The 144,179-nt window shown below is 40.4% G+C and overlaps 2 long non-coding RNA genes and 1 other non-coding gene across 4 annotated transcripts; 1 reads left to right on the top strand and 2 right to left on the bottom strand.

The window, feature by feature from the left end:
- Positions 1–9,847: 9,847 nt before the first annotated feature.
- On the bottom strand, positions 9,848–15,258 carry LOC129659350 (uncharacterized). Its single transcript, XR_008718017.1, has 2 exons — positions 12,304–15,258; positions 9,848–10,236 (listed from the first exon to the last, which is right to left on the bottom strand). It is a non-coding gene; the product is annotated as an uncharacterized LOC129659350 (long non-coding RNA).
- Positions 15,259–23,666: 8,408 nt separating this feature from the next.
- Positions 23,667–111,492, top strand: LOC129659349 (uncharacterized). 2 transcript variants are annotated; one of them, XR_008718015.1, is made up of 3 exons: positions 23,667–23,775; positions 35,228–35,331; positions 111,239–111,492. It is a non-coding gene; the product is annotated as an uncharacterized LOC129659349 (long non-coding RNA). The 2 variants fall into 2 exon arrangements; XR_008718016.1 differs by lacking the exon at positions 111,239–111,492 and adding an exon at positions 92,818–93,553.
- On the bottom strand, positions 29,881–29,953 carry TRNAC-ACA (transfer RNA cysteine (anticodon ACA)). Its single transcript has one exon. It is a non-coding gene; the product is annotated as a tRNA-Cys (tRNA).
- Positions 111,493–144,179: the final 32,687 nt, after the last annotated feature.

The raw sequence follows: 144,179 nt of genomic DNA, 5'->3' as shown, positions 1-144,179 counted from the left end.
TGGAGCAGTGAGGGCTGAGCTGGTCCTCGTGAGCTGGGCCACGGCTCCCTGGGCAGCCAGCTTTCCTCGTAGCCCTTGCCTAGTTAGTATCTGCAGTCGTCCTTGTCACCTCAAACTGCTCTTGGCTGCCTTTCATTACTCCAAACAGGTCCAGGTATAATCCCTAAACTAACCTTGCTTAACTATAAAGGAGTGGCAGAAATGACTAGAGAGAAGAGAGGGCGGTAGGCACAGGGCAGAGAGGGGGATGGAGGAAGGGGTGTGTGCATGCATTGTAGCTGGGAGAGAATGTTCCAGAACACAGGACCTGATATGTGATGGAGGATATGCTCACGCAGCCAATGCATACCCTTTCTTTTAATTAGTTGACTTTTACTTAATAAAATAGTCTGGCCTTGGTGCATTAAATAATAATGATTTTAATCATAATAGTCAGCAATAAGCTTTATGTACATTGCATATCAATTAAAATGCTTGTGCAGTAACATCTTACTTCCTTTCTTAGACTGTCCTTTTTTTCCCTTAAATACATGAGGATGGAAAAAAGCAATTTTACTGACAAATGAAGCCAGAGAAGATTAAAAGCTAAGCAGGATACAGTATCTCTGAATTCCATTCCAGCCTTTATATGGCAGCCACCTCTGTGTACATGTTTTGGATTTTGCATTTTTCTCTTTCCCTTAACTTCATATCAGGTTCCCACAGCTGGACCACAGTCCGTGTGCTTATCATATTCATGCTACATTGATAGATGCCCATTACACTTACATACTCTAATTCTATCAACTGGCACTTGGACTGTTTCTAGTTTTCATTATCTCTGAATAGTTCTGCTATGAAGTTCTTTACACAGCTTACCTTTGGTCATCTTTTAGCCTAATTCCTTAGGATGTACCCTTCAAAGTGAAATTATAAAGTATCAAATATAAATATCTTCTGGTTCTTTTTCTCATATTGCCAGATTTCTCTCCAGACTGAAACAACTTATAATATCTACAGTAATAGTTGTATTTTCCCACAGAATTGTGAAAATATTGGGATGTGTTACTTTATTTATTTTAATAGGTATATATTACCACAAAACTTTTAAAATCTGTATTTCTTGAATTGTTACTGAGGCAGTGGAATTTTTGCAATTTGTACTTTTTAGCAGGTATTTCCCCTTTTCAATTATAGAATAAGGTCATGTATTTGTATCAATTATTTATGTATGTTAAATGCTAAGCTTTAGTAATGTTCATCACTTCACCCTCATTCTGTTGGATTCCTACCTATTTAATAGATTTTTACTGTATTTTGCTTTCATTTTTATATTTTTGAAGTTATCCATCTTTTCTCTGATGACAATTTCAATATTTTTCAGTATTTAGTGTAGTTTCTTTTTTTCACAGAGATTCCATATGCTTTCTCCAATTTTATTTTAGTTTCTAATTGCTGAAGTCTTTCAACCCAGCTGGAGTTTACTTTAGTACATTGTAATATTGAATAGTGGGTCCATATTACTTTTTTGTTCCAACAAAAGATTTACTGTGTCCCTTCTCTGTGCCTGGATCTGTGCTAGGCATTGGAGATATTAAAGAAGGGTAACATCTTAAGGGCAGTTCCTATCCTCGAGGCTTACAAGTCTCTGGGCCACACAGATGAGTATGCCCAACTACAGAGCAATATATATATATTAGGATGTTAATAGGTAGAGGCTATACTTGAACAGCAAGCAAAGTTATGTAACCCAGTCTTGGGGAGTCAAGGAAAGACTGGAGGAAAGGGACATCTAATGTGAGACTTGAACACCAAGTAGGAGTTGCCACGTAACAAGGAAGCAGGGAGGAGAACTGTTCCTGACAGGAGAACAGTGGATACAAAGCAGGAAGCCATCAAGACCTGGTGCTTTTACAGGGAAACAAGGAAAGAGATCAAGGGCGGAGTGTGTTTCCTATACTGAAAGTACTTTGAAAAGGAAACAAAAATAACTGTACTCACCCACAATTGTCCATATGAGTTAGTTTCTAGCATTGCTACATCTTGCTGCTGCTGCTAAGTCGCTTCAGTCATGTCTGACTCTGTGTGACCCCATAGACGGCAGCCCACCAGCTCCCCCGTCCCTGGGATTCTCCAGGCAAGAACACTGGAGTGGGTTGCCATTTCCTTCTCCAATGCATGAAAGTCAAAAGTGAAAGTGAAGTTGCTCAGTCGTGACCCCATGGACTGCAGCCCACCAGGCTCCTCCGTCCATGGGATTTTCCAGGCAAGAGTACTGGAGTGGGGTGCCATCGCCTTCTCTGCTATTCTAGATAAATAGAGCCCTGGGTTCCTGGTGCATGTAGCTAGCCTTGGGCAGAAATAAGGCCCTGGGGAAGTAAGGTTCCACTTCTGAGGCAACAAACTCAAAGAGCACAGGAAAAGAACAGTCATTTGGAGCCCTGTTTTGACTTTTTAGCCTCTTCCAAATAAGCTACTGAATTTAGAGGCCTGGGCCATTGTCCAAGAAGAGTTCCTAATCCTGTGTATGCAATTTCCATCCCAGAGAGAAAACCTGGACCCAAGTGTGGGAGTATAGGATGGATAGATGATTGGTGCCAATTTTTCCTAAGATGCTCTGAGAAATAGGCCTCTTTCTTAAGAACCTGGTGCTAAAAGTACTTAATTCAGTTGGCTTAAGTGAAAGGATTGAGAAGGAATTGGGATATTTGGAATAGAGTTTTTGAAACTGCAAGTATCTGAGCATACACTGTAAGATGAGGGGAAAGGGTGCATATACTATTTGGGAGCTTTCCTATCCCTTTTTCTAATGTTCACAGAGCTAGGCACATTTTAATGATTTAAAAATTAAGTTTTATGGCACTCTGATGGGAGAATATGGCAGGCTAAAATGTTGACTTTTGGTTTTTCTTAAATACATATTATATGCTAGAATATTTAGGGGAAGAAACATTTTTCCATCTACCCTCATAGATGCTCTGCCTGGGACCCTACGGATTAGACTGACAAAAGACTGCATGTGTGCATGCTCAGTCATGTTCAATTCTTTGTGACCCCATGGACTATACCCCCCAGGCTCCTCTGTCCTTAGAATTTTCCAGGCAAGAATACTGGAGCTGGTTGCCATTTCCTTCTCCAGGGGATCTTCCCAACCCAAATAGATTGAATTCACATCTCCTGTGTCTCCTGCATTGGCAGGTAGGTTCTTTACCAGCTTCTTCCCTGAGCCGTAGGGCAAGCCCCAAAAGACAGATTAACAAGAGAAAAAACAAAATCCTAGAAGTTTATTAACATGTGCAGAGTGCGTATACGTGGGATAAGCACAGTGATGAGTAACTCAAAGAGGGTGGTTAGAACTTCAGGCTTCTTTACAAGGACAGTAAATTTGTAGAGAAACAATAAGATCAAGAAAAAGGACGAGTTTAAGCTTTTAGAGGCAGCTAACCATGAAAATCCGGAGAAAGCAATGGCACCCCACTCCAGTACTCTTGCCTGGAAAATCCCATGAACAGAGGAGCCTGGTAGGCTGCAGTCCATGGGGTCGCTGAGGATCAGGCATGACTGAGTGACTTCACTTTCACTTTTGACTTTCATGCATTGGAGAAGGAAATGGCAACCCACTCCAGTATTCTTGCCTGGAGAATCCCAGGGATGGGGGAGCCTGGTGGGCTGCCGTCTATGGGGTCGCACAGAGTGGGACATGACTGAAGCGACTTAGCAGCAGCACCAGCAGTGACTATATATGGAGAAGGCAATGGCACCCCACTTCAGTACTCTTGCCTGGAGAATCCCAGGGACAGGGAGCCTGGTGGGCTGCCATCTATGGGGTCGCACAGAGTTGGACATGACTGAAGTGACTTAGCAGCAACCATGAAAATCACTGCAGAAGGTGACTGCAGCCATAAAATTAAAAGATGCTTGCTCTTTAGAAGGAAAGCTCTGACAAACCTAGACAGCATATTAAAAAGCAGAGACATTAATTTGCTGACAAAGGTCCATATAGTCAAAGCTATGGTTTTTACAGTAGTCATGTATGGATATGACAGCTGGATGATAAAGAAGGCTGAGTGCTGAAGAATTGATGCTTTTGAACTGTGATGTTAGAGAAGGCTCTTGAGAGTCCCTTGGACTGCAAGGAGATCAACTGTAAGGGAAATCAACCGTGAATATTCTTTGGAAAGACTGATGCTGAAGTTGAAGCTCCAATAACTTTGGCCACCTGATGTGAAGAACTGAATCATCAGAAAAGACCCTGATGTTGGGAAAAAATGAAGGCAAGAGGAGAAGGGGAAGACAGAGGGTGAGATGGTTGGATGGCATCACTGAATCAATGGACATGAGTTTGAGCAAGCTGTGGGAGATGGTGAAGGACAGGGAAGCCTGGTATGCAGCAGTCCATGGCGCAAGGAGTCAGACACGATGGAGTGACTGAACAACCACAAACTGTGAGAAAGTATTTAAATAAATGGGGAAAACTATCATCGACTCAATGGACATGAGTTTGAGCAAACTCCAGGAGATAGTGAAGAACAGGGAAGGCTGGTATCCTTCAGTCCTTGGGGTTGCAAAGAGCTGGACATGACTGAGTGACTGAACAACAACAACAACAATTGAAAATAAAGTTTGTTTTAGTAAAGTTTGTTTTAGTAAAGTTTGTTATGTAGTTTTCTCTGGTGCTATCTTTGATATAATAAATTTAAAGTTGTCTCCAACAATTAAAATTGTCCTCCCTTCCTAGTGGAAAGGGGGAAGGCAGAGTGTTTCTTGTGTCTGCTTCTTAATTGCCTTCAGCACAAAATAATCCTTATGTCAAAGTAGAATATCTGGGGGTGGCATCTTCTAATTTCCTATAATATATTTTGGGGGGATAAATTTCCACAGACATACTTGAAAATCTTTTACTTACCATTAAAGTCTCCCAATATGCCTCTTACAGCATTACTTATTATGTTTTTCAGCTTCATAATCTTTATGAATTTCTTGTCTTCTTGATCTGTTTCATGACATTAACCTTGAGTATGGTCAGTATTCTGTGTAGTATATTTCTCCTCTGAGTGGTTTTCTTCTACTTTTCATTTTCCATTGTTTCTTATAGGTATCCTTGAAGATCAAGAATTTGTGCCAAATTCAGTCACTAGGTCCTGGAATATGCCCTTCTTTCCAAAAGAAGAATCAGCTGGGCTGGTGTGTGTTGTGATCACACCTGTATTCTGATCTGTAGATTTTCTACTTAAGTCTGCTCCTCTTCTCACTTGAGACAAAGTTAGATATTGTTTTTCCTCTCTCTTCTTTAAACATTATCCCTCCTATCTTCTTTGTGATTTGTAAGACTATTAATTTTTCTTTAACATCTAAAACTCATAAGGTTGTTTTGTCTGGAGGAAGTCTTTATTTGAGGATTAGTCTTGAGTGGAACTCAGTGCTTCTCCCTGCTTACTAGTTGGGTTTAGCCTTCTTTCAAGTCAGCAAAATCACCTTCACTTTTCCCCCTGTGGTCTCTCCACTTCTGGTCTTTTCGAACTCATCAGGCCCTTCAGTTCTTCATACATGGGATTGTGTCTCTTTTCCAGGTGCATGGGTTGGTCTTTATTGTGATGTATTGTATGAGCAGTTTACCTTTGGTTTGGGTTTGCAGTGTAAGGACATCTCCAGGATTGCTCCCCCTGGGCTGTCTCCAAATTGAGAGCTTTTCCAGTTGCTGCCTAGGAGGTTGCTAAAGTTGTGAAGTTCATGTGATATGTAAAGAAGATATTAGAAAGAGTAGCACAGGTTAGTGAAGTGCACCTTAGCCTATGTCTCAGGGGAGGGATATGAGAAAGAAAAGACATTGAAAGGTCAGAAGGTCAGTTAGAGGGGAAAGAGGACCACCAGTGTTTCACATTAGGACTGGGGTGCCATCTATACTTTGGTATTGTGACTGCTGTGCTTTGTTTTTCCTCAGAGGAAAAATATCTGAGACTCTCTACATCTGTATCTTTTGAAAATAAATGGCACCCCACTCCAGTACTGTTGCCTGGAAAATCCCATGGACGGAGGAGCCTGGTAGGCTGCAGTCCATGGGGTCGCTAAGAATCAGACATGACTGAACGACTTCACTTTCACTTTCCACTTTCATGCATTGGAGAAGGAAATGGCAACCCACTCCAGTGTTCTTGCCTGGAGAATCCCATGGATGGAGAGGCCTGGTAGACTGCCGTCCATAGGGTTGCACAGAGTCGGACACGACTGAAGCGACTTAGCAGCAGCAGCAGCAATCCTAACTACCTCCTAGCAAAGATTTATCCTTATGCTGTACTTGGGGTCCCTTAATGCTGACTCAATCCTACCTCATTTTTCTAACTGTGAGTGAGTAGAAGCTTATCTTAGAAAGCTGTGTCTAAATATCAGAAGCTGGCTGAAGACCCAGTTCCCACAGTGGCTCTAGGGTGAAAGCACTCAGTTCTTGATATCTCAGCAGAGGTTTGAGCCAAGGTGGATGAGAGTCCCAACTGGTTTAGAAACACTGGGGAGAGGGGTGTTAGGTTTCTTCAGTGGTTGAGATTCCCAGGGTAGAGTGAGGTCCTTGACTAGACAGATTGGGGGGCGCCCATCTCTATACATAAAGCTGCCCTATAACCAGGGCTCAGATCTCACTGGTAGAGGCTGGTTCTCTCCTCCCATGGCTAGGGAGGAGAGAACTGGGGCACATCCTCTCCCAACAGTTCCTTGAGAAGAAGTTAGCTTCCAGGATTATGCTTATCTGTAGGCACTCGAGTCCTGGAAGCCTGGGTGCAGTGTGCTCTCCCACCGGTGACAAGATTCTCTATGTTGAAAACATGATGAAGCCAGAGCAGAAAGCAGAAGTCCCAGACAGGATATGGCCAAAGTACTATACCCATTCTTGCCTCTCTTGTGATTAATTCCTCTCCCAAGGTGGAGGCTCCTTTCCTGTGCCTCTTTAAGGGAGATCCCCTTTAGAGGTACTCAGGTGATTTCTTTTTCTTGCCTGAAATGTAGCTGGCAACTTTGCTAGCAAATTCAGGTTTCATCCATACAAGGTTCCCCTCTGATAAGTTCTTCACCATGTATCACTGAACCTTAAGAAAGAAACCATCTCAGAAAGACAGGGCGAAAAACAGGAGGGTAGTCAGCAAAATTAAATGCTGGACAGAAGTAAAAAAAATAATGGTAAGAGAAATTCAGTCCATATCATGTCACTGGTGACCTGGGAGAATACTATATCAGTAAGTTGGATCAACATAAGCTGTACTGCAAGGAGTTTTGAAAATAATGAAAAAAGGGAGGTGGTGCGTATATCCTTAAATGGTAGGAATTTAGAAGCAAGGAGAAATATGTCAGTTATGGACATTCGGTGGTTGCTTCTGTTTGATTGAGCTTACCTCTGGTTTTAGCTTGCCTACTGTAAATCCCGTGGTATTGGATACACTACTATTAGAATTGCCTGCTTCCTCTGGAAATATGCTAACTGGTCTAAGTTGTGCAAATGTTTCAGCAAGGGTCTCAGTATACAGCTCACCAGGTTGTATATCGCACTGTGCCACGGATACCATTCACATACCATTCATAGGATGCTAATGTTGTCCCTGAGAGTTGTGCAGCTTACAATCCACACAGCCAAACACAACAGCCCTGATTCTAGCACTGTTCTGAAGCAAAGAAGTGCATATTTGCTACACTGTTTGATTCTGAGTACATTCCTTTTTTTTTTTTTTTCCTGCTAGGGTTGGGAAAATGATGCATCTGTCATCTCTCATTTATGTCCAGGGTATAACTATGATTAAGAAATAAATAATGACAAAAAGTAAATCTTATAAGCATATCCCTGACAGTAATAACTATCTAGAGAAGAACATATGGTGATTGGCTGAATATGGGATAATAAACACACAAAGAGAAATTCAATAGACATTCAAGGTCATAAATGTAATGATTATCCATTGGATGGCGGTGCATAGGTTTTTTCCCCCAAGCAATATTCTTTGCTTCACAGGAGTAAACAAGGCTGAAAACATAAAGCATCTTGCAAAATAACAATGTGGTGGAGGCATTAAGCAGTCTTGAATTTAGTAACATTAAAGCCATGGGGGAAAAATGTAAAAATTGTTTGTAGAAAATTCATTTTGATGTATATTAACATCCTGACATATGTTAACTGCAGAGGTTAAACCAATATATATAGAAATTCAGTGAATGAAAAATAACTTAATTCAGTCTTCTCACTTTACAGAAGAAACCAAGTCACAACAATAATTTGCTTAGTTATATACCTAGTTGGACTTGACTTCCCTGGTAGCTCAGATGGTAAAGCATCTGCCTACAGTGCGGGAGACCCAGGTTCTATCCCTGGGTTGGGAAGAGCCTCTGGAGAAGGAAATGGCAACCCACTCCAGTACTCTTGCCTGGAAAATCCCATGGACAGAGGAGACTGGTAGGCTACAGTCCATGGGGTTGCAAAGAGTCGGACACAACTGAGCAACTTCACTTTCTCTTTCATACCTAGTTCATAAAAGAAATGGAAATAGAAAAGTACATTCAGATTCTATACTTGGTGCAACCACTAGCAGTTATTATATATAAAATCATTTTTAACAATAAAAGGCCTCTAAATGACTTTAATTGTTCTGCAAACTAAATCCATATGTATCCCATTTCAAGGAAATATGACATGTAAAATTACAGATTTACACAATGTATAAATTAAAAGAGACCTGGCTTTGTAAGGTGATTATTCTCCAGTTATAAAATATATCTATTGCATTCTTTTAATGGTTAACCCACTCTCTCTTTCTCATATCCTTTCATATAAATGCCACCTAACTGACAAAAGTGCAGTCAGCACACACAGTTTTTGAAAAGGAATCTATTGTACAAAGTAAGGTTTATCTGCAAGTTATAATCTAGTTTATAAGTTTTAAAAATCACACTTTCATATACTGGAAAGAGCAGCATAGCACTAACAAGGATATATTAGTTTTTCTGAATATTTGCACCATCTTAAAGATTAGTACTTAGGTGCTGGCAAGTACAAGGTTCCTAATTATGGCTTTAGCTGTAGTGAGCTCTGAATACATTTTTCCACCTCTACTTCCTGAATCTCTTGCATCTGAGTTTTTCATGAGTGATAAATGAATGCATAGAATATAGATGTTTTTTTACTGCAGGTCTTTATCTAGGTATTATATACACAATGGTGCTAGAATAAGTTCCACTGTCCAAAGTTTCATGTCAGGATTCAGCCCCTGTTGAAGGGAATTCTGTTTGGCTGTCTAGAGAGAAGCTTGAGAGGATTGATGGAAATAGCTTCAAAAGGATTTGAATCCCATTAGTATTCACCGTGTTCTAATAATGAAATTTTGCTGAGGTTTCCTTGATATTGAAGGATTGATGAACAGAGAGGGATTTTATCAGAAAATTAATTCCTGCTGACCTCACAGGATTGTTGGGAGAATCCAGTGAGGTGATAGGAACGAAAGTGCTTTGTAAATGGTAAAATACCACATTAAAATGCCATGTAACCAGATTAAGCTTTAGCTATGTGGTGAGTAAGCAGAAGCTTTAGTAAGGAAATCTCAGAGGGCTGGGGAGTCTTTGTAAGTGGTAGTGAAATAACTTTAACCCCTTTGTTTTGACTTTTTGAAAGGGCAGGGAAGTACTGTTTATGGTGTGCAATCCAGGGGCTGTGATAGTGGGATGGGTGAAGCAGGGGAATTTTTGCAATTAGAAGATCAAGCCTGAATGAGGAACAAAAAGGATGTTACCAAAAATTCTTTGCTTTATTGTTTGAGTTGCCTCTCATTCTACACTAAGCCAATTGCTTTTCTTGCCTGTTTATTCTCTTTCCTCTTCAATCTTATCATTCTTATATATATGTGTGTGTGTGTGTATCCAATATTTTATTATGAAAATCTAGTAGCCTTTAGGACTTCGTAAGAATTCGTAATGGTTATTCCTGAGATTGGACTCCTAGACCTAAATCCCCCACAGCAGTGGAAAAGCTGCTGTGTTCACTGTGCCTCCTCTATCTTTAGTTTTCACATAATTTCCCAGAATGTGGAGAAAAGGGTCATTTTAAATTTTGACTCTCTTTCCTCTTTCAGTACCATTTTAAAAGGAGGTGCCGTCGTTTCTTGACTCCTCTCCGTTCTCTCTCCCAGTCCATCAGTCGGCATTTGGTTTTCCTCTATGGGGGTTTGGAGGTGGAGAGGCTGTGCATTCTTAAGGAGGAGGGATGAGGCATGTGGCCCTTTCTGGTCTGGCCTGGGGAATGGTAACAGAACAAAGTGTTACAAGGGTACCTAGGATTTATTGTAATCAGGTGTGGTAAGACATGCATACACAGAAGTGACTGTCATGAAGGAAAAGGTTTACTCACAGTTTCCTAGAAATAGGAGGTATGGCAGGACACACAGGGGCATGAGGAAGCACCAGGGTTAGTCAGGAGGTAGGAGTGAGGGGAAAACCTTTATTATGGTCTGCATGGGAAGGAATGGGCAAGGCAGATAAGCAGGTTTAGGATTGGCTAGTTTGAATAATTTTGGAGGGTTCTGGAGCATAGAGGGCTTCCTTGGTGGCTCAGCCGTAAAGAAACCACTTATAATGCAGGAGACATGGCAGGAGCCACAGGTTTGATTCCTGAGTTGGGAAGATCCCCTGGAGAAGGAAATGCCTGGAAAATCCCGTGGACAGTCCAAGGGGTCACAAAAGAATAGGACTCAATCTAGCAACTAAACAACCACAGCAACTGGGGCATAAGGACTGTCCCTAGTTTTCTGGTACTTGGCCTGGAATGATTAGGGTTTGAAAGCCAATAGAGGAGGTAGTTTGAGGTGTGGACTCTGAATTGGTTGGTTTGCATATGAAAGACATACTCAGAGATGAGCTATTTACTCTCTGTAGGAACTGGCTAGCTCTGGGAAAGGCAGTTTGTCCAGGGTCAGCAAGGCCCTAGATGTCAAAGCAGCAGGATACAGAAAATAGAAGGAACTGCTTAATACAAGAGAACACTTTAAATGAGTTTCTACTGCTTAGATTGGTGGCTTCTCAATATAGTCTCCAGGTATATACTAAAGAGCCTATGTCCTTTTGAGAACTTTCTTCTTAATGATCCTATCTTGGGAGGGGTTGGAGGCCTGAAAGGGTAGTGGGTAAGTGTACAGGGGAGGCAAGGGGAGATAAAAACCAAATAGTGACCTAAGAAGCTGTGGAAGGTGTGGAAAGGACTTCTTTAGGATACTTGATTTGGCTATTAAGTAATGTAACATCCCTTTTCCTACCAAATTCACAAATAACCAAGAAGCTACTTTCTCTACCTGGCCAGATTTTAGAAAGCATTTTGATATGTGTACTTCGGTGCAGTATCCAGCAGACACAGCAATTATTGTCTGTATTTTTTTACTAGAAAGATCTTTCTCCTGCTTCCCTTTATGTCCCATTGAGGAAATGTGGGACTTTGTTCTTTGCCCAGTATGTAGGGTCAACAATTCACAGAGAAAGACAACTTAATCATGCTCCAGAGAAAAGCAGTATCCTTTATTTCTTCTAAGTGTTCTGGGAACAAACCTGCCTTCTCTTTGCTGAGGGTGGTCGGATGGCCAAAGACACTTAACTTTGCCATATGAAGATACTTAGTCTTTTTTAAAAAATCAAAATGTCTCCTTTAATTAAATGATCTATATCGGTTTTTAAAATTTCCCTCCCCTGCCTTTTTCCAGCGAAAATGGTGTCTGGAGACAGAGAGAGGCTGGAGATCCAGGTGCTGGGATCTGTGTGGTCCTCTGGGTTTCTCTACCTCTGCGGGGATGTCCTTTATCTCCATAGTTATGGGGCATCCTGTTATCTGCTGTCAAAGTCCACCCAGTGGTAAGCTCCTGGTCTTTTCTGTTGACATGATCAGGGACAAATGGTTTCTTAACTTTTCCTTCTTGTTCTCCTCTGAAATGCTTTCTTTTTCAACTGCTGGGCTTCTCCTACCCTTCTTGTCTTTCCCCACCCTCCCCCTACTGCACCCTGGGATAGCCTTCCTTTCTGTCCTTAGTCCATGGACTTCTCTGATTTGGGCAGTCCTGTCCCATCTTCCTGGTGCACTAAACCTTATCACTCAGTTTTGCTGGTTGCTGGGACCACAGAGAAAAACCAGCTTCCTGATGAGAAAACATATTTTAAAATGTTGTTACTAATACACAAGCATTTAAACTGAATACAGTTACAGAAAACAAAGGCTACCTTAACTTGAACAGAAAAATACAGGCACCAATGAAGCTTCTCATTTTCTGTGCAGCCATCTCATCCTTTCTTATCTAAGTGGAATGTGCCAGAGTTAATTACCTTAAAGCTCTTCAGCAGTGGTTCTCATGCCTGTCTGCTGAAAGGATTCTAGAGTGTTGGTGCCTACGCCCAACGCCCACTCAGTTTAGTCAGTTCAGCGCTCAGTCGTGTTCAGCTCTTCACGATCCCATGGACCACAGCAAGCCAGGCCTCCTTGTCCGTCACCAATTTCCAGAGTCTACTCAAACTCATCTCCATTGAGTCAGTGATGCCATCCAACAATCTCATCCTCTGTCTGCCCCTTCTCCTCCTGCCTTCAATCTTTCCCAGCATCAGGGTCTTTTCAGATGAGTTAGCTCTTCGCATCAGCTGGCCAAAGTATTGGAGTTTCAGCTTCAACATCAGTCCTTCCAATGAACACCCAGGACTGATCTCCTTTAGGATGGACAGGTTGGATCTCCTTGCAGTTCAAGGGACTCTTAAGAGTCTTCTCCAACACCACAGTTCAAAAGCAGCAATTCTTTGGTGCTCAGCTTTCTTTATAGTCCAACTGTCACATCCATACATGACTACTGGAAAAACCATAGCCTTGACGAGACGGACCTTTGTTGGTAAAGTAATGTCTCTGCTTTTTAATATGCTGTCTAGATTGGTCATAACTTTCCTTCCAAGAAGTAAGTGTCTTTTAATTTCATGGCTGCAGTCACCATCTGCAGTGATTTTGGAGCCTCAAAAAATAAAGTCAGCTACTGTTTCCACTGTTTCCCCATCTATCTGCCACGAAGTGATGGGACCAGATGCCATGATCTTAGGTTTCTGAATGTTGAGCTTTAAGCCAACCTTTTCACTCTCCTCTTTTACTTTTATCAAGAGGCTCCTTAGTTCTTCTTCACTTTCTGCCATAAGAGTGGTGTCATCTGCATATCAGAGGTTATTGATATTTCTCCCAGCAATCTTGATTCCAGCTTGTGCTTCATCCAGTCCAGGATTTCTCATGATGTACTCTGCGTATAAGTTAAATAAGCAGGGTAACAATATACAGCCTTGACATACTCCTTTCTCTATTTGGAACCAGTCTGTTGTTCCATGTCCAGTTTCTAACTGTTGCTTCCTGACCTGCATACAGATTTCTCAAGAGGCATGCCAGGTGGTCTGGTATTTCCATCTCTTTCAGAATTTTCCACAATTGGTTATGATCCACACAGGTAATCAAATCAGAAATGAGGGCCCTGGGCCTGGGCTTTAGTAGTGTTTAAAAGGCTGCCAGGTGATTCTGATATGTGGCCAGGGTTGTGAATGATGACCTGATGCCTTCGACCTGCAGCATTGGTTTCACCTGGGCACTTTATCAGACATGCAGGATCTCAGTCTCAGCCCAGACCTACAGACTCAGAATAAGGGCTTTAAAAATATTTCCAGGTGAGTCCGATGCGGAATTCTGATTGTCTTGGGGAACATCCCTGGAGGAGTCCAGATTCAGCCATAGCTATAGGATTCTGAGTTGAACAAATCAAACGTTGTCCCATATCCCTCTTTTATCTCAATATTGTGTCATAAGTGAAATCAACTTCAAATGCACATCATGTGTAGCCTTGATGATGCAAACAGACAGTCCAAGGCATTGAGAGTCCAGGCCTACGTACTTTGTATTGGTAAGAGAAAATGCATGACTTGGGGGCAGACAGAGCTGGGTCCAAATTCCAGCTTCCCTGTGTGGCTCTGGACAATCACTAGTCCCACTGAACTTCCTATTACTCTTCAATACTTTGAGAGTAACACTGCCCCTGCTGACAGGTGTAAAAGAAAAACTAAGCCTGAGACAAAAACAAAAACAAAAAATCAAAGGCTGTATTTTCATAAATTTTTGGCAAGAGCATCCATCTGCTGTCCTTTCATTTCCACAGGGGTTCAAGGATGTTAGAAAGAAAAGTAAGTTTTAATGAATAAAAAGAGGAAACATTGAGACAACATCTGACTGGAAATGAAAGTTGGGGAAACTTTCTGTTTGATCTTTAAGTATATCTGATAGTCTTGGTTGGCGCAAGAGGGCAAGCAAAAGTTAGGGGAATTTCAAAAGGGGAAGGTTGTTGAGCATTGGGGCAGAGGGTTTTTCTGTGGCCAGGTATTTCCTGGGGCCAATCGGGTGCTAAGGGTAAGGATCCTCAAGAGAAACTGATAGCCATGGCAGTTTTCTTTCTTATAGAATTGCAAGGAGGAAATTGTTTGCATCTCATGTCCAGAACTTGTAGGTAAGCAATAAAAAATTCATCTTTCCATGGCTTCATCTCCTAGGGACAGTTTGGATCCAATTCTTTGTTTCACAGTCACAAGTCTCCTTTGGTCTTCTTACTGGAAGCATAGAGGCTTAACTCTGGCCAGATGTTTGAACTTAGGGTTCTGCCCACCATTGAAAAAAAAAGTTTTAAAATTATTTTTTAAACAGATTTTTCTTCAAATGAAAATAAAATGGCGTGAAGTGAAATTCACCTAATGGTAGCAAAGCCTTACTTTTTTTTTTTTTAAATCTGGAGTATTAAATCACCATCCTTTTGGATAGATCTGTGTTAAATTTCATGTCATCCAAGTCATATAAATTATCCCTGAAGATAGATGAGCCACTTCTGATTTCTAAGTACTAGTAGCTATCCCTGCTGTTATGAAAGCACTGAATTGCCTTTTGATGGAAATTTTGTGGTACTGCCTGTCTTCATTATCCACTTAATTGACATTGCTGGTTAAGAATTGGGAGAGAGTTTAAGGACTTCACAGATAGAAAATGCTCTAAAATAGGTCTTTGGAGTATGTGGAACACCACATGCTTGTATGTTTCCCAAACCTTTTTTTCCTGTGGCTTCCAGGAAAACTAGACTTTTACAGAGTAATGTTTCCCCTTGCTAATCATAACTTTAAGGAAAAATAATTTTCTGAGTCTATTCATTTACAGATACTGAAGTTAACCCTGAGGATATCTCCCCAAAGAACCTAATAACTTCCCTTCCCACTTGGTCTCCAGCATCTCCTGCCCCACCATCCTTGCCTTATTTTCCTGGCAGCTATTGCATGGTGGCTCAGATGGTAAAGCATCTGCCATCAATGCAGGAGACCTGGGTTCAATCCCTGGGTTGGAAAGATCCCCTGGAGAAGGAAATGATGACCCACTCCAGTACTCTTGCCTGGAAAATTCCATGGATGGGGGAGCCTTGTAGGCTACAGTCCATGGAGTTGCAAAGAGTCGGACAGGACTGAGTAACTTCACTTCATCACCATGCTGATTGCAAGGGGGGGACTTTTGGGTCAGAAGGGAGAGAAGGAGTTTCTAAAGTGAGAGAGGCAACACCCATCCTCCCAAGTAATGGGGACTTAAAAAAAAACTCTAGTATGTCTGAGGCAAGAATAAGCGACTTAGGCTCATCCATGAGATTTCCCGGGCAAGAGTACTAAACTGGATTGCCATTTCCTTCTCTGGGGGATCTTCCTGATCCAGGGATCAAACATGTATCCCCTACATTGGCAGGTGGATTCTTTACCACTAGTGCCACCTTGGATTCAGCTATTTATATCTTGGGGGAGGATAAAATGGATCAATACATAAATGCTTGTATAGGTCAGGGGCAGAGAAGGAACATGTAGGAACACAGTCTAGGGAAAAGGCCACCTTCATGTAAGTCACTGTCCCCAGTTTATTGATATAAGCAGATGTGTCTGTGAGCAACTTGGTGCTGAAACATATTGAAAGATATGTAGCCATCATAAAGTCATGAACAGTACTTTAAACCGTTACTCAAGTCTCTAGAAGAAGTATTTTCTTTCTTTTTTTTTTAAGTTTTTTTTGATGCAGACCATTTTAAAGTCTTTGTTGAATTTGTTACACTATTGCTTCTGTTTTATGTTTTCATTTTTTGGCCACAAGGCTTGTGGGATCTTAGCTCCTGACCAGGGATCGAACTCACAACCCCTGCATTGGAAGGTGAAATCTTAACCGCTGGACTGCCAGGGAAGTATTTTCTTAATGCAGCAAACCCTTTATAAATGTTCTGTTTCTTATTCTCTTTCTCTCTCTTCCTCTCCATTCCCCTCTCCTCTCTCTCTCTCAGCCATTCTCAATGAATTCTATACAGACTACTGCTAAATCCCAAAACTCTCTTTCCACTCCCTCAACTCTTAAACAAAAACTTCATAAAACCTACATGATTCTCTTTTCCTTTGTCGACACTACCCATCATTTTAAAACCTGTTTTTATTTTTTCTTCTATTTTCCTTTTCAGTGTGAATTTTCATGAGCTTCCTCTGCTCATGAGCCCAGGATGCACAATAAAGTGGGGATGGGAGGCAGAGAGAGATTGGAGAATGTCATACTGGCAACAAGACTTTCATGCATTTGACAGGGGGGAAAAGGCTATGGCTTTTCAGACATTCATAATTTTGTCCCTGTCGTGTTTGGTTGAGAGGAGGAAGATGGATTACTCAATCTCAGAGGAACTGTGGGGTCCAAAAGGATGCAGAGGGAGGAGCAAGGGCAGGGGGATAAGAGCTGAGACACACTACCTCTTTTTGCTGGCTTTATTTGTAAAGGAAGAATGACCTACCTAGGCAAGGCATTTCTGAAGGCAGGGGAGAATGTCTGGCAGCTGGGTGATTGTGAAGAGGGCAATTCCTCCTAAACAAGGAGCATTAGGAAGCAAGATCATTGCTTTCCTGGTGACCAAGAGCTCCTAGAGAAGGGAGCTCTGGCTATGACACAGAAGTAAGAGGGGGCTCAGGAAGGGCAGAGCAGCCTGAGTTTGGAGGCTTTGGGAAAAACTGCATGACCTGGATAGAGCATAAAAGACTTGGATGAGGCATTAAACCTCATCACACTAATTGGGAAAGGAGGGGCTGTGTGCCCATCATAAACCCTGTAACTGATCCAAGATGCCTCTTCCTTCTCAACTCACAACTCATTGAGGAGTTACTGTTCCCAGAGCCCCCCACTTCTCATGGGGGTTAAATTAGTATTTGGGGGCTTTAGAAAGTGAGTAGGGTGAGGGGTCATGTATTATTGTAACTTGAGTCTGCAGCAGTGCTTGAGAAGCCTGCCTTCCTTCCTTCCCTCAACACTTACTACTTAGGTGACAGGCACTGTGCTGTTCTAGTCCTTCATACTGGATGGGAAAACAGCCTCAGAGATGCCTAGTGACTGACCAGTTAGACAGGAGCAGAGTGAGAACTTGATCCCAGTCCCCAAATTCCTGGGTCAGGACCCTGGCTGTCACACAGGACCCTGACTGCCTTAATAAAGCCAAGTTGTAAGCTTTGCATCATTTGCATATTTTTTCTCCTTGGTGAGCACAAAGGATCCTGGCCTAGAGTTGGAATGTCTTATCCTTTACAGCCCAGTAACTTTCTATTCCTAAACCCAGTGGTCCATCCCAACATGGCAATTGTTGAAAATCTCTTTTTAAATTAAAATGTTTTCCCGAGAATGAGCATAGCTCTCTGACCATTCCTTATAACATTAGTCACTGGTCAAGTTCAAGGAACGCATCTGTGGTATCCCGTAAGTTGTTGTACACAACTTCTGCATGGGTATTCCCCACTTCCTCAGTCATGCTGTGTTCTGGATCCTCCATGCATGTTAGTAGCTTCAAATTCTGATCTGGGCAATATTCCACTTGTTGAAAACAAAGGTGGAATACAGCTGGAATGTGTACTCCTTGATAGAGATTCCTTGATAGGCAGGAAATAGTTCAGCCAAATGGTAGGAAAAGTACAGTAATAATTTCACATTTGAACATCTCAAGACCCTTTCTGTTGCAGTGTGTCAGGGAAGCTTCTGGGTATGCAGCAATGCCTCTTAGTTCTTCAGAAAATATGTCCATGAAATCACTGAGCCTTTTGATAATACTTTGTTATAAAGAATTTAAGGTGCCCTGATGAAAAGAATCTGCCTGCAATTCAGGAGACAAAGGAGACTTGGGTTCAATCCCTGGGTTGGGAAAAGAAAATGGCAACCCACTCCGGTATTCTTGTCTGAAAAATCCCATGGAGAGAGAAGCCTCATGGGCTACAGTCTAAAAGGGTCACAAAGAATCAGGCATGACGGAGTGACTCAGCACAACATAACGGATTTATATTTTACTTCTTCTTTTGGAAGAAAAAATAAACAAGACCAAGACATTTTAAAAAAAGAACGCATTTTCTTTTTTATAGAAAAAGAGGAAAATATATTGTTTGGGGTTTAAATGTGACTCACATGTAAAAAACAAATCCTCAGATAAGAGTCTGAGTTACATCATATCTTACCTTACCGGATGAGGCACAGGCAGGATGAGCAGCCGGGAGTGTGTGCAATTACAGAGCTATGGATGAAGAACCTCATGCCTTGCTTCCTCCTGTGAAACATGTAAGATACCCTGAGGTTCAACCACACACTAATCCTTTGATTTTTTGCCCCACACATGCAGGATGTAAGACACAGTGGGGACAAAATCAGGAGATAAAGTCTTGAGGAGCTGATGTCTCAAGCACAGCAGCCTGAGCAGACCTAGGGACCTGTAGGAAGGGGGTCTGTGGCCCAGGAGGAGACCCTCTCTCTGGTGTGAAACACTGGCAGTGAGTATCCCCAGTAGTATCAAGTAGCAGAGTGAAATCACAGTTGTTCATTTGTTCATCCCTTCCTTCACCAGGAAATACTAATTATGACTTCAGTGTTTCCAATGGGGTAAAATTTAGATTAAGTTGTCAATTTCATTGGCCAAGTTCATATTTTTATTTTCCCCAGCAGAGGGATGGCCATGCAAGTAGCAGCAGAAGTAGCCTTCTCGGGAGAGCATCTCTTTCCCCAGAGTCCATCATGGGACACTCTGGTTGCAAAGACATGGGCCGCCAGAGTCTGGACTGACCTGGAAACCTCTGTTTTAGCCTCAACATGAAGAATTCACACTAGTGATCTGATTGCTTTCATTTAAGGGACTATTACAAATATTCCTCTTCCTGGTTCTTGTGTAGACTTGGTGTTAGTAAGGCTCCTTTCTCTTCTGGGAGGAGAAAGCAAAAGCAGTGTCCAGAAGCCCAAACCAAGCAGTATCTCAGACCTGCAAGACCCCGCCACAAGTCAGGAATGGGCTTCTCAGGATCTTAATAAGCCACACTCAGGGTTTCCACCCTAGCATAGCTCACAGTCAAAAAAAATGTGCACAGAACCAGGACACCCACTGGCCAAGGCTCAGTGATCAAAAGGAGAGATCTTATGTACAGTGGAGCCCGTACTCCAAGCCAGGCTTCATTCTCACTCTGCCACTTATTAACATGTATACTTGGGAAAGTTACTAAAGCAGTCTGTGCCTCAGTTTCCTTATTTGTAAAATGTGCTTTATCATAGCACTCACCTCATACATAGAACAATTCTGAGGATTAAATGTCACTATGTGAAAAGTAGAACAGTGCCTGTTGCATAGTAAATACTGCCTTTTGGTATTATTATTTATATCTGCAAAAGTGTTGTGAATTTTTTCTCTTTTTCCTGGCTCATTTTATGAAGACACTGATGTGAATAGCAATGTGGTGAATGCTTAGAAATAGCATTCCCCAAGTGTAAAGTCAGTGTGTGCACACAAAGGTCAAACATCCCCATGTGGCTCAAATCCTCCTCACATATGGCCCTGCAGCCCTACAGCTAAACAGGTGGGTCCCCCAGGGTCATGCTACGTTGTCCAGAGACTCAAAAAGCACCATCCCCAAGCCTTCTGGACCTGAAAGTAACTCAGTCTTCAGTTTTGTGATTCCTTCCCTGGATTATTTCAAAATACATTCTTCACACCACCTGGGTTTCTAATGTGAAGGAAAGGGCTAATTAACCCAGAGCGCTTATTGAAGCCTGGTGCCTTGCTTGGTGGATGGATGGTGTCTTGACTTCCATCTCCACACCCCACTCTGAGTCTCTCCTCTGCATGTCCATGTCTATGGCTGGCTAGCACACTGCTCCCAGTTTTCCCAGGGTCTCCTCTCAGAGAATCTGAGCATCTTTTATCCCAGGTTGTGGTCAGCTACTCCACTACATTTTCACAGGGTGCATTTCCAGTATATAAATCATATACTGGATTTACAATATATAAATTGATAAATCTTAGGGAGCTTCCAATCGTGTATATGTTTGAGAAGATGGGAAAGGAGATAAGACAGTCAGTTGTTAAAATGTCAGTAGCTTGAAATCAGCCTGGTGAGAGTATTAACACCATTGAACTTGGCAAACACAGGGCTCTCCCCACCCCATTAGCCAGGAGCAAACCAGAGGTGTGCTCTCTCAGTTGTCTTCTTAAAAGGTTGTCTACCTTCCATAGAATCCAAGCTTGTCCACTTCCTAAAACAATACAACAACAACAATACCTTTAGATGGTGGTTTAGTCACTAAGTTGTGTCTCACTCTTGTGACCCCATGGACTGTAGCCTGCCAGGCTCCTCTGTCCATGGGAAGAATACTGGAGTGGGTTGCCATTTCCTTCTCCAGGGGATCTTCCCAACCCAGGGATTGAACCCAGGTTTTCTGCACTGTAGGTGGATTCTTCACCAGTTGAGCCACCAGGGAGGCCTGTACCTTTAGATAGGTAGCTCAGATGGTAAAGAATCCTCCTGCAATGTGGGAAACCTGGGTTCGATCCCTGGGTTTGGAAGATCCCCTGGAGGAGGGCCAGTATCCTTGCCTGGAGAATCCCCATGGATAGAAGAGCCTGGTGGGCTACAGCACAGTCCATGGGGTTGCAAAGAGTTGGACATGACTAAGCGACTTTCACTTATCTTTCTTTCAAATATAACAAACAATTTTTCTGAGACCAATAATTATCTTTGTTGCCCCATTAACCAAGGTTCTTAGGAAACTCGAGCCAGATAAGTGAGAACAAGAGAGGGGTGGGGTCTCCCAGGACACACAAAGAAGGAGATGTTCATTAAAGAATGCAGTGGCGGATAGCTAAAAACCATGATAATTAAACAGTTCTGCTTGGAGACATTTACTGGCACATTGTTGGTAATGAGCCACCACCCCCCACGCCCCACCCCAGAAGGCCTTGGGCAACTAGAAGGATTCTGCTCCTAAGACTGAGATTCCTGTTTTTCTCTGAGTCGAGAAATGTATACACAATTCGTTTCCCCTTTTAGGGTGTTTCCTAGAGGCGATGAGATGGTGAGGGGCTGCTTCATCTAGCAGTTAGCTTCTCACTGACCCATACGTTGCTGCACAGGCAGGGGTCAGGGTACAGAATAGCCAAGAGGCTATCAGATCCAGCATTAGCAGCCTGGTGAATGGAGTGGAATGTTAGTCCTGGCTCAAAGCAGTTGCTTCGGCTCACATTGTGTTAACCTGTGACAGATGCTGGCCAAATCTGTAACTGTAGAGAGTCCCAGACTTTTGGACTTAGCTGGAAAGGCTGACCTCAGCTACCCATTAGAATCAGCTGGGCTCTTTTTAAATTCCTGATGCCTAAGATGCAGTTTGGACCAATTGATCAGAATCTCTAGAGGTGGTACTCAGCCATCAGGGGTTTTGAAATCTCCGCACGGTTGAGAACAACTGCACTGAAGAGTGAGGGCAAATACCCGACACAGAGCCAGCTATGGTTCTCATTCTGGGATGATACAAACACTTTGGGGGATACTGCAAAACCTAAGGGAGTCTTTTGGTTATTACAGCAACTGGGGCTGCCACTGGCATTTGGGGCGGGGGTGTGGGTCAGGGACATTAAATACCTCCTGCACTTTGTAGAACAGTTCTTCACAATGATCAATGACAAATCTCCAAGGTACATGCAAGTGTGTGTGTGTGTGTGTGTGTGTGTGTGTGTGTCTGTGTGTGTGTTGAATTTGAGAGACACTGAGTACACATATCCTTTGTGTGGAGGGAGATAGCCGGGTCAGTTTTGGCTTGAGATACTGCTAATGCAGAAGCAAGATGTGGAGGTTCTCCCAGGAAAATCAATAACCTGCTTGCTAACACCTCTCCATAGTGATTTGTCTCAAATGAGAACACTGGCTGTGCACGTGTGTTCAAAGCAAATGGCAAAAATTTCTACTATTTTCTCCCAGAATCTTCTTGAATATTAAAGCAAATCATGGCTGGGGGCTGGTGCTAAGGAGCTAAGTGGGTGTGTAGAGGAAGAAGTATTTGTGGAAATAGCATTGGCCAGGATTGACTGAGAGGACAGGGATTTCTTAATTTGGCAGATTCCACACGGTGCACTTGGTGTCTAAAACAAAAACAGATGACGCAAACTAGAAGTCACCATGATTATGGGACACATATGTGATCTGATATTATAGGTAAGGAATCAGCTGTGAACTATAAAGGTCCAAATTTCATCGACCACCTTCCCTGCCTGCATGGATCTGCTGCTGTTTCTGTGATATTTCCAGCATCTCCCTCTCCTTTTCTCTCTCTCAATTTAATTTTAGTTTCTCTCAAGCTTCCAAGTAGTGCTTACTGCTCTAAGGAAACACTGAAGGAAGGAAAGGGTAGGGAGAGAGGAAGAGGAGGGGAGGCAGAGGAGAAACATTGGAGAGCAAAGCAGCCTGACAGCCCAGCTGTTTGCAAACTCATTGCACATCCTCCAGTTACATGGCAGAGAGGGAGGGAGGGAGGACAGAAAAGGGGAGGAAGAAAAAAATAAATTATACACACACGAAAATAAAAGAGAAGGAAACAACTGTGAGTTGGTGATCCAGGAGGCAGGGAGGGAGGGGTAACCCTTTTACCTGTGCTGAACTTGGGAGTGGGAACAGGAGGGAAGGAAAGGAGGGAAGAAACGAAACACTAAAGGTGGAGGGAGAGTCGACACAGACCCAATACAACAGCAAACAAGGCAGCCCCTAATGGCCTCCAGAGTCCTCAGTGCAGGATGGCGATGTGGCGGTGGCGAGGCCTTGGCATTTCTGGGGTGAGGGCCGAGGGCAGGGCACAGCCTCTTCGTTGTTCCCCTTGCCCAGAGCACTGAGACCCCAGAGGGATGGGCAACAGGAGTCTGTGGTGAGGCAGGGGCTGACTGCGGGCGGAGGGCTGGTATACTGGTGCCCCCCACAGTGACAGGCGTGAGCGGGGCGCCTGTCATCTTCCAGTACGCCCCACACTCACACCCACCCCCACACCCCAGGCCCCTTGGAGGTGCAAGATGGGCACAGAGGAGCCTACAGACCATGCCCCCCACCCCTCGTCCCCTAATCCCATCCCTTTGAAAGAAAAAATAAAAGTGTAAATAGAAAAAGTGCTTGTCCAGAGCCCCTGGTGGGAAAACAGAAGGCAGGGAAGGTGGTTCTTCCTGCAGTCCACGCCCCACAAGTTAATTTACAACCTAAATCCATGGTTTAAAAACAAAATCTGCCAAGGCGGTGCTGGAGGCCGCAGACCTTCCCACCGCCCCCTCCTCCGGCCCCGTCCCCGCCCAGGTCCATTCGCTGATGCTCAGAAGGCGCACAAGCGCGTGGGGCTGAGGCGCTGAGGCGGCGGGGGACGCTGGCGTCGTCTGGCCCAAGTAGACCTGGCCCTAGGATTCTAGGAAGGTCCGGCAGGTAGGAGACTGGCAGCTACGGAGACAAAAGAAGAATGCAGTGAGGCGCGGAGAACAGGGAGGGCCTCACAGGCAGAGAGTTGGTACCGCCCATTCGGGCAGCCAAAAGGTTACCTCAGCACATTACCTGCTGCCCCGTCCCCACCTCACACTACACCTCGGCCTTTTCACCTCAGGGCCTGGAGGGACTGTGGTGGCCTCAACCCCGGCCGTGCCCCTCTCACCCTTTCTTACCTGTGCGGGGGTTGGGGGAGGGGGTGGGGGGGGACATGGACAAGAGGAGATAAGAGAGAAGGAAACCCAGACTGGTACCTCTGCTAGCTGGGGTCTGAGCAGAACCTCAGAAGAGGGCCCACTGTGAGGGGGTAGGGCTGAAGCCAGATGGAGGTAACATGTCAATAGGTGGGGACAGGCATGGCATGACAGGGCTACCAGATACTCTGGGGGACCCGCCTCTGTCTCCAGCCTCTCTTCTTATTGTACAACCTCACCTTGCCCATCACAGCAGAGGCACCTCATCGTTGCTTGCTTCAGGTTTTCACCACATCCAGCACCCTGGAGGAGAGTGCAGCAAAAAGGATGCAGTATTGAGCTAAAAGGTCCTCTCTGTGCATGGTTCCAAGCTCTGCCTCATAGGCTGGGATCACTGAGGCCTAGAGTTTCAGGGTTCCCTCAGGAGAAGAACCTGCTCTTGCTGAAATCTCCATCAACTGTTTTTTCAGGAGTGATTATGAATCATTCTGCCTAAGGTCACAGAATGCAAATGTCACCAGGTGTGGGAGTTTGGTGACTTGGGAGTGAAGGGCCTGACTAAGGGTCTCATCCTGGCTATGTTAGAATCAGCTGAGGGAGCTTGAAAATATGTTATCAGTGCTGATTACCCACCCTAGACCATTTAAATCACAATCAGCAGTCACAATTGCTGCCAGGGTTTAAGTATTTATAAACTCTCCTGGTATGGTGTATATACTCTACTGCTAAGTCACTTCAGTCGTGTCTGATTCTGTGCGACCCCATAGACGGCAGCCCACCAGGCTCCCCCGTCCCTGGGATTCTCCAGGCAAGAACACTGGAGTGGGTTGCCATTTCCTTCTCCAGTGCATGAAAGTGAAAAGTGAAAGTGAAGTCGCTCAGTCATGTCTGACTTTCAGCAACCCCATGGACTGCAGCCCACCAGGCTCCTCCGTCCATGGGATTTTCCAAGCAAGAGTACTGGAGTGGGGTGCCATTGCCTCTAGGGTGTTCCTTAAAAACCAGTGAGATACTGGTCAACTCCATGAGCCCTATGTCTTCCACAGTAGACAGTTTAGATGTCTGCAAGGTTATTACAATCAGGTAGCATCATTATGTGGAGACTATCCAGAGACGAGCTGTCTACTCTGATCCTCTGAGTGAAAGAAAAAATATTCTTTCTACTAAGAGAAAGACATTGAACTAGTTTATAGGGGACAGTCTGAACTCACCCAAAGAAACAGAACTATAATTAAATCCCAAGGTTTTTTTGTTTGTTTTGTTTTTCTTTTTAAGGACAACATGGAGTATTTAAATAATTGAAGAGTGAAAAATATCTAAGACAAACATAACATCTATATCTCAAACTCCCCTAGTTTTTCTGTGTCATCCACACATTGATCTCATCTAGAACAAAGTGCTCTTTTCTGCCAGAGTCAGGTTTATATATTCCTCTCCTGTAGGTAGTATCATGCTTCCTTTGGCTGTCTGCAAAAGATCTCTCTGGGGGCATTAAAGAACATCACTTGGTTCCAGATGATTGAACCAAGGTTCCAGAAGGTTCCAGAAACAGTTTGGGGCTATTTGGCACCCGTTCATATAATTCATGATTTTATGGACTTTCAGCTTTCTGTCTCTAAACTGAAGATTTCTCACTCTTTATAGGCAAAAGAGCTGAAGCATACAGCTGTGCTGTGCACAAGGGCCCCCAGTTGAGGGTGCAAATGGGATCTAAAATCCAGACCCCTCTGAACTGGCTGGTGGACCCCAGCTGGGGTTTTGTTTGTTTGTATTCTTATTCACCCACAGGAGCTACATGCGCAAACAGACTTTCTTCTATAGCCTGTCCTCACATATAGCCAAAATGGAAAATTGCTCTTTATTTTTTTAATTAAAAAAAGAATTTTATTTATTTTTGGCTGTGCTGGGTCTTTGTTGCTGCATGAACTTTTCTCTAGTTGTGGCCAGCAGGGGCTACTCTCTAGTTGCAATATGTGGATTTCAGGTGGCTTCTCTTGTTGCAGAGCACAGGTTCTAGGGCACGTGGGCCTCAGTAGTTGTGGTACATGGGCTCAATAATTGTGGCTCTGGACTCTACAGCACAGGCTCAATAGTTGTGTGCACATGCTTAGTTGCTCTGTGGCATGTGTTATCTTCCTGGACCAGGAATTGAACCCATGTCTCCTGTGTTGGCATGCAGATTCTTTACCACTGAGCCACCAGGGAAGCCTGGAATATCACTCTTTTAAAATGATCAAGTCACAAATCAAAAAATGTTTAAATACTTACCTTTCTGAAATAACTTTCTAGGTCCAAGATGGAGCCACTCCTGCCCCAGGGGTGCCTCGTCAGCAAACTGTAACTTAGATAACTTTCATGTCCCTGGAAACAATACTACTTGACCAGAAATAGAATATAGTATATTATACTATGGGCCTCCCTGGTGGCTTAGCGATAAAGAATCCACCTGCAATGCAAGAGACCTAGGTTCAGTTCCTTTTTTGGGAAGATCCCCTGGAGAAGGAAATGGCAACCCACTCCAGTATTCTTGCCGGGGAAATCCCATGGACAGAGGAGCCTGGCGGGCTACAGTCCCTGGAATCACAAAGAGTCAGACACCTCTTAGCAACTAAACAACAACAATATTATACCATGAAATAGTATATCCAGTCTCCAAATGCCAAGCCAACTTTGAGCTCTATGTTATTTCCTTGTTCCTTCTCACTCTAAATAAGGTTGACTGTGTGACTCAATTAGACATTCAGCCAATTAGACATTTTCACTTTTCCTCATCCTTATTCTTTACCCTATAAAAGCTTTCTGCTCCATTTTTCAATTCTCTGAATAGAGACTACTTTTGTTTCATGAAGCTTTAAGTAAGATTTGTATTGCCTAAATTCTTCTTTAATAAATTATTGACAACCTATTTAAAGAATTGTCTTTAAGGAAGTCCCTCCAAATCTCTCTTTGCCTATGTTAGGAATACAGCACAGGAAGTCATGTCAATATGCTTAATTTTCCGTGGAAACAAAATTTCCTAGTTGATGTTTTCAGGTTAAAAACCATCATTTTTAAAAATTTATTTTTGTTTTAATTGAAGGATAATTGCTTTACAGAATTTTGTTTTCTGCCAAATATCAATATGAATCAACCACAGTAAAAAGAAAAAAACTATTATATTATTTTTGCTAACTCCTTTGTATACCTGAATGAATTTTACTTTTATCTCAGCCATATGATCTGGAGTGTGATATGGAGCAGTGATGTGGAGCAGTTAGTGACGAATTCTATCTAAGAAGTTCTATAGTCTCCAAAACAACAAATCAGTACTTAGAAAATGATTCAGTATTATAATGATTGAAAAATTGGCTTGCTTATTTCTAAAAGAATTACCCACCTGCCAAAAAAAAGTAATGTTAGGAAAGATAATGTTTAATAATTGTTGTGAAGATGTTGTTTTAAAAAACATGGCTCCCTGAATTGATTCCCTTTTTAAGAAAGTAAATAAATACATGAATTGACCCCAGTACTAAAAATTCTGTCTTTTTATCTTGTTTCTTAACAGATGTAAAGCCACAGGTGCTATTTTTCCATGTCTCAATCCATGGCTTTTTTTTTTTTTTTAAAGGACAGGTTTGTTGAGGTATTTATTACAGTAAAATTAAATCTTTTAAGAGTATAGTTCAGTAAGTTTTGGCAAACTCAGATGTCCTCTTCCTAGATATTTACCCAAGAGAAATGAAACTTATGTTCACATAAAAACTTGCACATGAATGCTTATAGAAGTTTTATTCATAATTACCAGAAACTGGAAATGTTCCAAATGTCTAACTGGTGAGTGGATAAACAAACTGTTCCTTTCAGGGTGGCTGTATAATCTTCCATTCCCATCAGCAATGAATAAGAGTTCCAGTGGCCCTGTATCTTCATTAACATTTAATGACATTGACATTGTCATTATTTTTAGTTCTTCTAATAGGTGTGTAGTAGTAGTTTATTGTGGTTTTAATTTGCTTTTCTTTAATGACTAATGATGTGAGCATCTTTTCATATGTGTATTTAGCATCTGTGTTTCTTCTTTGCTTTATAACTGTTGATTCTTTAGAAAATTGAGTTATTTTCTCATTGTTATGTTTTGAGAATTCTTTACATATCTGGATACAAGTATTTTTATCATATATGTGATTTTCAAATATTTTCTCCAGGCATATGGTTTGTGTTTTCATTCTCTTAGTAGTATCTTCCACAGAGTTTGAAGTTTTAATTTTGGTAAATTTCAGGTCTTTCTATTTTATATAATGTCTTTTTGTCAACACTACACTATCTTGTTACTGTAGCTTTATAGTAAGTCTTTATTATAAGTCTATAATTAATTGAACTATGTGAATACTTTTAACTTTTTTCTTCATTTTAAGAATGGTTTTTAGCTAGTTAATTTTTTTTCAACTTTTAAAAATATTTAATTTTAATTTATTTGATTGCACTGGGCCTTAGTTGTGGCATGCAGGATCTTTAGCTGTGGCATGTGGGATCTGGTTCCATGATTAGGGATCAAATGGCTAGTCCAGTTTTGTTTTGTTGTTTTTTTATTTTTTGCCTTTCCATAAATTTTAGAATTAATTTGTTAATTTGTGTAAGAAATCTTGATTGATATTTCCTTGAATCAACTAGACAGAATTAACATCTTAACAGAATTGACTCTGTTAGTACATGAACATGGTAGATCTTTCCACATTTTAGGTCTCTGTTTTTTTTCATCATTGTCTTTCCGCAGTGTTCTCAGGATATAGATCTTGTATTCATTTTGTTAGATTTGTATCGAAGTGCTTCATTTTTCTATGTGCTATTATAAATAGTGTTTGAAAAAATATATCAAATTCCAAATGTTCACTGCTGATACATGAAATCTGATTGACTGTTATATGTTGATTTGTATCCCTACTGATCTTATTCATAAGTTCTAGAGCTTTAGGGTAGATTAGTTCCAGGAACTTTTTCTGTAGATTACTTGGAATTTTCTACAAAGACATACATGTTGTCTGAGAACTTCTTTCTTGTTCTGTATGCTTTTTATTTCCTTTTCATTTCTACTGCATGGACTCGGTCTACATGCAATATTGAATAGGATTTGTGAGAATGAACATCTGTTTTGTCCCACCTAGAAGGAAAGCATACAGTCTTTCACCATTAAGTATGATGTTACCTGTAGATTTTGCTGAGAATCTCTATCATGAATGGATATTGAATTTTGTCAAATGATTTAATAGCTATTGATTTGATCATTTGACTTTTTTCTTTAGTCTGTTATTACTGTGAATTGTATTTGATTTTTGAATGTTGAACTAGTTTTACATTCCTAGGTTGATGCCACTTGTTCCTGATGTATTACCCTTTTCATATATTGCTGAATTTAATTTGCTATCTTTTTTTGAGAATTTCTGCATCTATTAATTAATGAAGATGAATGAAAGATTTTAGTCTAGTTTTGGTATTAAGGTAATGCTGACCTTATAAAATGAGCTGGGAAGTATTTCCTTCTTTTCTGTTTTCTAGAAGTGTTTATATAAAATTGGTGTTATTTCTTCCATAAAAGTTTGGGATAATTCACCAAAGAAACCATCTGTCTTGGATTGTTTTCAATTTTCAGAAAGCTTTAAAATACAAATTTCATTTATTTAAAGGATACAGGATTGTGTCCTTGGGTCTCACAGATAGGGCTCCTTAGTAATCCTTCTCTCAGTGGTGAAAAGTGAAGTTGCTCAGTCGTGTCCGACTTTTTGCAACCCCATGGACTGTAGCCTACCAGACTCCTCCGTCCATGGGATTTTCCAGGCAACAGTACTGGAGTGGGTTGCTATTTCCTTCTTCATGGGATCTTCCTGACCCAGGGATCGAACCTGGGTTTCCTGCATTGTAGGCAGATGCTTTACCATCTGAGCCACCAGGGAAGTCTCTCAGGGGTAGGAGCTCTCTAATATTCTGGCCTATTATTATTATGATAATGCTGTTACCTGTCAAGCTTGGAAGGTCACAGGTTGTTTTGTCTGAAGTACTAGCTCCAGAAATGGTATGGACCTAACAGAAGCAGAAAATATTAAGAAGAGGTGGCAAGAATACATGAAGAACTATACAAAAAAGATCTTCATTTGATGTTTGGCAAAACTAATACAGTGTTTCAGGTTTAAAAATAAAAGAAAAGAAAAAAGAAAAAAAAATACCATTAAAAGTACTGAGACAGTTAAAAAAAAAAAGATCTTCACGACTCAGGTAATCATGATGGTGTGATCACTCACCGAGATCCAGACATCCTGGAATGTGAAGACAAGTGGTCCTTAGGAAGCATCACTATGAACAAAGCTAGTGGAGGTGATGGAATTCCAGCTGAGCTATTTCAAATAATAAAAGATGATGCTGTAAAAGTGCTGCACTCAATATATCAGCAAATGTGGAAACTCAGCAATGGCCACAGGACTGGAAGAGGTCAGTTTTCATTCCAGTCCCAAAGAAAGGCAATGCCAAAGAATGCTCAAACTACCACACAATTGCACTCATCATACACGCTAGCAAAGTAATGCTCAAAATTTTCCAACCCAAGCTTCAACAGTATGCTAACCATGAAATTCCAGATGTTCAAGCTGGATTTATAAAAGGCAGAGGAACCAGAGATCAAATTGCCGATATCTGCTGGATCATTGAAAAAGCAAGAGAGTTCCAGAAAAACATCTACTTCTGCTTTATTGACTATGCCAAAGCCTTTGACTGTGTGGATCATAACAAACTGTGGAAAATTCTTAAAGAGATGGGAATACCAGACCACCTAACCTGCCTCTTGAGAAATCTGTATGCAGGTCAGGAAGCAACAGTTAGAAACTGGACATGGAACAACAGACTTGTTCCAAATAGGGAAAGGAGTATGTCAAGGCTGTATATTGTTACCCTTCTTACTTAACGTATATACAGAGTACATCATAAGAAATGCTGGGCTGGATCAAGCACAAGCTGGAATCAAGATTGTCAGGAGAAATATCAATAACCTCAGATATGCAGATGACCCTTATGGCAGAAAGAGAAGAAGAACTGAAGAGCCTCTTCATAAAAATGAAAGAGGAGAGTGAAAAAGTTGGCTTAAAACTCAGCATTCAGAAACTAAGATCATGCATGGCATCTAGTCCCAGCACTTCATGGCACATAGAAGGGGATAACAGTGGAAACAGTGACATACTTTATTTTTTGGGGCTCCAGAATCACTGCAGATGATAACTGCAGCTGTGAAAGTAAAAGACGCTTGCTCCTTGGAAGAAAAGTTACGACCAAGCTAGACAGTATATTAAAAAGCAGAGACATTACTTTGCCAACAAAGGTCCATCTAGTCAAAGCTATGGTTTTTCCAGTAGTCATGTATGGATGTGACAGTTGTACTCTAAAGAAAGCTGAGCGCCAAAGAATTGATGCTTTTGAACTGTGGTGTTGGAGAAGACTCTTGAGAGTCCCTTGGACTGCAAGGAGATCCAACCTGTCCATCCTAAAGGAAATCAGTCCTGAATATTCATTGGAAGGACTAATGCTGAAGCAGAAATTCCAACACTTTGGCCACCTGATGCGAAGAACTGACTCATTTGAAAAGACCCTGATTTCGGGAAAGATTGAAGGCAGGAGGAGAGGGGATGACAGAGGATGAGATGGTTGGATGGAATTACTGACTCAATGGACATGAGTTTGAGGAAACTCTGGGAGTTGGTGATGGACAGGGAGGCCTGGCGTGCTGCAGTCCATGGGGTCGCAGAGTTGGACACAACTGAGTGAGTGAACTGAACTGAACTAGCTCTGTAAGTTATGCTGAAATATGGGGGTGTGATACTCAACCCAAGTGAGAAGAAGAAAGAAGGAAGGAAAGGAAAGCAAGGTCAGGTTTAGCTTGGAGAGGGGCAAACAAGCACAGAGAGTTTGTGCTCTAGAGATGGTAGGACTGCATACAGGGTGGAATAATTTTCTGATACTGTCTTTAGGGTTTCTTTCATTTCTTTTTCATTTATTTCTGCTCAGATCTTTATGATTTTTTTCCTTCTACTAATTTTGGGGTGTTTTTTTGTTGTTGTTCTTTTTCCAGTTGTTTCAGGTGTAAAGTTAGGTTGTCTATTCAATGTTTTTCATATTTCTTGAGGTAGGATTGTATTGCTATAGACTTCCCTTTTAGAATGCTTTTGCTGCATCCTATAGGTTTTGAGTTATGTTTTCATTGTCATTTGTTTCTATAATTTTTTTGATTTCTTCAGTAGCCTGTTGGTTATTTAGAAATGTGTTCTTTAATCTCCATGTGTTTGTGTTTCTTACAGTTTCTTTCTTGTAATTGATATCTAGTCTCATAGTGTTGTGGTCAGAGAAGATGCTTGATACAATTTCAATTTTCTTAAATTAACTGAGGTTTGATTTGTGACAAGATGTTGTCGATCCTGGAGAATGTTCCATGTCCACTTGGAAGGTGTATTCATCTGCATTTGGATGGAATGTACTGAAGATATCAATGAGATCCATCTCATCCAATGTATCATTTATGACTTGTGTCCTTATTAACTTTCTGTTTTGATGATCTGTCCATTGGTGTCAGTGGGGTGTTAAAGTCTCCTACTATTACTGTGCTACTATCAATTTCTCCTTTTATGTCTGTTAGTGTTTGTCTTATGTATCGAGGTGCTCCTATGTTGGGTGCATAGATATTTACAGTTACTATGTCTTCCTCTTGGATTGATCCCATGGTCATTATGTGGTGTCCTTCCTTACCTCTTGTAATCTTCTTTATTTTAATGTCTGTTTTGTCTGATATGAGGATTGCTACTCCAGCTTTCTTTTGCTTCCCATTTTCATGGAATATATTTTTCCATCCTCTCACTTTCAGTCTATATGTGTCTTTAGGTATGAAGTGGGTTTCTTGTAGACATCATATATATGAGTCTTGTTTTTGTATCCATTCAGCCAGTCTGTGTCTTTTGGTTGGAGCATTTAATCCATTTACATTTAAAATAATTATTGAGGCAATGGCACCCCACTCCAGTACTCTTGCCTGGAAAACCCCATGGACAGAGGAGCCTGGTAGGCTGCAGTCCACGAGGTTGCTAAGAGTCGGACACGACTGAACGACTTCACTTTGACTTTTCACTTTCATGCATTGGAGAAGGAAATGGCAACCCACTCCAGTGTTCTTGCCTGGAGAATCCCAGGGATGGGGGAGCCTGGTGGGCTGCCATCCATGGGGTCACACAAAGTCGGACAGGACTGAAGTGACTTAGCAGCAGCAGCAGCAGCATTGATATATATGTTCCTATTGCCATTTTCTTAATTGTTTGGGATTGATTTTGGAGATCTTTTTTCTTCTCTTGTATTTCTTGACTATATAAATCCCTTTAACATTTGTTCTAAAGCTGGTTTGGTGGTACTGAATTCTCATAACTTTTGATTGTCTGGAAAGCTTTTTATTTTTCCAACAATTTTGAATGAGATCCTTGCCAGGTACAGTAATCTTGGTTGTAGATTTTTCCCTTTCAGTGCTTTAAATACATCCTGCCATTCCCTTCTGGCCTGCACAGTTTCTGCTGAAAGATCAGCTGTTAAGCATATGGGGTTTCCCTTGTATGTTACTTGTCCCTTCTCCCTTGCTGGTTTTAATATTCTTTCTTTGTGGTTAGTCTTTGTTAGTTTGATTAGTATGTGTCTTGGCATATTTCTCCTTGGGTTTATCCTGTATGAGACTCTTTGTGCCTCTTGGGCTTGATTGACTATTTCCTTTTCCATGTTGAGGAAATTTTCAATTATAATCTCTTCAAAAACTTTTCTCGTACCCTTTCTTTTTCTCTTCTTCTTATGGGACCCCCATATTTCAAATGTTGGTGCATTTGATATGGTCCCAGAGGTCTCTGAAACCATCCTCAGTTCTTTTCATTCTTTTTACTTTATTCTGTTCTTCAGAAGTTATTTCCACCATTTTATCTTCCAGCTCACTGATTTGTTCTTCTGCTTCATATATTCTGCTATTGGTTGCTTCTACAGTATTTTTTATTTCAGTAATTGTGTTGTGTGTCTTTGTATGTTTATTCTTGAATTCTTCTAGGTCTTTGTTAATTGATTCTTGCATTTTCTCCATTTTGTTTTCAAGGTTTTTGATCATCTTTACTATCATTATTCTGAATTCTTTTTCATGGAGTCTGCCTATTTCCTCTTCATTTATTTGGACTTCTGTGTTTTTGGTTTGTTCCTTCATTTGTGTAATATGTCTCTGCCTTTTCATTATTTTTTTAACTTATTGTGTTTGAGGTCTCCTTTTCCATTTCAAGGTTGAATTCTTTCTTCCTGTTGCTTTCTGCCCTCCTAGTTTGTCCAGTGGTTTGTGTAAGCTTCCTATAGGATGAAATTTGTGCTGAGTTTTTTTTTTTTTTTTTAACCCTCCTCTGATGGACAAGGCTGAGTGAGGTGGTAATCCTGTCTGCTGATGATTGTGTTTATAGTTTTGTTTTCTTTTTTGTTGTTTAGATGAGGGATCCTGCACAGGTTGCTACTGGTGGTTGGGTGATGCTGGGTCTTGTATTCAAGTGGTTTCCTTTGTGTGAGTTCTCACTATTTATTCAAGAATTCTTGATGAGTGTGTTTTCTGGGCAGGGCATGAAGGAAGGGCTGCCAAGATATGTTCCCTTGTTCTCGTATGCTACAGTTTGGGGAGGCAAGTCATGTATTTAAAATACAAAGACAAAAACCTGACATCACCAAGGAGAGTGTGTTTATATTCAGCAGACCCAAGCTCAGTTCAAGATGGGAGGCAGGGCTTTGAGAGCTTCACAGAGGAGTGAGTGACTGATAGCTTTCTCATTTCCATTGCAGCCTAATCTGAACCAATCTAGTCATATTTCAACCCTAAGGTTCTTTTTAGAGTAATAATGGCAGTTGATACCAGAGAGATCTGAGACAGGTGAGGGCTTTTAATTTGCCCACAACATGACTTCTGTGAAATACTGAAGTGAGACTCAGACCACATTCTGCCACGTATAGTTATTTATGAAATAAACATATATTAGTACTCATCATACAGTTAACCTCTTGTTCTGTAGGTAAATAAAGTCCTGATCCTTTAGAAAAACCACAATCTTCTGGTCTTAGCCCATTCAAGCTACTATAACAAATACCACAGGCTGAGTGGCTTATAAACATTGGAAATTTATTTTTCTCACTTCTGGCAGCTGGAAGTCAAGATCAGAATGCCAGCATGGTTGAGTTCCGGTGTGAGCACTCTTCTGGGTTGCAATCTGCTGACCTTTTGTTGTGTCGTCACATGGTGGAAGGGGTAAGTGAGCTCTGCAGTGTCTTTTTTAGGGGTAAGTGAGCTCTGCAGTGTCTTTTTTATTAGAACACTAATCCTAGTCATAGTCTAAGTACCTCTCAAAGGTCTCCTAATACTAATTAGGCATTAAGTTTTCAACATATGAATTTGGGGGGGGACATGAACATTAAGATCATATCTTCTAAAATGGCTAGACACGAGACCACTTAGGAATTTAGGCATCATTTGAGTGGTGTAAGTGATAGTGAGCAGTATACCTGTTCAAGGGTGTCTGTGTCTAAACCTATATATAATTTAATTTTTGATATTTTTATTGAGGTACAGTTGACATATATTAGTTTCAGGTGTACAATGTAATGATTCAATATTTGTATATATTGTGACATGACCACCACAATGCTATGCTATGCTGTCACTTCAGTCGTGTCTGACTCTGTGCGACCCCATAGACAGCAGCCCACCAGGCTCCCCCGTCCCTGGGATTCTCTAGGCAAGAACACTGGAGTGGGTTGCCATTTCCTTCTCCAATGCATGAAAGTGAAAAGGGAAAGTGAAGTGGCTCAGTCGTGTCCGACTCTTAGCGACCCCATGGATTGCAGCCTAACAGGCTCCTCCGTCCATGGGATTTTCCAAGCAAGAGTACTGGAGTGGGGTGCCATTGCCTTCTCCAACCACTACAATAAGTCTGTTTAACATTTATCACCACACATAATTGCACAATTTATTTCATTGTGATGAGAACTTTTAAGATCTACTCTCTTCAAAGTGAAAATGTTAGTCTCTCAATTGTGCCCAACTATTTTCAACCCCCTGGACTGTAGCTTTCCAGGCTCCTCTGTCCATGGAATTCTTCACTCAAGAATACTGGTGTAGGTTGTCATTTCCTTCTCCAGGGGATCAGGGATCAAACCCAGGTCTCCTGCATTGTACGCATATTCTTTACTTCTCTTAGAAGCTCCCAAGTATGCAATACAGTCTTAACTACAGTCATTTTATATCAGATAAGATCAGATCAGTCGCTCAGTCGTGTCCGACTCTTTGTGACCCCATGAATCGCAGCACGCCAGGCCTCCCTGTCCATCACCAACTCCCAGAGTTCACTGAGACTCACGTCCATCGAGTCAGTGATGCCATCCAGCCATCTCATCCTCTGTCGTCCCCTTCTCCCCTTGCCCCCAATCCCTCCCAGCATCAGAGTCTTTTCCAATGAGTCAACCCTTCGCATGAGGTGGCCAAAGACCTAGAGTTTCAGCTTTAGCATCATTCCTTCCAAAGAAATCCCAGGGCTGATCTCCTTCAGAATGGACTGGGTGGATCTCCTTGCAGTCCAAGGGACTCTCAAGAGTCTTCTCCAACACCACAGTTCAAAAGCATCAATTCTTCAGAACTCAGCCTTCTTCACAGTCCAACTCTCACATCCATACATGATCACAGGAAAAACCATAGCCTTGACTAGACACACCTTTTTTGGCAAAGTCATGTCTCTGCTTTTGAATATGCTATCTAGGTTGGTCATAACTTTCCTTCCAAGGAGTAAGCATCTTTTAATTTCATGGCTGCAGTCACCATCTGTAGTGATTTTGGAGCCCAGAAAAATAAAGTCTGACACTGTTTCCACTGTTTCCCCATCTATTTCCCATGAAGTGATGGGACTGGATGCCATGATCTTTGTTTTCTGAATGTTGAGCTTTTTTTTTTTTTTTAAATTTTATTTTATTTTTAAACTTTACAAAATTGTATTAGTTTTGCCAAATATCAAAATGAATCCACCACAGGTATACACGTGTTCCCCATCCTGAACCCTCCTCCCTCCCCATACCATCCCTCTGGGTCGTCCCAGTGCACCAGCCCCAAGCATCCAGTATCGTGCATCGAACCTGGACTGGCAACTCATTTCATACATGATATTTTACATGTTTCAATGCCATTCTCCCAAATCTTCCCACCCTCTCCCTCTCTCACAGAGTCCATAAGACTGTTCTATACATCAGTGTCTCTTTTGCTGTCTCGTACACAGGGTTATTGTTACCATCTTTCTAAATTCCATATATATGCGTTAGTATACTGTATTGGTGTTTTTCTTTCTGGCTTACTTCACTCTGTATAATAGGCTCCAGTTTCATCCACCTCATTAGAACTGATTCAAATGTATTCTTTTTAATGGCTGAATAATACTCCATTGTGTATATGTACCACTGCTTTCTTATCCATTCATCTGCTGATGGACATCTAGGTTGCTTCCATGTCCTGGCTATTATAAACAGTGCTGCGATGAACATTGGGGTACACGTGTCTCTTTCCCTTCTGGTTTCCTCAGTGTGTATGCCCAGCAGTGGGATTGCTGGATCATAAGGCGGTTCTATTTCCAGTTTTTTAAGGAATCTCCACACTGTTCTCCATAGTGGCTGTACTAGTTTGCATTCCCACCAACAGTGGAAGAGGGTTCCCTTTTCTCCACACCCTCTCCAGCATTTATTACTTGTAGACTTTTGGATCGCAGCCATTCTGACTGGTGTGAAATGGTACCTCATAGTGGTTTTGATTTGCATTTCTCTGATAATGAGTGATGTTGAGCATCTTTTCATGTGTTTGTTAGCCATCTGTATGTCTTCTTTGGAGAAATGTCTATTTAGTTCTTTGGCCCATTTTTTGATTGGGTCATTTATTTTTCTGGAGTTGAGCTGTAGGAGTTGCTTGTATATTTTTGAGATTAGTTGTTTGTCAGTTGCTTCATTTGCTATTATCTTCTCCCATTCTGAAGGCTGTCTTTTCACCTTGCTAATAGTTTCCTTTGATGTGCAGAAGCTTTTAAGGTTAATTAGGTCCCATTTGTTTATTTTTGCTTTTATTTCCAATATTCTGGGAGGTGGGTCATAGAGGATCCTGCTGTGATGTATGTCAGAGAGTGTTTTGCGTATGTTCTCCTCTAGGAGTTTTATAGTTTCTGGTCTTACATTTAGATCTTTAATCCATTTTGAGTTTATTTTTGTGTATGGTGTTAGAAAGTGTTCTAGTTTCATTCTTTTACAAGTGGTTGACCAGTTGTCCCAGCACCACTTGTTAAAGAGATTGTCTTTAATCCATTGTATATTCTTGCCTCCTTTGTCAAAGATAAGGTGTCCATAAAAAGATAAGGTGTCCATATGTGCGTGGATTTATCTCTGGGCTTTCTATTTTGTTCCATTGATCTATATTTCTGTCTTTGTGCCAGTACCATACTGTCTTGATAACTGTGGCTTTGTAGTAGAGCCTGAAGTCAGGTAGGTTGATTCCTCCAGTTCCATTCTTCTTTCTCAAGATCGCTTTGGCTATTCGAGGTTTTTTGTATTTCCATACAAATTGCAAAATTATTTGTTCTAGCTCTGTGAAGAATGCTGTTGGTAGCTTGATAGGGATTGCATTGAATCTATAGATTGCTTTGGGTAGTATACTCATTTTCACTATATTGATTCTTCCAATCCATGAACATGGTATATTTCTCCATCTGTTAGTGTCCTCTTTGATTTCTTTCACCAGTGTTTTATAGTTTTCTATATATAGGTCTTTAGTTTCTTTAGGTAGATATAGTCCTAAGTATTTTATTCTTTCCGTTGCAATGGTGAATGGAATTGTTTCCTTAATTTCTCTTTCTGTTTTCTCATTATTAGTGTATAGGAATGCAAGGGATTTCTGTGTGTTGATTTTATATCCTGCAACTTTACTATAGTCATTGATTAGTTCTAGTAATTTTCTGGTGGAGTCTTTAGGGTTTTCTATGTAGAGGATCATGTCATCTGCAAACAGTGAGAGCTTTACTTCTTCTTTTCCAATTTGGATTCCTTTTATTTCTTTTTCTGCTCTGATTGCTGTGGCCAAAACTTCCAAAACTATGTTGAATAGTAATGGTGAAAGTGGGCACCCTTGTCTTGTTCCTGACTTTAGAGGAAATGCTTTCAATTTTTCACCATTGAGGATAATGTTTGCTGTGGGTTTGTCATATATAGATTTTATTATGTTGAGGTATGTTCCTTCTATTCCTGCTTTCTGGAGAGTTTTTATCATAAATGGATGTTGAATTTTGTCAAAGGCTTTCTCTGCATCTATTGAGATAATCATATGGTTTTTATTTTTCAATTTGTTAATGTGGTGTATTACATTGATTGATTTGCGGATATTGAAGAATCCTTGCATCCCTGGGATAAAGCCCACTTGGTCCTGATGTATGATCTTTTTAATGTGTTGTTGGATTCTGATTGCTAGAATTTTGTTAAGGATTTTTGCATCTATGTTCATCAGTGATATTGGCCTATAGTTTTCTTTTTTCGTGGGATCTTTGTCAGGTTTTGGTATTAGGGTGATGGTGGCCTCATAGAATGAGTTTGGAAATTTACCATCCTCTGCAATTTTCTGAAAGAGTTTGAGCAGGATAGGTATTAGCTCTTCTCTAAATTTTTGGTAGAATTCAGCTGTGAAGCCGTCTGGACCTGGAAAGCCCATTTCTAACATGTGTCATGCTAATTAGTATGTCACTTTGTTCATAGTAAAAAGATCAGTTCTGATGTTCATTTTTCTTTTAACAGAGCCTCAAGTATTGATTATTATCTGGATTGCTGTAGCATGTACAATAGTCTCATGAGAATGTGGCATTTCTGATATCTTGGTAGCTGGCCGCTCTGAGAACCTGGGTCTTCAGTGAAGACAGTTGACTGTTCTCAGAATTGAAACATAAGCTAATCAGCAATTGAGTAATGTCACACTGTTTATACAGAGAAGTATTTTAGAGTGACACCAGTATTTTAGAGGGATACCTGTACCCTTTGTTGAGTATTTTACGGAGTTGTTTGTTTAGTACTAGTTCACCCTACCCCCACTTTCCTGGAACTTACTCCTCCCTGTTTCACCTCCAACCCCACGATAATTAATAATGAACATGGCGTTGCCTTCTCAGGACACAGCTGATTATTTCAGGGATGGGAATGATTGAAGTGTGGGCAATTAGCTTCACTTTACATGAAACTAGGAAGTGAGACACAGAGGAACGATGGCTTTTTTCGTATCCGGGCCCATTCGTGGAAGCCTGGGATCTGAGCGGTGTTTCCTGGTTTGTGCATGGCATGGAAGAGCAGAAGAGGCCAGCTTGGAGAAAAAAGGAAGAACAAAATACAGATAAGGCAGAAAGAGCCTTACAGAGAGAAGGAAGACTCTCAGGATTTCCACAGACCTTTGAATCCTGATCATGGTGGCTGTAAAAACATGCTCCCCAAATCTCCTGATATGGTGAGAAAAATTGCCTAATTTTGCTCAAACTGTTGCCCTCTGGATCCACCAACATGTTAGCTCCAAAGCCTCCTTCCCATGGGCTTTTCCCTGACCATGACTGTGCATAGCAGTACTGAAATCCAGGTGTATTCCTGTAAGACACAAGCCTCCTCAACCAGGAGACTTTAATTGAAGACTCACCTGCCCAAGATGTTCTCAGAGCTTCACTACAGTCCAAGCTTCTTCCTGCACAATTCTACTTCCTCCCCCTAACCTTCAAAAGTGTCAGAGGTAGATCAAGAATCTTCCTGTCCTGTCTTGTTCCCTCCCCTACTCCTCTTATGGGCATTTCCTCCTTTAAACTGTCATACAACTAATCCCATGTTGGCATCTGTTTCTTGGAACCTGAAGTAACACACTGATTCTAGTCTCTTACTAAGGACTGATTATATTTTTCCTCTTGGGTGTTATGAGCCACTTCTGTAGTCTAATATTAATTTCTACTTTTAATCTTTAACCTATGTGATGGTTACGTGTTCACCTGACTGGCCATGGGGTACCAAGATTAAACATCATTTCTAGATGTGTCTGTTGAGGGTATTTCTAGATGGGGTTAGCATTTGAATTAGTGGACTCAATGAAATAGATTGCTCTCCCCAATGAGGGTTGCATTATCCAGTTCGTTAATTGCCTGAATAGAACAAAAGGTGGACAAAAGAGGAATTTGCCCCCTTTTTTGATTGCCTCATTGCTTAAGCTGAAATATTTCATCTTCTCCTGCCCTTGGGCTGGAACTTACACCATTGGCTTCTCTTGTTCTCAGGCCTTCAGACTTGAGCTGAATTACACCACCAGCTTTCCTGTCTTTGCAACCTGTAGACAACAGATTGTAGAATTTCTTGGCCTCCATAACTGCATGAGCCAACTCCTCATAATAGATTATATATCTCTGTCTATCTATCTATCCATCTATGCATATATTTCCCACCGCTTCTATTTTTCTGGAGAGTCTTGGTTAATAAAACTCACCTAAAGGATTTACTGTTGTTTTTTTCAACAAAAGGAGCAAATAGACTTAGCGTTTTCCTGAGCTCCATAGATATATTCTCTCATTTAATTCTTGAATTAACCTTGAGAGGTATGTATTATTATCACCATTTTTCAGATGAGGAATCTGTTTTAGAGATTAAGTAGTTTGCCTAGGATCACACAATTAAAAGGCTAGGAATGGATCCCATGACTTTCAGACTCCAAAGCCAATATTCTGAGCCACACTATTTTGTTGGGTGCTATATGCTAAATTCGGAGAAGGTGATGGCACCCTACTCCAGTACCCTTGCCTGGAAAGTCCCATGGATGGAGGAGCCTGGTAGGCTGCAGTCCATAGGGTCGCTAAGAGTAGGACACGACTGAGTGACTTCACTTTCACTTTTCACTTTCATGCATTGGAGAAGGAAATGGCAACCCACTCCAGTGTTCTTGCCTGGAGAATCCCAGGGATGGGGGAGCCTGGTGGGCTGCCATCTATGGGGTCACACAGAGTCAGACATGACTGAAGTGACTTAGCAGCATATGCTAAATTAGTTCAAAAGTCAAAACTATCCAACTTGATATTTATACTTGCTTCCAAAACCAAGCATCCAAATAAGTCTCCTGACACATAAATCTATATTTCTTGAGCTATTTTGTTGGACTTAGATAGCTCATTGTCCTATCCTTCTTGATTTTTAATCAATATTGAAATATTCCCTACTCCCTTCATCTTCCATACATGAAGCCTGTGCCATATGGAAGCTAGAAAATAATTGGCTTCATTCCTGTTGCAAATCAGGAAAGGTAAAGCTTCAGATTTAATGGCTACCATCTCTCTGCCATCTCCACAAACAGACCTCGTTTATGTTGGTGTCAAATTTAGAGGAGGCCAAACAAATTATGTCTTGGGAGGGGATGGACATAATACAAAATGCAAAAGGAATTACAAAGATATTTTTATGTGTTCTGCAATTCTTCAAGTCAGGACAGATTTGTTGGCTATGTGCAGTTTGTTTGTTTGTTTGTTTTAAATAGAGATTAAAAAAGTAACCCAAGTAAATAGTTTGACAGATTACTGAGAAATGCTATGTGTTTGAGCCATTGAAGGAAAATTTTTCACTCCCTTTTAATAGTCCAAATTGGGTGATAGAAAATATGAAAGTATATCTGAATATAAAGAACAGAATTGTTACAACCATGGAAACTACAAGAAGTCAGGCAAGAATGGTCCCTTTCTTGGAGAACTGCCCCAAGCCAAATATAGCCTGCCTACCTGCGCTCTGCCTCTTAGCACACACTCAAGAACTGATTGCCATGGGGGACAGAAGGTTCATCCCCTTACCCTGAATGGGGACTGGCTCTGTGGTGAGTTCTGTGTTCCAGAGCTTTGCATAGGATCAGACTAAAGCCAGATTCCGGCTGAGATCACATATGTGCTTAGTTCCTTTCTCTGCCTCATGTTGCTCCTCTCATTGCCCATTGGAAAGCCCTCCCCCAGTAAATCACATCTATAGGAATCATCTCAAGCTCTGCTTCTAGGAAATCTATCATCAGACCGAGGCTTAGAGGAGTTTTATTTTGAAAGAGCTGGAATGCAGCCTAGCATTCTGAATACTTTCTTGGACTCTTGGGAATGTTGGAGAACAAGTTTGTGGCTGGTGAGAGATCTTAACAGAAAGGGGAAGAGAGAACAAGGGTGAATACTGAAATGTGAAAGAAGGTAATGAAGAAGATAAATTCCTGACTGATTAAATTAAATTTTCATTATAGAGGACTGGAATGCAAAAGTAGGAAGTCAAGAAATACTTGGAGTAACAGGCAAATTTGGCTTGGAGTACAGAATGAAGCAGAGCAAGGGCTAATGCAGTTTTGCCAAGAGAACGCACTGGTCATAGCAAACACCCTCTTCGAACAACACAAGAGATGACTGTACACATGGACATCACCAGGTGATCAATACCAAAATCAGATTGATTATATTCTTTGCAGCCAAAGATGGAGAAGCTCTATACAGTCAGCAAAAACAAGACCAGGAGCTGACTGTGGCTCAGACCATGAACTCTTTATTGCCAAATTCAGACTTAAACTGAAGAAAATAGGGAAAACAATTAGACTATTCAAGTATGACCTAAATCAAATCCTTACAGTTATACAGTAGAAGTGAGAAATGGATTTAAGGGACTAGATCTGATAGAGTGCCTGATGAACTATGGACAGAGTTTTGTGACATTGTACAGGAGGCAGGGATCAAGACCATCCCCAAGAAAAAGAAATGCAAAAGGCAAAATGGTTGTCTGAGGAGGCCTTAAAAATAACTGAATAGAAGAGAAGTGAAAAGCAAAGGAGAAAAGGAAAGATATACCCATTTGAATGTAGAGTTCCAAAGAATAGCAAAGAGATCAGAAAGCCTTTCTCAGTGATCAATGCAAAGAAATAGAGGAAAACAACAGAATGAGAAAGACTAGCGATCTCTTCAAGAAAATTAGAGATACCAAGGGAACATTTCATGCAAAGATGAGCACAATAAAGGACAGAAATGGTAGGGACCTAACAGAAGCAGAAGATATTAAGAAGACGTGGCAAGAATACATAGAAGAACTGTACAAAAAAGATCTTCATAACCCAGATAATCATGATGGTGTGATCACTGACCTAGAGCCAGACATTCTGAAATGCAAAGTCAAGTGGGCCTTAGGAAGCATCTCTATGAACAAAGCTACTGGAGCTGATGGAATTCCAGTTGAGCTATTTCAAATCCTGAAAGATGATGCTGTGAAAGTGCTGCACTCAATATGCCAGCAAATTTGGAAAACTCAGCAGTGGCCACAGGACTGGAAAAGGTCAGTTTTCATTCTAATCCCAAAGAAAGGCAATGCCAAAGAATGCTCAAACTTCCGCACAATTGCACTCATCTCACACACTAGTAAAGTAATGCTCAAAATTCTCCAAGCCAGGCTTCAACAGTATGTGAACCATGAACTTCCAGATGTTTAAGCTGGATTTGCAAAAGGCAGAGGAACCAGAGATCAAATTGCCAACATCTGTGGGGTCATTGAAAAAGCAAAAGAGTTCCAGAAAAATATCTACTTCTACTTCATTGACTATGCCAAAGCCTTTTATTGTATGGACCACAACAAACTCTTGAAAATTCTTAAAGAGATGGGAATACCAGAACACCTGACCTGCCTCTTGAGAAATCTGTATGCAGGTCAGGAAGCAACAGTTAGAACTGGACATGGAACAACAGACTGGTGCCTAATAGGAAAAGGAGTATGTCAAGGCTGTATATTGTCACCCTCCTTATTTAACTTATATGCAGAGTACACCATGAGAAACACTGGGCTGGATGAAGCACAAGCTGGAATCAAGATTGCCAGGAGAAATAATCAATAACCTCAGATATGCAGATTACACTACCCATATGGCAGAAAGCAAAGAAGAACTAAAGAGCCTCTTGATGAAAGTGAAAGAGGAGAGTGAAAAAGTTGGCTTAAAACTCAACATTCAGAAAACTAAGATCACGGCATCTGGTCCCATCACTTCATGGGAAATAGATGGAGAAACAGTGACAACAGTGTCAGACTTTATTTTTGGGGGCTCCAGAATCACTGCAGATTGTGACTGCAGCCATGAAATTAAAAGACGCTTACTCCTTGGAAGAAAAGTTATGACCAACCTAGACAGCTTATCCAAAAGCAGAAACATTACTTTGCCAACAAAGATCCATCTGGTCAAAGCTTTGTTTTTTCCAGTAGTCATGTATGGATGTGAGAGTTGGACTCTAAAGAAAGCTGAGGGCCAAAGAATTGATGCTTTTGAGCTGTGGTGTTGTAGAAGACTCTTGAGAGTCCCTTGGACAGCAAGGTGATCCAACCAGTCTATCCTAAAGAAAATCAGTCCTGAATATTCATTGAAAGGACTGATGTTGAAGCTAAAACTCTAATACTTTTGTCACCTTATGTGAAGAACTGACTCATTTGAAAAGACACTGATGCTGGGAAAGATTGAAGGTGGGAGGAGAAGGGGACGACTGAGGATGAGATGGTGGATGGTATCACTGACTCAATGGACATGCTGCTGCTGCTGGTGCTAAATCGCTTCAGCTGTGTCCGATTCTGTGCGACCCCATAGACGGCAGCCCACCAGGCTCCCCCGTCCCTGGGATTTTCCAGGCAAGAACACTGGAGTGGGTTGCCATTTCCTTTTCCAATGCATGAAAGTGAAAAGTGAAAGTGAAGTGGCTCAGTCGTGTCCAACTCTTAGCGACCCCATGGACTGCAGCCTACCAGACTCCTCCGTCCATGGGATTTTCCAGGCAAGAGTACTGGAGTGCGGTGCCATTGCCTTCTCTGCAATGGACATGAGTTTGAGTAAATTCTAGGAGTTGGTGATGGACAAGGAGGCCTGGCGTGCTGCAGTCCATGGGGTTGCAAAGAGTTTGGCAGGACTGAGTGACTGAACTGAACTGAACTGACTAATTAAAACTTGTAGTATATCTGATAAGTTTCCTAAGAACATATGTACATGAATGTTACTTTTCCAATGTATACTCAAATTGGAAGGTAAGATTATTTTTAGGATGTTGCAGCAAATACCCATCTTGGATCTTGAGTCCACATTTCCCATGCTTCCTGATAAGGCTTTGTTTTTAAACACAAAAAAGATTTCCTTGAACTTATTTCTAGTCAGATTCAGAAGGGGCATTCTTTCTCTTCAGAGATTTTGCATTTCTCTAGCTAGCAGCTGGCACTGATTATTTTTCCACAGGACGATTAGAATGCTGGCATCTGTAAAATTATTTGCCATAACAGCTAAAGGAGGATCTAGGATTAGTCATTTCCTTTGTTCAGAACAGTCTGAGAACTACCATTTAGGAAGGACCCAAACTCAGGGAGGCATAAAATTCTTTAGGTAACAGTATAATGGTTCACAGCATAGGTTCTGTTGTCAGCTCCCCTCCATGGGGTTTGTCATGATTAAATGAGATGATACTTTTAGAGTGCTTAACCCAAGACTGGCATGAAGTAAATGCACAGTAAGGGCCACCCATCGTGATGACAGTTCCTGAACCTCTCTAGCCTTGACTCCATGAGCCCTCTCTTCTTGCCTCTTTGGTTTGCTCTGTTTAGTTGCTGGTGCTTTAGGGGTCTCAGAGTACCCCCTGCTTCTGACAGTGATTCAGATTCTCTGTTGGCTCCCAAACTCTTCACTGTTGGTTCTTAGATAATTGACTCCATAGGACTCCATCTCACCTTCTGGCCCCAATTATTTGGTAACACCCCCAGTTCCCTCCAGTTTCTGCTTTGAGCAGCAAGCCCCTGGCCCCCTTATTCAGCAACTCTTGCCTCTTAGTTTGTGATCATTACCATGACCCTGGCTGAGAAAAGTTTCCTCCCCTTTAATGTACTAGGGACTTACATGGAACCCTGTTAGCTATACTTGTCTTCCCACCCCTTGAGTTGAAGGGAATACAGCTGTCTCCTTCTGCTCAGGCATGGAAAAGCATGGACTAGGGAAGAAAATGATATTTCAGTCCTCCTTACCCACCTTCAGCCTTGGATACCAAGACAGGATCTTTATTATCAAGTGATCTATGCATTAGAAACTTGTGTTTGGTGTTAACTTATTGCTATTTTTAGTCCCACGTGATTGGAGAGTCATATGCTATACCAGAAATCCCTCAGTGTCTGATCATGGCTCAGTGCTGTCTGTTCCTTTGGAGGCCAAGTGCATCTCTGATGAAGAGGTGAAGAGAATTTTATTGTACTTCACACTTTTCAGAAGTATGGCCTGTTATGACAACATGTCACTGCTTTGTAATTTCAAGGGATCTGTGTTCGGGGAATGGGAAGCAGTGGTGCTGGTCTCTATTTGACCTTTATGCCTGGAACCCTGCATTTCACATTTCCAATTTTGAATTTCTCCAAATTTTCTACCTTCAGTTCAGTTCAGTCCCTCAGTCGTGTCCGACTCCTTGCGACCCCATGAATCTCAGCACACCAGGCCTCCCTGTCCATCACCAACCCCCGGAGTTCACCCAAACTTACGTCCATTGAGTTGGTGATGCCATCCAGCCATCTCATCCTCTGTCGTCCCCTTTTCTTCCTGCCCCCAATCCCTCCCAGCATCACAGTCTTTTCCAATGAGTCAACTCTTCACATGAGGTGGCCAAAGTACTGGAGTTTCAGCTTCAGCATCATTCCTTCCAAAGAAATCCCAGGGCTGACCCCATTTAGAATGGACTGGTTGGATCTCCTTGCAGTCTAAAGGACTCTTAAGAGTCTTCTCCAACACCACAGTTCAAAAGCATCAATTCTTCAGCACTCAGCTTTCTTCACAGTCCAACTGTCACATCCACACATGACCACTGGAAAAACCATAGCCTTGACTAGATGGACCTTTGTTGGCAAAGTAACATCTCTGCTTTTCAATATGCCTTCTAGGTTGGTCATAACTTTCCTTCCAAGGAGTAAGCGTCTTTTAATTTCATGGCTGCAGTCACCACCTGCAGTGATTTTGGAGCCCAGAAAAATAAAGTCTGACACTGTTTCCACTGTTTCTCCATCTGTTTCCCATGAAGTGATGGAACCAGATGCCATGATCTTTGTTGGGTTCCACCTAATCCAGTTCCCAATCACAGTGCTTTGTGTAGGATGTAGGGAGTCTCAGCCCAAAGCAACTTTATCTTGGGTACTCAACACTACCTGAAGGGAGTTAGCCTTGGAGCATAAGACAAATAGAAATAGGAAGAAGTCTAGTAGCACCCTTGTGTTCCTTTGAAAAATAATGAAGTAACATTAGGGATGATTTTTGTGGTTTTGCTCTCTCATTGTTCTATTGGGGGGAAAAAAAAGGCTGGGTTCTAACCATGCATTAGCTGGACCATGCACATGGTAAAGCATGTAGTTAAGACTTTGGTTTTGCTCCCTTAGCATAGGGACTATAACTATTTGATGGAGTTGCTATGAGGATGAGCACGCCTGGCACAGAGAAATTGTCTGATAAATGGTAAACATTATCATTACCAACTGCAAAAATTAGTTACAGTATCACAGCTGGAATGGGACCTTTATTATCTAAAAGGTTGAGATATCATGAAAGAAAACAAATGTACCAGATGCTGCTTTACTTTTCCCATAACTCCCCATAAGGAAAAGGTATTGAGTATGATATAAAATCAATATACAGGCAGAGGAATAAAGATTTCATGTCTAGGCAGGCTTTATTCACATTTATAGGTTACAACAAACATAACTATATTGCTCACCCTTGTTTCTTATGAATCCAGAATTTATCTCTAAATATCCTTTTGAGACAGAGAATGAGAAAGGGGAAGAGACATTGGGATTGAGGCTTAATTTTATGTATGTTTAATTCATGTTTGTGAATTATTAGTACAATAAATGCTGATTTCATTCATAACCAAGTGGGGCTATTTATGTTTGAATGGAAAGCACATATATTTGCTCACACAAAGCTCTATTGTGAACTAAAAAAATTTTTTAAAAATCAGTTTTTATTGTTCAGACAATTGTGCAGTAACCAAAGGCTCAAAAATGAGGGTTCTGGGAATTGTCAGCATAAACTAGGAGTGTTAATGTGCTGGATTTTTTACGTGGTATCATAGGATGGGTTAAGACCTAATAGAGGTGAACAGGCTGAAGAATGTTTTCCAATGGCCTGGATGCTGTTTACTTACACTTTATTATTTTCCACTGGGGACTCTGTAGCTCTCAGAAGGGTATGTCCTTGATTTCATCCCGGCTTCACAGAGGATGTGAGCTGAGCAGTGCCCAAAACAGCAGCAGCTGTGTTTGTGGGCACACGTTCACTTACAGGTTAGAGAAGCAAACACGTGCTGCATGTACAGAGTCAACAGGTGCTTTGGGAACTAACCACAGGTTGAAGCTCTAGGGGAATTCAAGAGACCACTGGCTTAGTGCCTTCTCCCCAAGGCTAGTTTTCAGAGAATGGCCATGATCTGTATGCATTTTATACTTGTATATAAGACCTCCAGAGGCAAAGTACAGGTTTAAATAGCTATCTTCCCTGGTTTCTAGGAAGAATATTTATGTATTGGGAATTTTTTTTTAAGTTGAAAGAATAAAAATTTCTCCTCAAATTTCCTCCAAAGATAACCACTGAAGGTAACATCATGATATGAATAAATAGCATACATAATGTACTTAGTACAGTGCCTAGAAAATAGTAAGTTCTGAATATATAGCTGACTTTTTTATGTATGTGTGTGTATATATATCGGAGAAGGCAATGGCACCCCACTCCAGTACTCTTGCCTGGAAAATCCCATGGACGGAGGAGCCTAGTAGGCGGCAGTCCATGGGGTCACACAGTCGGACACGATTGAGCAACTTCACTTTCACTTTTCACTTTCATGCATTGGAGAAGGAAATGGCAACCCACTCCAGTGTTCTTGCCTGGAGAATCCCAGGGACGGGGGAGCCTGGTGGGCTGCTGTCTATGGGGTCGCACAGAGTCGGACACGACTGAAGTGACTTAACAGCAACAGTATATATATATGTGCTGTATGTAATTTTTCTTTCCCTTATTTTCTTTTTTAAAATTTATATGCATGCATTTGTTGAATAGGTAAATATTCAACCATGTTTACTGAGCACTAGGAACTTCAAATGTGTTAGAGAGGGAACTCTACATTAGGGTTGACAAGACATCATCTTTGCTCTTAAGTTGGTCACAATTCTAGATGAAGAAATAGATAGGCAATGGGTGTTTTGTGTGCTGGGGAGGTGACCTGGGTGCTACATGGAGATAAACTGGGGCTCCTTAACCTCACTGAGACTTTCTGGAGAAAATGATGTCAATCCTCAGATGTGAAGGATGGACAGGAGCTATTTAGTCAGTTGAGTGGAAACAAGAAAATATTTCCTAAAGAGAAAACAATACATGTTAAGTTCCTAAAGCAGGATGGAGCATGGCATCTTCATGAAACTAAATGGAATTCTGTGTGGCTGAAGAGTATGCAGTTGGGATTAGAAGAGATGGTAGGAGTATGGGAGGGTGGGGCAGGATGGAGGGTGAGGCTGGGAAAGAGGCAGAAAGAATAGTGAGCTATGACGTTGATGGGGTAAACAGGTGGATGTCATGAGAGCTTCAGGAGCCCTGTGAGAGAGCTTAGATTTCATCTTGAGGATAGCGAGGAGCCACTGAAGCAAGAGACACAGACAGATTTGTGTTTTAAGAAGAATACATTAAGTCAGTAAAAAAATAGATTGCCATTAATAAATAAGATAATTAAAAATACAAGAAAATAATTGGGACAGGATGAACAGAAAAGAGCCTACCTTTAAAATTTTAAAACATCTTTTATTTTTCAGATAAAGATTAAATTTAAAATACGAATAACACTGAGATCACTGCATATTAAGAGCTGGGATATGTGGCACTTTAAAGTGATATTCCATGCAAAATTTGTAGCTACAAAAGTATTTACTAGAAATAAGTGAAAATGGAGGGTGAGTTCTATAGGGAAGAAAATTAAAAACCTTCTTAGTATTGAAATGAGCTGTTTAATGGAAGTAAACATTTGAATACAAATTTACTGTTGGTAAATACTGCTTCTCATTTAGAGTTTAGCTGTAATAAATTTCTAGAAGTGTTCTTTTTTATTTTCTACAAGTGTTGTTTATCAATCTTCACTTTCATCTCTGATGTTTATGGTATGAGTAAAGAGGGAAGGAAGGGTGTGAGGTTTTGAAGGTGATCATTTTGAAGGAGGGAAAATAGCATTTATGAGATACCTACCTACCATGTCCCAAGAGATACTGTTTATGGTATCTTGCATGCATGGATGCCAAGTTGCTTCAGTCATGTCTGAATCTTTGTGACCCCATGGACTGTTGCCCACCCAGCTTCTCTGTCCATGGAATTCTCCAGGCAAGAATACTGGAGTGGGTTGCCATGCCCTCCTCCAAGGGATCTTCCTGACCCAGGGGTCAAACCCGTGTCTCCTGTGGCTCCTACAGCTCCTGCACTGCAGGCAGATTCTTTACTGCTGAGCCACCAGGGAAGCCCCTTATGGTATTTTACCTGTGAGGATATTACTCTCCTATTTCATAGGAGTTAAAGCTCGAAGAGTATCAATTACCATCAGGATCACAGAGTTAGGATGTATTGGGTTGGCATGTGAATCCAGTACTGTCTACCTTTCCATTGCTCCTCCTCTTGGCCTCTTATCCAGAACCAAAGTAACTTTTTTTCCAGGTGCCCCATTCTGAACCTAGAAAATCGGGGATGAAGCAACTTGTCTGCAATCAATACTCCCTCTGATGGCTCAGCTGGTAAAGAATCCACCTGCAATGTGGGAGACCTGGGTTCGATCCCTGGGTTGGGAAGATCCCCTGGAGAAGGGAACAGCTATCCACTCCAGTATTCTGGCCTGGAGAATTCCATGAATTGTATAGCCCATGGGGTAGCAAAGCGTCAGACACGACTGAGCGACTTTCACCTTCTGCTATGGCTGATAATCTTGGTGCATGCAAAGGCCACTTTAGACCTAGAGTCCTTCTTCCCCACTGGACAGCACAAAGGGGCACCTTTCAAGGAAAAGTTGAGTCTAGTGTGAAGATAATTGTAGAAATTTTAGAAAAATGCAGCCTTTTCCTTGGAGCTGCTTTTACTTTTGGATTGCTAATTTATTCAGATAATTGGCCCTGGGCCTGTAACCCTCTAACTCAGCCTGGCGTTTGTTAACATGCAGGCAGCCTGGTGAAGCCTGCCACTGATAGCCATGGGAACCAGTCAATGTGTGGCAGGGCTTGGGGTGCAGCGGAAGCATCTGTGTGGACCACATGGGGCTTCTCAGCTTGTAGGATTGTGGCAACTTGGAACCATTTGCTTTAAAGGTCTATCTGCATTATCAGCAAAGAATATGGAAAACGGCTCAATTTCAGCTGATTACCCACTAAAGTGCCTGGGAGCCGCTCTGTAATTTTCATTGCTGCTTGCAGGGCTCTTCAGCAAAGTTTGCAGGCGAATTTAATGGAAGGCATTCAGCCCTGCTGAATGGCAGACAGAGAAGGCACTAGCTTCCTGTTCTCTTTGTTTGAAAGCATCTGTTACCATAACATAGTAAACAGTTCTTAAGCCATTTTGGGAACAGCCATCTGTGAGACACCTCTCCAGTGTAGGCTTTGGTCCAGACTTTAGTTTTCCCACAGCTTAACCCAGAAAGAATTATCTCTGCTGTCCAAGGCCAATGAGATTGGCTTTAACAAGGATTTCTAGGAAATGGCTCCTGGCAATCTAGATGAATAAACTCTCCTAACACTAGTTAGAGTCAAATAAACTCTAACCCTGTGGCACAATCATACAATGGCATACTTGCTAACAACTAAAAAGATGTTGTAGATCCCACTTCTTACACTTTAAGGTGTTTGTGAATCACTCGGGATCTTGTTAAAATGAAGATCTGATTCAATAGATCTGGAGTGAACCTCAGGTTCTGCATTTCCAACAAGTTCCCAGGTGATCACAGTGCTATTGATCCTTGGACCACACTGTGGGCAGCAAGGCTGTAGAAAATTTATAATTGCATGGAAGGTGTTCCTGGCTCCAGTAACTTAATCTTCGTTTCCATCTTCATTGTCTCTGAATAAAAATGCTGTCAGGTCCCTCGTTTTTCTGCTCACTTTAAATGATAGGTAGTCCCACAACTAAGTTAAGTTGCAAAACTAGTTTCAACCCAGTGAAAAAACAAAGCAACAATCCTTTGTGGCCACTAAAGCATTCTCACTGGCTTTAAATGTTATTACCTCTCAACGGGGATCTGGTGTTGGGAAAGGCGGGTTGCCAAAATAGTTAGCTGTCCTCCCCTCTGGATTTCCTGTGGGAAGACAGACTCACTTTGGGTCTGCTCTCTGTTTCACTGGTACCTTGGATGAAATTGAGGCAGAAGAGCCCATCCTAATATTCTGACCATAAAAATAGTGATTTTCAGTGATTGCTTCTGGATAGTAGACCTGATCATGGAAGGCTGGGGGAATGGACTTTCATTTTCTCATTTTAGAACCTTTTATAAAGCATATGTGTGTCTATATGTAGATATACACATATGCTAACATATATGTATATAGGTACATGTGTGTATATATGAACTTATGTGAAGTGAAAGTCTCTCAGTCATGTCTGACTCTTTGCAACCCTATGAATTGTAGCCCACCAGGCTCCTCTGTCCATGGAAATCTTCAGGCAAGAATATTGGTGGGGTTTGCCATTTTCTTCTCCAGGGGATCTTCCCAGCCCGGGGACTGAACCCACATCTCTCATGTCTCCTGCATTGACAAGCAGGTTCTTTACCACTAGCACCACCTGGGAAGACATGGACTTATACATATAAATGCATATATAGAAGGCATATAAAATTTGCCACACACATACCACTTTTGTAGGTTAAAAAAAGTAACTATAAGAAAAATAGGGGAGGAATAATCTAAATTCACTAAGTAGCTCTCTAATTGTATTTAAGCTACAGAAGAAATGGGAATTCCCAGGTGACGCTAGTGGTAAAGAACCCACCTGCAAATACAGGAGATGTAAGAGACACAGGTTCGATCCCTGGGTTGGGAAGATCCCCTGGAGGAGGGCATGGCAACCCACTCCAGTATTCTTGCCTGGAGACTCCCATGGACAGAGGAGCCTAGTGGGCTACAGTTCATAGGGTCACAAGGAGTCAGACATCACAGAAGCGACTTAGCATGCATGCACTACATAACAAATAGCCATAAGTGAAGTGAAAACTGTTTTTCGTTGTTGCAAAATGAGTAGTTAATACCTTCTTTCATTTTCCCTACAAAAATCGTATTCACAGGTATACATGTATACCTGTGGCGGATTCATTTTGATATTTGGCAAAACTAATACAATTATGTAAAGTTTAAAAATAAAATAAAATTTTAAAAAAATTGGAAAAAAATATCGTATTCAAATTTAAACAAAATTGAAGGAAAAAATTTCATTCTGTAAACATATACTCCAGTTTCCATCTCTCTGAACTATTTAGTGGCGGCAAGAAGATTCTTTGAAGCCTGTGAACTCTTTCAGTTTCCAATTTGTGCTGGTGCTAGAATAGGTGGGGTGCTGCAGCCATCACCCTGATATACAGGATGGCACAGATGTCTGGTCTGTCCATTTTCACAGATGTGTTTGATGAGCTGACCCTCCGTTAATGGTCTTTGGGACTGAGCTGTCATGTGTCAGAGATATGCTTCTTTCTAGCTATCTCATCATTGCCTCATAAACCATGAGTGAACAGTTCATTGTGAAGACCCACACTTGAAACACTCACCTGTCAACAGCAAAATTCTTTGTACCTTTTACTTCAACTTTCTGTTGTGTGAGAAATGTTGAAACCCAGCCTTCTGGTTGGCCCTGAGCAATTTCCAGGTAGATGGAGATCTGCTATGAATTTGAATTCACAGGTCAGGTCAGTCGCTCAGTCGTGTCCGACTCTTTGCAACCCCATGAATTGCAGCATGCCAGGCCTCCCTGTCCATCACCAACTTCCGGAGTTCACTCAGACTCACGTCCATCGAGTCAGTGATGCCATCCAGCCATCTCATCCTCTGTCGTCCCCTTCTCCTCCTGCCCCCAATCCCTCCCAGAATCAGAGTCTTTTCCAATGAGTCAACCCTTCGCATGAGATGGCCAAAGTACTGGAGTTTCAGCTTTGGCATCATTCCTTCCAAAGAAATCCCAGGGCTGATCTCCTTCAGAATGGACTGGTTGGATCTCCTTGCAGTCCAAGGGACTCTCAAGAGTCTTCTCCAACACCACAGTTCAAAAGCATCAATTCTTCAGCGCTCAGCCTTCTTCACAGTCCAACTCTCACATCCATACATGACCACAGGAAAAACCATAGCCTTGACTAGACGAACCTTTGTTGGCAAAGTAATGTCTCTGCTTTTGAATATGCTATCTGGGTTAGTCATAACTTTCCTTCCAAGGAGTAAGTGTCTTTTAATTTCATGGCTGCAGTCACCATCTGTAGTGATTTTGGAGCCCAGAAAAATAAAGTCTGACACTGTTTCCACTGTTTCCCCATCTATTTCCCATGAAGTGATGGGACCAGATGCCATGATCTTCGTTTTCTGAATGTTGAGCTTTAAGCCAACTTTTTCACTCTCCACTCTCACTTTCATCAAGAGGCTTTTGAGTTCCTCTTCACTTTCTGCCATAAGGGTGGTGTCATCTGCATATCTGAGGTTATTGATATTTCTCCCCGCAATCTTGATTCCAGCTTGTGTTTCTTCCAGTCCAGCGTTTCTCATGATGTACTCTGCATAGAAGTTAAATAAACAGGGTGACGACGATATGCAGCCTTGACGAAATCCTTTTCCTATTTGGAACCAGTCTGTTGTTCCATGTCCAGTTCTAACTGTTGCTTCCTGACCTGCATACAAATTTCTCAAGAGGCAGATCAGGTGGTCTGGTATTCCCATCTCTTTCAGAATTTTCCACAGTTGATTGTGATCCACACAGTCAAAGGCTTTGGCATAGTCAATAAAGCAGAAATAGATGCCCTTCTGGAACTCTCTTGCTTTTTCCATGATCCAGCGAATGTTGGCAATTTGATCTCTGGTTCCTCTGCCTTTTCTAAAACCAGCTTGAACATCAGGAAGTTCACGGTTCACATACTGTTGAAGCCTGACTTGGAGAATTTTGAGCATTACTTTACTAGCATGTGAGATGAGTGCAATTGTGCGGTAGTTTGAGCATTCTTTGGCATTGCCTTTCTTTGGGATTAGAATGAAAACTGACCTTTTCCAGTCCTGTGGCCACTGCTGAGTTTACCAAATTTGCTGGCATATTGAGTGCAGCACTTTCACAACATCATCTTTCAGGACTTGGAATAGCTCAGCTGCAATTCCATCACCTCCACTAGCTTTGTTCATAGTAATGCTTTCTAAGGCCCACTTGACTTCACATTCCAGGATGTCTGGCTCTAGGTCAGTGATCACACCATCGTGATCATCTGGGTTATGAAGATCTCTTTTGTACAGTTCTTCTGTGTATTCTTGCCATCTCTTCTTAATATCTTCTGCTTCTGTTAGGTCCATACCATTTCTGTCCTTTATTGAGCTCATCTTTGCATGAAATGTTCCTTTGGTATCTCTGATTTTCTTGAAGAGATCCCTAGTCTTTCCCATTCTGTTGTTTTCCTCTATTTCTTTGCATTGATCGCTGAAGAAGGCTTTCTTATCTCTTCTTGCTATTCTTTGGAAATCTGCATTCAGATGTTTATATCTTTCCTTTTCTCCTTTGCTTTTTGCTTCTCTTCTTTTCACAGCTATTTGTAAGGCCTCCCCAGACAGCCATTTTGCTTTTTTGCATTTCTTTTCTATGGGAATGGTCTTGATCCCTGTCTCCTGTACAATGTCACAAACCTCATTCCATAGTTCATCAGGCACTCCATCTATCAGATCTAAGCCCTTAAATCTATTTCTCACTTCCACTGTATAATCATAAGGGATTTGATTTAGGTCATACCTGAATGGTCTAGTGGTTTTCCCTACTTTCTTCAATTTTCAGTCTGAATTTGGCAATAAGGAGTTCATGGTCTGAGCCACAGTCAGCTCCTGGTCTTGTTTTTGCTGACTGTATAGAGCTTCTCCATCTTTGGCTTCAAAGAATATAATCAATCTGATTTCGGTGTTGACCATCTGGTGATGTCCATGTATAGAGTCTTCTCTTGTGTTGTTGGAAGAGGGTGTTTGTTATGACTAGTGCATTTTCTTTGAAAAACTCTATTAGTCTTTGCCCTGCTTCATTCCGTATTCCAAGGCCAAATTTGCCTGTTACTGCAGGTGTTTCTTGACTTCCTACTTTTGCATTCACAGTGAATTCACAGTGAATTTGAATTAATGGCTAAAAATACTCCAAGTTCTGTGTTTAGTGTGTAGGGATGTCATGCCTGCAGCCTCTGAGAAGAACCCCAAGGAATGCCAGCCTTCATGGAGGTGAGGAAAGGACAGAAAGCTGTGGATGGGACCTGTGGGCCTAGCACCTGCCAAGAGACCAACCAGTAAAATCTTACATCATCCAAATTCTTGCTTTGTGTCCCAGAATGGCACAAACTCCAAGAATCTAAACATGGAGAATTGAAAATACTTTAGAAGGCTAGAAAGTGCTAAACTCAAACATGTATCCTATTCTGTAGAAATGAAGAAAATGAAGAATTTCATAGAAATTAAGAAATTCAACTATGTAAGCATTATGAATGGGTGTGTGTATCTCCATGTGCTTTTACCTTAAAAATCCACACTTCTCACCAAGGTGCTTCCCTTTCTGCATCACTGCTCACCTGCAGCTCCAGTTTATACTCCCCGTTCCAGCCGTCTCAAACTTCAGTCTGTTCTTGAACTTCTGCCAAGTTTCTGAGCTCATCTTATGTGCTATGCCACTTACCTTCCCCTGGGGGACCTTCCACACATTCCTTTTGTCTCAGCATACTTATCACTTAGTCTTGGAAGTTGTGGGGATCCCCAGCTGCCCTCCCTGTGCTCCATGCAGCTGCTCTTGCCCAGCCAGCCCTCAACACCCTGCATCCCTACAGGTACACTCAGGTGAGGGCAGTAAGCCTGCCAACCCTGCTCTGAGCTGTGTCCACAACATCTGGCACAGCCTCACCCCTGGCAGATAAGTGCTCAAAACTGTTTATCAAATCATCAAAGAGAAATGAACATGGAAAATGGACAGATTTTTCTGAACTAGTAAAGCAGAATGCTGGGTGATTTATTTTCTTGCTTTTTCCTATCATAAAAGAAATATAAAACACTATTTTTAAAACTATAATCATACCATATTAACCAAATAATCATTTTTATTATTATCTTTAAAATTTTATTGATAGTCTTGTTTTACATAATTGTTTTTGTTGTTTTTTAATTATTGTCATTATTATTTTCTATGAAAGTGAAAGTCACTCAGTTGACCCCATGGAGTATACAGTCCATGGAATTCTCCAGGCCAGAATACTGGAGTGAGGAGCCTTTCCCTTCTTCAGGGGATCTTATCTTCCCAACCCAGGGATTGAACCCAGGTCTCCCACTTGTATATAGTTCTTCATACTCTTGTTGGTTGGATAATGTATTGAGTTGATATATTATACTTTTTTAGTCCATTTGGTTTTGTGATTGTATCAGGTATACTGAATTTTCTACATTAGTGAGGTACAGGCGTTAAAGTTTTCTCGTTCTCTTTTAATCATCATTTTCCTTTCCTGTTCTTTAGTAACATGTTGGGATGGTCCCACCACTTTGAAGTCATTTCTCATTATTAAAAAATCCTATCTGGTTCAGTTTGATTTTGTTTTTTCACGCCTTCCAGGGATGTTGGATGAGGAAGAGAGTCTTAAAAAGGTGGGGTAAGCTGTACTACATACTCTTACCTGCAAGTAGTGGACAGCAGTCCTGATCTTTTCACTGGTTACTTTGATTGACTGCTGGGGCTCTGCTGACATGGTTTTTTTGTGTTGTCTGATTTTTCTGAGTATGTGTTCAGCAGCACTCTGGTCCCTCTATCACGCTCTTAGAAAGGAACAGTGGCATCCTTTTCAAGTCATGCCATTGGCTCACACCTCCTGTCTCAGTATCACTTCCCCTCATTTGGCTATTGGGCACCATAGCTCCTGCCTCTCCCTCAGGTCCTTCACATGGAGTCATGTTATCTTCCATGTGCTCCAAGGGCCACAGGAAATTGCAGGGTAGAAGGCATCCTTTATGAGCACATTATAGCCTGATTCCTTCTCACTGTTGTATGAGCTGCTCCAGCACGTTCTCACTCTCAGAAATCTCCAGCCAAGTTGCCAACATCAAAGTGGGTCTGAGGATAGCACGTCTTGGCAGCTATCCAGTTGATGGGTAGATGGCAGTCTCCTCTTGCACACAGACACCTTCAGCCTCTGTGAGTTATTCTTTAGAGTCCAGATTCTTGGCAAATAGGGGGAGCACTATTATGGAGAGCTGCTAAGTCAGTCGTGTCCGACTGTGCAACCCCATAGACGGCAACCCATCAAGCTCTGCTGTCCCTGGGATTCTCCAGGCAAGAATGCTGGAATGGGTTGCCATTTCCTTCTCCAATGCATGAAAGTGAAAAGTGAAAGTGAAGTCACTCAGTCGTGTCCGACTCTTCGCGACCCCATGGCTGTAGCCTACCAGGCTTCTCCATCCATGGGATTTTCCAGGCAAGAGTACTGGAGTGGGTTGCCATTATTATGGAGAGAGGGGATGGTGAACCATGAAGAGTGACTCCCACTGGTCTTTTCCCATTCCTTGCCCTGGGTGGTCAGGTGAGGCCTGGGGTCATGGGGGTGATGGCTGGGGTAGCATGTTTTAGCATCTAGCCCTAATTGTCTTCTGCTCTTTTAAAAATGTTGGAAGGTGGACATATTCATTATCTTGATGACAGCTGTTTCATGGATATACACATATGTCAAAGCTTATTAAATTGTGTATTTATGTGCATTTTATTATATGTCAATTATACCTCAATAAAGCTGTCCAAAAATATTGGGGGCAATTCAATGCCTTTTTGTCCTCTTGAACATTTATTTATAGTACTATAAATAATACATCATGACCATCATCATGCATATAGGTGTTTTTCTTTTAATGCTTCCATAAGATAAGTTCATAGCCAGTTGAATTACTGGCTAAAAGAAAATAACCATTTTTATAGCTCTCAGTGTATTCAGTATATTGCTATAATGCTTTTCCAAAGAATTGTGCCTATTTCCAATGCAGCAGAAAGTGTGAAAATACTAGTTTAATAGTAACATTAGACTTGAGAGTTGTTCAGTTGCTAAGTCATGTCCGACTCTTTCAACCCCATAGACTGCAGCATACCTAGCTCCTCTGTCCTTCTCTATCTCACAGAGTTTGCTTACTGTCCATTGAATCAGTGATGCTGTCTAACCATTTCATCCTCTGCCAATCCCCTTTTCCACTTGCCTTCAATCTTTCCCAGCATCAGGATCTTTTCCAGTGAGTCAGCTCTTCACATCAGGTGGCCAAAGTATTAGAACTTCAGCTTCAGCACCAGTCCTTCCAATTTAGGAACATTTTTATAAAAATTAACCTGAGAGTTACTTCTTATGGAAATGTTCCTAGATATAAAATAGTACATTATTTTTATTTCTTAGGTTAATATAAAGGAAAATACATGTGTATATATTTCAGTTCAGTTCAGTCACTCAGTCATGTCTAACTCTTTGTGACCCCATGGACTGCAGCACGCCAGGCCTCCCTGTCCATCACCAACTCCCGGAGCTTACTCAAACTCATGTCCATCGAGTTGGTGATACCATCCAACCATCTCATCCTCTGTTGTCCCCTTCTCCTTTCTTCAATCTTTCCCAGCATCAGGGTCTTTTCCAATAAGTCAGTTCTTCGCATCGAGTGGCCAAAGTGTGGGATATTGAATACTTGGATATTGAATATTAGATATTGAATACAATGAATTTCAGGACTAATTCCTTTAGGATTGATTGGCTGGATCTGCTTGCTGTCCAAGCGACTCTCAAAAGTCTTCTCCAACACCACAGATCAAAAGCATCAATTCTTCGACACTCAGCTTTCTTTGTATTCCAAGTCTCACATCCATACATGACTACTGGAAAAACCAAAGTTTTGACTAGATGGACCTTGGTTGGCCAAAAAAAACAGTCTCTGCTTTTTAATATGCCATCTAGGTTGGTCATAACTTTTCTTCCAAGGAGCAAGCATCTTTTAATTTCATGGCTGCAATCACCATCTGCAGTGATTTTGGAGCCCAAATAAATAAAGTCTGTCACTGTTTCCATTTTTTTTCCCCATTTATTTGCCATGAAGTGATGAGACCAGTTGCCATGATCTTAGTTTTTTGAATGTTGAATTTTAAGCCAATTTTTTCACTCTCCTCTTTCACTTTCATCAAGAGGCTCTTTAGTTCTTCTTTGCTTTCTGCCATGAGGATGGTGTATATTTTTGCAAATTAGTATTTCCTCTATGAGAACAGCCTGTTCTTATTCTTTATCTATTTACCTACTGGGGTTTTGATGTTCTTTTATTTTGATTTCTATGAATGTTGTCATGAAGCTGTTTGTGAAATAAAACATGTTTTTTTCCAAAAGCGATGTTTATTCCCACAGTTAGAGAATTTGAGAACAAAACTGACCAGGGTGAGTGAGACTTGGTTCAGATTGTGGAGGTGTATCCACTGCCTCCTCTGGTTTCTGGAATAAGGGTACTCCCTCTGTATATGCAAGTTAAGTTGCTTTTTCCAGGCAGCCCTGTCTGCCACAAGTCACATAGTCTCCCTGCTTGTTAATATCTTGATCTCTAGTTTCCTGAAGCTGATCTTATTAGAGTTTCATATTTCCTTCCAGGGCATCAATTTTAAACTGGAAGAATAGTAGAAATAGGAAGTGGGATGAAGTAGTGGTGACAGCACGTGTGATTAAAAAAAGAATCTATGGGCTGAGTTCAGCCTCCCTGTCAAGGCAGTCATAAAGTTTTGTTTATAGTATTTTGAAATTTCAGATAGTGTAAAAAGATTTATGTAGACAGTATACAAATGTTTTTTTGTAAATATCAACACAGAGACTATAAAAGGCTGAAAAACACTGTTTATACTTCTTTTTAAGTGGTGGTATGGGTTCATGTTTTCAACTGATTCACAGCAATGATAAATTTAAACATACACACCTCAGACACACTCCATGCTCAAAAACAAGCAAAATATCTCTGTAGACAAAAATCAAAATGGAAGCATCCAGCCATAAGTGAGGCTGAAGTAACAATCTGCTGGATTCTGACTCCAGAAATTCCCTGAGTGGGCCTGAACTTGGGTAGACAAGACCAACAGCATCCCATGTGCAAAGGGACAGCATTCACTCTCACATAGTAACACCAGGGACAAGAGTAGGGCCTCTCACCCATGAAGGGACAGTGACTAGTTTCTATGTATTTAATTTAACATTGACAATTTATAGGAGATACTCTGTTCATAGGTCAGAGATTCAACATTGCTAATTGTTAAGGTGTCAATTATCCCAAAACTAATCCCTTGATTCAGTGAAAATCCAGTAAAAATCCAGCATCCTTTTTAGATCTTACAGTCTTTTTGTGTTTTGACCTCTCTCTGTGGCATCTTAATTCCCCAAGCAAGAATCTTAAGAGGGGATCTTAGTTCCCCAGCCAATGATCAAACCCATGTCCCCTGCATTGGGAGCATGTAGGAGCCTGGTAGGCTGCAGTCCATGTGGTTGCCAAGAGTTGGACACAACTGAGCGACTTCATTTTTCACTTTCATGCATTGGAGAAGGAAATGGCAACCCACTCCAGTGTTCTTGCCTGGAGAATCCCAGGGACGGGGGAGCCTGGTGGGCTGCCATCTGTGGGGTCACACAGAGTTGGACACGACTGAAGCGACTTAGCAGCAGCAGCAGTCTTACTACTGGACCACCAGGAAAATCCCTCCAGCATACTTTTAAAAACAATACATTTTTTATATAAATGAAGAAAATACAACAGCATAGCAAAGTCAACAATTGATCAAATTTATAGTTATTTTATATCATTTATATCATTATTCATGGTTTTTTATTTGTAGATTTGCTTACTTGCTAAAATTTCTTTGTAAGCCCCCAAATCAATACTCACAGTACATTCATGGTCACGCAAGAACAGACACAGACCAGCAAAAAATTCAAGTCACCTGAGGCACACATTCCCAACTGAAGTGCAACAAGATGATTCTTTGCCTTCTTGTTTCAATTATACTGTCAGTAAGTATGCATGTATATATGTTTAATGCCATGCTTTTTGTCTTTTTGTCAATGATTTCATTTTTAAAATGGTTCCAAGCATAGTCTGAAGTGTTGTCTAGTGTTCCTGAGTGCAAGAATGTTGTGATGGTCCTTGTGATATCTCAGACATGAGATACAGTGTTGTTGGCTACCAGTTCAATTTTAATGAATTGGTGATATATTAAATAAGGTGTCTTTAAACAGAAATACACAATGTGTTTTATATTGATTGGTGATGAAAATATTGTGCCCAGAGGCGCACAGGAACCTAACCCTGTATTTCCCTTGGTAAGAAAGAATTGTTCAGGATTTGATGATTCACTATTGGCAGTGTCTTTGTTGTAACTACCAAAAATCTTGAGAATCAACTGTGTGCTCAAGCTGTGTCTGTGTTTGTGCATGTGCCCATATGTACACACAGTGTATAGACAGTAAGCATATAAAAATGTACTTACTGAAAGTCTGGAAAGGCAAACAAAATAAACAGAAATACTTCATGCTTGTCAGAGTGGCAAGCAGTTTATACTCTGACAAACTGTTTTCGAGACCAGAGGAAATAGCAACCTTCATGCACTTCAGTGATAGTTTAAATTGGTAAAAACACTTCAGAGTGCAGTTTGACAAAATCTAATCAAGTTGAAAACTTACATTTCCTTTGGCTCAGCAATTCTACTTCTGAATGCATAGCTCAGAAAAACTCATGTGAGTTACTGGTTTTAGTCATTTTAGTAGGCTAACATCTATTTTTTAAATTGAGGTATGATAAGGATGTCACTAAATAACCTTGACTATTATTCCCAGGTGGCAGTAGTGGTAAAGAACCGTCCTGCCAATGCAGGCCATGTGAGTTCTATCCCTGGGTGGTGAAGATGCCCTGGATGAGGACATGGCAACCTACTCCAATATTCTTGTCAGAAAAATCCCATGGATAGAGGAGCCTGATGGGCTACAGTTCATAGAGTTGCAAAGAGTCGGATACAACTGAAGCGACTTAGCATACACACACACACAAAAACATCACTAAATAATCTTATCTATTACACTCATTGGTGTTTTCTAACACTACTTGAAGTGAAAATAAGCAGTGTTCCTGGGGAATCACCCATGGAAGCAGGTATGTACGTATGTGTAAGACCATGTTATTAACATGATATGACGGTTCTGACTGTGTCACATTTTCAGTTTCAAGGCCGTTTGTATAGTAAATTCTTCACATGAATCCTTTATAATCCTTCTAATACTAGGATCTGTCTTGGGGAGTCTTGGAACTAATATATATATTAGATTATCTTAGTTTAGAGAAAGATAGATCTAAAACACAACTTTTGAATTAGCATATACAGTCTTTAAAAATGTAATACAAACTAAATAGTATATCTAACATATATGCAAAATATAAAGATATTAATAAAAAACACATGTATCTTTAAAACTTTTTATGAACTATTGTTGATTTACAATGTTGTGCTAATTTCTACTGAACAGCAAAGTGATTCAGTTATATGTATATATACATTCTTTTATATATTCTTTTCCATAGTGGTTTATCAGAGGATGTTGAATATAGTTCCCTGTGCTATTCAGTAGGACTTGTTATTTATCCATCCTGTATGTCATAGTTCGCATCTGCTAATCCTAAACTCCCAGTCCCTCTCTTCCCCATCTCCCCTCCTCCTTGGAAACCACAGGTCTGTTTTCTATATCTGTCAGTCTGTTTTGTAAATAAGTTATTTATATCATCTTTTTGGATTCCACATATAAATGGTATCATATGATATTTATCTTTCTCTTTTTGACTTCCTTCACTTAGTATTATAATTTCTAGGTCCATCCATGTTGCTGCAAATGGTATTATTTCATTCTTTCTATAGCTAAGCAGTATTCCATTATATATATGTACCACATCTTCTTTATCAATTCATCTATCAGTGGACAGTTAGTTTCCATGTCCTGGTTATTGTGACTAGTGCTGCATTGAAAACAGAGATGCATGTATCTTTAGTTTTGTCTGGTATATGCCTGAGAGTGAGATTGCTGGATCATACCACATGTGTATTTTAACCTTAACTTAAGAAATAGGATATTAGCAATATCTGCCAAGCCCTCTGTGTACTAACACTCATCCATCCCTGTTTCCTTGAACCCTGGGATAATCACTATCCTGATATTCATAGGAAGATTTTTAACTATTGATTTAATTACTTTAATCAGATCAAATCAGTCGCTCAGTCATGTCAGACTCTTTGCAACCCCATGAATCACAGCACGCCAGGCCTCCCTGTCCATCACCAACTCCCAGAGTTCACTGAGACTCACGTCCATCGAGTCAGTGATGCCATCCAGCCATCTCATCCTCTGTTGTCCCCTTCTCCTCCTGCCCCCAATCCCTCCCAGCATCAGGGTCTTTTCCAATGAGTCAACTCTTCACATGAGGTGGCCAAAGTACTGGAGTTTCAGCTTTAGCATCATTCCTTCCAAAGAAATCCCAGGGCTGATCTCCTTCAGAATGGACTGGTTGGATCTCCTTGCAGTCCAAGGGACTCTCAAGAGTCTTCTCCAACACCACAGTTCAAAAGCATCAATTCTTCGGTGCTCAGCTTTCTTCACAGTCCAAGTCTCACATCCATACATGACCACAGGAAAAACCATAGCCTTGACTAGACGAACTTTTGTTAGCAAAGTAATGTCTCTGCGCTGACCTAGAGCCAGACATCCTGGAATGTGAAGTTAAGTGGGCCTTAGAAAGCATCACTACGAACAAAGCTAGTGGAGGTGATAGATTTCTGGTTGAGCTATTCCAAATCCTGAAAGATGGTGCTGTGAAAGTGCTGCACTCAATATGCCAGCAAATTTGGAAAACTCAGCAGTGGCCACAGGACTGGAAAAGGTCAGTTTTCATTCCAATCCCAAAGAAAGGCAATGCCAAAGAATGCTCAAACTACTGCACAATTGCACTCATCTCACACACTAGTAAAGTAATGCTCAAAATTCTCCAAGCCAGGCTTCAACAATATGTGAACCGTGAACTTCCTGATGTTCAAGCTGGTTTTAGAAAAGGCAGAGGAACCAGAGAACAAATTGCCAACATCTGCTGGATCATGGAAAAAGCAAGAGAGTTCCAGAAAAACATCTATTTCTGCTTATTGACTATGCCAAAGCCTTTGACTGTGTGGATCACAATCAACTGTGGAAAATTCTGAAAGAGATGGGAATACCAGACCACCTGATCTGCCTCTTGACAAATTTGTACGCAGGTCAGGAAGCAACAGTTAGAACTGGACATGGAACAACAGACTGGTTCCAAATAGGAAAAGGAGTTCGTCAAGGCTGTATATTGTCACCCTGTTTATTTAACTTATATGCAGAGTACATCATGAGAAACGCTGGACTGGAAGAAACACAAACTGGAATCAAGATTACCGGGAAAAATATCAATAACCTCAGATATGCAGATGACACCACCCTTATGGCAGAAAGTGAAGAGGAACTCAAAAGTCTCTTGATGAAAGTGAGAGTGGAGAGTGAAAAAGTTGGCTTAAAGCTCAACATTCAGAAAACGAAGATCATGGCATCCGGTCCCATCACTTCATGGGAAATAGATGGGGAAACAGGGGAAACAGTGTCAGACTTTATTTTTCTGGGCTCCAAAATCACTGCAGATGGTGACTGCAGCCATGAAATTAAAAGACGCTTACTCCTTGGAAGGGAAGTTATGACCAACCTAGATAGCATATTGAAAAGCAGAGACATTACTTTGCCAACAAAGGTTTGTCTAGTCAATTACTTTAATAGGCATATTTAATAGGCATAGTTTTGATAAAAGTCCTGTATCAGATATGCATTTTGCATATAGTTTCTCCCAGTCTGTGGCTTATATTTTTATTCATTTAACAGTGTTTTTTGTAGCACAAATATTTAAAATTTTAATGTAGTCCACCTTAACTTTCTCCATAAACCCTGCTTTTGGTGGTATATCTAAAAAGACATAGACCCAAGGTCACCTATATTTTCTTCTGTTATCTTGTGCAAGTTTGATAACTTTGCATTTGCATTTAGGTCTGTGATCCACTATGAGTTACTTTTTATGAAAGGTATAAAGTCAGTGTCTATATTCTATTTTCTTTATTTTTTTGCTTATTTTTGACATGTGGCTGTCTGGTTGTTTCAGCATCATTTGTTGAAACGACTATTCTTTCTCTATTAGATTGCATTTCCTGCTTTGTCAAAGATTAAGTTTAATGTATTTATGTGGGTCTATTTGTAAGTTCTTTGTTGTGTTCCATTGATCTATTTGTCTGGTTTTTTTGCCAATCTCATATGATCTTGATTACTGTAACTTTATAGTTAGTCTTGAAGTTAAGTAATGTCAGTCCACCAGTTCTGTTTTCTCCTTCAATATTCTGGGCCTTTACTTGCAAACTTTAGAATCAACTTGTAAACATCTACAAAATAACTTTCTGAGATTCTGACTGGGATTGCATTGAATCTGTAAATCAATTTGGGAAGAACTGACCTCGTAATAATACCAAGTCTTCCTGTTCATGAACATGGGACATCTTTCCATTGATTGAGATTCCATCAGAGTTTTGTAATTTGCCTCATATAGATCTTGTGAATATTTTGTTATATTCATTCCTGTTATATTTTTTAATCCAAAAATAAATTATTTATTTTTTGATACTAATGTAAATGATAGTGTGTTTTTAATGTCGAATTCCAATTATTCATTTATTCATTGCTGATATATAGGAAAGCAATTAACTTTCAGTCTTCGCTGGTGGCTCAGACAGTAAAGTGTCTGCCTACAATGCAGGAGACCCGGGTTCGATCCCTGGGTCAGGAAGATCCCCTGGAGAAGGAAATGGCAATCCACTCCAGTACCCTTGCCTGGAAAATCCCATGGACAGAAGAGCCTGCTAGGCTACAGTCCACTGGTTCACAAAGAGTCAGACATGACTGGGTGACTTCACTATGCTGCTGCTGCTGCTGCTAAGTCGCTTCAGTCGTGTCCGACTCTGTGCGACCCCATAGACGACAGCCCACCAGGCTCCCCCATCCCTGGTATTCTCCAGGCAAGAACACTGGAGTGGGTTGCCATTTCCTTCTCCAATGCATGAAAGTGAAAAGTGAAAGTGAAGTCGCTCAGTCGTATCCGACTCTTAGCAACCCCATGGACTGCAGCCCACCAGGCTCCTCTGTCCATGGGATTTTCCAGGCAAGAGTACTGGAGTGGGGTGCCATTGCCTTCTCCATCACTATGCTATGCTATGCTAATTAACTTTCATATACTAACCTTGTATCCTAAAACTTTGCTATAATTTCTTATTAAGTCCAGAAGGGTTTTTTGTTTGTTTTGTAGGTTTTTTTGTGATCAATTTTTTGAGACTTCTATATTTTCTGTTTATTTGCATAAAGTTTCACAACTGTTCTGTCTTTTTGGTGAATTGAAAGTTTTTTCCAAAGTAGCTGTTTGATCTTTAGCCTGAAATATGCTTTTCAGTATTTTGATTTTCAGCTTTTCTGAGCCTTTATATTTTAGATTTGTCATTTGAAAGCAGATATAGCATTTTTGTGTGTTTGTGTATATGAGCACACTTACCAAATATTACATTGTTTGTACTTTAACTGATTTATGTTTATTGCAGTTAAATTCTAATTTAATTCCATTCGGTAATCAGGCATACCTTAAATGGCATTAATTCTTCCAAATTTATTGATAGTAGTTTTATAGTCTATCTTTATAATGTTCTTATATACTGGAAAAGAATGTGTATTATGTTGTTTTGGGATGGAGTGTTCTATAAATGTCAATTAACTATTGAAATCTCTAAGTATAATTGTGAATCTGTTTCTCATTGTAGTTTTATCAGCTTCACTGCATGCATTTTGAAGTTCAATTATTAGGTGCATAAATGTTAAGAATTATGTCCTCCAGTGAACTGACATCTTTATGATGATGAGATGACCAACCTTGTAATATTCTTTGCTCTGAAATCTACTTCATCTGATATTAATAGTCACTCAAGATTTCTTTTGGTTAGTATCAATGTGTCACATTTTTCCATCCTTTTACTTTTAACCTATGTATCTTTTTTTAATTGAAATATAGTTGAAGTACAATATCATATGTTATAGGGAAACAACATAGTGATCCACAATTTTTAAAGGTTACACTCTTTTTATAGTTATTATAAAATACTAGCTTGTATTTATTGGAGAAGGAAATGGCAACCCACTCCAGTGTTCTTGCCTGGAGAATCCCAGGGACGGGGGAGCCTGGTGGGCTGCCGTCTATGGGGTCACACAGAGTTGGACACGACTGAAGTGACTTAGCAGCAGCAGCTTGTATTTCCTGTTATACAATACATGCTTAGAGCTTACTTTACACCTAATAGTTTGAACCTCTTAATCCCCTATCTCTGTATTGCCCCTTTGCCCTGCGTTCTCCCCACTGGTAACCACCAGTTTGTTCTCTATGTCTGTGAATTTACTTCATTATTGTCTTAGTCACTAGTTTGTTGTATTTTTTAGATTCCACATAAAAGCAATATCATACAACATTCATCTTTCTCTATTTGTGTCTTTATGTTTAGACACACTTCTTGTGACAGCTTACAGTACAGTCTTGCTTTGTTATTCAATCTGACAACCTATGTCTTTTAATTGGGATGTTCTAATCATTTACATTTAATGTGGTTAGTAATATAATTTTAGATTTAAATCTATCACTTTGCTATTTGTTTCTCTTTGTCCCATTTGTCCTTTTTCCCTTCTTCTCTATCTGAGTCTTTTTGGGTTGAGTATTACTTATTAATGATTCCCTTTTATCTCCTTTGTTGTCTTATTAGTTATAACTATTTGGTTGCTTTAAGGTTCATGGTATGCATCGTTAACTTATCTCAGTCAACATTCAAATGATATAATACTTCATGTAAAGTATAAGAACTTTGCAGTAGTGTACTTATTTCTTCCTCTTTGGTTTTTGTGCTGTTGTTATATACTTTATTTTTACACACAACATAAACTCCACAATACATTGTAATCAGTTTTCTTTTAATAATAAATTGCCTTTAAAGAATTTTAAATAGGATAAAGTACATATTAACCCACAAATAAAAATTTTGTGTGTGTGGATACATGTTTCCATGTAGTATTTTCCTTCTGTCTAACAGACTTTCTTTAACATTTCTTATAGTGCAAGTCTGCTAGTGATGAATTCTTTAAGACTTTATATGTCAGAAAAAAATTTTATGTTGCCTTCAGTTTTAAAAGATATTCTTACTGAGTACAAGCTTACATGTTGGCTCTTTAGGGTAGTTTGCTGGTTTGCATACACAGATCCATGTTCTCCTGAATACTCAAGAGAATCACTGTGAAGCTGTCTCTTCCATGGTACTCTGTCCTGCAAACTCTAGCTGCCTTTATTTACCCTGTCTCCCAACTCTTCATACATTCAGGGAGTCTGTTGGGCTCTGCCTGTATTTCTTTCTGTGCCACTGCCTGGGAACTTTGAAGGCAGTAAGCTGGGAAAATCATATGGCTTATCTCATTTGTTTCTCATCTCTCAAGCATTGTTCTCTTTAATTCCCAGCTAGCCACTGTCTTAAAAACCATTGTCTCTTTTATTTCATACAGTATTTTGGTTGTTTCAGATGAGAGGATAAATTTGGCCCCTATTCTTTCATCTTGACTGGAAGTGAAGCTCACTTCCACTTTGGTTGATGAAAGATATATTTGGAATTTTTGTCCTACTCTTTTACTTTATGCTTTCTATTTATCTTGAATTTTCTATGTTGTTTCCTGTGTATTTCCTCCTCCTTCTTATGACAATAATCAAACATTCCATTTGTCAGGTGCTTATGATTTGCCAGACTCTGGGCTATGTACTTTACATAAACTTCCTCACTGAATGCTCACAATGACCCAAAGAGGTAGCTATTATTAATAATATGCTTCCTTTACATATGAGGAACTTGAGTCACAGATCTTATAATGACCTCTCCCAAGGTTATATATTGGAGTTTGAATCTAAGTCTTTCTGTAACATCTGTGATTTTTCTATACGGTACTATCCTTTTACCAGCTGAAAAGCTAGTGTGACTATATCCAAAGTATGCTAATTTATGAGTGTGTTGTGGTCAGCAATTTGGTTGTCACACTGGCCTTTACGTTTGTTGTCTGTGGAGCTAATCCAGAGTAAGTTCTGGCTTCTGTTGTCAAATAATTTGATATTGGCATAGTAAGTTATGATGTTAATAATATGAAAATACTGTGAACAGTTAACTACAAGATGCCTTTAGGAATGAGCCTATTGGTTTGGGGAGAGTGGACTATTATAATAACTTATTTAAAGGTATCATTTTCTCTCTCTTTGTATGGAAAGCTAATACGAGATGTCCTGTAGAAATTATCCCTCTGAATTGTGATTGTTCATTATCTAGTTCTTTGAAGGCTTATTCTGACTTGACAGTCCTTGCTCTGGATCTTAACACAAGCCTAGAAGATACTAGAGAGCAAATGAATAAACATGTTTTCAGGAGGCTCTGCTCTTTCAACGCTAAGCCTTTACAGTCTGCAATAGTACCCACATCCTCCACAGATGAAGAGCAGCCAGAGTCCACACTCTAGGAATTCTCTTGGCCACTGCTTGCACTGCTCTTTGTAATTGTTTTAACTGTAGACCAGTTTAGCCTTTTAGGAGTATCCCCTCTCAGCCCTGCCACATCTACCAGTGAAGCTGCACAAGATTTTAATAGGAATATCTGACTTCACACCTTGAAGGATCACTTCAAGGTGATCCTTGAGTGAACCCAAGGCTGGTAATATGACAAAACAGTAATCCATTAAAGGTAAAGACAATGAAATTCCTGGAAACCATCAGTACAATAGCATGGTATGTCATGTACCTTATTGCTGAGTGTGTTCAGATCTTTTAATTTTATGATATACTTAACCAAAAGCACCTTTCAGAGCAAGGGAAAAGTAGAAAGTTCTGAAACCTCACAAGTTTTTTAAGTCACTGCCATGCATTGTATTGAGCAAGCATAGCCTTGCAAACAAAGATGGAAACACATAGCAAGCCCAAAAGCATAAGTCTGCTTTCTACTAGATCTGTCATGAGAACAAATGGTAGAAACAGGAAGTCTGTTTCACATGGTGACACTTATGCCAGAAAATCAGATTTAATCCATTTATTCCAGGTTCACAAATGGCATGTTAAGACATTTGCTATAGGGAATGGATTTGGGATTTGAAATACTTCTCTCTGAAGAAGTCACAGTTTTCCAAGAAGGATTATTGTTAAGAACTCCAACACACCATGCTTCCCACTGTAAAGAAAAGATGAGCATTGAAACTTGCAGACACTGTATTCTTCCAGAAGCCAGGGACATAAGTGAGGAGAAAATGTACTTCTGCATTCAATAAGCATTTATGGAAGTCGTAATGTGTGTCACGGATTGTGATAGGTGTTAGGAATGACAATGGGATTGAGGAAGATACAAATATTATCTAAGGCTTGAAGTGAGATGTATAAAAATGTGTGTATGGTGACTGAATGGTGCACATGGGTGCAGAAATCTGCAGCACTGCTTGGAAGAGTAAGAAGGTTTTGCAGAGGTAAGGGATGATGTGAGCTGCAAGGATGCTGCAAGGATTTTCTGGGGAGAGAGGAAAATCTAGGAAGAGGCAGCAACATGTCTAAAGGCATGGAGACCTAAAAAGAACTCACAGCTCTGCAGGAGTTGGTGAGTAAATTTGGTCACCTGTGCTTAAGACTAACTGGAGGAAACCCAGGAGAAGAATATTGAGGTGAGGTTGGGGAGGAAGTTATCTGGTGTGCAAAGGAAATTGTATATTATGCTGTGGATTTAACATCAGGGAATAGCCAGCTCAGATTTGTGTTTGCGAAGGTAACTGGAGGTAGCTTGGGAGATAAATGGAAGTGAAAGGGGAAGTAGAATACAGACATTAGGAATGCATGAGTGCTGAGGTAGAAGATGGTATGTGCTGGACTCTGGTCCAGCTTGTGTTTGGGTCTTTGCTGCTGTTTGATAATGCTGTTTGCCCAAGGACATGGCCTTTATCTACACTCACCTGGTTCCATGACTGGAAGTTGTTCTGGTTCTTCTCCCACCTTTTATGCACGTAAGCATAACCAATACATGAATCAAAACAGAAGTACTCAGGAATGGAGAAACTACATGGAATAAAGGCAAGTGAACAACAAATTCATTTAAACTTAGAACCAAAACTATAAATCTTGAAGTGATGGAGTTATTCCCCAGTCTTGAACATTCTGAATATAGAATAGAATGTAAATGTTAAAAATCTTAATGGATTAAAAAAATAAACTGATAATAATAAATGAAAATTAGGAGGTAGGGATAAGTTCTACTTACTTTTCATAGCAAGAATTAGCTAATATTTTCTGAAATTGAAATATAAAGCTAAATATATGTAGATAAGACTCCAATCTTTAAATGTCTTTTCATAATGTTATTTTCTTAACCCTGAGTCTCTAAAGACCTGTAGTTTCTTTAGTTTAATTTTTTTCATGATTAGAATCAAGTAAATACATTTACTTGTAGAAATAATCGCACCTTTTTTTCTGTCTTCTGCCTATGTGTCATCCAACTCCAGCTAGATGTGTATGTTTGTTGAGAGGCATTTGAAATCCTTTTCATCCAATATTAATACTTTCTTACCTGAGTAGTGAAGATGATTTTATTATTTGTGCTTTTCTATATTGATTGATTTTTAAATAGCAAGCAAATATTTTCATAAAAACAATAATATTGTTGCAAAAATTATAAAAGGAATAGAAAAGAAGGAAGAAGAAAAAAAAAACAACAGTACTTTTTGACCAGTTATTCTGAGGCACCTGGCAGACATGTGTTGGAGTATGAGAGTCCAAGATATATTTCTTAAGTGTCAGCTTTACTTCTCTAGTCCTCAGTGTCCTCATCTGTAAATGTGGTGAGTAGGAGGACCTACTTCTGAAGCCTCTTGGGAGGAGCAAATGAGAGAATGCCTGTGAGCTGTGTAGCACAGAATCTGGCTCATAATAAATTTAATACACGTTAACTTAAAAAAAGGATAAAATCATGCAGTGTTTGGAATTCAAAGGAACTTTAGAGGTTTACTTTTAGCTTTTTACCCATAAAAAACTGAAGCCCCAAGAGGTTTGCCCAGGATCACATGGCTAATTCATGTCAGAACCTTTGTCTTCTGTAGGCCAGATCCTTGCATAGCCTGTGCTCTTTGTACATCCTTTAGGAATGAGAACACAGATATATAACATACAACCACCAAATGCTTAGGCTAATTCTCAAATTACTTTTCAGTGTTCTCAGAGCCCACACCAATATATTCATCATAGAAGGAAGTGCCAGTATGCCCACTAGGCTAGGGAGAACACAGCTTGCAATTAACAATTTGCCCCAGAAAATTCCAGAGTGTATCACAGGTGTGTGGTTAACTAAAAGGTAACTGTAGTTGGCCCTTTTATCGCCATCCAGCAAGAGTTATTTTTGTCTTCTTATTTATCTTCTGCCTTGAGATGATAGGCTGAATAGCTGGCTCCCAGTTGTTCTATTAATTAAACTTCTTTCCATTCCCATTTTGTGGCAATAAACATGGGCATCGAGATAGAACCTGCCACTCAAATTCTTTTCTGAGTTGTTGGGAAAAGCCTATTCCACCATTTATATTAATGGGAGGGTGGGTGTCAAATTAGGAGGCCTCCTTGCTGTTATTTCACGTGTCATTTATACAAATTAATGAATATCAGCGATTCATAGAATGGATGAGGTTTTGCAAGTGATGGCAAAGAAATGTGAAAAGCAGAAGAGCATTTCATGAGCAATTTTAACTAAATATATGACATCAAAAAACAGCCTCACAAGGAGAGATGTGATTGAGTGTTACTGTGAAATTTTATGGAAAAAAAATTGTCTGGAGTTGCAAGCTTCAAAGCCAGAGCAGCAATGTTATCATTTCCTGGTGATTTTCTGTACAATGGAACAATTAGACAAGTATAAACTGGGCTGGGTTAACACAGTATTCTAAGTAATAGACCCAGACCGTCCAGCTGCCTAAATTGATTAATGATATGCAAATGGAATTTACAGACTAGAGTCATCCATTTTCTTCCTCCAGGCTGTCTGTCTTCCTAACCTCACTTCTTGCTTTAACTAAAATGAAGAGAAACTATTAAAAGCATGAGTTAGGCAGTAAATTACTTTCTCTTATTCAATCTCAGCTTTCTGAGCTATGATTCAAGCCATCAAAAGTCTATCTCCAGCCTATAGAGAACTGACATATTCATTGTAGCGTGTCACTCCTCAAACTCTGCTGCCGTCATTTCAACTAACCTTAATTTAAAATACCGTCTGCATCAGCTAGAACCCCTAACAAATGGAGTGCCTCATCACCATACTAATTGAACGAAAAATGTGCCATGATTTAAATACCTATTGCTTCATCATTTCCCCAATCTTTGGCTTCCATTTTGTCAGGCATGAAGTTGGTGATTAAATCCAAGGCATAATTATTAGCAACAGAGGAACTGTTGTCTCATCTTGCAGTTTCCTGACCAGGTGCAAGCTCTCCGCTCTTTACTGAGCATGTCTGTCAGTCTTATGAACAATCTCAGCAGAATAAGTGACTGATTTCCTCTTTATAATCACAGAAGCGCTTTACAGTAAATTGTCACACTAGACCTCTACTGCTGAATGGCATAATGAACGTTTCAGTGTGATGAGAAGTTTATGTATTGAAAAGGGGTGTCACAGTTAGAACTAGGACACTGATGTCTTTTATCAATACACCTACCCCGGGTGCCTCCCACCACGTTGGCCTCTGTTGCTTTTGACAGTCGTGTAAAATGAGGAAAGGATTACAAAGCAGGGTGCACGAAACTTGTTTACAAGTTCTGGCTTTGAGTGAAAGTAAAAAAGAGTCTTGCGTGGGCCTGCAGTCCTGTGTATAGGAGGAGAGTTGTAATGGAGACTGATTTACAAGGAAGAAGGAGTACAGGATGTGTTTGGAATTTGGAAAAATAACCCTTTAAAAGCACATTTCAGAGCCAAACAAAATGAGCTTGGTTTACTTTGGATTTGAGCTATTTGAATTTTCAGCATCCAAACAGCTGTATTTGTCAGCCAAGTTATCAGAGAAGATAACCTGTTTGAGTTTGATGAAAGATGCATTTGAAGTGCTTGTCTTCCTCTACCTCCCATTAGAATCAAAAGTTGTATCTAGTTCCTCTCACTGCTCCAAAAATAGAAGCCCTGGGTTATGAAAGTCTCACGTTTTGGAACTTAGAACCCAGATATCTTCAGATGTGATAGATTCTGCTAGTATATTCCAAGTGCTGGCTTTTGCCCATAACAACGATGATGTACTCCTTGAAGTGTGCTTTCCATTACATCTTCCTCTTTCAAAAGGTTTAGCCTTACTGATAATCATTCGTGTTGACATTAAATTAAAAATGTGGAAATCTTCTAAAGCCCAAATTCTGACTAGGCAAAGTTTATGCTTCCTTTCTCAGACCTCTGTGCATATCCAAGGCTTTTGAGGGTAAATTCATTCTCCATTCCCAAGATGTATTATGCTCCTCCTTCTGAACTGTGAGATAACTCTAATTTGAAGATATGAAAAAATATATATAGAGAGAGTTATATAAACACACACACAAAGAACTTTGCCTTTCTAATTTACATTTTAGAAATTTAAGTCCTTGACAACTTAAACATGAGTAACCTAAACCTCTGTTGACTGATTTTTTTGGTTATTTTAACTACTAGAAGTAATTTTATCACCCAGAGAAGTATTGAATGTTCATAGAAGAGTAGATCATTGCTGGGTGATTTTTGAGTAAATCTCCTAAATGAGAATTCAGATACATTAAGCTATGGATTCCCACACCCTGCCCCCCAAAAGTTTAATGTACTATTTTTAATGTCACATCTATATCCATTCAAACTTTGAAAAACTACCCTTCTGTGTCAAACTCAAAGGCAATGGTGTATTAAATGCCAGAGGACTGGGTATAAAGATGAGAGAGTCCTGATTTGACCATTCATTCAACACATTCGTTAATCATCTGTGGAAGGAGGTGTCATGACTTTAGGGTTCCTTTCAACTTTAAAAATCCCATGAACTGATTCTCTTAGTGCTTTGCAGATGGATAATACAAGATGCCTGCCCTCAGTATGCTTAGAATCTGCTTGCTAATCACATATTGGAAAATATCACCAGGATAATACATTTCACTGGCACACAAATATTAATTTTGACTTGGAAATGGCAAGACAATGGCTGACAAATACCTGTTGATACAGAAAAACAATTTACTACAAGGCAGGCTTAAACCAAGGAGAATATATTCTTGTGTGACTGTGTACAACTTCTGTGGCAATATAAAGAATATTTAAAATATTCTTTTATTTTAAATAAATGTACTTCTTGTTATGGGAAAAGCAATGTTTTCAAGGATGATCTTAAACTCAGCAGTGTATAGGATGCATTAGACCTTGCTATAGATTCTCAGAAATTATTGGAAACAGTGATTGGTAAATATTTAATAAAGGAATGGGGAAGGATATGATTAAAACAGTGGCTCACTGAATGTGTGTTTTAAATAGAGTATAGAGTATATTGTGAATATTTGTGCCTTGATATGTGCTAAGGTAGTAAAAGATGCTTACTCCTTGGAAGGAAAGTTATGACCAACCTAGATAGCATATTCAAAAGCAGAGACATTACTTTGCCAGCAAAGGTCTGTCTAGTCAAGGCTATGGTTTTTCCAGTAGTCATGTATGGATGTGAGAGTTGGACTGTGAAGAAAGCTGAGCACGAAAGAATTGATGCTTTTGAACTGTGGTGTTGGAGAAGACTCTTGAGAGTCCCTTGGACTTCAAGGAGATACAACCAGTCCATCCTAAAGGAGATCAGTCCTGGATGTTCATTGGTAGGAACATCCAGGATGTTCCTGGATGTTGAACATTGGAAGGATGTTCATTGATATTGAAGCTGAAACTCCAATACTTTGGCCATCTCATGCAAAGAGTTGACTCATTGGAAAACACCCTGATGCTGGGAGGGATTGGGGGCAGGAGGAGAAGGGGACGACAGAGGATGAGATGGCTGGATGGCATCACCGACTCGATGGACATGAGTTTGGGTCAACTCTGGGAGTTAGTGATGGACAGGGAGGCCTGGCGTGCTGCGATTCATGGGGTCGCAAAGAGACGGACACGACTGAGCGACTGAACTGAAACTGAGTACAAGTAGATGATTTGGAGGTTTTCAAATTAACTCTAACATGACAAATCTTATGAGCCTTGTTGATATCTGCCTCCATTGTTGTTGCTGTTGTTCAGTCACTAAGTCATGTTTTGTTTCTTTGCGACCCCAGGGACTGCAGCCTGCCAGGCTCCTATGTCCTCCATTATGGTGGTACAAAAGTCATTTCATGACATATTACATGATAACAAATAATTTGATCTGTGTTTACACTGTGAAAAGAAGGAAATGTTCTGGCCAGTTGCTGAGGGTAATGGCCCTCTGAGGAGACACCACCCCTAATCCATCCAATCACCATCAATAGTATGAGCCAGAGAAGTGGGGAATTTTCCACTTGACCTTTAGATTTGAGTCAGTTCTAACTGGTCGCTCAAAGTAGCATCACTTTTCAGAAGGTTGCCACAGGGCAGTGGCCCTGATTTCCCCAAATGAGTGGTTCCCTCTTCCTCTTGCAGTGGTTTGGACCTCAGTGTTCCTACAGGGTTCAGGTTTTGCCCACTCTGTGCTGTTCTCACAGGGTTGGATCTGCCGTATCCCATTCCTGGCTCTGCCTGCCCTCCTCAGGGCCAGTGGTGGTCAGATACAGACCCCTGAGATCTCTGCCCTTCTGGTTTCCTCTTGGTCTTACAGCATTGACTCACTGCATTCCCTTCCTCAGAATCACAGCATGGTAGTGTAGATGTATGTCAGAGGATCCAGGAGCAGCTAGCACACAGGACATGAGAACAGGGAGGGACTGCAGACTAGGCTGAGACACAATGCAGCAACAAAAGCTCAACTTGTGTGAAAGAATGAGTGAATATCCCCAGTGCTTATAGTCTATCATGGCTCTGTTTGTTTATATTGAAGGGTGAATGCAAGCTTCTTTAAAAGAGCAAAGATTCATTACTTTACTCCCACTGCATGTAATAAATCTTTGTGAAAGAGGCAAGCCTTGAAAGAGTGAGAGAGAGAGAAAAGGGAAACCAATTTCTTAGGCATAGGTGGTGTATATAGAACAGTAAGGAATACCTTGCCTCACCTTTGGGTGGATAGGGGTCCTTTTGCTGACTTTCCCCAAGGACACAGAATTGACAAGGACTCGAATTGCCTTAGGGAGCAACCCCCACCCAGACTCTCAGATCATACTGTTTCCTTATGAAACCAATAGGAACTAGGTTTTGGAATAGGCAAAACTGATAATGATAGAAACCTACTCATTCATTCAACAATAAATAAACCTATCTGTGCTAAGATCCACTTCTAAGGTCTAGGAATACAGGAATGAAACAAACAGCCTGTTTTATATTAGTCCTGTCACTAAGCAATGACATGAATAATAATATTAGGCACTACCAAGTACTAAGAACAAAAATTAAGCAGCTGAGGAGAGGAACATTATGTGGGCATTATTTTAGATAGCAGGGAAGCCCTCTCTGAGGAGGTGACATTTGATCAGAGGCCAGAATAAAATGAGGGAGTAAAGCCATATGGAGACTTGAGAATAGGAGTGCCAAGCCAAGGCCCCAAGGCAGGACTGTGCTTGGTATTTAACGAACATCAGGGAGGCCAGTGTGGCTGGGTAAGACTGGATCAGGGAGTGAGAAGAAAGAAGAAGATTGGAGAGTGCCAGGGACCAGTCTCCAAGGCTTTGGCTTTCATTTAAATGTGATAGGAACCATTGGAAGATTTTGAGCAAAGAAGCGATAAGATGTGATTTACTTTTGAAAAAAGATCAGCCTGGTTTTAATGTGATTAATAGAGTATAAGGGGTAGGAGTATGAGTACAGAGAACTTGTAGGTAGTTCAGAAGAAAAACAACAGTAGCTTCATATGACACACGCCTCACATTGGCTCAGCCAGAACCAGTTCTCAATCTCTTCTCCCTTTCCTTTTCCTACCAGAAGAGATGAAAAGCCAAATGCTTGATGTCCTAGAAGCCCTTGCAGCTCTCAGTTGTTCTGACCAATGAGATAGAAATGGTAGTCTGCTGAGAAAACTTCAGGGAAATCTCTGTTCTCTTGGCAAGAAGGACAACTGATTTGGTTGACATAGTTTTCCTGTCCTGTTCTCTTTATGCGATCCACTTCTTCCTACCTGGAATGTGGACATGGTGCATAGAAGTGCCGTAGTCAGTTTGTGACCATGAGGCAATAAGCCAAGAATGAAAATGCAGAAGACTAGAAAGAGCCTGTGTCCTCTGTGACATCATTAGACCACTGAACCAACCCTTGACTACATACCTCTGGATATTCTTGTCAGGAAACTAATAACAAGCCTTTAAGGACAGTGTTCAGTAAACTTTCTGAATAGGGTCAAATAGTAAATATTTTAGGCTTGGTGATCTAGATAGTTTCAGTCTCAACTACTCAGTCCTGCTATTGTAGACGTGGACAGTATGTAAAAGAATGACAATGATTTCACTCCAATGATACTTTATTTATCAAAAATTAGATGGTAGGCAAGATTTGTCCCAGGGGGCGGGGAGGGGCATACTTGGCTGATCCCTGACTTAAGCTACTGCAGTTGAATTTTCTATGACTTTCAACTTCAGCCATTCTTAATTGATACGCATCAATGAGGGTGGCAGGCACCTATGGAGGTGGCAAGAGGTGATTGATTCAGAATATATTTATTGTCGAGGAAGACACCAAGTTTGGGGGCTTGAAAAACTAAATTGAACAGTTGTGATATTTATTGAGGTGAGAAATGCTAGGGAATACTGGGTTGGGGAAAGCTGGTGGAAAGCAGTAATTTTGGTCTGGATATGTTAAGTTTGAAATACCTACTTGCCATACAGATGGAGATATCAGGGAGGAAATTGAGGGGGGAAATCCGGGCTAGAGATATAAAAGTAGGAGTGATTATTGAGTCATTGGAATTAAAGCCACAGGACAAGATGAGATGACCTAGGGAGTGAGTGCAGATAAAGAAGTTCAAGGATTGAGCTCTAATGTAGTCTAACATTTAGAGTTTAGGAAGAAGAGAATGATTTAACAAGGGGCATTCAGAAGAAATAGCCAGATATTTAGGATGAAAACAATGAGAGTATGATTTCCGCTAGAATCCAAGTGAAGAAAATGTGTTAAGTTCTTTAGAGAGATTAAGATGAGTACTAAGAAAGTATCATCTGACTTGGCAACATAGAAATCATTAGGACCTTGATCAGAGAGGCTTGGTAGAGTACTAGAGACAAAACCATGATTTGTGTGGGTTCAAAAACACTTGGGGCTGGTGCACTGGTTCGACCCAGAGGGATGGAATGGGGAGGGAGGAGGGAGGAGGGTTCAGGATGGGGAACACATGTATACCTGTGGCGGATTCATTTTGATATTTGGCAAAACTAATACAATTATGTAAAGTTTAAAAATAAAATAAAATTAAAAAAAAAAACAAATGGGAAATAAGCAATTGGAAGCATCAAAATGCAAACTCCTTTAAAGAATTTTCACATAAAGATGAGCAGAAAGATAGGCAATAGAAGAGGATTACTAAAGGAGATCAGATTTTCTTTTTTAAGATGGGATATTATGGCCTATTTCAGTGCTGACAGAGATCATCCATTAGAGTTCCAGTCATGATATACTAGGTAAGTGGGACTTAATCTCCCACTTAGAACAACTAGAAAAGCTGGAAAAAAATTGAAGTCTGCTTGAAAGCATTAGAGAGCTAAACAAAAAAAAAAGACAATGAAGAAACAGGGCTAACATCAAGGGAAAGACAGAAATCTGGGGAAGTAAACCTAGCATTTGGGGTGTTTCAATCCCGCTGACCTGTGCTGATTCAGAAGAGATGTCTGAGAGGCTGAGCAATGCCTTTGAAAAACTCATGGTACCAGGAGAACAAGTGAGAGTTCAGCTCTGATACCACTGTCCTCCCATCCTGCAACCCTTGAACTGAGACTGAAGGTCTGTATCCTAGGAGTAAGGGTGAAGTGGAAGTAAACAAGTGCTCACATGGATTGTAGTCTACCTTTGGGTAAATTAATTCCTGAGATGGATCAAGTTGATGGTTTGTTAATATCTACTGAAAACTGACAGAAGAGAATGGAAATCTTCACTAAGAGAAGATAAAACGATCCAGGCTTCAAATACTTTCTCAGTTTTTCAAACTGGAATGTCTGAAAACAATCAGAGAAAACCAGACTCATGAGAAAATAAAACAAAATAAAGTAAAAACCAGCACAAACAACAGAAAATGGAAGCATACTACTGAAATTCTAGATATTAGAATTATTAAAAACAAAGTTTAAAAATAATGTATAATGTTTAAGGAAAGTCAAACTGGAGATCTGGGAATTATTTTTTAAATGCCATAGAAGATTTTAAAAAGAACCAAATAGAAATTCTAGAGGTAAAAACACAATAACTAAATTGGGAAACTCAGTAAATGGGCTTAAAGAAGATTGTATAGAAATGAAGAGAAAATTATTAAAATGAAACATAGGTCAGAAGAAAATTTCCAAAATGAAGCACAGAAAGAAGACTGGAAAAAGCAAAAAAACAATTATGGTGAGAATAACCCACATATGTGTAACAAATCTAGAAACTTGACTTAATGAAAATAGTGTTATAGCAGTCGACAGAATGGTCTTTTCAATAATTGGTTGCTGAGCCATTTAAATATCCATATGAAAAAAAATTTTCACACCACACACACACACACACACACACACTCACAAAATTGAACAAAAGGCTAAATAATAAAATATCTATAAAATAATATAGGAGAGCAGCTTCATGATATTGGAGAGGCAAATATTTCCCAGAGTCCTCAAATCACTAACCATAAAAAATAGATTGATAATTTTGACTACATTAAAATTAAGAACTTCTCAATCACATGATTTAGAGTAAAAAATCAAGCCACTGAGAGCAAGAATATGTGTGCAACATACATAACTGATAAAAAGTTTATATCCAGACTATAGAAAGAATCCTACACCTCAATAAGAAGACAGACAACTTAGTGGGAAAATGTTCAAAGAAATTTGAACAGATGCTTTATTAAACAGGGTATCCAAATGGTCAATAATTATTTGAAAAAGTCTCAACTTTATTATTAATAAGGAAAATTAAATTAAACCATATTGCTATACACCCATCAGAGAAATTAAAATTAGAGACTGCCAGTACCAAGTATTGGCAGGAATATGGCAAAACTTGAAACCTCTTACATTGCTAAGAATATAAATTGGTACAGCACAAGTACTTTTGAAAATTATTTGCCAGAATTCTAAAACTGAAACTGTGCATATCCTTTACATATCTTTTGATTTAGCAATTCCGTTCTTAGACACATACCTCACAGAAAAGCTTGCACATGTATATCAGAGAAATGTATAAGAATCTTAATAACACTATTGTTTATCATAACCCCAAACTGTGAATAACCTAGATGTCCATCAATAGCATAGTGACTAAATAACAAGTATGATGTATAAACAAACAGTATGTTTCTGCAATAAAATACTATAACAAAGTTAATGAAATACAACTATACATAATAAACCATGAAATCTCACAAACACACTGTTGAGTGCTCTGCATCTCCATGTGTTGGCTCTTTCTTATAGGCTAGCTGTTCTCGTGGCACCAGGATGGCTGCTACTGTTCTTGCGGTCATCGGTTTCTGAAAAAGATAAAGACAGATTACTCTCTTGTGAACTTTTTAAAAGTGAGGGGGATATTCTCAGGAGCCTCCACATGCTTGACCTCATATTTCACTGACCAAAATTGTATCACTTGCCCACCCCTAAACCAACCCTACTGAAGGAGAGTGAAATTATCCATAATTGGCTTAGATTAATCAATATTCTTCCTCTGGGGTGAGGATGTGGGTGGCTGTGGGTATTAAATCCAGGTTCCCCTGAAACATGTGGCTGACTGACACCTGAAAAAAATCAAGGGTTTCCTTAGCAAGATAAAATAGTTATTTGGGGTAGGTAACCACCTATGTCTACCAAGTGATAAAACTGAAAATCCTAGACCCATGTCAGTTGGGTACAGGATGGAAAAAGAGGAGAAAAATAGGAGTAATGGGGCATAGACATATCCTTATTTAAAACCAGCTATGAAGGCAATCATGAATGGTATGTCTATGGGCTGGACTTCCCAATTCTTTGGTTAATGCTAGGGTAATCAGATTGTTTCTTGACATTGTGTTACACCAAAACAGTAGATGCTTATCTTAAAAATATATGTAGAGCAACAGAATATTTCCATTATCTTCAGCATAATATCCTTTCCTATACTGTTTATTGAATATGATTTGGTACAAAATTTTTCCAGCTCAATCTACATGTTAATATAGAATAAACATCCAATCTAGAAACCAAGTCTGTTCAGAGACCAGTGAAACGTGTACTGCCTTCTGTTAAGGTGACATGCTGTCAGATTTGAAAGGATCCTGCTGAAGAAAATAATCTATAGACCTTGTTTTCCCTGCTTTATTTTATTATGTTGGTAAAACTCTGTTGCCCATTATTTTCCCCCATCTGTTTCCAATCACTGATTTACTGACATGGAAGTGAACTAATCAGTGACCTTTCAAGTACCTCCTATATGCCCCCTGCAATTGAAACACAGTTTGAGGACACACTTATGGTCATTATGTACAAATCTCTTTTTTTCCCCACTCAGCTGCTTTCAAGGCACATGCTCTATTATATCAAACATACTGGTAAGTACACTCTAAATAAGTTTGAAAATAGGTTAAAATATATCACTCTAATCTCACATAATGCATGTGCAATAGCACAGCCATGCCATTTTGATCATTCTGTACAAATACCACAGAAATTGATTGCCAAGAATTAACTGAACTCCCTTTGTGTTTGCGTTGTCTCTTAAGAACATTGAATTAGGTAGCTTTCCTTACCAACAGAGTACAATTCTCAGGGAGAGTCAAAGTGCTTAAAAATAGTATAAATCTTTTAGTCATATTGGGTTTTCTGATAGATACAAGAATTATCTCAAGGACAATCAGAACAGAAATATAAAAGAAAAGGGAATACAAGAGTACCAAATTATTGAGGAGACAATCTGGGTTGTTTAGAGATATATTTAGATAAATCCTGACCAATCCTCTACTAAGCAGTTTTTTAAAGAATTGCTTAGCAGAAGTTTTTTGTGACTACTAAGATTGCATTTTCAAACTGTCTTCTAATTTAGAGGTCTAGTTCATTAGATTAGTATAATGAGACACTTTAATATTATGGGGTCCTTTGGAACTGGCAGCTGCCCTGGAGGCCATTGATAAATGTACAAATGCACAGGGCAAGAGTGATATAAAGAAAATTTGAAGTCGATCTCACCAGTTTTCTCTGGACTGGCAGGAAAACCTGAGTCTTAGGAACTTCTGGCAACTATGGGGAGAGTCAATATTCTGTCATAAAGAGGCAACTGTTCAGTTAGCTTGTACCTAACCTCCACTCACACTCTCCTCTCCTCAGGACCAGTGTCTCTATGGTCAGCCTACATATCTGGACTTATGGACATAGGGCATGGTTAGAAAAATATAGGTCTCATTCAATGCTGTTTCTCTTTCCACATCTATAGAAGATTATACTGATTACTAACCCTCCCTCCCTCTCTGGTCCCAAGCTCAGATGAGACCTGAGATGAATCCTTTGCTCCAAGACCTCAGGTGGACTCCAGTGAACTGGAGATGGACTCAAAGATTTTGCTTTATGATTATGATTTTTATTATCTTTATCATTATTAGTATTATAATAATAAGCAAACTATTTGAATTTACCTTTTATGTTGTCTCTCCCACCTGCTGTTGTTTATGTATTGGTTGTCTAAAACATTTTATAAAATTCTCACACTGTTTTTGAATTTGCTATTGAATTTACTTTAAGTCATTTACTTTTGTCCAATTAAAAACCCGTTAATGTACTTGTTCCCATTGGCATCTATTTACCCTGCTCTTAGATACCCATGGCTTCTTACTATAACCTTTATATTTGTCTGGAAAGTCACATGTCCAACCCACTGGGTGCTCGTCCTGTGGAGAAAGCTCCATTTCTCTCCCTTTAGTGTCCCTGCAATTCACCTGGTCTCCAGAGACCAAAACTTCTAGATCAGAGGGATCAGTGCTGCCTGGGAATAACAAGAAAGGTCACACTTAATTTTGGTGGAAAGTGCCTGGATAGTTGTGCTGAGCATTCAGGCAGGCTGGAGTTAGAGGTATCATGGAAGAGGAAAAGTGTGTCTGTGGCCAGCCTGCCATTTGCCTATTCAATATCCGTTATGACCTTTCTTTCTCACTAACAAGCTCAGTTTGCATTTGGGTGGTGAGGTGTGCGTGTGCGCGCTAAGTCACTTCAGTCATGTCTGATTCTTTGTGACCTTATAAACTGTAGCTTGTCAGGATCCTCTGTCCATGAGATTTTCCAGGCAAAAATACTGAAGTGGGTTTCCCTTTCCTACTCCAGGGGATCTTCCCCACACAGGGATCAAACCCATGGCTCTTGCATCTCCTGCATTGGCAGATGGATTCTTTATCACTGGCACCACCTGGGAAGCCCATATCCCCAGCTAAAATGTGCATTTCTAAGACCCCCTGTGGTGGGGGCTGGCTTCTCAATGACAGCACAAGTTGACCCGCCATGCAAATTCTGGCCTGGCAGCCCCTATGCTACTAGTTGTGAGCGAAAAACTAACCTCCAACCTTATTTGGGTCACAGCGGCACTAGGGTCACTAGGACTTGTCTGTTGCTTAGGGTTGAATGTAATCCTAATAGAGTAGGATTTCCTGATGACCTCAGCACTGTTAACATTTCAAACCGGATAATGTGTCCTCGGGGCTGTGGGGTGTAGTGTATGTTGTAGAAATACTGAGCAGCATCCCTAACTTCTACCCACTTAATGCCAGTAGCACCGCCTAGTCGTGACAACCAAAAATGTCTCCAGACATTGACAAATGTTTCCCAGGAAGACAGAATTGCTCTCGTTCCTGGAGGCAGAACCCCCAAAAGGCGCAGATGTATGAGTTCATCTATGTCCTTGAGCCATTTGAGTTTATGGTGTTTTTGTGTGAATGTATCACTGAGTATTTGCAGTGCAGCATCTAGTTTCCTTTTTATAGCTTCAGTGTTTTATTCCTTCAGTTTTTTTGTTTTTTTCTGTGACATTTACAAACTTTAACACTACCTTTTCAAATTGCTGTGCATTTTCCATGGTCAGTTACTATTGCTTCTTCTCAAAATTTAGCATAACTATATTTATTTAAAAAAGAAAAATTCTGCTTTGCTCTCCCCTGAGATATCTCAATTATTTATATTTAATTTATTAGAAATTTAGAATTTAACTTTTAAACCATGAGGAATTATATGTATTTTATAAATAATATTTAATATTTATTTGTGAATTTCTGAAAAACTCAACTACATAAATTAAACTAGGTCATATTGTCTTTAAGAAGTTCCACAGCTTGATTAATTTCTTGATACAATCCCTGTTCCTTATTGTCTCTTACTATTATTAGTAATAGCAGATAGATTTATCATGTGATGTAAGCAGGTAGGTGGATTGCGTGAACTTGAGGTTACCTGGTTCTACTCAGGTGGCAGAGCATACAGGTATGTCCCTTCCCAGCAGATAGCACCTTTGGGCGAAAGCAGCCCCAGGCTAGGTGGCTTAGTGAGCAGAGTATAGGCTTTGAGTCTACTCAACCCCACTAGGCTTCTGCCAGGGAGCCAGTCAGTGTATTGAATGTCCAGCATAATTGTATGTAGTGGCCTATGGGGCCCAGAACACAATTTGTTGAAATGGCAGTTCTAGAAGGCCATTTTGGCTTTTGTTTACTCTGAGGAAGATTCAAAACAATGTCCCAGGCTGTTGCTCCACAAAGTTGGCCCCTCTAGTTAGGATTAGGGCTTCCCAGGCGTTTGGTGGTTATAAACCTGTCTGCTAATGCGGGAGACGCAGGTTTGATCCCTGGGTGGGGAAGATCCCCTGGAGTAGGAAATGGCAACCCACTCCAGTATTCTTGTCTAGAGAATCCCATGGATAGAGGAACCTGACAGACTACAGTCCACAGGGTTGCAAAGAGTCAGACACAGCTGAGTGACTGAGCATGCATGCACTCTGGTTAGGATTAGTTCCTGGTTTCTAGAGTTCATGGGCATCCCAATTTTATATTTTTAAAATTATAGACACAGCTTCTACATAAGGGGAGAAGTACCCTGTCACTTCCACATGTTATCACTAGGTTAATCAGTTTTATAAAACATCTGAAAAGTTCTCTAAACTGCTCTTCAAAATTGTTCTTGTCCTCTCCACTATATTTGTAATGAAAACAGAAATTTTTTCTCAGTGCTAAGGCACCTCTTAGTTAAGTTATACCAAATGGATGTACATTTTTGTTTCTCACGAAATTAATAAAGAATTTTCTATCTTTGGGCTTAATTCTGTTACCTAAGTCTATGCTAAACAGAGTGACTGATAAAATAATATTTATTTGTTTAGATGCCATCTGAGAGCATAATGATGATATATGCTTAGTTGCTTCAGTCATGTCCAACTCTCTGCAACCCCATGGACCATGGCCTGACAGGCTTTTCTGTCCATGGGATTCTCCAGGGAAGAATACTGATGTATAGAACAGTCTTATGGACTCTGTGGGAGAGGGAGAGGGTGGGAAGATTTGGGAGAATGGCATTGAAACATGTAAAATATCATGTATGAAACGAGTTGCCAGTCCAGGTTCGATGCACGATACTGGATGCTTGGGGCTGGTGCACTGGGACGACCCAGAGGGATGGTATGGGGAGGGAGGAGGGAGGAGGGTTCAGGGTGGGGAACACATGTATACCTTTGGCGAATTCATTTTGATGTTTGGCAAAACTAATACGATTATGTAAAGTTTAAAAATAAAATTAAATTAAAAAAATAAAAATAAAAAATAAAATGTAAAAAAAAAAAAAAAAAAGAATACTGAGGTGGGTTGCCATTTCTTTCTCCTATAATGATGATACCCTAGAAAATTATTGTAGACAAAGAGTAGTCTGTGAGTCTCCAGTTACACGTTTCTTATTAAATAGAATATAAAACTGTCACATGTCTACCATAGGCTAAGATGAAAAAGCGTATTAATAAGATTTTACTGTTCTTGCAATATAAAAAGAAAAATCTAGAAGGACTACAGAAATGAAGGTCTGAGACATCTTTATTTCAGAAACAAGAGATATTTAGAAAAAAATCTGCAATAATTTTTACTGTAGGGTGGAAGAACACTGGGGAAATGGCTCTTCTTGTGTGCCTAGGAATGGTCCTTTTACAAGGTAAGATGGGGCCTTTTAGGGCCTGGACTCCTCAGAAAGCAGGTTGGAAAGTGCTGTGTAAATTTTTGTTGTTTGTTTCATAAAAAAATTAGAAACATGCACTTGGCCAATCCAACTCCAAAATGAATTTAGTCCAGATGTGTATAGAGAAGGTTCAGGGAGCTGGTTAGAAGTTGGTGGAAATGGGAGCCAATGACTCAAGCAAGGCAAGGGTGTCCTGTGACACAGAACTTCAGGGGTTACTCACGTAGGTCAAGGGAATAGTTAAGGGTGATCTTAGCCATGTTACTCAACCTCTGCCTCAAAGGACTGAGGGTAAACAAGAACAGGTCGTGTATGTGAAGCACTTAGCACTGGACTTGGTGTGTAGTAACCAACAAATGGTAGATAAATGGAGAGATTCATTCTTTTAAGTTTTTGAAATACCTACTGAATTAGAACACCTGGGGGAAAGGTGTAGGAATCTGCATTTTTAATAAGCCCATTAGCTGAGGCTAATGCACCTAGTTTTGAGAGCTATTGGTTAACCAGGTCCATTCCTACCTACCACTGGCTCAGAACCCTCTCTTAGAATCCACTTTGAAGAGTTAATAACCAGCACTGCTGTGAAGTTTTCTAATTCACTGCAGCAGATCTGGAAACCTAGAACCTGGAAAATAAATATGGAAACCAGACTTTTTCAAGTAGCTGTGGATGAGGTGGTTTAGGACAGTGAGTTGCTTCACATCCATCTTGTGGAGCCCTGGGACGTAGACAAGGAAAGTGGACTTGGCAGCCTGGCTGCCCCACCCCAGCCCTGAAGGCACCACCAGGACAGGAAACAGCAGAGTCTAAGATGCTCTAGAGCTGGATCTGTATTCCAGTAGGGCACAGATGACATGGCTTCTCTGTCAAGGGACATCCAGGGCTGCCTGGGGCCACCCCAGATCCCAGTTCATCCACTCCGGGGCAATTAGGTGCTAATCTGAACATGGGCTTGCTTGGTTTAAGACAAACCCTAGTGAATGTAGAAGTACCTGCTTAACTAACTTCTCTCTCTCAAGGAAGACAGGGACCCACTCCACATTCTCCTTCCTCATCTTTCTTTCTTCTTCCCAGCCCCCTCCAGAGAGGCTTGTTTTAACTGTAACACAGCTATGTTAATCCTAAAAATACTAATTGCCTTCTGAAAAAGGCAATTTTTTATGCTAAGCCCTGTGCTGGGCTTAGCTCTTTTTGTCCTAACAACTGCTATAAATCTTAGCTCTTTCTGTCCTAACAACTGCTCTATCAGATAAATATTATTCTTGTTTAAGATGTGGCGAACTGAGGCTCAAGCATGTTAGATGGAAGCTCATTCCTAAGTGACAGGCAGCATTCCAGCCCAGGTTTCCAACCCAGACCCCTAGCATTCCAACCCAGGTCTGTTCAGTTCCAAAGCTTATACGTTTTAAATTTGGCAATGCATCTAATTATATTTATTTGTTGACCTGCTTATTATTTGCTTCTTCCACGCAGCAAAATGACACACTTATGCAAGCACGTGCATGCACACGCATACATGTAAAATTAAATAATAAACTAGATCTACCTCTGTGTTATTTCATTTTAGCACTAGCCTTTATTCATGTTTATTCAAAAAGTCATCTTGTTTATATATTTTGAACCTAAAAATCAGATATATTCCTCAACAAAGGAGTTTCATTTTTCTTTCTCACTTGTGAATGCATTTATCTGAAGAGACAGCAGCAGGCCAGAATCTTTGAAACTGAAGCTGTCCCAGAAAATCTAGGACAAATAAATAGTTGCTGTAAGCTGTCAATATAAAAAAATATTAAAAGGACTGATGCCAGTCATCGTTGCCGGTTGCTTAAAAACTGTGCAAAACACAATTTCTCTCTTCCTCTTTGTCATTTATTCATTTTTTTTCCCAAAGGAAAGCATAGACGTGTTTTCTTCCTTAGAAATAAAAGTCAGAAGAAAAAGGACAATTAACCACCAAGAAGAATGAGTCAGGATTCATAAAGATAAAGACACAGAGAAGCCCAGGACACAGATGGTCATTTCTCCCAGAATCCTCATGAAAAAGGACAATGCATCTGCAGACGCGTCGGGCTGATGGGATGATGAACGACAGGCTCCCGAATGAAGGGAGGATGGCAGACACAGAAATCAAATACAGTTTCCTTATAAAGCAAAACAGCAAGGAAATTAATGGTTTATTGAAAACAAAGCAGCAGTCTGGTGAATGCTCTCAGGAAAGCCTCTCCTCCAAGCCCAGAGCAAACCAGAAAATCCAATAGGAAGTTTTTATCATTTAATGGCAGGAAGGGGCTGTTAGTATCCAATATGCCAAGAGGTACACCAAACAGAAATATTCCTTAGATTTGTAATTAACTCTTCAAAGTGCTAAGTCTATTTTTTATTAAATGCCTCCTGAGAGTTTAAGGGTGGGAGCAGTGCTTTTTTTAATGTAAAGCTTATCAAGATCTATCAGACACAGAGAAGTTGTCCAGTCAATTAACATCCTGGGAAACCGCTTTAGTGAAGAAAGGCGAAATGGGCAGTTTAATTACATAGGCATATGTACCCTTATTTCTCTAATTTCACAATTAATGAGTCTATAAATAGCTTGGAGGAGACTATTTCAGTACCCTACCATCTCAGCAGGAGACTTTGAACCTTTTGATGCTGACATTAAAAATAAATGCAAGTTGTGTCTATTGCTTTCCATCTAGAAAATTATTCCCCTGTACAAATGAGGTTTTAATTAAAACAATAACAACAACAAAACAACTATTGGGAACAGAGCAGTATTTAAAGTGGTCTCTCTCCTTAGGGGACTATTTTTGGATTAACCAGTCGCCAGCTGTGTCTGACTCTTCGCCACCCCATGGACTACAGCACACCAGGCCCCCATGTCCCTCACCATCTCCTGGAGTTTGCCCAAGTTCATATCCATTACATTGGTGATTACATTACAAGGAAATATAGGGTTTGGGGAAAGCATGAATGTACAGGGATCTGTAGAATGATGGGATGTACATGCTTTACTGATGAAGAAGCAGGCAACATCAATCACTGATTTCACCTCGAAACAAAGTGAGAAATGTACTGACTCTTGGCTTCTCTTGGATTAAAGACTCTGGTGCATTTCACAGGAGTGCAGATACTTAACCTGACAATGAGAGATCGCTGTCAAGGTTTTAATTTAATATGATTGTATTTTACCTTGTAACCCTATGTTCAAGGTCCTGTACAATCTGGAAGAAATAAACCCCACGATTCCATGCTTTTATTCATTGGCAAAGTGGAGATCACTTTCTATGGCAATATACTGGGAACAACTGTTTTCTTCTTTATTTTTATATGTTTGCAATAGCCATGTCACATTTGCACAAATTGGTAATCCAGTTGGTGAGTGTTACAGTTGCCTTTAGGTTAAATCTGGTAACAAATATGTTTCATTGAGCACATATTCACAAGGGCCTTTCATGGCATGGAGAAAAGGGAGCCCTAGCGCACTGTTGGTGGGAATATCCTGTGCTAAATGAAACAGGCCAATCCAGGAAGGTTTGTTTAATTAACATAAATGAAATAAAATATGATAAAAGAGTTCCTGATTTATCTTAAATTCTTATGCTTGACGAAAATCTCTCCTACCAAAACGTGCAGAGAAGAGCTTTATGCATTCTAGAAAAGGCCTCCTTGGTATGTTGAAGGGCTTCCATAGGACCGTTCCTCCTTATGTCAAAGCACGTGTCAAAACATCTAGCTTCCTTTTCCTTCATGTGTTTCTAACAGATTTTTATCATTTGTTGTAAGAGTTGAGATCTTTTTCCTCCTAACTCATAAATCAAAGAAAGTGAGAGGGGAGAAACAGAAGAAAAGAATAAAAGAGGAAATAAAAAAGTAGAATGCCTTGAGATTAGATTAATCAAAAGTGATAATAGAAAAAAAAAAAACAGGGGAAGTAACTTGTACATTTTGCTCTCTGTAATGAGGAAGTGTGTGCATGCTCTATAGCTCAGTCATGTCGAATTCTTTGGGCCCCCATGGACTATAACCCACCAGGCTCCTCTATCCATGGAATTTCTCAGGCAAGGATACTAGAGTGTGTTACCATTTCCTCCTCCAGGGGATCTTCCCAACCCCGGGATCAAATTCACATCTCCTGCATTGGCAGGTGGATTCTTTACCACTTGAGCCACCTGGGAAGCCCATAATGAGGAAGGTGGTGGGGGGAGGGGGGGGGTGGGCGGCAAGTGGCTACAGAAAGAGGTGGGAGGAGTAAGAGAAAGAGTTTCAGAAGATGTAAGGGACATCTTGATATTATAGAAGTTTAATTGCATGGCAGGTTATGGTCTTCAGAGGTGACTGTGAACATCTCTCATCTCACATGCTCTTCTCCAAGATGATAACCTTGCCACTCTCCCACTGAGGGGAAAAGGATTACGTCTCCCCTCCTTGTCTCTGCATGGGTTTATGGTTCACTTGTCACCAATAGGAGGCAGTCTAAGTGATGCTGCCTGACTTCTGAGATTAGATATTAAAGGAAATGCATCTTCCACCTTGTCTGCTGGGATACCTGCTTTTGGAGTCCAACTCCCCTGAAGAAGCCACATGGAGGCTCTCCTGTTGATCGCCCCTGTCCCAGCATTAGACATGTGAGTGAAGACGTCTCTAGATGATCCCAGTTCCCCTGCTGCTGAGTTGCCCCCAGACACTCAAGGCCTCAGACATCATGGAGCATGAATGAGCCATCTCTACCCTTCTTTTTCTAAACTTCTGACCCACAAAATTGTGGCTGTCATTTTATAACCACCAAGTCTGGGGTTATTTGCAGCACAAATAACTGGAACAAAGAGCAACTCATTTTTATTGGAAACTGTTGCCCCTCTTCCTATTCTAACACTATTTGCAAAGCTAGGCTTATAATACCCTTGCCTCAGAGGAGCAAGGATATTGTGCTTAAGCAAAATCTAATCCTGGGAAAATTTGACTCACTACCATTTAATGGCAAAGCCCTTTAGGTGCTAGACTTCTTGACTCCTTAGTGAAATAATGTTTTATCTATGTAAAGAAAGTATTTATGGGTAAGGTGAGAGGGCTGAACAATTTTCAAATGAGAAGGAATATGAATCAGAGTTACAGTTAGCATCACCCCAACTCACCAGCCAGCCAGCCAGTTCTCATTCCATTTATAATCTGTGCTGGAATCCACCAGTGTCACTCACTGCCCCCACCTCCTCAGGAGAGCCTGTTCTGCCTTTGGACCTCTCAGACTGGTAAACACTATTCCTAGCATTGAGCCCAATCTGTCTACTCATAGTTTTTATACTTTGGACTTAATTTTACCCTATAGTTCAGTTCAGTCGTTCAGTTGTGTCCAACTCTTTGTGACCCCATGAATCGCAGCACACCAGGCCTCCCTGTCCATCACCAACTCCCACAGTTAACTCAGACTCACGTCCATTGAGTCAGTGATGCCATCCAGCCATCTCATCCTCTGTTGTCCCCTTCTCCTCCTACCCCCAATCCCTCCCAGCATCAGGGTCTTTTCCAATGAGTCAACTCTTTGCATGAGGTGGCCAAAGTATTAGAGTTTCAGCTTTACCATCATTCCTTCCAAAGAAATCCCAGGCCTGATCTCCTTCAGAATGGACTGGTTGGATCTCCTTGCAGTCCAAGGGACTCTCAAGAGTCTTATCCAACACCACAATTCAAATGCATCAATTCTTCAGCACTCAGCTTTCTTCACAGTCCAACTCTCACATCCATACATGACCACTGGAAAAACCATAGCCTTGACTAGACGGATCTTTGTTGGCAAAGTAATGCATCTGCTTTTCAATATGCTGTCTAGGTTGGTCATAACTTTCCTTCCAAGGAGTAAGCGTCTTTTAATTTCATGGTTGCAATCACCATCTGCAGTGATTTTGGAACCCCAAAAAATAAAGTCTGACATTGTTTCCACTGTTTCCTCATCTATTTGCCATGAAGTGATGGGCCTAGATGCCCTGATTTGGAAACAGTCTGTTGTTCCATGTCCAGTTCTAACAGTTGCTTCCTGACCTGCATATAGGTTTCTCAAGAGGCAGGTCAGGTGGTCTGGTATTCCCATCTCTTTCAGAATTTTCCACAGTTTATTGTGATCCAGACATGGAACAACAGACTGGTTAGAAATAGGAAAAGGAGTACGTCAAGGCTCTATATTGTCACCCTACTTATTTAACTTATATAAAGAGTACATCATGAGAAATGCTGGGTTGGAAGAAGCACAAGCTGGAATCAAGATTGCCGAGGGAAATATCAATAACCTCAGATATGCAGATGACACCACCCTTATGGCAGAAAGTGAAGAGGAACTAAAAAGCCTCTTGATGAAAGTGAAAGAGGTGAATGAAAAAGTTGGCTTAAAGCTCAACATTCAGAAAACTAAGATCATGGCCTCTCATCACACCACTTCATGGGAATTAGATGGGGAAACAGTGCCCAACTTTATTTTTTTGGGCTCCAAAATCACTGCAGATGGTGACTGCAGCCATGAAATTAAAAGATGCTTACTCCTTGGAAGGAAAGTTATGACCAACCTAGAAGGCATATTCAAATGCAGAGACATTACTTTGCCAACAAAGGTCCGTCTAGTCAAGGCTATGGTTTTTCCAGTAGTCACGTATGGATGTGAGAGTTGGACTGTGAAGAAAGCTGAGCGCTGAAGAATTGATGCATTTGAACTGTGGTGTTGGAGAAGACTCTTGAGAGTCCCTTGGACTGCAGGAAGATCCAACCAGTCCATTCTGAAGGAGATCAGTCCTTGGTGGTGTTTGGAAGGAATGATGCTGAAGGTGAAACTCCAGTACTTTGGCCACATCATGAGAAGAGTTGACTCATTGGAAAAGACTCCGGTGCTGGGAGGGATTGGGGGCAGGAGGAGAAGGGGACGACAGAGGATGAGATGGCTGGATGGCATCACTGACTCGATGGACGTGAGTCAGAGTGAACTCTGGGAGTTGGTGATGGAGAGGGAGGCCTGGCCTGCTGCAATTCATGGGGTTGCAAAGAGTCGGACCTGACTGAGCAACTGAACTGAACTGAACTGAACACAGTTGAAAGCTTTGGCATAATCAATAAAGCAGAAAAAATGTTTTTCTGGAACTCTTGCTTTTTCGATGATCCGGCGGATGTTGTCAATTTGATCTCTGGTTCCTCTGCGTTTTCTAAAACCAGCTTGAACATCTAGAAGTTCACAGTCCACGTATTGCTGAAGCCTGGCTTGGAAGATTTTAAGCATTACTTTACAAGCGTGTGAGATAAGTGCAATTGTGTGGTAGTTTGAGCATTCTTTGTCACTGCCTTTCTTTGGGATTGGAATGAAAACTGACCTTTTCCCATCCTGTGGCCACTGCTGGGTTTTCCAAATTTGATGGTATATTGAGCCAAATTATTGCCAAATTCAGACTTAAATTAAAGAAAGTAGGGAAAACCACTAGACCATTCAGGTATGACCTAAATCAAATCCCTTATGATTATACAGTGGAAGTGAGAAATAGATTTAAGGGATAGATCTGATAGACAGAGTGCCTGATGAACTATGGACAGAGGTTCATGACATTGTACAGGAGACAGGGATGAAGACCATCCCCATGGAAAAGAAATACATGTCTGAGGAGGCCTTACAAATAGCTGTGCAAAGGAGAGAAGCAAAAAGCAAAGGAGAAAAGGAAAGATATAAGCATCTGAATGCAGAGTTCCAAAGAATAGCAAGGGGAGATAAGAAAGCCTTCCTCAGTGATCAATGCAAAGAAAGAGAGGAAAACAACAGAATGGGAAAGACTAGAGATCTCTTCAAGAAAATTAGAGATACCAAGGGAATATTTCATACAAAGATGGGCTCGATAAAGGACAGAAGTGGTATGGAGCTAACAGAAGCAGAAGATATTTAGAAGAGGTGGCAAGAATACACAGAAGAACTGTACAAAAAAGATCTTCATGACCCAGATAATCACGATGGTGTGATCACTGACCTAGAGCCAGACATCCTGGAATGTGAAGTCAAGTGGGCCTTAGAAAGCATCAGTACAAACAAAGCTAGTGGAGGTGATGGAATTCCAGTGGAGCTATTTCAAATCCTGAAAGATGATGCTGTGAAAGTGTTGCATTCAATATGCCAGCAAATTTTACTCTATAAGCTCATTTCTAATCTCTTTTTCAAAAAAAGTAGTGGAGAATAAATACATAGAGAATGTGAGATCAAATTGTAAGTATTATATACATGGATTTTTTTCTACCCCCAAGCATCTTAACCATTATAAAGTATACAGTCCAATGGCATTTAGAACATTCACAATGTTGTACAACCATCACTTCTATCTAGTTTCAATATGTGGACTTTTAAATGTGCTTTTTTTTTTCCCCCAGCCTTCTTCATTACATTTCCTATCTTTAAGAGTTCCTCTTTTCTCCCCAGAGCTCTCACTTCAGCACTCCATTTTTGGAACTGAACCAAGTTGATAGCAATATGAGAGAAAAAAATCCTTAACCCTATCTTACATTATACTAAAAAATCAAAGCTTGATGAAGTCTTCATCATGGTTTTCTTTCAGAAGTATAATTTCTGATAGAGGTCATAAGAGGCACTCCTGGGAAACTAGGCGCATTTTATATCTTGATTTCTATCAAAATTAATCAGGGGTATTAGCTTTGTAAATCTGCATCAAAGTTACTCTTAAGATGAACTCTTCAATATATATGGTGTGTTTTAACACAATTTTAAAGTCTGGATATTGGGTATAACACACCACATTTCCCTTTATACACACTTTAGCCTTTACAGATGGGTTGGGCAGTGGGCATATCTGTTCTCTACAGCCTCTGGGGAGAAAAATCACTCTTACCTAATTGATTTCTCCAAGCTTAGCATCTAGTCATATCACCCCTCATTTGTAGCCTTTCCATAGCTTACAGGAGAAAATGGAGAACATCTCAGCAAGAAATATAAAAAAAATTCATTTTCTAGTGGCATCTTAGGTCCCAGATGTATAATATCTGCCCCCTTCAGTGTTGCATTCCCCCACCTGCAGTCCATTCCTCTCTACTGCATGGGCCAGTCATGTGGAACGGCTCCAAGTGAGTGGTATGTCTGCATCTTTGCTGTCCCCCGTATGTAATAAAACCCCCTCGCCTCACCTCAGCCTGTCAGGCTCCTACAAGGCCTTTAAAGACCCAGTTCGTAATCTCTTTCTCTCCCAAAGCTTTTTTGATGTATTAAAGAAGAGCAGAGCCTTGATTTTACACTACCACTTTGCCTTATAGTAGCAAAGTGGCATTTTATTAGTTTTATATGTAACATGCATAAGCAACACATTTAACCCTTTTAAGAAATAAAACTATTTCCATTAGGTTAGTCTTCTCTGACCACCTCTCCTAATCCACATTCCATCCTCTCTCATGTGCCCAGAGGCAACCTCTGCTCTGAGTTTGGTGTGAATCTCTGGGGACTTTTCCTCCAAGACTGTATGTTTCAGAGAACTATCTGTGTTGATATATTTAGAAATAGACCCTTCCTGTTAACTACTGCATAAAAACCTATGATATGCATAAACCACATTTTATTTAGCATTAATCATATTGATGGACATTCAGTTTGTTTCCAATTTTTTTCTAGTCCAACAATGTTACAATAATCATTTTATTTCTGCATCTTTGCACACATATGTGAGCATTTCCCTAGAGAGCTGCTGCAAATTGGAATTGCTAAGTCATAGGATATGCAGCAGCTTTTAAAATAATTCTATCAGCTAACTAGATTGGGAGCTGTTATTTTTGTTTTTGTAACCTTGAGCTTAGCACAAGGTCTGTCATGCATGTACCCTAGGACCTGGCAATCCTACTCACTGTAGTCGTGACGAGGGAATGAATCAACAAATGAATAGATGAATAAATCAATGAATGTCTTTCAAGGAAATGGATTTGGCTCAGCAAGTATAGATATGAGAGTTCCTGCCAAAAATGTGAGAACTAATGAGGATCAATTGCAGGGAAAAAGTAAAAATAAAACTCTGAAATGAAGCCACACTGAAGTGGGTGTTAAATGCATATTAAGAAGATTTTAAGGAGATGAAGTAATGAGACTACAGTTTTTAGGGGGCAAGACCTTACCATGGTATCTAACAAGTAATGATGACAAAACTTGGCCTTGGCAATGACAAAGCCTAAAGCAACATGCTGTGGACAATGAGGCAGGTGCTTAATGTCCCTGTTTCTATACTGGTACCTGGAACTCCAGCCCTGTTCTTTGTGGCTCTGGTGGCTAGTCATGCGTTCCAAGAACAAATGAACATGAGTGGATGTTTTCTCAAATGTTCTCTGATTTTTTCACCCTTTCCACTTGCTCTGTAAACATTTAAAAATAAATTACCCAAGAGGATGCTGATGGAAGTAGTCTATTCCTGGTGTAGGTGCTGCCTCCAGTGGGAGAGACAGCACACAGGGAGAAGGTACAACATGCTCTGTGATCACAGCTGGGTATACATTGGATTTTGCCAAGTAAGAGAGAGCAACAGACAGGCTCAGGTGTCCCTGGCCTGGGAGTTCAGAGTCTCAGGTGCAAAAATTGAGTCCTTGTTCATTAAGTTAGCACTACTGACATTTTGACCAGGTAATTCTTCGGTGGTGCAAGAAGCGGGGGGAGGCTGTTGAGCTGTCCTTTGCATTGTAGGATGTTTAGCAGTCTCCCTGGCCTCTGCTCAGCAGATGCCAATAACATCCCCCAGTTATGACAACCGAAAATGGCTGCAGATGATGCCAGATGTCTCCTGGAATCAAAATTATTTTCATTCGAAAGGCACTGCTTTCACTCCACTTTCCTGATTCCTTCAAAATCCTTTTAAGATTCATTTACAACACTGACATTATTATTTTAATATTGACCTAGCATATCTCAGTTTACAAGATCAGTTTTACAATAATTTTCCTAACATATGCTATATGGCAGAGGGTTTCCCCATGTACTACGACCAACAATAACTGACAATGTTTGGGAGATAAATATGCACCCTGGTTTGTACTAGCTGCAATTCTTTTATATCATTTAATCCATAAAATGCTCCATTGAGTAAGTACTGTTGCTGCTGCTGCTGCTGCTAAGTCGCTTCAGTTGTGTCCGACTCTGTGCGACCCCATAGACGGCAGCCCATCAGGCTCCCCCGTCCCTGGGATAATCCTCATTTTATGCTTGAGATGCTGAGGCACAGAGAGGCTAAGCAGCTTGACCCAGGGTACAGAGTGCTTGTAAGTGGCAGGGTCAGGATGTGAACACTGGCAGCCCAATCATCAGAGGAAATTTAAACAAAGGGATCATCTTTCCGTTCATTCAGAAAAAGCTATTGAACAAATGCTTAGAGTCAAACATTTTGCAAGGTGCTTGGTTGCAAAGATGAATACAATTTGGCTTTTTGTTTCACTGCTCAATGGGAGAGACAGATAAAAAAAGTCACATTCATACCAGGTGATTGATGTTTAAGGTAGGTACAAACTAAGAATGCTGAGACATAAAATGATTAAGACTTGATCTTAAGCATTAACTTTTAAGAAGTTAAGTTCTTTTAACTTCATGTGATGAATTTCAGGGCTAGAACGTGGGTGCTTGGCTTCCCTGTCAAAGGCTCTAACTATAATATTAAACCAGATCTTCCTGCTTTTCATTACCAATCCCCACAAGCAACTCCATCTCTGCCCAATTATATTCTTTCCTATGATTAAGAGGCTGCTTGGATATGTTCTGACAATTACAGGTTATCACCACTGCAGAGTCCCCTCCAGTAAGGAGAAAAACTAGAGCTGTAGGAAATCTGTAGTTGTTAGGTTTGCAGCAAGAGACATGACACTCAGTGAAGTCTGCCATTACCATCCCAGGTCTCAAGGGGCAAATGAAAGGGACAGTGCCGCTGGAGCCCAGAGAGAGCTGGGAGCTCTAGAAGAAGGGCCAGCAGGTCAGAGTGACTGCTGTGGGGAAACAGCCCATGCTGCGGCAAGACCCTGGGTAAGATGGGGAATCAGACACCCTGGCCTCCCTTTCTTCCCTCCCTCTGATCTTCCCCTGGCCCTTACTATTTGACAAACCCAACCAACAGCTGGAAAATGAAAGAGGTTCAGTGACACCCTGTGTAGGTGTCAACTACAAATTGGCACTTACCAAGAGCATTTCCAATGACTGAACAACAAAGGCATTTGCCATCTGCCTCTACGGAGATTGAACCTCATGCTGCTATAGCTGTTGATCTTCAACAATCCCTGAGGGAGTTCAGGGTGAAGCACTCTGCGCTCCAGGGAATCTGGTGGGACAGGTCTTTGGATAGTTGGATGTTTTTAGGAACAAATTTTATGATCTCAACCCTTGCATCTCCTCATATCTAGAGAAGCACTAAATCCCTTCGTGGTGAGGTCAGATCCTCATGACTAACAAAAACCATTTTGTAAAATGAGTGCTTCATGGTATTGAACTCCCCTTTCACCAAAACCTTATATATTGACTTTCCGCCACTGCTGCTTTGGAACAGTCTCTCAGAGCTATCTGAGATGCTGCCTCCCGGGCTGCAGTCCTCATTTTTCCCCAAATAAAACTTAACTCTCAAGTTGTTCATCTCTTTTTAGTCAACATAGGTCTGCCTCCAGCACTCAGAATAGGGCAGAAAAAGAGAATCAGTAGGATTCTGTGAGAACAAGGGTGATCAGCAGAAATGGGCACATATAGAGTGTGCTGGGCTGGGCATTGCTACTGGAGGAAAGGTCACCTGAGACATCTCCAGGTTGGGTCAAGAGTAAAGCATAGTTGAAGGTGGGAGTCCAGGGGAGTTGCTGAAATGGAAGGCCTGAGGATTAAAGAAAGCAAGGACACTGCAAGTAAGGGGAGGTCAGAGAAAGGGAGTTTTCCTGAAGGCTAACAACAATTAGGATCTACTTTTAGTGCTCAGGAACTCCTTTCCTGGAAATCCTTTGAGCCTTGCCACTGAGCTGCTCTACATTGGTGACTGATAATCTGGTCCCATTTGGGATTCAAAGTCAATGACTTTTCAAGTGGCCTGGAATGAAGCAGTTTAGATTAGTACCAAGCCACAGTCAGCTGCTACTGCTGCTGCTTTTTAAAAAATAATCCCTCAATCCTTGACAGGACTTGAGAAGGCCAAACTTATTGGACTGGTTCTCTCTAGGTGTGTTTTACTGCAGCATTTCTATTTTCTGCTTTAACCACTGTCCCTCTCTGCAGGCTAGTATTTGGAAACTCAAAATCTAAGAGTTGACTGCTGTTTTGTTTTCTGCTTTCTGTTCCCTAAGGGAGCAATATGTGTAGGAATGTCTAGATGGTTAAATGGAGGAGGGTCAAGAAGTAGAAGAAAATACTGAGAATGAAAAACAGATCAGTTACTATATATCAAGTTGTTTTAATCATAGGGTGTTATTAGAAGGGCTACAAAGAACCTTGCTGGAAAAGCATCTGGTCCCAAGCCATTGTCCAGACTTTATCCAGTTCTTACCCACCCTGCAGCTAAATCCCACTTCTCCCTTTGCTCATGGTATCTGCTCTGCCCAGGATCTCCCTCCCTTGTCTCTCCTGTTAATTTCCCACTTATCCTTCAAGGCCCAGGCCCCATTACATAAAGCCTTCTTCAATCCCTGCCATCTATATATTGTGCTTACCTATGATCCCACTTTGTCCTTTGGCCTCATGTGATGGTTATTTGTATGCTTGTTAGCAGCAGCTTCTCACTGTCTGCTCTTGCCCATGGGATATAAGCTCCCTGCAACTATGTCCTCTCCTGTGGATGATCTCATCTCTGATGAGACTTTAACTTTCATGAGAGTGACCATTTGAGTTCTGTGGTATAAAGCAACAGAAACAGGTTCTGGTTAGCTTAAGTAAAAGGTAAGATTTAATGGAATAATACATTTAATCAAAGAATTAGCAGAACAGATGAGCCATCATGTCTCTCAAAGGGGCAGCTCCAGGCCCCATGAATGGCAGAAAAGTTCAGAGGACCTACTCTCCAATGCCCTGCTGGGAGCATGGCTCCACCCCTTCTGATCCCATGCTGAGTGCCTTTCAGTTCCCAGCTTTATGTTCCTGGGAAGAACTTTACTAGGTCATTTTCGGCCGGGTGCCCCACTGGATCATTCATCATGAAGCCAGGGGCACAGAGTCATATCACACAGAAAATGTTGGGACCACCTCTGTGTATCCAGGGATACAGTCATGATGTGGGGGGAGTAGTGGTAGATTTCAAAATTTTGGCAGCTATTCTGCAATGTGTCTCTTTCAAAATAGTCAATTAAGGGTGAGTTGAAGAGAATTGCAACAAATGCAGAATCAGAGAATTAAGACCCAGTTTTGAAGTCATCCTAGTCTCAGACGTGCGTAACCTATGGAAGCTGGTGCACATGGGGTCTTGCCTTCAGACAGTCCATCCTAATAAAACATACTATTCCTGGAGTGTCAGATGAGACAATCCTGCAAACATTAGCATACTTACATACTGCTTTTTTTTTTTTAATCTCATTCATTCATGACTTTTACACATGAAATTATTTTGTACATGAATATACACTGAGAACAGATTTTCAGTTGGATCCTCTGGTTTCTAACTCCATGACTTAGAATTATTTGCTTAATGACTCTGAGCCTTAGTTTCCTCAACTGCAAAATATGAATAAGGTAATACTTGTTTGGGGGGCCAACTGAGAGGATATTTGTGTAAAGTTCAATGCCTGTAGTTTATTTTTAAAGTCATAATAATTTTATAACTTCACATACACATATATTGTGCACTGATTGAAAAAAACTACATAATGAATAAACCTACTGTGAATTCAGTCATACGTTTAAAAGAATTCGTATTTGAAAAATAATAGTATGTATAAGTTCTGTGAGTGTGTGCTCAGTCATGGCCAATTCTTATGTATTGAGGTGCTCCTATGTTGGGTGCATAGACATTTACAATTGTTATGTCTTCCTCTTGGATTGATTCCTTGATCATTACATAGTGTTCTTCCTTATTTCTTGTAATATTCTCTATTTTAAGATCTATTTTGTCTGATATGAGGATTGCTACTCCAGCTTTCTTTTGCTTCCCATTCGCATGAAATGTATTTTTCCATCTTCTCACTTTAAGTCTATATGTGTCTTTAGGTCTGAAGTGGGTTTCTTGTGGATAGTCTTATCTGTGCCTTGTCTGAATGCATCACATTCAGCCAGTCTGTGCCTTTGGTTGGAGCATTTAATCCATTTGCATTTAAAGTAATTATTGATATATATATTCTACTGCCATTTTCCTAATTGTTTGGGGTTGATTCTGTAGATCTTTTTTCTTCTCTTGTATTTCTTGACTATATCAGTTCAGTTCAGTCGCTCAGTCATGTCCAACTCTTTGCAACCCCATGGACTGCAGCACACCAGGCCTCCCTGTCCAACACCAACTCCCAGAGTTTACCCAAACTCATGTCCATTGAGTCGGTGATGCCATCCAATCATCTCATCCTCTGTTGTCCCCTTCTCCTCCTGCCCTCAATCTTTCCCAGCATCAGGGTCTTTTCATGTGGGTCAGCTCTTCACATCAGGTGGCCAAAGTATTGGAGTTTCAGCTTCAACATCAGTCCTTCCAATGAACACCCAGAACTAATAAAAGCTCCTTTAATATTTGTTCTAAAGCTGGTTAGGTGGTGCTGAATACTCTTAACTTTTGCTTGTCTGAAAAGCTTTTTATTTTTCCATTAATTATGAATGAGATCCTTGCCAGATACAGTAATCTTGGTTGTAGAGTTTTCGCTTTCAGTACCTTAAATATATCCTGCCTTTCTCTTCTGGCCTGCAGAATTTCTGCTGAAAGATTGCCGTTAAGTGTATGGGGCTTCCCTTGTACATTACTTGTTGCTTCTCCCTTGCTGCTTTTAATATTCTTTCTTTGTGTTTAGTCTTTATTAGTTTGATTAGTATGTGTCTTGGCATGTTCCTCCTTGGGTTTATCCTGTATTGGGACTGTTTTTGCCTCTTGGACTTGATTGACTATTTCCTTTTCTGTTGGGGTCCTTTAATAGACCGAGACCTGGCGGTCCAGAGGCGACGATAAGAAAGTGAAAGACAGAAAGAGGCTGATACTCTCTGGTTTACATAGAAAACCAATAAAGTCCTTGACACAGGACTAGCGTCTCTCATGAAGGCACTGGGCGCCCTCTCGAGGGGCGTGAAGGCACAGGGTGCCTTCTCGAGAGAGTCTTAGAAGCCTGGGCAGGAGAGTGACCAAGACGGGTCCCTGCGCTCCAGGGAATCAGCCGAAGAGAGTCAGAGAGAGAGGGAGAAAGAAAGAACAAAAGAAAGAAAGAAATACACGGGGACCCAAACTCTGATGGAGCAACGGTGCTTTAATGATTTTTCTGTGAGTATATATAGACTGTAGTGCAAGAAGTTTCTTTCATCAATGATAAAGATCAGAAAACCAAATGTACAAATAACCATTACTAAGGGAACAAGGGATAATGATGATCACAAGGTCAGGAGACAATCCATATCTCAAGAAAGGGGATCGAGACTAAGCCGTTTTGTCGTAAAGAGAATGTTTACTAAAGGAGATTCAAGCCTGTCTCACACAATGACCCCAGTTCCTGGGAGGAGCGTGCTGTTCCACTTAAAAAGAAACAAAGGACTTCTGAGAAACAGCAGGTAGGAATCCTCCTGTTAAACATTCCCTGATACTTTTCCATGTTGGGGAAATTTTCAACTATAATCTCTACAAACATTTTCTCATACCCTTTCTTTTTCTCTTCTTCTTCTGAAAGTGAAAGTAAAAGTGAAGTAGCTCAGTCATGTCCAACTCTTTGCGACCCCATGGACTGTAGCCTACCAGGCTTCTCCGTCCATGGGATTTTCCAGGCAAGAATACTGGAGTGGGTTGCCATTTCTTTCTCCAGGAGATCTTCCCGACTCAGGGATTGAACCTGTATCTCCCACACTGTAGGCAGACAGTTACTGTCTGAGTCTTCTTCTGGGACCCCTATAATTCAAATGTTGGTGCATTTGATATGGTCTCAGAGGTCTCTGAGACTGTCCTCAGTTCTTTCCATTCTTTTAACTTTATTCTGTTCTTCAGAAGTTATTTCCACCATTTTGTCTTCCAACTCACTGATTTGTTCTTCTGCTTCAGATATTCTGCTATTGATTCCTTCTACAGTATTTTTAATTTCAGTAATTGTGTTGTTTGTCTCTGTGTGTTTATTCTTGAATTCTCCTAGGTCTTTGTTAATTGATTCTTGCATTTTCTCCATTTTGTTTTCAAGGTTTTTGATCATCTTTACTATTATTATTCTGAATTCTTTTTCAGGGAGTTTGCCTATTTCCTCTTCATTTATTTGGACTTCTGTGTTTCTAGTTTGTCCCTTTATTTGTGTAGTATTTCTCTGCCTTTTCATCATTTTTTTTTTTTAATTTATTGTGTTTGAAGTCTCCTTTTCCCAGGCTTCAAGGAAAGTTGAATTCTTTTCTTGAAGAAGGTTGAATTCTTTCTTCCTTTTGGTTTCTGCCCTCCTAAGGTTGGTCTAGTGGTTTGTGTAAACTTCCTATAGGGTGAAATTTGTGCTGAGATTTTTTGTTTGTTTGTTTTTCCTCTCATGGGCAAGGCTGAGTGAGGTGGTAATCCTGTCTGCTGATGATTGGGTTTGTATTTTTTTTGTTTGTTTCTTGTTTAGATGAGGCTTCCCTGGTGGTTCAGATGGCAAAGCATCTCCCTGCAATGCTGGAGACCTGGGTTCGTTCCATGGGTCAGGAAGATCCCTTGGAAAAGGAAATGGCAACCCACTCCACTACTCTTGCCTGGAAAATCCCATGGATGGAAGAGCCTGGTGGTCTACAGTCCATGGGGTAGCAAAGAGTCAGACATGACTGAGCGACTTTGCTTTCATTTTAGATGAGGCATCCTGCACAGGGTGCTACTGGTGATTGGGTGATGCTGGGTCTTGTATTCAAGTGGTTTCATTTGTGTGAGTTCTCACTATTTGATGCGCCCTAGGGTTAATTCTCTGGTAGTCTAGGGTCTTGGAGTCAGTGCTCCCACTCCAAATGCTCAGGGCTTGATCTCTTGATCATCTGCACAGATCTTTTCTATTTGAGTTCAAGTGACAGAGAAGTCATCATATCCTTTTTCTGATGATTCTCCACTGGAGCTGCCAGGCTCCCTCCACCTTCACTCTAGGAGCCCAGGACTGCCTAAGCACAAGGGAAAGCTGCCTTCCAGAAAGTCATGGCCGATTCTTTGCAACCCCATGACTGTAGCCCCCAGGCTCCTCAGCCCATGGGATTTTCCTGGCAAGAATAGAGGAGTGATTTGCTGTTTCCTTCTCCAGGGTATCTTCCTAACCCAGGGATTGAACCCACATCTCCTGCATCTCCTACACAGACAGATGGATTCTTTACCACTGGGAAGCCCCATGTGTAAATACCAGGTATTATATCTGGGGTCCTTGTGAGGTCTCAGATGTCATTAAGTTATCTGAGACCTCTGGGGCTTTGGGAGCTGCAGGCTAAGGGTAGCTGCCTTGCGTGTATTGTTCTTCCTACCTCTTGGCTGGGGCACACGTATTAGGAATTTCTCCTAAAATGAGGGTCAACCTTCCCACCACCTCAGGGAATTTGGGAGGCAGAAGCTTCTGCCCTCATTCCCACCTTAAATCCCTTGTGGGTAGGTAGAATCTCACAGCTAGGCCTCTGCACTCTTACTCTCATTATCTCTGAGCTCCTCATCCACAAGCCAGGTTGCATACCCCACAGGGTAAGTTTTCTGAGACTGAGTCTCCATGACCCCCATGAGTGGCCTGCAGCTCTAGGGTTGATCTGCCTGCCTTTGCTTTCAGCCTCAAATCCAAACTGCATTCTCCATCCCAATTTTACCAGTGAGAAAACTCGTTTGGTTCCCAAATGGCTCCTGCATCCAGGTCTGGAAGCAGATGCTATCAGTAGTATATCCATATCTTTTTGGCATGTCTACCTACTGAAGGCTGCTACTGTGGGCACTTGCGACTCTCTGCCCATGGACTGTCAGTCTGTACAGAAGGAGTTATTAGGTTAGTATAAAAGTAATTGCAGTTTTTGCATTGTTGAAATTTGCTTTTTGATATTGGAATACATTCTAAATAAATGTGGTTAGATTACACATCATTTTAAGTGCATTTCTCTCTTTATAGTTTTTGATAATAAGTTATTACTTGCTGTTTATTTTATATTTATTTTAGACTATGGAAATGATATTAGACAAAAAGCAAATTTGAGTGATTTTCTTATTTGAGTTTCAAAATGGGTTGTAAAGCAGTGGAGACCATTCACAGCATCAACAGTGCACTTGGTCCAGGAATTGTTATCAACCATACAGTTCAGTTATGGTTCAAGAAGTTTTGCAAAGGACACGAGAGCTTTGAAGATGAGGAGCCTAGTGGCTGGCCATCAGAAGTTGACAACAATAATTGAAAGCCATCATTGAGGCTGATCCTCTTAAAACTATAGGAGAAGTTGCCAAAGAACTCAACATCAACCATTCTGTGGTCTTTCTGCATTTGAAGGAAATTGGGAAAGTGAAAAAGCTTGATAAGTGCATGCCTTGTGAACTGGCCAGAAATAAAAAAAAGAAATTGTCATTTTGAAGGGTTGGTTTTCTCTTATGCTATGAAACAACAACAAACCATTTCTTGATCGGATTGTGACATGCAACGAAAAGTGGATTGCATACAACAACCAGCGACAGCCACCTCATTGGTTGGACAGAGAAGAAGTTCTAAAGCACTTCCCAAAGCCAACCTTGCACCAAAAAAAGGTCATGGTCACTGTTTGGTGGTCTGCTGGCCATCTGAGTCACTATACCTTTCTGAATTTCAGCAAAACCATTACATCTGAGGAGTATGCTCAGCAAACCAATGAGATGCACTGAAAACCAATACCTCCAGCCAGCTTTGGTCAACATAAAGAGCCCAACTCTTCTCCACAACAATGCCTGACCACACTTCACACAACCAATGCTTCAAAAGGCAAACAAATTGGGTTTTATCTCTCTTTACAAAGTTTTATCTCATCTGCCATATTCACCTGACCTCTCGCCAACCAGTTGGCAACAACTCTCACCAACCTCTTGCCAACCATTTGACCTCTTGCCAACCAGTTGCCAACTCTCACCACTTCTTCAAGCATCTCTGAAGCTTTTTTGCAGGGAAAACACTTACATAATCAGCAGAATGCAGAAAAAGCTTTCTAAGAGTTTGCAGAATCCCAAACCATGGATTTTTATGCTATAAAAATAGGCACTTACTTCTCGTTGGCAAAAATGTGTTGATTGTTATTGTTCCTATTTTGATGAATAAAGATATGTTTGAGCCTAGTTATAATGATTTAAAATTCACAGTCCAAAACCATATTTGAAGTTGCACCAACCTAATAGTATCCAGGAAGCAGCATCAAGCACATTAAAGAGGAATTGGCGTCTAAATTCCTCAACTTCTCGCCATCCAGTGGGAAGAAAGTTCCTGCCTCCCAGAGATAACCCATAGATTGAGCTCCAGTTGCCCTCAGTGTAATAGACTTGGCTGCACACTTTGCTTCCTTCCCTCCCTGTCTTCCTTTCCCATGCCCATTTGCATTTCCTAGGATCATCTCCCAAGAAAAGTACTTAGAGTCAAATCCTTCTCAGTACTGGCCTCTGTGTGTGCCTGCTAAGTCTCTTCAGTCATGTCTGACTCTTTGTGACCCTGTGGACTATAGCCTGCCAGGCTCCTCTGTCCAAGGGATTCTCCGGGCAAAATACTAGAATGGGTTGCCATGCCCTTCTCCAGGGGATCTTCCCGACCCAGGGATCAAACCAGCATCTCTTATGTGTCCTGCATTGGCAGGTGGTTCTTTACCACTAGTGCCACCTGGGAAGCTGACTGGCTTCTGGAAGAGTCCAAATCAAGACAAAGATTGTGATTAATTGGCTCCCTCAAAATTGAAGTATTATTTTTTTCTAAACAATTATGGATACAAAAATGTTTTCCAAATTTAACCATTAACTTAGGGATAGAGCAAAGCTCGTCAAAGAGCTTTTAATTTCCGTGAAAGGAAATTAGCATTAAAGAAAAACAACCTGTAGGCATTAGCTGATTTACAATAGGTAGTAGAAATGAATGACAAAGTCAGGCACTTTTCAGAGTTGGAAAGAACCTTGTCTATGATCTAATCTAACTTACTCATTTTACAGGAATGGCAAAGGAGGTCAGAGATCCCACAGACTCACCCAGTGGAACTAGGTCTCCTTTGGAGCCTCCCAGCTCTGTGACCACCTGCTGCCTCAGACCTCAGGCCATCCACTGATGTCAGCATTGCCTTCCTGGGGTCAACTATCATTGACCTGTGCATCATCTTTTTCTCTGCCAAGTGGAGATCAGGGCATGGTGCCAGAAGCCAAGGCTATTTGTTAGGTTGTATCAGTGAGGGTCAACTTGTTCTACTGTTATGAAGGACCTGAAACTTCGGGAGTTGGACCAGGATTTGAAAGGTTGGTGGTTCAGTTTAGTTCATTCGCTCAGCCACATCTGACTCTTTGCGACCCCGTGGATTGCAGCATGCCAAGCTTCCCAAGGTTGGTGGTAAGCCCACAATAATCCTATCCAAGGCCCATATCATCTCCAGCTCCAGCACTCCTCCCGCATCCCAAAAAGCCTCCTATTCTTCTTTTGGTTCACCGGCTACCTCCCCCACCTACAGCTGTGACTACCCAGGCCCTAATCTCTACCCCAACTCCCTCCCTTCCTCACCCCAATCCAAAAGCTTTCAGGAGAAGCTTGTGTTTCAGTGCCTGTACCAGAAGTCACTTTAAATAAGCTTATCTTTCTATCCCCTGAAGCTTTAATAGGTTATTTAACAGCAGTAATTTGTCATTGACTGTGGGCAGTTTTGTATACATTCATCCAGCCTGGGGTTTGAGCTTTTTGTCCTTTTGCAGCTTGATCAAAACTTGAAGATTTTCCTCCCAGCTCACCTTCCTCCTTTCTCACAAACGGTGCCTAGAAGAAAATATTAATACATATTCTTAAATGATGCTGTCACCTGTCACTCAGAGGAAGGAAAAATGAGCCAGAAAGCACTCACTGCTTGTTCTCGGTAACAACTGGGACTTTTGATAGTTAGTATTTTGTTGGCCCTTTAGGAAGGTTAATCATTTAATTTGATTTATTGAGTAGTTTTGTGTTTCACTTATATGCTGAGAAGAGAGAGATGACAGAAGAGATTTGAGACTTGAGCAGAACTGCCTCTTAAAGCAGCTTCTTAGCCTCAACACTAGTCACACTTTGTGAAGGATAATTCTGTGGGGGGCTGTCCTGTGCCTTCTAGGACACTCAGCAGCTTCTCTGGCCTCTCGATCCCAGGAACACCCCCTACCCAGTTGTGACAAACAAAAATGTCTCCAGACATTACTAAATGTCCTCCAGGGGGCAATATAACCACTGGTTGAAAACCGCTGCCTTTTAGGGGCACCTAATACGGACTGTTCTGATGCTCCACCACCAAATAACCTTCTGTTCCATTTCAACTTTTCCAGAAGAACTAACCCTTAATTAAGAAATGGCTATTTGTTGATTATCAGACATGGTTCTTTAGCTGCACCTGTAAACCCCTATATTTGCTATAAGGTGATATAGCTTATAAATTTGTCTGTGGTTAGTATCTCTCTCGGAGAAGGCAATGGCACCCCACTCCAGTACTCTTGCCTGGAAAATCCCATGGATGGAGGAGCCTGGTAGGCTGCAGTCCATGGGGTTGCTAAGAGTCGGACACGACTGAGTGACTTCACTTTCACTTTTCACTTTCATGCATTGGAGAAGGAAATGGCAACCCACTCCAGTGTTCTTGCCTGGAGAATCCCAGGGACGGTGATGCCTGGTGGGCTGCCATCTATGGGGTCGCACAGAGTCGGACACGACTGAAGTGACTTGGCAGCAGCAGCAGCAGCAGTATCTCTTAGGTGAGTCCCTCTTCCAGAGACTAATACATCTCAAGGCCAGTTTTTTTAAGTTTCCAAATCTGTAAAACTGATAATCAAAACCTGCACCAAGGAACTTAGGTTGAAAGCCCTCAAACAGCAGCGCAAATAACTTGATCTTACATCCTGAGTAGGAAGAGTGGGCTTGGAGAAAGAGACAAGGAGCGATGAACAGATATCTAAGTTGAAGATCACATATTCTCTATCCTGACTTGACATGACATGTATTTCTATAAACTAGCTAGCTTGAATGAGATTGCTAAATAGGGGAATGCTGGCACTATGACATGGAGGTTGTGTTAATTCATGTGTGTTTTTCCTCTAGAGTAGGGGAGCCAGAGAGGAGAGGGACAAGATTTAAAACCATCAACAGGACGAAAGAGTGCTTTGCTTGGCTGTGGGACTAGAAGAGCCCTTTTAGCTGTGTAACATTGCATTCGAACAGAAATGCTTATCGTCACAGGAAAATAAGCCATGGATATATGTAAAAGGTATATCTATATCTATATGCCTACACAAATTAGCTAGCTTACAAATAGGTAATGAAGTACAGGGGAACCTGGCATGCTGCAGCCAGCAGGGTCACAAAGAGTTGGATATGACTCAGTGACTGAACAATAACAACAAATAATATTGTTAAAGGACGTTTTTGTTTAGTTAAAACCAGTGACATCCCTTGTAAAACTTTTTCTGAGCTTATAATCAGGTGAATATTCTCCCCATTTTACCTTAAATTCTATGTTTTTTCAAGCTATTTTTTCCCTCTGAACTTGAACAGGTCCCACAAACCATTGTCCTAAACACTGACATGTTTTAACTATTGATAGATGAACTGCTGAAAGCAGGTCTTGTAACTTACAAGCTGATTGACAGTGTTCTGGTGGGCCCAGTGTGATGGAGCCCAATGGAGTTAGTAGGACCATGTTCTGGCATGTCCCACGTGGAGCCAGATGGAATTAGTAGGATGGTGCTCTGATGTGTCCTGTATGATGGAACCAGATGGAGTTAGTAAGACTCTGCTTCATGAGGCATAGCCTGAAAGACACATGGGTGACCTTATTTGGTAAGTAGAACAGTCAGGTACTCAAGGGAGAGGAGAGCTGCCCATGATAATTTCCAGTGCTGGGGGACCTCCTCTGTCCCAGATTCAATGCTTCTGCAAGCTAGAGGTCATATCCCCATTTTATAGGAAATGTAGACTTGAAAGGAGTAAGTAACTTTCTCATGGAATACACACTCCAGTTTCCAAGCTCTTAATATTATATGCTATCAAGGAATAGTGGAAGCTATGTATGTGTTTATACAATTGATATGAGTAGGGATAAAGAAAAAAACCTAATGAGGGAATGTCAAGGCTGACAAATAGACCCAATGATGTCACCACACGAAGGTCCTGGTAAGCATGAGGACTAGTAATTATAGACTTTTCTACTTTCTTTTGTCATTTAGGATATAAGTGAAATTTAGTCAATCCCTGGCTCTCAGAAAATCATGCCTGGATGACCAGAAAAAGATGAACCATGCTCCTTTCTGAGCAGTTTGTACAGGAAGCAGAGACTTATCACTGAGGAAATCAGGGCTTCTCTGGGGAAGGTAAGTTCATGTCTCTTCCCATCACATATATATTAATATTATGATGTAAACAGCTCCTGGTATCACACTCATTTCAGTTTTGCTAAGCATCATATTTTCAAATTTTATGGTCCAGATGGTGACAATCTGTGGCCAGGATGCTGCTGGGAGTTGACTGCAGGCAGAAAAGTTTCAGACAGGTCAGAAAAAGAGATTGTCATCCATGTCAATATTTAAATAAATTCTCCCTGGTGCCTGAAACGCTGCCTGGAGAGTGAACCCTTGATTAGCTTACATTCTGTTAACCGGAATTTTCTACAAACTCACTCTGCACATCTGTTCCTCACATATGATTGATAGTTATGATGAAGATGCTGTGGGATTTCAAGAGAGAGTTAAAAATCACCCAAAAATGTTTAAATAAGGTTGACAAATATTATAGTTAACTCACTTTTGGGGGGTTCAGATTCTTAAAAATTGGTATTCTAGGAAGTAAAGCACATACAGTGATTTTCATTAACTACTCTGTGGCGAAAAGGACCTCTCCGGTTGATAAGCTTGTTTTAATTTTCTTACTCTAATGTTCAGAAACTAGTTCTAAAGTTTTCCTCTTATAACTACAACCATGACAGTTCAAATTATAGAGTTGTAATAGTGAAAGAAAAATACAGTGATTCCTAGAAGGAAAAGTAGGGTATTCTTTGTTGTTCATCTTCACTAAGAAAGGCATAAAAACAAAATACTATTGAAAAGTTGGAAGTATGCACCCTGAATCATTGTGACAAAATGTGGAATTTAAGGGTCTGATGTTTGAGTTGGTGCCTCACAAATCCCTCTGAGTGACTTTCATTGTTTATATTGAATTCCAAATGAATTAATAAAGAGAAACATGACCATGACTACAAAGATAGCTTAGAAACCAGAATGATGCCTTCTTATCAAATGCAGATACTAAGCATTAAAACATATAAGGTTAGAAAGAAAATGATAAAGTGTCATTGTATCATTGACAAAGAAGAGTAAAGAGCAACGGGCTGCTGCCTCAGAGTTTGGAAGCACAATCCTGGTTCATTCCTTTACTTCTTTTTCTTTATAAACACTGAAAAACAAATGTATGCAATAAGATCAGCAGAAATGGCCACAGGAAGCAGGGTTGGGTAGGAAAACCTGGACTGTAATTTGACAAATTGCTGGAGGCTTAGTGTGTACAAGTCTGAGAGTTGAAAACTCCTGGTGGACCCAGTCATATGGGGCCCTCCACAGTATTGTGAGATTTACCTCCTGAAGCTTGACCAGATTCCCACAACAAATATGGGAGAAAAACTGTTTCATGTTTCCGGGAGAGGGAGGGAAAAAGAAACCTTTGTGAAAGACCGTAGAACATTTTATTCTTCTAAACAAGCCTGCCCTCAGCAGAAACTAGTTAACCAGAGCCTAACGTACTCTTGCCTGGAGAATCCCATGAACAGAGGAGCCTGGTAGGCTGCGGTCCATGGCGTCGCTAAGAGTCGTGCACGACTAAGCGACTTCACTTTCACTTTTCACTTTCATGCATTGGAGAAGGAAATGACAACCCATTCCAGTATTCTTGCCTGGAGAATCCCAGGGACAGAGCAGCCTGTTGGGCTGCCATCTGTGGGGTCGCACAGAGCCGGACACGACTGAGGCAACTTTGCAGCAGCAGCAGCAACGTGCTGGGGAATTATCAGAGCCCCTACTGACCTGGGGGAAAGCAAATACCCAACTCAAGCCTGCTCTAGCCATCCTATTACATTTAAGGGGAGAAAAAAATTGAAAAGCACTTGTGAAGTTCACAGTCTTACTTAGAAACCGAGACCTAATCACAGGACCAAAGAATGCTTCCTTTCCCCCATATCTAACCACCACATCACTAAAGGCCTATTTATAGCAGCATCTTTTGCCTGGTACATCATGTCTGGCTATCAAGAAAAAATTACAAGGCAAAAAACACAATTTGAAGAGATAGAGCAATCATCAGAACCAGACATGGCAAGGATATTGGAATTATCAGACCAAAGATTTAAAACATGGTATGATTAATATGCTTAGGGCTCTAATGGACAACATGAATAGCATACATGAACAGATGGGCAATGTAAGCAGAGAGAAGAAATCCTAAGAAAGAACCGACAGAAATGCTAGAGATCAATTATACTGTAACAGAAAAGAAAAATGCCTTTAATGGGCTTGTTAGTAGACTGGACACAGCTAAGGAATGATGCTCTGCACTAGAGAATATAACAATTCAGGCTCCAGCCAAAAGATTGCTCTTGTAAGGCCCCTGGCTTTCTTAAGAACAGTTGACAATATATTCCTCTCTTAACAGGAGAGTTTGGAGGAATAATTAGTAATAAACTGTGCAAAAGCTAACCACTAATCTTGAAAAAATTTTTTCATGGTAACCATTAACTTTAAGTATGTACTTCTGGCAAAGTAGTACTTTTTTTTGTGCCAGTAGCACTGGCACTTTTTTCACCAGAAAAGTGCCACACTTTTATCTTGGATAAGTAATAAAGGTTATATGTGCTCAGATAATGTGCAATAGAAGCATTTTCTTTGACAGAAGACTCCTAGAAAAAATTATATGTAAAAACACGAGTTTGTTCTGAGTAAACATATTCCATCATGTGTCTCCCACTGAATGCAGCTGTAAAACCTGGAAAGAATGCAAAGAGGTACTGTTGGAGGGATCTGAAAAGCAGTACTGTTTAGAGGAAATTTACACCATTAAATGCTTACATTGGAAAAGAAAAAAAGTTCTTTAATCAATAAACTTTCTTCTTAAGAAACTAGAAAACAAGAGCAAAATAAAACCTAAGCAAGTAAAAGGAAATAATAAAGAGCAGAAATCAATGAAATTGAAAACAAACAGGTAAACCAGTGAAACAAAAGGTTGTTTTATGAAAGAGCAATGAAATTGATAAGGCTCAAATAAGACTGATAAGAAAGAAAGAAATAACTTACCATTATCATAAGTGAAGAAAGGGAAATCATTACAAGTCCCACAGACATTAGAAGGACAATAGGCAATACTATCAACAACTGTACAAATATAAACTTAACAGCCTAGATTAAATGGAACAATTCCTCAGCCATGATAAAATAGATAAAGTACTGTATCTGCTTTAGAATGAATTTGTGGTTAAAGGCCTTCTGAAAATGAAATCTGCAGGCTGAGATTGGTTTCATGGGTGAATTCTATCAAAAATTTAAATAACATTAGTTCTACACCCTTTCTTCCAGAAAACAAAAGAGGAGGGAATATTTTCCAGCTCATTTTATGAGGCCAGCATTTCCATGGTACTAAAACCAGACAAAGACAATACAAGAAAGCTACCGACCAAAGTCCCTCATGAATCCTCCTCAACACAATCCTCCTCAACAAAATACTTCAGTAATATCCATCAGTGAAATCAAATCCAGCAATGTAAGAGAAAGAACAATATGTCATGGCAAGTGCAATTTGGCCCTAGAATGCAAGAGCAAAAATCAGTATTCAAAATTTTCAGTATTCAAAAATCAAAGTAATCCATCAAATTAACAGTCTAAAGAAGAAAAAACACATGATCATATTCATTTGTGCAGAAAAAAAAAATTGTAGAAATGTGTATCCAAAAAAGTAAAGTTTAAAAAAACCTCTGAGCTATCATTTAGGCCATCAGCATTCTTTCAAGTGAGATAATATGTAATCATCTCAGCTAGACATCTCATCTACTGCTAAAGATGGAGATTCCACACTCTCTCTTGATGACAGTCCTACGACCAAGCAGCCCTGGCCTCCCTTTCCACCATCCCTTTCCCACCTCTCTTAGATTTCCTTCCCACCCTCTGTCTCTGTGTGTGTTCACCTTTAAACTTGCCCCCAGAAAATATTCTCATGTCAACCACTGAATATGAGACAGAGAATTACTTTGTCCCAAGTTCTTTGCATTTTAAGTCTTCATTCTAAATATGGAATAAAAGTTTCTTTCTCCTTTTGAGGGATTTGCAGCACCTAGCAGAAAGGAGTTGTTTTAGGGACATCCTTCCAATACCTCTGAAACCACTTATTTAGGCAGCTATTTGCCCATGGATAATATTGGTTCCACTGGAGGCTGTTTGAAACTCCTCAGCCTTGAGTTTTTTAAAAGAGCCTAAGGCTCTTTACCTCATATCACAATTGACAGCCAGTGGAGGTCAGGCCTCTGTGCCTCCTTATTCATATTGAGCAGGAGAGAACGTTAACCTGTTCCTCAGCAATGGAATGGAATGTACCATTTTCAGGAGACCCTAGAACAGATGGTTATCTCTAAACCAGTAACAATTGCCAAGGGAAGTAATGGGCTGAATGGTTTGGATTAATCAGCAGAGGGGAACTATCCCTATAGTGTCTTTATTAGTAATGATGATTTTCGTACCTCCTAGCTGCTGCTGCTGCTAAGTCACTTCAGTCGTGTCCAACTCTGTGCAACCCCAGAGATGGCAGCCCACCAGGCTCCCCTGTCCCTGGGATTCTCCAGGCCAGAACACTGGAGTGGGTTGCCATTTCCTTCTCCAATGCATGAAAGTGAAAAGTGAAAGTGAAGTTGCTCAGTCGTGTCCGACTCTTAGCGACCCCATGGACTGTAGCCTACCAGGCTCATCCTAGACCCAGGTCCTAATCCTGGCTCTCTCCTAGCTAGTTGAAAGCTGATGATTTTTTGTTTAAAAGATGTTATCTATAAATTGAAGTTACCTATAAACAATTTGGTAGCTGGGAGGTACTCAGTAAATGACAAGGTTATAACTATCCCAGGACCAGCTCAGTCAGATTAGAAAGCATTCTAGTGATAGAAACAAACATGAAAGGGAAGCAATGCTGTGACATTCATGATGGAATTTGAATGGGGAAAATAAGATATTTCTAATTCATTATTCTCTAAGGTAAAACTTGAGCAAAAACATTTGTAGCCCATTAATCCCTGGATTTTTTTTTAACAACCCCTAGTGTACAAAACAGATTAGAGAAATTGCTTCTCTGTCTACTCATATGTGTAGAAATATATTAGTAGGGGCATCCTGAAAGTATCAGTCAGTCAGTTCAGTTGCTCAGTTGTGTCTGACTCTTTGCGACCCTATCCTGAAAGTATGGTGAGTCACAGAAATCTGCATAAACAAGGAGACTTGAATTTTATTTCTTCAGCCTGAAGGGGAAAATAAAAACTTTCTACAGCAGAGGATCCCAGCCTTGGCTTCCTTCCATTAGAATCATTTGTGGACCTTTTAAAAGCCCTGAACACTAGGCCATATCCCAAACTAATGATATCAGAAGTCAGAACGGGAGCCAATGGGTTACAATGTACTGCCAAGGTTTAAGGCTCATGCTCTCAAGGTATATGGTGCTTTTTGATGATGGAATGAATCCTTACAGGAATGGACCACATTATTAAAGAACTACCATTGAAGTCATTGAGGTGATGTATTGTCTCAACTGCTAAAGACCCTTAAAACCATACCCTACTGGGAACCTCAGAGAAAATACAGCCACAAATGGTTTTTAGGTGCTCTCAAGAGAGCTGAATGAATATATTTTTGGTTCCAGTGAAGAAGTTAATATTTTTGCCCCAGTAAGAGTTCCATCACTTTTTCTATGACTTGTCTATTTGCCACCAGTGAGTGAATTTTACACTCCCAGAATTGAAGGCAGTTAAGGAACATCCTGAGAGATGGAAAGATTATGTACAATAAAACAGAAAGCCCTATGATTCAAATAAACATTTTTAAAACAAAGAAACAGTCACTGTATCAACCTAAAGAGAAGAGTGTAGAAAGTAACTGTCATCAACATTTAATTTAAATGGAGAGCTTCACTCTCTCATTCATTGTCTTGCAGGAAGAAATATATATCTTAAATAAGCCAAGATAATTCATACCTGCCTTTGTAACTATGAATTTAAATAACAATGGCATTAGCTTGTCATCTCTAATTTTCTCACTTTCACCTCTTTCTGGAAGCCCACTTTAATATTTGTCAAATTCATGTCTTTTTAAGTAATTACTATTGTTACAACTTAATCAATGGGTCTTTAAACAGTTTTGCTGAATTAAGGGGTTAGTTTAATTGTACTAGAATTATCTGCTGTAATTCTACACATAAACCGAGGGTGAAATAGAAAACTTAATCTTTTCTACTAAATTCTCACAACATTCTAATAGATAAAGTTATTACAGCAAACATTGCATTTCTAAAGCATTTCCCAAGCCATTACAAAATGTTTTTTATAAGGAGAAGAAGGATATTATCAGTTTACCTTGAGAAAGTACTATGTGTTGCAAGAACTAAAAGAAGCAGAAAAGAATCCTCAATGGATGCTAAGTGGATATTTATATAGTCTCAAAGTTGTTGTTCAGTCACCTGGTTGTCCGACTATTTGCAACCGCATACACTGTAGCACGCCAGGCTTCCCTGTTCTTCACTATATGCTGGAGTTTGCTCAAACTCATGTCCATTGAGTCGGTGATGCCATCCAACCATCATTCATCCTATGTCATCCCCTTCTCCTCCTGCCTTCGTCTTTCCCAGCATCAGAGTCTTCTCCAATGAGTTGGCTCTTGGCATCAGGTGGTCAAAGTATTGGAGCTTCAACTTCAGCATCACTCCTTCCAATGAATATTCAGAGTTGATTTCCTTTAGGATTGACTGGTTTAATCTCCTTGCTGTCCAAGGAACTCTCAAAGAGTCTTCTCCAGTACAGTTTGAAAGCATCAATTCTTTAGTGCTCAGCCTTCTTTATGATCCAACTCTCACATCCGTCCATAACTACTGGACACATAGCTTTGACTATGCAGACCTTTGTCAGTAAAATAATGTCTCTGCTTTTTAATATACTATCTAGGTTTGTCATAGATTTTCTTCCAAACAGCAAATTTCTTTTAATTTCATTGCGGCAGTCATTGTCTGCAGTGATTTTGGAGCCCAAGAAAATAAAGTCTGTCACTGTTTCCATTTTTCCCCCCATCTATTTGGATGGGACTGGATGCCATGATCTTAGTTTTTTGAATGTTGAGTTTTAAGCCAGCTTTTTCACTCTTCTCTTTCACCTTCATCAAGAAGCTCTTTAGTTCCTCTTCACTTTCTGACATTAGAAAGCTGCCATCTGCTTATCTGAGGTGGTTGATATTTCTCCTGGCAATCTTGATTCCAGTTTATGCTTCAACCAGCCCAGTATTTCACATGATGTACTCTGCATATACGGAGAAGGTGATGGCACCCTACTCCAGTACTCTTGCCTGGAGAATCCCATGGACAGAGGAGCCTGGTGGGCTGCAGTCCAAGCAGGGTGATAATATATAACCTTGACATACTCCTTTCTCAATTTTGAACTAGCCCATTTTTCCGTTCTAATTGTTGCTTCTTGACCTGCATACAGGTTTCTCAGGAGGCAGGCAAAGTAGCCTGGAAGAAAATTCCCTTATCTTTAAGAATTTTCCACAGTTTGTTGTGATCCACATAGTCAAAGGCTTTAGCATAGTCAATGAAGCAGAAGTAGATGATTTTCTGGAATTCTCTTGCATTTTCTATAATCCAACAGATATTGGCAGTTTGATCTCTGGTTCCTCTGCCTTTTCTAAATTCAGCTTGTACATCTGGAAGTTTTGGTTCACATAGCAAAAGACAAAGGAGAAAGGCAAATATATACCCGACTGAATGCAGAGTTCCAAAGAATAGCAAGGAGAGATAAGAAAACATTCTTAAGTGAACAATGGAAAGAAATGGAGGAAAGCAATAGAACAGGAAAGACTAGCAATCTCTTCAAGAAAATTAGAGATACCAAGGGAATAGTTCATGCAAAAATGGGCACAATAAAGGACAGAAATGGTAAGGATCTAGCCGAAGCAGAAGAGAGTAAGAATATGTGGCAAGAATACACAGAACTGTACAAAAAAAGTCTTAATGACCCAGATGACCAAGATGGTATGGTCACTTACCTACAGCCAGACATCCTGGAATGTGAAGTCAAGTGGGCCCTAGGAGGTATTACTACCAACAAAGCTAATGGAGGTAATAGAATTCCAGCTGAGCTATTTCAAATCCTAAAACATGATGCTGTTGAAGTGCTGCACTCAATATGTCAGTCAATTTGTAAAACTCAGCTGTTGCCACAGGACTGGAAAGGTCAGTTTTCATTCCAACCAAAGAAGGGCAATGCCAAAGAATGTTCAAACTCCTGTACCATTGTGTTCATTTCACATGCTAGCAAGATAATGCTCAAAATCGTTCAAGCTAGGCTTCAACAGTCTCAAAGTACCTTCCCACAAGTTCCTTATTAATTTCAAGGGAAGAAAAGAACATTGCAGTGAGAAACCTGGGAAACACCTAAACTGAGTAATCAAAGAGAGCAATACCAGTAATGGAACAAACACAAATCTCATGTCTCCTGTTATGATGCACTGAGCAGGACATGACATCATCCTCTGGTCTTCATACCTGATATACATAATTTAAGTCTAATCATGAGGATACACTCAGCAAATTCAAACTATCGGCACTCTACAAAATAACTTACCAGTACTCATCAAAATTGTAAAGTTCATGAAAGTTTAAAGAATTTTAAACTGTGTATACTGGATTTTTTCTGTAAATACACTGGAGGATAGTGTAATGATAATGATAATTTTCTGATTTTGTCATTTAAACAGTGGTTATATAATGTCTCTCTTTCAAAGAAAAATGCAGCTTGAAGTATTTAGGAGTAAATGCCATTAACTTGGTTTCAAGTGTTCATTAAAATATATACTTTACATATATGTATGTATACAGAGAGAGGATGATAAAGAAATATTGGTAAAATACCAACATTTGGAGAATCTGGGTGAATGGTATTGTCGTTCTTTGTAACTGCTGTCTTTTATGGCTATAATTATGTTGAAATACAAGTTAGAAAATAAAGGAGGCAGAACTCTCCATGCTTTAAGGGCAGTAAGACGCGAAGGCATAATGGCAGTTTCTGTAATGCTTAGCCATCTGGGACATCTGGAGAGTGTAGGAAGGTCCTGCTAAATTGGGAAAGACTTTAAGAGGAAAGCTTGACCAGTGCACAGTGGAAGCACAAGAGTGTAAATCTTCTTTTGATTTACAAATCAAGGCACTGAGAGTTTGTGTAACTCCCTGAGCATTGTAGAGATTTGAACTCAAGTTGCTATAGTCATTTTTCATCTTATACCTCCAATGTGTTTAGTCAAAAGAAACACACTGAGATTTTCTTCTAACACATCCTGTTTGGATTATATCAGTTAAAATAGTATGATTTTTGATACTGTGAACTATATAAGGTATTTGGATCTCTAGAAATAATGTCACTTACTGTTGCTATTATTTGTGAACATCCACGTAAATAAGTACACGATTCAATAAATAAGAATGTTTTACCAGTCAGTCATGGTCTATAGAGGGAGGCTTCCCTGGTGGCTCAGATGGTAAAGAACTGCCCGCAATGCAGGAGATACTAGTTTGGACCTGGGTCAGGAAGATCCCCTGGAGAAGGGAATGACAACCCACTCCAATATTCTTGCCTGGAGAATTCCATGGACAGAGGAGCCTAGCAGGCTACAGTCCATGGGGTTGCATAAAGTTGGACATGACTAAGCATGCACACATGGATGGTCTATAGACATATACTCATAATAAAATGAATGAAATTACTGCTCTCTTCTATGTGTCCAGAATATATTTTTATCCATTTCTAGAGGTGAGCAGTCTTTTCTGTGCCCAACTTATTTTCTAGATGCTTAGAAAAGTTGCTTTCATAGAACTGACCCTAAAATCTGTTAGGAGAGATTATCTTAAGTGTGCATTTCTTTCAACTTCCTTAGACAGAACCTGTAGGGACCAATTTCTGGATAAAATAGATCTCTATCCAGTGGAAAAGTGATTCAGCTGCCGATCAATTGCTCATTGGTTCCAGCTCTTGCATGTTACCCTGACTCTGTATAAACCCAAATCTCTTACATATCTTTCTCATCAAGTCATAGCTGTCAATATCATCCCAAGCTTAGTGTGTAAGTAAGACTTATGACAGAATATTTAGTTTAACAAATACGTATCATCTACTATATGCTTAGCTTTGTGCTAGTTTATATGAAATGTGTTTATGTAAAAAATCATTTAAAATGGAAAAGAAAAAATATACTTAGAATGGTAAGTCTCACATGCCACCTTCTATAGGTAGAAAGTATAGCTTAAAGTATCCACCAGATATTTGCCAGACCTGGAATAGAAGTTTCCATCCAGCAAATCGAAGGCAGTGCGGTGGGTTATGTTAGCAGAGAAGGGCTGTGGAGCACATATCTATCATCAATCCCATTGGGGGGGGGTGCAGTGAAGAGAGGAAAGGGAGAGTGATATGCCCACGGATAGTAAAGTTAGAGAAAATTTTTTTCCTTATTTGACTAAGGATAAGTCTCTAAGATTTAAATAAAATAAGGGAAGGTAAGTGGCACAACAACCCCAACCACCAACAGAAGAAATTAGGTGAGTTATAGAGAATACTTGGGCCCCAAGTGAAACTTGAAATTTTAAGTATTTATGCTTGGGGAGAAGATTCACTGCTCATCATCCTCCACTTCTCACCCCCATCCCCCACTCCATCTCCCCCCACCATTAGCTAATTTTTGAAGGTATTTAAGTAGGAACTTGGAGAAGGCAATGGCACCCCACTCCAGTACTCTTGCCTGGAAAATCCCATGGATGGAGGAGCCTGGTAGGCTGCAGTCCATGGGGTCGTGAAGAGTCGGACACGACTGAGTGACTTCACTTTCACTTCTCACTTTCATGCACTGGAGAAGGAAATGGCAACCCACTCCAGTGTTCTTGCCTGGCGAATCCTAGGGATGGGGGAGCCTAGTAGGCTGCCGTCTATGGGGTCGCACAGAGTTGGACGCGACTGAAGTGACTTAGCAAGTAGGAACTAGTGACAAATGAGTGCCCAAAACAGCAGATGTTACAGCTACACCATGAGATTAAACATGGAGAGTCTCCTCCTTTCGGTTCTGTTGAAACCACAGCACAATAAATGAGGTACATATTCAGAGAAAGAGAAGAATGACCATCTTCCAGTTTCTATAATGTTAGGCTTGTAGGCAGTGTACTTTCTGGGTAATGCCTCATGTCTTAAAAACAAAACACACAAAAAAACTGCTTGGGGCTATTGTGTCATCAGAAAATTATACTTACACTATGTAATATGTGATTACTGAAAGCTCTCATGGCCATGAGCAGAGCCCTGGCTTGTTTATAGCACCTTTATTTTCTTATATTTGTCACAATTTACTCTCATATGGAAGTGTATTTTTGATAAAGGTAACCATACTATTTCATCCACAAGAAGGCTTTATCAGTAGAGCTATAATTGTTGAGTGGACCTCTAAAATTACTCATACATAGAACTATTGCATTAGTGTAGCCAGAATGCAAACCCACTCACCCGGAAAACGGAAATTACTTGGGGCGGAAAAGTCCTTCTGCTGTGGTAAGGATGAACCTTTTTCTCATTTCAGCTTTCTTTCCCATTTAGCTTTAGTCCCATATCTCTGAAAAGCTCTGTTAATTTATTTTTAAATCACCAAAATATAATGACTTTAGGTACTTGTCCCAGAGTACCAATCCCATAAAATTTCCATATGTATGTACATTTTGTGGTCAACAGCCAAATGCAAACTTTAGTTACAGGCAATCTATGATGCTACAAGGAGAAATTTCTCTCCTCATTGATTAAGGAGTCAAGCCTTTTTCTCTTTTTGTTACAGTGGGTGGAAGAAATAAGAGTAGCTCAGTTCAAGCCACAAGAGTTCCTTTATTAATCTTTTTTAAATTATTATTATTTTTACAAATTTGATTGGAGCATAGTTGATTTATAATATTGTGTTAGAATTCAGCAAAGTGAATCAGTTATACATATACGTATGTCTACTCCTTTTTTTAGATTCTTTTCCCATTTAGGCCATTACAGACTACTGAGTAGAGTTCCCTGTGCTATACAGCAGGTTCTTATTAGTTATCTATTTACTCAGATGTTGTTCCCCTAATCTATGTAAACAAAACTATTTGTATGGTATTCTGCCCTTTCTACAAGATTCAAGTCAATCCTTTTATGGCCCGGGATGAATCATCTGGTGCCAAGATTATCCCAAAATACATCTTATGGATGAGGGGCCTGGTGCCATTCTGAGTTTTAAGACATTCCTTTCTTTCATTAACAGACTGCTAGTGACAATGGCACCCCACTCCAGTCCTCTTGCCTGGAAAATCCATGGATGGAGGAGCCTGGTGGGCTGCAGTCCATGGGGTCGCTAAGAGTCGGACACGACTGAGCGACTTCACTTTCACTTTTCACTTTCATGCATTGGAGAAGGAAATGGCAGCCCACTCCAGTGTTCTTGCCTGGAGAATCCCAGGGACAGGGGAGCCTGGTGGGCTGCCGTCTATGGAGTCGCACAGAGTTGGATACGACTGAAGCGACTTAGCAGCAGCAGCAGCAGTGACTATATATGGAGAAGGCAATGGCACCCCACTTCAGTACTCTTGCCTGTAAAATTCCATGGATAGAGGAGCCTGGTGGGCTGCAATCTATGGGATCGCTAAGAGTCAGACACAACTTCATTTTCACTTTTCACTTTCATGCATTGGAGAAGGAAATGGCAACCCACTCCAGAGTTCTTGCTTGGAGAATCCCAGGGACAGGGGAGCCTGGTGGGCTGCCGTCTATGGGGTCGCACAGAGTCGGACACGACTGAAGCGACTTAGCAGTGTGTATATGTGGAGAAGGCAATGTCACCCCACTCCAGTACTCTTGCCTGGAAAATCCCATGGATGGAGGAGCCTGGAAGGCTGCAGTCCATGGGGTTGCGAAGAGTCGGACACGACTGAGTGACTTCACTTGCTCTTTTCACTTTCATGCATTGGAGAAGGAAATGGCAACCCACTCCCGTGTTCTTGCCTGGAGAATCCCAGGGACGGCGGAGCCTGGTGGGCTGCTGTCTATGGGGTTGCACAGAGTTGGACACGACTGAAGCAACTTAGCAACAGCAGTGTGTATATGTCAATCTCAATCTTTCCATTTATCCTTCCTCCCACTTACCAACTGTCCATATTTGTTTTCTATATCTGTTCTACGTCTATGTTTCTGTTTTGTAAATAAGTTCACTTGTACTCATTTTTAAGATTCCACATAAAAGCAATATCAAATGACACTTACTTCACTCTGTGTAACAGTCCCATCCACGTATCTGCAAATGGTATAATTCCTTCCTTTTATGGCTGAGTAATATTCCATTGTATATATGTACCACATCTTATTTATCCATAACTCTTTGATGGCCCATAACTTTAGATCGCTTCCACGTCCTGGGTATTGTAAATAGTGCTAGAGTGCACTTTGGGATGAATACGTCTTTTGGAATTATGGTTTTCTCTGGGTAGGTACCCAGGAGTGGGATTGCTGGGTCATGTGGTAGTTCTAGTTTTAGTTTTTAAGAAACCCCCATACTGTTCTCAATAAATTTACATTCCCACCAACCATGTAAGAAGATTCTCTGTTCTCCACACCCTCTCTAGAATTTACTGTTCGTAGATTTTTTGATGATGACGATTGTGACTAGTGTGAGGTGATACCTCATTTTAGTTATAACTTGCACTTCTCTAATAATTAGTGATGTTGAGCATCTTTTCATGTGCCTTTTGGCCATGAGAATGTCTTCTTTAGATAAATGTGTATTTAGATCTTTCATCCATTTTTTGATTGGGTTGTTTTTTTTTGTATTGAGCTGCATGAGTTATTTGTGTATTTTGGAAATTAATCCTCTGTCTGTTGCCTCATTTGCAAATATTTTCTTCCATTTTGAGGGTTGTCTAGTTTTGTTTATGGTTTTCTTTGCTGTGCAAAAGTTTTTAAGTTTAATTATATCCCATTTGTTCATTTTTGTTTATATTTTCTTTAGGAGGCAGATCAAAAAAGATCTTGCTGTGATTTATGTCAAAAAGTGTTCTGCCTGTGTTTTCCTCTAAGAGGTTTATGGTGTATGGCTTTATATTTAGGTCTTTGATCCATGTGAAGCTTATTTTTGTGCATGGTGTTAGAGAGTATTCTAATATGAGACCTGGGACTTGTTGTAGCAGATGAACAGACCAATAGAGATGGGAACAATACGATATTTATTTTTTTTAAAAATTGGAACTAGAGGGTTTTTATAGCTGAGCTCTATCTAATCTTTAAGGGAAAACCATTTCAATATTTAATTAAAGCATTCCAGACCGCAGAGATTCTGCTGCTGCTGCTGCTGCTGCTAAGTCGCTTCAGTCGTGTCCGACTCTGTGTGACCCCATAGATGGCAGCCGACCAGGCTCCCCCGTCCCTGGGATTCTCCAGGCAAGAACACTGGAGTGGGTTGCCATTTCCTTCTCCAATGCATAAAAGTGAAAAGTGAAAGTGAAGTCGCTCAGTCCTGTCCGACTCTTAAACAAAAACACCAATACAGTATACTAACACATATATATGGAATTTAGAAAGATGGTAACAATAACCCTGTGTACGAGACAGCAAAAGAGACACTGATGTATAGATCAGTCTTATGGACTCTGTGGGAGAGGGAGAGGGTGGGGAGATTTGGGAGAATGGCATTGAAACATGTATAATATCATGTATGAAATGAGTCGCCAGTCCTGGTTTGATGCACGATACTGGATGCCTGGGGCTGGTGCACTGGGATGACCCAGAGGGAGGGTATGGGGAGGGAGGAGGGAGGAGGGTTCAGGATGGGGAGCACGGATATACCTGTGGCGGATTTATTTCGATGTTTGGCAAAACGAATACAATATTATAAAGTTTAAAAATAAAATTAAATTTAAAAAAAAATCTTAAAAAGACAGAACATAAATATAGAAACAGAACTATTTCACTTATGAATAAAACTATAGGATTACAAAATAGAATATTATCATATCAAAGAATAGTAGTGATGATAAAATAGAATTTATTCTAGAATGTAAGGATGATACTGTATTAAGAAATCAGTTGATATAATTCATTATATTAGCAAATTTAAAAATAAAAACTCGATTAATAGATGCTAAAAAGATATTTGAGTCATTTCAAGAACTATCCTTTTTTTTTAAAAAAAAAATTTAAAAAAAGAATGAAAGAAATATACAGTTCTTAAAATTGAAGAAGACTGTACCAAAAAAAAAAAAAAAGCAAATGTTTTATTAAATGAGGGAATTTCAAATCAAGAATAGGAGAGATCTTTGCCACCACTACTATTATTGAATATTAGTTTTGGAAATTTTAATAAAAGCAATAAGACAAGAAACAAATTATCAGTAGACAGGAAAATCTGAAAATTATGTTTTCATCATTAATATGATTATTTACTAAGAAAACTATCAGAAAGCCAAAATCTGTTTAAATTAATGACATAATTTAGAAATTGGCTATAATAATAAATAGCTGTTTTAAAATCCATAGTAACTGTCTGCCCCAGAAATGATAAATTAGAAATGAAAAGGTGAGGGTTTGGAACAAATGCTATGGTTCTCCTTTCCTTCTACTCTCCCTCCCTCTCTCCCTTTCCAGTTCTATCTATCAAAGTATATGAACTTGCAAATAGGATTAACTGTTACCTATCGCTTGTGTGTTTGTTTTTTCCAACGGAGAGCGTATAATTTAAGAGTACAGATAGAAAAGCAAACTATCTGTTTTTAAAACCAGGCTTTGCTTTTTGCCAGCTCTGGGAACCTGGAGGGTAATATTTGGAGATATTTATCTAGATTTTCTTTTGTGCATTTATATGTATATGTGTATGTTGTATTCACTTCACCCTTGCTGTCCTTTATGGATAGATATTCAGAAATGCAGAGATTTCATTTGTTCAACTGTGTTTACGGAGCACCTATCTGTGTACAGGTGCCAATTTAGGTGCTAAAGATATGGCAATAAACAAGACAGACAAGGTCCCTGCTCTCATTAAGCTGATATTCTAGTGGAGGCAAGTGAGTGAAAGTCCCTCAGTTGTGTCTGACTCTCTGCAACCCCATGGACTATACAGTCCATTCAATTCTCCAGGCCAGAATACTGGAGTGGGTAGCCATTCCCTTCTCCAGGGTATCTTCCCAACCCAGGGATCAAACCCAGGTCTGCTACATTGCAAGCTGAGTCTTTACCAGCTGAGTCACCAGGGAAGCCTACCAGGGAAGTCACCAGGGAAGTGGAGGAAAAATAGATGGTAAATAGCTAGATCACAGATAAGTAGATGGTGAACAGATACATAGATAGACACATAGAGTAACTAAATAAGAAATCCATCAGATAATGATAAATGTTATACAAAGAATTAAAATATTGTGATAATGTTCCAGTTATCTATTACATGTGTATAACAATCTTTTATAAAGCTTAGTGGCTTAATAAAACCACCATTTTATTATCTAACAATCTTGTGGGTGAGAAATTCAGGGAGGGCTCAGTTAAGTGTCTTCTCCACATGGGGTTGTCTGGGTGGTATTCAGCTGACGGTTGAACATATGATGGTTTCACATATATGTAGTGCCTGCAGGGGCTGGCTGGAAGGCTGGGATTGTTGACTGGAGAGCTTGAACATAGCCTGCCCATTATGGCAATGTCCAAGGAAGCGAGGCTTCTTACGTGGCAGCTCAGGGCTCCAGGCGGGGATGTTCCAAGAGGTCCAGGCAGATGTTGCAAGGAAGCTAGCTTCAGAAGTCCTACAGTGTGACTTTTACTGCATTCTATCGGTCAAGCAAGTCATTTTAGGCCAGTGTAGATTCCCGGGAAAGGATATTAGACTCTTCCTTTCAAAGTGAAAAATGACTTGGGTGATCAAGAAGGCTAACTGAGGAGGTAAAATTTAAGCTGAGAGCTGAATATTAAGAAGGATTGGACCCTGAAGGTACAAAGAGAAAGCTAATAGTCCTGTCAGAGGGAATAAAGAGCCTGAGAAACCAGAAGTGACTGGGAGGGCGGTGAGCAAGGCAGTGGTGTGAGATAAATCAGCAAAGTTACAGGGGATCAGGTTATGTAAGATTTTGTAAGCCTGGCTGAGAAGTTTGGATTTTGTTCTAAATGCTTCTTATTCCAAGAATCTATAGTACTAAAGGGTTTTTAAGCAAAGGTCAATCAAATCCATAGATTTCTACAGAAGTGCTGGTCAGGGAAGAGGCAAGAGCAGAAGCAGGGAGGCTAGCAGGAATCTGCAACAGTACAAGAAGGGAATGAGCCATCGTGGCTGTGGGAAAGGATGGATTCAAGATTGGTTTGGGAGGCATTATTAATGAATTACATGATTGGAATGTAGTAAAGTCAAAGATTCAGGAAAATCCCTACCCCAAAAGAAGTTTTAAGGAATCTAAGAGCAGAAAGCTTCTCAGAGGTATCTTCTTAATTTTTCTCCTTCTTTACTCCATACAATCCGTCACCAAGTCCTGTTCATTCTACCTTCAAAACATATTCCCAGTCCTACCGCTTCTCATCACTTCCACCACTAGGCGCAGCTTCCAGCAACCTGGATTATTGTAACTACCTCCTAAGAGGTCTCCTGCCTTTACTGTTATTCCACCTTGTCAACTTCCTTGAAGCGGTCAGCATGATCTTTTATAAATGTAAATCATATCTCAGTTCTCAAAACTTTCCAACTTCCTATCATTTAGAATACAATGGAAAGTACTCACCATGGCCTGCAGGGTCCTTCACCATTCAGTGCCTGGGTCTGTTAACCTCACCCCCACTCTCCTCCTTGTCACTCTGCTAACACCGGCTGTACTATTTGGATCACAGGGAGAATACAGCTGCCTCAGGGCCTTTGCACTTCCTGCCCTCTCTGCCTGGAATGCTTTTCTCAGAGTTATTCACCTGGTCCCCAACTTCATTCAAATATCTCATCTCCAGAGACACCTACTCTGACCTAAGTTCCTCACCCCCTCACTATCTAGCCCCTTAACTCTCTTTTATAAATCTTTATTGAACAAATTACCCACCTGAAATTATATTTCATTTGTTTATCTGTTAAATGTGTATCTGTTATTTATTTAATATACATCTTGTCTATCAGCATGTAAACTCCATAAGGAAAGCAGGCTGACTCTCCAGCTCATTGGTATATACCGTGTGCCCAGAACTGTGACTTGGTATAGTGACATTTGTAGAAATGAACAGAAGAATAAATGTTAGCTATTATTACATTGTTAGTATTATTATGAGTCACTTGCCATATGCTCTCTTTTTTTCCTTCTAAATACCTTCTTTTCATACCCATTGCTATCACCTGAATCCAGACCTCTCTCACTCCACACATGACCACCACTGAAGCCTTCTTCCTGGGCTTCAGAAATCTAGTTACTTTCCTTCTCCAGGCATCTGCTGTGTGACTGCCTGGTCACTGTTTCTGGAACACTGCTTAATTATTTCAAATCTCCTTTCTAACAGCCTGAGTCTAATCACAGTATAGCCTTCCAGTCATTTCCCTCATAGCTGGTCTCTCTCAATCTTCTTTTCCAGCTGCATTTCCCATTACTTCCTTGTATGAACCCTCGCACCCAGACAGATTGTTACGCTTGCTTGTCTGTTAGTTGACCTTCACCATTTGGCCCATCTATCCCAAACCTCCACTGCTATTCAAAGTCAGGTTCAAATCTCACATCCTTGGTGACTGTCCCAGGAACAAGCACACATTCTTCTATATATAGTCTTACATTTATTTCCCTATTTGGACCTTGTATTGGCTCAGTCTTGTATTATACTGTCTATACACTTTGTGTATGAATGTATAGGTATTCTCAGTCCTATCTTGACAGGTATAGAGCCAGTATGTCTAATCTGTATACTTTAGCTTAAAGTTTTAGTTATGTCTACTTTAGCTTAAGACTCTCATTTATATTCCTGCCCTGTCTCTTATTATCTGTACTTGGACATATTCTATAATCTTTCCAAGTTTCTGTTTCCATTTCAGTAAAACGGGGATAATAGTCTCTTTCTCATAGTGCTGTCATTATAATTGGATGAGTTCAAATGCAGTGCTTAATATACAGTGGGCCCCAATTAATTGTTATTTCTTTTTGTGTTTCCCATGGTGCCAGTTCATAGTATGGTTGATGGCTTTGCAAATAGGCAGGGAAATATCTACGGTAGGCATTATACCACCCATTAGCCATGTCCTGCATATTTCATAAAGACTACTGCTTTAAAATAAATGTATATTCCCAGTGCCTTCCTATTCCTGTCTTGCTTTGGATATTATTGTTTTCACTAGATTGATGACACCTGAGTCCATCTGGGTGACTCTAAGCTCTCCCTAAATGTTCCCACTTCTGTGGGAGCACCAATCATGGTGTCTTTCCCCACAGAGGGCATCTCAATAATGCATGAGGATGGGAATGTGGATAGGAATGACTACTTTTGCAACCAGATTTCTGGAAGGTAAATGATCCACGCAATGTGGTTTCAGAAATAAGCTTAGATACAAGGGAAATGTAGCTGCCAACATCAGTATGCTGCTGCTGCTGCTGCTAAGTTGCTTCAGTCATGTCCGACTCTGTGCGACCCCATAGACGGCAGCCCACCAGGCTCCCCCATCCCTGGGATTCTCCAGGCAAGAATACTGGAGTGGGTTGCCTTATACCCACAGGCTAATGGAATCTGGAGCAATCCAATTTAGACTGAAATCATTTTTTTTTTTTTTTTTTTTTTCTTGCTTAATTTTTATTTTTTTTTTTTTTTATTTTTTTTTTTTTATTTTTTTTTTTTAATTTTATTTTATTTTTAAACTTTACATAACTGTATTAGATTTGCCAAATATCAAAATGAATCCGCCACAGGTATACATGTGTTCCCCATCCTGAACCCTCCTCCCTCCTCCCTCCCCATTCCATCCCTCTGGGTCGTCCCAGTGCACCAGCCCCAAGCATCCAGTATCGTGCATCGAACCTGGACTGGCAACTCATTTCATACATGATATTTACATGTTTCAATGCCATTCTCCCAAATCTTCCCACCCTCTCCCTCTCCCACAGAGTCCATAAGACTGTTCTATACATCAGTGTCTCTTTTGCTGTCTCGTACACAGGGTTATTGTTACCATCTTTCTAAATTCCATATATATGCGTTAGTATACTGTATTGGTGTTTTTCTTTCTGGCTTACTTCACTCTGTATAATAGGCTCCAGTTTCATCCACCTCATTAGAACTGATTCAAATGTATTCTTTTTAATGGCTGAATAATACTCCGTTGTGTATATGTACCACAGCTTTCTTATCCATTCATCTGCTGATGGACATCTAGGTTGCTTCCATGTCCTGGCTATTATAAACAGTGCTGCGATGAACTGTTTATGAAATCATTTTTGCACATTAGTTTATGGTTAGTTCTTTTGTACTGTAGTTAGCATGGTAATCTGTCTAAATTTTAAAGCATATTCCCAAACACATGAAAAGATGCTCAACATCACTCATTATCAGAGAAATGCAAATCAAAACCACTATGAGGTACCATTTCACACCAGTCAGAATGGCTGCGATCCAAAAGTCTACAAGTAATAAATGCTGGAGAGGGTGTGGAGAAAAGGGAACCCTCTTACACTGTTGGTGGGAATGCAAACTAGTACAGCCACTATGGAGAACAGTGTGGAGATTCCTTAAAAAACTGGAAATAGAACCGCCTTATGATCCAGCAATCCCACTGCTGGGCATACACACTGAGGAAACCAGAAGGGAAAGAGACACGTGTACCCCAATGTTCATCGCAGCACTGTTTATAATAGCCAGGACATGGAAGCAACCTAGATGTCCATCAGCAGAGGAATGGATAAGCAAGCTGTGGAACATATACACAATGGAGTATTACTCAGCCATTAAAAAGAATACATTTGAATCAGTTCTAATGAGGTGGATGAAACTGGAGCCTATTATACAGAGTGAAGTAAGCCAGAAAGAAAAACACCAATACAGTATACTAACGCATATATATGGAATTTAGAAAGATGGTAACAATAACCCTGTGTACGAGACAGCAAAAGAGACACTGATGTACAGAACAGTCTTATGGACTCTGTGGGAGAGGGAGAGGGTGGGAAGATTTGGGAGAATGGCATTGAAACATGTAAAATATCATGTATGAAACAAGTTGCCAGTCCAGGTTCGATGCACGATACTGGATGCTTGGGGCTAGTGCACTGGGACGACCCAGAGGGATGGTATGGGGAGGGAGGAGGGAGGAGGGTTCAGGATGGGGAACACATGTATACCTGTGGCCTATTCATTTTGATATTTGGCAAAACTAATACAATTATGTAAAGTTTAAAAATAAAATAAAATTAAAAAAAATAATAAATAAAGCATGTTCCCCCCCACCATCTTGTTCTATATGTATTTTATAAATTATATTCAGAGTAGAGGTCTTTGAACTTATTTTTGTGATATAAACTGCTTTGGTAGTCTGGTGAAACCCCTCCTTAGAAAAATGTTTTTAAATGCATAACAAAAAACATAGGATTCCAAAGAAAATTTTTTATATTGAAAAGCAGTAATAAAAGCTTTTAATGTTTTAATGTGATATAAAATATATGTGTATATATATACATATATATATATATATACTTAATGAATTAAGTAATGAAATCTAGCAGTGGGTCGAAGTTTTAAGCACCGTGTTCTTTTGAAGTTTCCATATCAACTTTTATGTGATGTGAAACTTGTAATTTCTACTATTGTCAAAGTCAGAGGTACTGCTAACATGGCCATGGTCACTGCCCACCTTGATAAATGAAGGAAATGGCAAATTGAAGTTAAAGATTAGTGATAACAGAGATGTATTTTTCATTCAAGTTCATGTACATCCTGAATTCTATCTACAAACCCCTTATTAAGAACTCTTGCTAGAATCTCCTAAGCCCTCTCCCAACTGAAATAGTAACAAACGCAGCATGAGGCTAAACTGTTCAGATGTATAGTTTCACAGGAGTCAGATCATATCACACCTCCTAACTCTTCATCTCATGCCATGAAAAATTCTAGATAAAGATTAATGGGCCAGAGAGGAAGAGCCACTCCATAGTGAGAAGATGAGAAGAATGAGAAGAATGTTCTTGGAGACTCCAAGAGTCCTGAAGAGCTAAGTTGGTTCCGAGCTTTTCCTGAAGCCATGGCCATAGCACACCCCCTCCTCCACCCACAAAGTTGGCCTGTTACACACTGAGCATTCGGTCTTTGGAGACACATTCTCTGGTCAATGCCTCAATCATCTGTCTTGTGCACTCCTCCTTCTCACATGGACCACCCACTAGAAGAGAGGGCTTGAACATCTCCCAGAGTAGTTAAAGTTCTACCTTTTTTGACCAAAGTTGACTGAATAGAATTGATGTGATATAGGTAAAGATGCCCAGGACAAAATAGAGTCTAAAGAGGACACTAATGATGATAGCTACAGAAAATACCTGAAAATTAAATACAAACCCCACCCAGATGGGTGCCAAGTTATTTAGAAGAGTTATAGTAGTTGCAGTCAGCTGCATACTTGGATACCTCCAGCTTCAGTAACACTGCAGGATTCTGGACAGTTAAGCAAATCATGGGAATAATTTACAGATTGAAATTATGCTTGCAGGTATGGGCCTAGTAAAGCCTTGTTATTATCAAGAGTGGAGGCTCTGGCTCCAAGACAGCTTCTTGGGCAGTGTTGGGCCAAGAGGTAATGAAAAGCTGGCAGAAGATAGCATTTCAGTGGCTTGACCTCTCAGTCACTCTTGTGATCCCAGAGAAGCCACATCTATCTGAAGAGAGAATTGTAATTCTAGTAACAAAGATTGGACTTGTTCAGTCCTTTAAGGGAAAAGTGACATAGGGGCAGTGAGAAATGTAGCTTACTACACAGGTCCTAAATTCCTTTCCATTCTCCCCAAGTGCTAGGAGGTCCTAAGAGATTACTGGGGGAGAGAAGAAGATGAGGTTGATGACAGCATGGTGAGGCCTTCTCACTGGCCCCAGCCTCTTTGAGTCCTCATGGGAACATGTGTGAAATTTTGTCTAACAGTAGACATTTGAGACCCTATATAAGAGGGGAAAAAAGAAGATTGAAGCTCAACTCCTCCATTTTGGATATGGGAGACTAGGACTCAGAGGTAAAGTGATTTGACTTAGATGTGACATTTTAGGACAAGTAATACAAGACTAAACTGCATTGAAACATGTAAAATATCATGTATGAAACGAGTTGCCAGTCCAGGTTCGATGCACGATACTTAATGCTTGGGGCTAGTGCACTGGGACAACCCAGAGGGATGGTATGGGGAGGGAGGAGGGAGGAGGGTGCAGGATGGGGAACACATGTATACCTGTGGTGGATTCATTTTGATATTTGGCAAAACTAATACAATTATGTAAAGTTTAAAAAATAAAATTAAATTTAAAAAAAAAGACTAAAGTGCAGGTTTTCTGATCTCTGATCATTGTGCTCTTTCCATTATTTAGGAAAAAGTCTGAGCAAATCACAACCACTGTTTACATCTTGGCCTTCATTGCTCAATCTCAGCAGCAGTAATGAAGGATGAAGACCAACCTGGGGCAGATTGGATCAGGTTCCAGAAAGCACAAACCTACTAGGTACATATTGTAAACTGGCTCACTCAAAACCATGTGCATACCTTGTCTTCCTATACTATAAAGCTGGAAAGTTAAAACTTTCCTTCCCAGACTCCCTTGCAGCTAGAGGAAACCATGTGAGATCTGGGGAGTAAGATATAAGTTCAAGTCAGCTGGTTCTCTCTCTTCTGTTTCTTCTTTCTCTCTGACTAGAATGTGAGTTTGATATTAGAGAGGTATCTATCATCCTCAGGATGCTGGGGCAAGCCCCTTGATGATATTTCGAGGTAATGTACTAGCCCTGATTTGCTTAAACCCAGACTTCTTCTCACCAGGGTAAAGAAATCCATTCGTTTAGGGAGTAAGTCCATACTCATTACATTTTATGATATGTGTGTCAAGCATAACCCTAACTTGTATCTCAGTCTATGAATCAAAAGTGGACTCAAGGATGGCAAATATACACTAAAACAGATTTCAACAGGGTAAATCCATGTGCCAACTGAATTTAATGTTGAATGTTATGTAATATTAGTTAGCAAAGAAATCCAATTAAAGAAGGTAAGAAAACTGTCTAGATTTGAAATGCTTTTTGTATGAAGTGGCTTTGAAGGCATACAGTGTGACCTGTGAATATGTCTTGGTAGGATAACTCTTCCGCATTAAATAATCAAGGAACCATGATTCAAGACCATCATTACTTATTTGGGGCCATCTATCCTTGTTCCTCTTGTAAAAATGAAATAAAATGGCCACCAGAAGGTGTGGGCAAGGAAATACTGAGGTGAAAACATGCCTGCAAACCAGACTGCTCTAAGGATGTTGTCACAGTGGGACCTGAGGTAGCCTATGGCCTGTTGGAATAAGAGGGGATAAAACACAGCCTTAGAATGAGATTAGAGAACTTTGGTTTCTTGGCCTAATTTCATCCCACTGGAGACAATTATCTTATGAGGTGATATTAGCTGTAGCATTAAAGTTTAAAGAATAATGTTCTCATGGGTAGACTGCCGTGGGTTTCTGAGTCAGAGAGAATTCTCTAATGGTTTGATTAGAGCAGCTGAAGGTACACAGAGTGTGTACTTCCTTCATTTATCCTGAAGGGCTTTTTACTTAGTTGTATATTAAACAACCTCGATGCACGATACTGGATGCTTGGGGCTGGTGCACTGGGACGACCCAGAGGGATGGTGTGGGGAGGGAGGAGGGTTCAGGATGGGGAACACATGTATACCTGTGGCAGATTCATTTTGATATTTGGCAAAACTAATACAATTATGTAAAGTTTAAAAAATAAAATAAAATTTAAAAAAATAAATAAAAGTGAAAATTAAAGGAGTATAACAAAAAAAAAAAAAAACAAAAAAAAAACAACCTCCACCAGGGACCAATAAGATTAAAAAAAAGTACAGAGTGAATTTGAATTGAAAAAGAGACTTTGATCAACTAAAATAAATGTTTCCAAATGTAAAATCAACAACTATTTTAATTTCTCAAATAAGTAAGGGGGCAATTACAAAAGATAAAATTAAGAATATCATGCAGTAACATTCCTTGGAAAGCTTGTAAACTGATCCATTCTTGTGGTACTAAAATATATTTATAAAACCTAACCATTACTTCCCAATACTGCAAAACCTTCAGATTTCTATAAGGGGAAAAACAGGTATTTTAAAATTTGAACTCTAAAATTTTTGAAAGTAAAAAGAACTTTCCTTGAACTAACACTGAACCAATTAGAAGCAAGGGTACTCTGAAAAATACTTCTGATGAGCTCAGCAGAGTTTGAAAGGTCTATGAAAACAGCCTTCGGGTAACTCCTATCAGCTTAATTAAAACAACAGGAATTCTCTAGCCTTATTTTTGGTTTATTCATTAAATATGCTATGCCTTGTGGCTCAGTTAATTTTCACTTCCCTGGGATTCCAGTCCTACTAAGGACCAAGCATGTATTTTCACTTTGGAAAAAGCCCCATTCATCCTGTCTTGAGGCAAGATGGACGGACCAGAAATTTAAGTGGACACATTCATCAGCCTAGCCTCAGGTAAGCCTCTGATCGACCACTCACAGAGCTAGCCCCTCTACCTCATCCATAAAGGTACATACCCTCTTTCAGAAAACATGTTCTCTCATTCATTACTAGTTGACACATCTTTGGAGAAAGAAATATGGCAAGAGCTATCAACCTTTCAAATGCATGCTTTCTTTGACCAATAAATTTCATTTCTAGGGATCCAACAGTTGCATCTGCCTACATGGGCAAAAATGAATATCCAGTTACTCATTGATATATTTTTTGTAGTAAAAGGAGATAGAGGGGGAAAAGTAAATGTTCAGTAAGAAAAGACAAAGTAAATAAATTTTCTTCTTTAAAAGGATGTCAGTATGTCTGGATGCAGACTTGGGGCTAGTCTCTAGTTCAAACTCATCACACCTAGATGGTGTAGCAGATGATGCAAAGAATCTGGGTCTTGGTGACATAACTGCAGAATTAACTTTTAGTAGAGGTGCCCTATCTTTTGGCTTCTGATTTTGTGAGATTATAAATTTTCATCATGATTTTAGACAACTGAACCTGAGTGCTATTCTTATAGATTTTTCTGCATTTTATTACATTTGGGAGAAAAGAAGCTTCTTGATTCCTGTATTTCTTTCCCAGCTTCTCTGTGAAATTGAAACAGGGTTTACCAACAGCACTGCTTTGATTGCTATGTATTTTTAGCAGTGTCTAGAAGTACATGTACAAGAGAATTTGGGCAATTATAAAGACTGTTTGGACCAAAATTACCCCCAAATTTATCTGAAATATCTAGATAATTGCAGGAAAATATCATTTTTAAAATTTGAAAGTATTTTGATAATTGCTGCAATTCTCTCCTCCACTTTGCACATGTGGGAAGAAACTGAAGATTCCAAAATAGCACCCACAATGCTGAGTTGACACTGGCTTTGTGTTTTTCTCACCACAGTTTCTAATAAGTTCTTGTTATTATTATTAACTCAAGTCCCCGTGCTTCTAGTCACAACAACCTGTGCAATAGCAGAACACTTATTTTGCTGAAAAGAGAACCTTAAAAGTGTGAGAGAAAAATGACTCATTCATTAGAGATGGAAAGAACTACTAAGAACTGGCACTTTGTTTTACTATCTAAGAGAAAAACAGGATATAACTAGTAAAGGGACACCTGTGATGAATTCCTAGTTTGTGTATTTTTCTTAATGCCTTTTCCACCCATATCCCAGAAGGAAACAGGGGAGACAAATAGAGAAGAGGGGAGGAAATTACCACTAAGACAGCTTGTCTTTGAGAAATGAAGAGGCACTGGATTTCCCCAGCATCTGGTGAACAACCTAAAAACCAAAGATTTTTATCACTGGATCAGATGCACCCTTAACTAATCAGAGTAAAACTCAGTACAGAACTTTTAACTAAGTCACAGCAAAAGTCTTCAGTGGCAAAGCCCTCCAACTGTGATACCCACAGCCCTGGTTCCATCCTCCCACCCCAGACTCCCTTTGGTCCCATCCTTGCCCCCTCCTCAGACAACTGAAGAGCAGATGTAACACAACCCATGAATACAACAGCCTAAGTTAGGCCTAAGAGAAATGCAAAGAAATTGATTACAAATAGAAAGATAAATACAAGACTCAAATAGAGGTTTTCCTTATCTTGGGGAAGGTACTCCTTCCCCAATTTGGAACCAGTCCATTGTTCCATGTCTAGTTCTAACTGTTGCTTCTTGACCTTGTTGCATACAAGTTTCTCAGGAGGCAGGTAAGGTGCTCTGGTATTCCCATCTCTTTAAGAATTTTCCACATAATTTTCCACAATATCTAAAAATAAAAAAGAATGAAATACCAAAATAAATAGAGGGAAAAAGTAAAGAAAGTCAAGAATTAAAAACTGAGTTCTAATTAGGAATACTTTTAACTGCAAGTAGCAGAAAACCCAGCTAACTGTGGCTTATACTATGCAGACATCAATTGTTAAGACATCCAGAGGTAGGCAGTCCCAAAATTAGTTTGGCAGCTCACTGAGTTCATCAATATCTAGGCCTGTCTTATGTTTACATTCTGTCAGCTTCCATATATTTGCAATATTGCTCCTCATGACCACAAGATGGTTGCCATAGCTCTAAGATTCACAGCTGCATGCAACAGTATTCAAAGCAGAACAAGAGGGGAATCAAAGCAAAGGATATTCCTCTTCCTTTTGAGAAAGGAAAATACTTTCCTAAAAGCTCTCAGCTTATTTATCCTGGTATTTCATTGGCCAGAAGTGGTTCATATGTTCACCCCTAAACTAATCACGGCCAAGGCAAGAGAATAGTGATAAATCCATCCCTTGCTAGAGATATTAATGTTGGAACTAAACTGGGATCTGTTAGCAAAGAAGCAGCAGGCAACTAGGTGGGCAGTCAAAATAACAATCATTATTGAATTCAGAGTATTCTAACTTGTTATGAGAATCACTGGAAGAAATAAAACAAATCATACACTTTCTAAAATGCTAGAAATAGCATATAAAGAAACTACCATAGGTTCCAACAACACAAGAGATGATTCTACACATGGGCATCACCAAATGGTCAATACCAAAATCAGATTGATTGCATTCTTTGCAGCCAAAGATGGAAAAGCTCTATATAGTAAGCAAAAACAAGACCAGGAGCTGACTGTGACTCAGATCATGAACTCATTATTGCAAAATTCAGACTTTAATTGAAGAAAGTAGGGAAAACCACTAAAAAATTCTGGTATGACCTAAATCAAATCCCTTGTGATATACAGTGGAAGTGACAAATTCAAGGGATTAGATCTGATGGAGTGCCTGAAGAACTATGGACAGAGATTCGTAACATTGTACAGGAGGCAGTGATCAAAGTCATCCCCAAGGAAAAGAATTGCAAAAAGGCAAAATGGTTGTCTGAGGAGACCTTACAAATAGCTAAGAAAAGAAAAGAAGTAAAAGGCAAAGGAAAAAAGAAAAGATATATCCATCTGAATGCACAGTTCCAAAGAATATCAAGGAGAGATAAGAAAGCCTTCCTAAATTATCAATGCAAAGAAATAGAAGAAAACAACAGAAGGGAAAAGACTAGAAATCTCTTCAAGAAAATTAGAGATATCAAGGGAACAGTTCATACAAAGATGGGCACAATGAAGGACAAAAATAGTATGGACCTAACAGAAGCAGAATATATTAAAAAGAGGTGGTAAGAATACACAGAAGAACTATACAAAAAAAGATCTTAATGACCCAGATAACCACGATGGTGTGATCATTCACGTAGAGCCAGACATTCTGTAATGTGAAGTCAAGTGGGCCTTAGGAAGGATCATTACAAACAAAGCTAGTAGAAGTGATGGATTTCTGGCTGACCTATTTCAAATCCTAAAAGATGATGCTGTTAAAGTGCTACAGTCAATATGCCAACCAATTTGGAAAACTCAACAGTGGCCACAGGACTGAAAAATGTCAGTTTTCATTCCAATCCCAAAGAAGGGCAATGCCAAAGAATGTTCAAACTACCATATAATTGCACTCATTTCAAATGCTAGGAAGTGAAAGTCACTCAGTTGTGTCTGACTCTTTGTGACCCCATAGACTATACAGTCCATGGAATTCTCCAGGCCAGAATACTGGAGTGGGTAGCCTTTACCTTCTCCAGGGGATCTTCCCAGCCCAGGGATCGAACCCAGGTCTCCCACATTGCAGGCAATTCTTTACCAGCTGAGCTACAAGCAAAGCACTACTATATGCTAGCAAGGTCATGCTCAAAATCCTTCAAGCTAGGCTTCAACAGTATGTGAACTGAGAACTTTCAGATGTACAAGCTGGATTTAGAAAAGGCAGAGGAACCAGAGATCAAATTGTCAACATCTGATGAATCATAGAAAAAGCAAGAGAATTCCAGAAAAACATCTACTTCTGCTTCATTGACTACTCTAAAGCCTTTAATTTTGTGGAAAA

This window comes from Bubalus kerabau, chromosome 8 (genome assembly GCF_029407905.1).
Source record: "Bubalus kerabau isolate K-KA32 ecotype Philippines breed swamp buffalo chromosome 8, PCC_UOA_SB_1v2, whole genome shotgun sequence".
NCBI classification, from domain to species: Eukaryota; Metazoa; Chordata; class Mammalia; order Artiodactyla; family Bovidae; genus Bubalus; species Bubalus kerabau.
The sequence above is the reverse complement of the archived record's forward strand: the minus strand, read 5'-3'. Positions and strand labels throughout refer to the sequence as shown.